Source organism: Phoenix dactylifera, chromosome 6 (genome assembly GCF_051530095.1).
Source record: "Phoenix dactylifera cultivar Ajwa chromosome 6, Ajwa_hap1_PhDact_Kaust_v1.1, whole genome shotgun sequence".
NCBI lineage: Eukaryota > Viridiplantae > Streptophyta > Magnoliopsida > Arecales > Arecaceae > Phoenix > Phoenix dactylifera.
In genome coordinates this window covers 31,716,286-31,857,492 of record NC_143195.1, presented here as the reverse complement: position 1 = coordinate 31,857,492, position 141,207 = coordinate 31,716,286, and the positions used below count along the sequence as shown (strand labels likewise).

Sequence of the window (141,207 nt, the reverse complement as noted above, 5' to 3'; positions counted from 1 at the left end):
AGAACTGAACCATTTTATTATTATGAGTGATGGTATTATCATTCGAACATATGTTGGAAGTTGTTATGCATAGATCATTGCATGGAATTTGAAGTCATTTTTTTTCGAGTTTGCCCGGTGCCTTGGCCAGTGGATAAATCAGTTTCCACTCTGACAGGGACATGAACTGGCAGGAATTCCTTGATCTTCCCTCAAATTTGAAAGCAAAATCAATTGCTACAAGAATTTCTCCAAGCCATAAATCAGGTTCTGCATAGGAGGTTTCCAGTTAGAGGTTCGAAATGCCTACTCTCATGCAAATTGAGCAAAACTTTGAAATGCTGGTTACCTTCAGGCGCACCACCTTCCGAATGGCCACGATTAGGCCTGGCATAAGGCACTGAACATTTGTTATATCATGTCGCAGGGAGTAAACCTGGCAGTATTATTTTCCTGAGAGCGCTTTTACGTATCAAGCGGTAAATATTCCATCGGTAATACAAGTATACCTCTCCTGGACCTGAGAAGTTAACTGTTGTACTGGAAGGAAGACCTGGAAGGACCAAACTGTGTACACGGACTCCATCTTCACCTACAACCTGACCCCTTGCCTTGGCAAACACAATGGTAATTTCATTCGTCAAGCCACCAGCACCATCAAAAATTGTAAAAACAAGTCCAGGCATGACATGGAACCTCTTTATTTCAGTTGATATGAATGTGTGATGTAACATATCACTAGCAAGGTCTTTGTAATGAAGAAAGATAATCTATTGTACTAATGCTATATATTTTAATGATTTATTATTATTCTTGGCTCGGTTCCAACTAATTGTTTTTGTCTGCATGATTGGGAGCATGAAGGCTTGCTTTCTTTGTTGTAATATGTCCTCTGAATGCAAGGCATTTTATGTGATGCAAGACTCCTGGAGGACTTCAACCAGGAAAAAAGGAGGAATAAGAAAGGTTTAAAGGGATATGAAGAAAAATGTGCAGAGCCTGTTTTAAAGAAGGGTTTTGATCGCCCAACAAAGAGACTTAGGATGCAACTTATTTCTGGAGTTTTGAAGTTCACTTCCTCAGGTTGTATTTAGATGTTACTTTCCAGAAAAACAAGTTTGGATGGCTGCCTGCAGGATTTCTGTCAGACTCTGGTCCAAAGGTTAAGGGAATTGCAGTACACTGCAAGCTACCAACTTGCTTGTAACAACTGCCTACTCTTTCCGGCGAAGAATTAGAATTTTCTAAGATTAGTGAGGAACGTATATCTGAGGTTGGATTTTTTTTTTTTTCATGTTTTCTGTTATAACTAAAGGGGCATACTGGAGAAAGAAAAATGCCAGTCCTTTATACTTTTGATCACATATCATATTCTTTGGTATGAAGATAAAGTTGCAAGAGTTCTCTACACTTACTGGGATGTCTGTAGAAATATCCTCTCTGTTGTACCTCTGACCGAGGTCTGATAGATTGTTGGCAATTTGGGTTGCATCAGTTGATGGGAGTTCCTGCAAAGTAGGAGCAAATAACAAATGGAGATCTTGTCAGGGTCCCAATCTGGAAAGAATTTGAAGGGCCAGTGCTGCATGAATGACTAGAAAATCATTATCAAGAGGGTGGAAGATGAACACAATTTGACACCAAGATTCCTGTTAACTTTTTAATATAATGGTCGAGCATAAGAGAGCTGCAGATTTTGTTATGTTGTTAGGTAATGCAAAATTGGCTGGCGCTTGCATGCTTGTCGAGAAAAGATATGCAAATCATTATTTTTCTATCAGAAAAAGGAAAAAAGCAAATCATTTGGGTTGCTTATATTCTACTGTGAGAATTGAAGTTGGATGCATCATGTAGTTAAATATTCAACTTCTTCAGTTTGATGAAATTTGGCTTACCGATGGATCCGGCCTTGATTCCACTATTTCGACATTGTTGTAGTGGAATGCCGCTTGAATTGCAGCTTGTTGGAGGAGCACAGAGCCAATGGAAAGTGTGGGGGCAACAAGACAACCCTAATGAAGATATGAAAGTACAGATAGGGCTTATAACAATCTATTTTAATTTGATCTGAAGAACCAGACAATTGATTTTGGGAGGGCAAATTTTTGGGGAAGAAAAATGCAAGTAAATCAGCATATCAGACAGCCTCACCATGCTGGCCTTCTCACAGAAGGCAGACAGTGCAGACACTGTATCTAACTGAAGCTTGGGCACATAGACAACACTCCTCAAGCCAAAAGCTGCTGCCTGCGAGTTTAACAGGGTGGTTACTGGAAGAAGTAGATGTGACCTGTGATTTTTTACAGTGACTATGACGACTGCCTTGTCAAAATCATTCACTTGGGAAAACTGCAAAACTGAACCCCTTTTTTTCTTATTAAACATAAATGAGGAAAAGATTCCTATCATAGTAGTATGCAATGCAACTTATTTACTATGTGATATGGAGCATTCATGGTGTAGGAAGCGAGTTTTCAGATAAAATGAGTGAGCTACATTTTGAGGATCATAACTTGACGCATATACCTTTTGTTCAAAGCATGCAAGTGCTTGTTTCGTAGCTGACTTCAGGCTTCTTCAGAATTTTTGTTTTTAGGTTTGGACTCGTTTGATTGCTAACCTCGGTTAATAAACTTGAGAATAGGAACAAGAATCTTGGTTATGTGAAAAAAATGTTTTAGTTGTTTTCCTGTGCAATAAAGAGTTTATACACTTTAAATCTTTGCTGGGAGAGTAGACTTGAGGTTTGTCTCATATCAAGAAAGATTCTGATATTTTTGTTGTTTCATCGTAAAGTAAGAATTCCAGAGTTTGTATTGACTGATATTTGACAGTTGGGGTTTAGGAGTTCTTTGGGTGATGCATATAAAACCATTTTATCACCGACGAGCGAGTTTTGTTTCTTGTTAAGTTGAACTTGTGAACTTTTTAGTAATTCAGGAGAATCGCCAAACTCGATATGGATTAATGTCTCCACTACGAGTATCTAATAGAATCACCAAACTCGATATGGAATATTTTGACCACTACAGATATTCAAAAGGAACACTAGACTCGATGTAGAATACTTTGGCCATTACGAGTAGGGTTGGACAGGGTTCAGAAGTGATATCTACCATATCGAAAAGCTAAGTCTCATGCCAAACTTCTGGAGGCCATAACTTATTCATACAATGTCTGATTGAGATAATCTTTTTTTTTAAAGTGGGTATCTTTTCGAAATATACAACTTTGGGCCAACTTTTTAGGAGACTGAATCGGACCAAAATTTCATCCTTTAGGCCTGAAATAGACTGATCAAATCAAAATTTTTCTTTTTGGATAAAACTTTAACCGAACGTAGCTCTTTATCTAAAAAGAATCAGACAGAGCGACAAAAGGCAGAGTTAATATAAAAGTTGAGATCTACCTCTTAAAAAAATAAAATATTTTTATTAATTATATTTATTTTAGGATATGTAGTTTTATTCGAAGTAGGAGAGGAATCTAACCCAAATTGTGAAAGAGGGACCTCACTATTATTATAAATAAGTTCTATGTACCTCAGTTTAAGATGTGTGAAGGATTAATGAAAGAAAAGAGGACTTAAAATCCTACTTTCGAGATTTCTTTATCTTCTTCTAATTTTTTTTGAGAGATTCAAGTTGAGCAGATTGAAAAAAATCTTCATTCTCCCTGATTGGATTATTTAGATTGCCTTATTGCCCTTGTTTAATTTTGTTTTTGTAACTTTTTTTTTTGACTTAAGGGTTTATTTGATATGCATATATTTGCAAGAACATAGATCAAGAGAAAAAACCAAGACATAAGTAGAATATGTGGATTGTACTGGCAAATGTAACACCTAGTCTAAATTCAAAATAAAGACTTGTGATAACTCAAAGCAATTTTATCTGCATTACTCTTCATTGAGACCTTTGAATCAATGATCCTAATGGTTTATTGATATATGCTAGTCAAATTTAAGTAAACTAACAATTTTCTTTTTAATTTTCAAACTTGTTCATGCCATCCTACTGCAGAGACCATGTTAATCTACTCTGTATCGTTCCCATTTTCTCGGATGCCCCGAAAAGACTGGAACATTTCAAACTTAATAGCTCACCTGTTTAACATTATCATAGACAGTTGAAGGGTCGGTCAATTCAACAACCACACCGGTTGCTTTGGACTGGTAAAGAGAACAAACTATCAGAAGATGCAAACAAAATCATGAGCCAAGAAAAGTAATAAATTGAGATAATGTGACGCCAATACCTGTGCTATGGAACCCAAAACCATGGTGAGATCATTAAGTATAGGAATCTCCAAAGCTTCTTCCATGCCACATATCTGAACACACTCGGAAAAGTATCATCAGAAAGTGAGTAAACATTCAAATGAAAAACAAGTTGGTGAAAGAAAAGAGGAACTAGAGAACCTTTCCAGCATCTTGTCCTACTAAATTAGTATCTATGGCACCAGCCACCTCCATTCCCCTGGCTCTGGTCACTGCAACGATGGCGGCCTTTCCTATGTCTTTGGTTGCACCGTTGATCACCACCTCTTCCCATTTAACATCGAAATCCCCATAAACAACAGAAGAGAATACCAAACAACACCTTAGTCCTCAATATGACAGGGTCTTTGCTCCAGTTTCCATCATTCGGAACCAGTCTTTAAACCAGAATAGAGGGAGGTGGGTACCTTGATGTTGTTTTGGGAAGGTTGCATTGAACACGAGATGGTGGAGGCGGCGTTGGCTCTCGGCGACTTGGTGCAGCTTGCGGGGTGAAATCGGCAGTTCAAAGTGGCCATCTTAGAGTGAATTGAAGGAGGTTTCTGGTGATGAGAGCCTGGAGTTCATGTTCTCTCTCTTCTCATGGGAAAATAAGTGGTGGGATCGCCTTATCTTCTCATGGTACCACTGGCTGGCTTTATGTATGATTAAGCCAACAAGATGTTGTGCTGTGTCCCTACATATTAACCTGTTAGTGGACTAGATTCTAATGTGGATGCAATCCAAATATACTTCCGATCGATAGGTTTGTCGGCAATTTTGACCCAAGAACTTGATTATGACATTGTCTAGTCAACTTGATAATTCGAAAGTATTTGGATCCATGCACACCAATACCAACTCAACCCAAAATAACGCATAATCAATATTAAGTATATATGCTACAAATCTTGCTAACTAATAACATCTTGCACTAGATTATCCATTCATCCTCCTTCCGAGCTATTTCGAACAGCGAATGGAAATCATTTTAATTAATGATAGGGACTGCCTATTGTGTGCATACAAATAGTTCATCTTGTGACAGGGCATAAGGGGATTGAGGTAATTCACAAAAGTTGGTGTGATATATGAGGACCCATTTTGAAATGGTGATGACCTACCGACGTTCTATGGAAGAAAGTTCAGATCTCTTTTGCATTTGTGGGACCAAAGACCGCAACTTGAAGGATCCCCTTCTCTTCCGTCCTCAATCTCCACCCCTACTTTTAGAATAAACCCCGTCATGTGAGAGGGTCACCCCCTAAGGGCCCTGCTCCTTAGTGTTTTCGAACTTAAAAAACCAGGACTTACTCAGTAATTTGTCATTGTAACATTAAATTTTAATTCTATGTAGAGTTCTATTGATTTTTCTTTTATTGTGGACGAATACAAGTTGTACTTACTGCAAACTTTCTTCTTGCCTTCATTTTTGCAGCAGCCATTTTTTTTAAGATTGCATCCTTCTCCTTGCTTTCGTCTTCTTTCTAATTTGGCATTGTTAGTTTCGTTCTAACATTGTATCCTCGCCAAATAGAAATATCTATGCCAGTACGGTATCATAAGAATGGAGCAATACATTATACATTGTTAATATGCAGACTTAATAGGATAATAGACATGTTGGCGATATTTAATTTATTTATATTTAGTATTTTATTTTTTTTAGTTTTAATTAGAAATAAAATAAAAATGGACATAAAATCCGAAACCCTAGTAAAAGAGTCGGGTTCGGGTCTAGAAAGTAGCTTAAAGGCTGAGCCAGGTTTAGACCAAGTGTGTTGATCTTTAGGCAAAGCTCGATCCAATCCCAGTCCATGAACAGGTCTAATACCATCCTTCCACTGGGCCATGTGTCATTGAAAGGGTGTGGAGCTGATGCTTTTGAAAAGCCTGCGTATAAAGTTATTGCTCCATTCTTACGACACTGCACGAGCATAGATATTTCTACTTTGGGAGGATGCAATGATAGAATGAAACTAACGATGCCAAAGTTTAAAAATGAAAGCAAGGAGGAGGACACAATGTTAAAAAAATGGCTGTCACAAAAATGAAAGCAAGAAGAAAGTTTGCAGTACGTACAACTCGTATTCGTCCGCAATAAAAGAAAAATAAATAAAACTCTACATGGATTTAAACTCCAAGGAGCAGGGCCCATACGGGGTGTCCCTCTCATATGACGGGCTTTATTCTAAAAGTAGCGGTAGAGATTGACGAAGGAAGAGAAGAAAATCTCGAGGCAGGTATTGCAGGCAGGCTCGATTGTTTTAGAGGGCGACTCGGCCACAGTTATTAGTTGGATCCAGGAGGGGCTGAGGGGTGAGGGCACAGACCATCCCTTGGTTCAGGATATAGGGATGATGTGTGGGGTTGGGGTGGCCGTCCAGGCCAAACATGTATTCAAAGAAGCTAATGGGGCAGTCGATTGGGTGGTTGCCTTGCGGCTCATCATTCAGGGTACACCCTTTAGGTGGAGGAGGAGGAGCTGCCACTGGCTCTCCGTGAGTTGGTGTTTTTTTGATTTTATTGGATGTATTCGTGCACGTATTGTATGAAAACCCGTTTTCAGCCCAAAAAAAAAAAAGAAAAGAAAAAGAGAAGGAAATCTGGCAAGTTGTGATCTTTAGTCCCATAATTGCCAAAAAAAAAATATCTAGAAAAATATTAAATATAAATAATTAGATATTGCCAACAACTTTTATTATCATAGTAAGCCTATATATCAACAATAATTATTAATTAAGTCTACAAACATATCAAATGTGAATAAATAATATAAAAAAATAAAAAAATTGGGCCGAGTCGGGCACTGGAAGGGCAAAGGACAAGCCGATCTCCAAGCCCAAGCCTAGCTTGTTTATTAAATAGGCTTATTTTCTCGACCTGACCTGCCCGATAAGTCTAATACTTGTTATCCAAGCCTGCCCAAAAAGTTTCGGGCCCGGCTCGCGAAGAAATCTTAGAAAGTTCGGAGCTTTTGAAAAGTGCATGCGTTAACCACCGAACGGGATGGAATTTTTTTTGCTCCTTGAGCAGGAATCGAGACTTCAATTCCAAGTAACATACCGGTCTTGGAGTTCCACCTTGATCTAAAAAAAAAATCAAGAATATTTTAGGAAAATATCAACTAATTTTGCTAATTTTTATTTAGGATGACCATTACATGGAATAGCAGAGTCTTTTTTCTTTTTTGTTTTGATCACGTAAGGATTAAATAACCAAGAAGATGATACTGTTACGGGTTGGTGGGCAAATAGCGCTCGGTATTGTAATTTACTAGAGCTTTTGTTGGGTTGGTGTTTTCCCTTTCAACTACTGCAAGTTTGCAACTTGACGCCATGGAGGTTTGTTTAGATTTTGTAAACAGTGTTTTATAGCTGATGCACCCATTTGAAAAAAAAAAAGAAGAAGAAGAAAGGAACAAAAAGGGATGACAGTACGGCTGTCTAACGTGAATTTTACTCATATAATATATTTAATAACCGAGCAAACTAAGGAGAGAAGCAACTCACCAAAAGAAATGGAGCAAGCGTTACATACATCACAAAAGGACTGCGTCTGAAAGAGAGAAAAAAAAAGATTATACAATTTTACCATAACTATTCAAAACGAATAAGAGCAAGAATAAGACCTTTTTCCTTATTTTTCTAAAAAATATATAAGAAAAGGAACATCCTTTTATCTGGTTCCTGAGGAACTTGGGCCACCTTGTCATTAAGTCTGCACCTCATGTTGCGACGACAATCTGCAACAGTGTCTAATTAAATGCCAATACCAGCGAAATACGTTCACCTTAAGTAGCCACATTTTGTGTCCATGTCCATTTTGCACGTTTAAGCCACTTCTTGCCTTCAAAGTTAAAATATCTTGAAAGGGTCCACGTAAATGGGGGAACTCCTATAATTTATTGGAACTCCTAGTCGACACAGAACGCAACTAACGAAATACTCATACATTCACGCATGTCATGACTCCATTGCCAACTGGCGTATAAATTATTATAACATCAAACCATCATAAATTATATATGTATATATACACAGAGAGAGAGAGAGAGAGGTGACTTTTGTTCTGAAAGGCGTTGACATTAGGTAGTGAAGTCACCTCTCCAGCCATGTTATTGAGGGGACGATCTTGCATCGGAGGTTGGAAACGGTTGGAGTGCGAAGAGGGCTCCATTAATCTATATATGAAGCACTGAACAATTCATCTTCGAATACCATTTAAAAAATACGTGGAGAGGTTTTTTTGGGGGTAAAAAAATACACGGAGAGTTTAATAATAAGTTTTCTTGTCTTTGATTAGAAGGCTATATATATAATGACTTCGTAGACTTGTTTAAAGGAGGAGTAGACCTATCTGCATGTTTAGGTGCTTATGAAGCAAATTGTGGTGTGAGGCCTAATAGTTCCTCATCGAAAAGACTCGTTTCAAAGCCTGAACATATGAAGCAGATGTCTCCAAATCCTGCAGATGCGTTCTGAATAGAAAACAAAATTGGGAAGGAGTCTGAGCGGTGCGTATGCGCGCGTACGGGCTCCGAAACCGGACAATATCTGGCAGGGGAGTCTCGTGTTTCCTCCTCATATAGCCCCCACGTGAGCACTGGGTGCCTCACGTGCCCCGCGCAGGCAGAGGTGTGACATTTAGCGTCAAAGTCGAAGACGACTCTTTTCCGTGGGAAGGATGCAAAGCCCAATAATTTCACATCGGAAAAACTCGTTCTAGAGCCTAAGCATATGAGGCGGGTGTCTCCAAATCCTGCAGATGCATTTTGGGTGGAAAACAAAATTGGGGAGGGTCTGAGTGGCGCGTGCAGGCCCCAAAACTAGACAATATCTAGCAGGAAAGTCCCATGTTTCCCCCTCATGTGGGCACTGGGTGCCTCACGTACCCCCACGGTTGTTGGAACTCTTCCTCTCTTCAGCATCTAGTTCGGCTTTAACTTTTTCTGATACGGATGCTTCTCAAGCAAGTGCTCATTGGTGGAAAGACCGGCAACAACGATGGATCTCTCTTATTGGCAACAGCAACCGACCCCGAATCGATATAGAGCCAAGGACGGCTCTAGTCCGAAGATGGGTAAATGAAAGATCTCACATTGGCTAGACTTACTTCAGAGCCTGGGCATATGAGGCGGGTATCTCCAAATCTTGCAAACGCATTTTGGGTGGAAAACAAAACCGATAAGGGGTCTGAGCGGTGCGTGGGCGCGCCAGCCCAGCCAATCCATAATTTGCTATCCAACCAAGAATCTTAGTATCATACAATGCTGAGCCTATCGAGGGGAAGGTATCTACAATTGTGACCATGAAGGGTGAAAATGTTCATTTTTTTTTTTTGATGAAATGTTTAGGAAAGGGAGTCTAATAAAGTATTTATGCTTCTTGACATGAAAAATCAAATGCCTATCTGAGGCCACCCATGCAAGGAGCTTCATATGCCAACCTGCTCGGCTGCTCGTGTTGATATATAGGCCATGCTTGGGTTGAATGGTTTGCATGAAACAGTGTCCCATTTCAATGCTATCACATTGGAGTATAAGAGTATGCATATATACACAGATGCAACTCTTTGCTTTTTTTATTTTTTTTAAATCTCTTGCCCATTTATCGAGCATGCATAAAATTAAAAATAGCATTTTCTTTAGAAGTAGAAGTGTATTTTTTTAAATTATATAATTAATTCACAAATCCAAGCTATTGTAATTGGTCTAAATATTTTATTAAATTATATTCATAATAAAATTTCCATTATTGGAATAATTTCAAACTATAAATCAAATCAAAACACAATATCATATAACGAGAATTGTTTATTTTATATCCATTTGACGTATAAATACAAAAAACTTAAAATATCGAATTTTTGGCTTTTAGCCAATTTAGACATTATAAATTAGCATCACTGGTATAAACTTTTATTTTATTATTTTGGCTGATATTCAATCTTGACCTCTATATTAATTGAAATCTTAGAGTATATATCTACGTTATTCTCTATAGTTTCTGCCCTCCATCTTAGGAAATCCAAACCATTTGAAATCTTGTTTTATCTATGTACAAGCCACACATCAAGAAGATTGAAATCTCAAGCCTTTAAACATCTTATTAATTGGTCCCAGACATCAAGCAAATGATATGAATTTCTATAAAAAAATAATCACCTAGGACAATATGTATCGGTTTATCTTATTGCTCATTGAATTCTCATCCAATAGATGTACAAGAATGGAAATGTCGACATTGGTTACGGGCACATTACATAAGGGAAGTGGATTATTATCTAAGGGGATAAGAGATGAGTTGAATAAAGCTTTCGATTCCAAATATGCCACTCATCATTAAAAAAAAAAAAAATACCGTTCCCAAATAGTTTGAAAAAAGATTGGATCATTATTGTTAGGGTTAGGGTTATGACCATCATAAGAAACACATTTAGCAGTTTAAAAACATATTAGCTAAGAGAAATCATGTGCCTTGCAATATCCTGCAAGTGTTCAATATGGCCCTTCATTCAAGAAGGTGAGAGTTCATATTAGATGCTGATTCCTCTGATTCATAAACTTTCTAGCTAGTAACCTAATTTAACCCATTCCAATCCAACAATCCGTAGTATTAAATTTGTGGCCCCTTCATTAGTGGCTTTGCCTTGTTGTCCTATGCGTTGGATGATACCCGCCTCAAGCTTGTTTATTTTATTTTGCCCAAAGAATAAGAATTCTATAGAAAGTATATGATTGTGTTATGGACCATCGCACTTTCTTTCTTTCTTTTATTTTTGTTACTCGTATCCACCATTTGGCATTTGTTTCTTATGAAGCTCCATCTATCATCAAATGCCGCCCAATTAATGCATCTTCCGAAATAGAGAGCTCTTGAAGTCATCCTGCTATGGCCGAAACCTTGTCCCTTTGGTTGGCACGTCCAAATCAATGAGCTGTTAGCGGCATCCGAAGTCTGAAGCAACGACAATAGCCTAAGCAACTTGGGCACACCACAATTTTAAATGCAGCTCCAATGATGCCGACCGTTTTAATCATTTAATGTGACCTCCTAACTGCACCAAATGCTCCAGCTTCACCCTCATCTGCCACTACCCATCAATGGTGATACATGAGTTCCAACTTCATGTATCATCCAGTTCATATCATTTCAACTTCAATTGCCCTCGACTTAGGTGCAACTTGAACTGATTGAGCCTTGTTCTTGTATATGTCCTAGTTTGTGCTTATTCCTGTAAGTAGGGAAGGTGTAACGTATCATCTGCTACATTGTTATTATTATTATTATTTATGATTTCAATTATGGTGCTAACCTGGCTTGGGTCGGTCTCATGTTGGACCGGATGATGTCCTACCCTATTTTGTTTCTTAAAATTAGAAAAAGGCTTCATTATAATTGTTGTAAATAATATTATGGTAATGCATAGTTGAATCTTTAACAAATTGTACTAGAAGCAAGATAGACTACAGGGAGCTCTGTTTAGTTTTGTCCACGTCACACCAGAAAAGCTTATTTTGCCTCGATAATACAATTTAGGACTAGCATAAGAAAAATACCATGGGTGTTCAAGTTCCAAAATTTTCTCATAAGAAGGCGACAATAGAACCTTTTCACAAGGATTTGAGCCTTGGATTTTTTTTTTCTTTCTAAGATTAGATTCTTTGAAGGTGAGGTTACCAGCCAAGCTAATAATTATCGGCCATTATTGAAGTGTTATGTCATCTAAAGGTTAAAATATTTTGAGCAGCAATTTGAGAGGCAAGCGAGAGGAGGATTGAAGAACCCTAGAGAAATATTCTGGCTGCGAAAAATTCTTGGGGCCATCAAAAAGCCGGCGAATAAATGTTTTGCAGGTGGAGCGCACGACAAAGGCTTAGCAGCCCCACTGCCCCAGGAAGGCTGACGCCTCCGTGACACCTTGTCCCGTCCGTCTCCAACCCATTTCCAGCTGGAATTTTTGGCAAAAAGTAAAGAAATAAAGGGGTTTTGCTATCTAAATTCAGAAGCTCTGTCTCGTTGGAGGTCGGCATGATTTTTATGAAGCGCCTCTCACATCCAGAGTATATTAAGAGATTAAATATGACTTTAATTATAGATAAACCTGCTAAATCTTCTTGGACTTGGAAGATAGTCGACAAGAAAGTGTACTCTTGGTGTAAGTTGAATAATTTATGAAAGAGAGGCAGAAAAGATCAGATATGAAAACTTTTAAGATATGTTTAGTTGGAAGGAGTTAGGCTCTGTAATAGAAATAAGAATAAATGATTCTTATTCTAGTTGTTTGATTGGAAAAAAACTCTATTTCTATTCCGTATAAAGATAAATGGAACATACCCTGATCCTCCAAATTTCAACTCAGACTCTCTCACAGGATTCAAATCTCACTCTGATTCTAATTCCGAATCAAACACGCCGTGAATATGGCTATTCTGATTTCTATTCTAATTCATTCCAACGCTGATTCTAATTTTATTTTTAGTCGCAAACCAAATGCACCTTTAGAATAATTCCAAAGAGGTGCAGAGTATTACTTGGAGCTTCCATCAAAAAAAGATTGCATTGCGCACGGTAGCTGTCTAGGCTCCAATAGAAATGCATGTTGGCTCATCAGCAGAAGATGCTTACTATATTTTGATTGTAGTTTCGCGGATGCATCAGCAACAATGATAATGGCCGAGCTCTTTTATTGGCTCACAGTGAAGGTCTCGAACTAGAGAGAGATTACATACAAATTAACTTCGAGATGGAAACTTTGGGAAAGGCTCCAGCTAAAGATCATATTGGACTTTTAGCGAGTCCTCTTTGTGATCACCAGCACGAAAGTAGAAGAAAACGGCAAGAAGCTTAGCGACTACTGGTTACATGAAATTTTGGTGGAATGTACTAAATATTCGTGAGTTCGTCTTCGAAAAAATAATTTTGTAGCACATATTGCCTCCTTGCCATACTCCATTACAATGGATGCCAAGTTTCTTCATGCACTTGGTGGTCTACTAGACCGGTCCCCCATAAGGTTCGGTTCATCACAAATCCTAGCCTATTTCTCGACCAGCAGGAAGAATATAATAAAAAAGATAAAGAAACTGAAAGAATGAAGGAAAACCATGCATGAAACCGACCAAGCCTTCCTCTTTTAGAAAACCCAACACGGTACGACTCATCCACACCAAATCATTATTATCAGCCACAATTATAACATCTAGACCAGGCCAGGTAATAAAGAAGACAAATTGAAAGGTACAAACTACTACGAACCTAATAATCAACTCCTTTCTCTTGCAAGGTACATGATAATCACGATCTTGTGATCCTGTCTTCACTTAATTCCCAGCACTATAAGCCAACTCCAACCTTCTCTAAATTGGGTAATGATATGGAGTCACCACCTTCCCATGCACATCATCAAACTATCATTTATTCAATCTCTTTATTTTTCTTTGTCACGAGATTAATTTAAAAAAAATATTTACGGCAGGCAAAATTAATGATTAATTTAGAATCTTAGATTAATTCAGATTGCTCGGTGCAAGGGAAGGCGCCTTGTCTCCAATCGGGCCCCGGTCTACCCACACCAGTTTCCGTATATAATATATTATATCTATATAGACGCGTGGGTTACACCGTCCCTTGCGTGGCCAAAATGGACGGCCCAACGATGCCCACGTGGTCAAAGCAGGCGGCCCGTCGGTCGCGTGCTGGGGGGCGTCGGTGGAGATCCGGGCGACTGACGGCGTTTTGGAAGACGACAAGACGGCTGGTATGCCCAAAAGTGGCGGGTCCCACGTGCACGTCAAAGGGAGGATGACACGTGCCTAATCCGGAAGACTGTAGGTTTCCCTCTAGTCTCCAAGTTCGCTCCGCCTTCGGAGCTCGCGGACGAGAAACGGAAAGAAAAAAAAAACCGAAAAGGCTGCCTGTTTGCTAAGGCTGGAACCGGATCTCATGCAGATCAGACACAGTAAATCTACATTTATGATAAAAACAAATATAGATATAAATATTTAATTATTATATAAATTTATTTTATATTTATTTTAAAGAGATATAAATATAAATTATATAAAATATTTATATAAATTTATTTTATATTTATTTAATTAATTATATAAATTTATTTATATAAATATAAATCCCATACTACAAGTATAAATATAATTTGGATAATTATTTTTTTTGCTGCAGCAATCATACACATCTAATATAAATATATCCAAAAACATCAAAATATAATAAATTTTGAAGTGCTCTAGGCAACTACTTCTTCCCAACCCACAACCCTCTAGAATGGTCCGCCACAAACAAAACTATTCAATCTGCAGCTTCTTTGACCTTTCTATAAATATGCTTAGTCTGTAAGGCAATATCTCTTTTTTAACATGGTCCGAATATTCCGAAGCAAAGGGTTAAATTTCCACACATAGCATTTCCACGCACTAGAGTCTCCCAGGCCTCCGAACAAAATCTCAGAATTGGGTTAAATTTTATTATTATAAAATTTAATAATATTACTAAGTAGAAAATAAATCAATATAAATCAAGTTAATAACTTATTAATATGATAACTATTTTTTAATTAAATATTATATAAAATTAAAAAATAAATGAAATCAGTTATTCGGATATATACAGAATAGTTATTTATTTATATTTATTTTTTAAAATATTTTTAATATAAATACAGATATTAATATTAATTAAATGCTTAAATTTTCATCAATATCCCCATGTTTTATCTAGGCGTCCCTGCCCAGTTCATCACTGCTTTTAGGATTCATATCCTATGGGAGAGATTGGAGATGGTACTAATCTTAATGTCCAGAGTTTGGGTGACGTGTCGTCCAACTCCCAACAGCTGTATTCCGCCATGACGGACGTGTCCTGCGACAGGTGAAAGAAGTCAAAGTCAGATTGCTTGAGTTAATTACGAGAAAGCCGCTGCGTACAGGCACCGCGAGTCGTCTTGGATGGTATTTCCGTAGATTGATACAACTAGAAGGTAGGTCATAAAGGTGATCAAGAAGGGGACAAGGAGAGGGAAGGGAGGTTCTATATACACCCCCCCTATTGCTAAGGACACCCCCCAAAATCCAAAAAAAAAAATACCCAAACTAACCTTTAGTGTAATTACCATATTGCCCTTGAAATTTTCTTTGTACACCCCCCTTTTTTCCTCCTCCGTTTCGTTTTGAAAAGAAAAAAAAAAAAAACACCCCTCAAACCCCCCTTAAACCCCTCGATCCATTTACATCGTTTAGGCGATCTTTGAAGGAGATTTAAGCCCCATTCGAAGCATGGACAAGCAACTAGTGATTTGGGACGAAGAATCGGCCGCAAAGGTACGTGTTCCACCTTGTTTCGAATTTTTTTTTTTCACGGTTCGTGCTCCGTTCGGCACTGGATCGCCGAACAAAAGGCTTCTGTTCGGCTGAACAGTGCCGAACAGAAGCCTTCTGTTCGGCAACCCTCAACCGAACAGAAGCCTTCTGTTCGGCTGCACAGTGCCGAACAGAAGGCTTCTGTCCAGCGCTGTGCAGCCGAACAGAAGGGTTCTGTCCGGCTCTGTGCAGCCGAACAGAAGCCTTCTGTTCGGCACTGTGCAGCCGAACAGAAGGCTTCTGGTGCCAAATCGCGTGCCGTGCTGAATTTTGTGCCGAACAGATCCTCTGATTCATTAATTCTTGGTGATAAATTATTTTATATGTAGGGCTATGCTACAACCGAATCGAGTATAATTGGATCAGAATTTGTACTGGATTACACAAGCAAATTTACAACTTACGAGGTATTATAATGTATTGTGCAATTTTGTATTAGTTTAGCGAGCTATTTTTACAACTGTGTACTTACATAAATTGTTTAATGTATAGATCTTCAAGAGTAGAGAGGACTTGTGTAATTGGTGTCGTGAAGCTGGGAGGCGAAATGGTTTTGTTGTTGTAATCAAATCATCCGATGCAGGTACCATTTCTAAGAAACCCAGAATTACGTTAGGTTGTGAGAGGGGTGGGACGTACCGAACCAAAAAAGAAAAGCGAATAAAGACTGCCTGTGGGACAAAGAAGTGTGGATGCCCTTTTGCATTAAGAGGAAAGAAATTGGATACTGCGGATGATTGGATATTACTGGTCGTATGTGGAGTGCACAATCATCCCGCTGCAGAGAATCTGGAGGGGCACTCATATGCAGGGAGATTATCTGAGCAGGAGACAGAATTGTTAGTGGATATGTCGAAGAGTTTGGTTCGTCCAAAGGACATATTATCCACATTGAAGGAAAGAGATGCCCTCAATGTTACGACTATCAAGACTATCTACAATGTACGTCAACGGTTTAAGGTTGTAGAGAAAGCCGGGAGGTCTGAAATGCAACATCTATTAGGTAAATTATCAGAGGCTAAATATATTGAGTGGCATAGGAATTGTACTAATACGGATGTTGTGCATGACTTATTTTGGGCACACCCTGGCAGCATTGATTTGTTCCGTGCATTTCCCCATGTGTTGATAATGGATTGCACGTACAAGACGAATAGGTATCGTCTTCCGCTCTTAGAGATTGTGGGGGTGACATCTACTGACATGACATTTTCAATTGCTTTTGTATACTTAAATTCTGAGCGGGAAGAAAGCTATACTTGGGCATTAGAGAGATTGCGCAGTGTCATAGCTGATGATGTTTTGCCTGAGTTGATTGTTACAGATAGAGACTTGGCTTTGATGAATGCAATTCATAGAGTATTTCCTACTGCTAGACATTTATTATGTAGATGGCATATTAGTAGGAATGTTTTGGCCAAGTGCAAAAATTTTTTTGAATTGAAGGAGAAATGGGATAAATTTATTATGAGTTGGAATGTACTAGTGCTGTCCTCCACGGAAGACGAGTATAATGATCGCTGGAGTGCACTGCAGAGAGAGTTCGGTACCTATCCAGATGCATTACAGTATGTGTCAGATACTTGGCTGAGCAAATACAAGGAAAGATTTGTTGCGGCGTGGACGGATACATGCAGGCACTACGGAAATGTGACGACAAATAGGTATCACAAATAAAGACTCATTTAATTTTAATTTGCCTCAATTGTTATATCTAACTTTCATTTGTTTACTAGGGTCGAGAGTGCACATGCAAAGCTCAAAAAGCAGCTTGGATCAAGCCAAGGAAGTTTCGAGTCATCTTGGACTAGAATACATGGATTGATTGAGTTGCAGCACAGCTCCGTTAAAGCCTCATTGGAGAAGAGTTTATTGGTAGTGCAGCACAACTTCAAGCCAGCTGAATTCAAAGAGTTGCGAGGTTTCATATCTATAAGTGCGTTAAATCATGTCCTCGCCCAATCGAAACGAGCCAATTCAGTTGGGTTTGATGATTCAAATTGTGGGTGCGCTATTCGACGCACACATGGTATACCATGTGCTCACTAGATTGCGCGGTACAGGGTGGAAGGTCGGCCCATTCCTCTCGACTGCATAGATCCTCATTGGAGGAAACTTGATATTGTGCCTACCCCCCCCCCCCCCCCCCCGTGCAGCCAATTCAGTTGAGTTGTGATGCAGAGTTAGATTTGATTGCGCTACGATTCAAGAAGTTAGATGGGGCTTCTCAATTGCAGATGATCAAGAAGTTACGAGAGATTGCAAGTCCAGATAGTACACCTCTTTTAGAGCCTGCAAAACGGAAGACCGGTTCACGTGGGCGCGCTTCAATGAAGGTTGATACGTCTACTCGACGTGACCCGTCTGCGTTTGAGTTGGTTCTATCTGGACAGGATAGTTATTCACCTGGTGTTGAGAAAGTTACCATCCGCAATCCATCTACTCAGATTCAAAAGAGGCGGCCCAAGCAAAAGGTAAGTACCAAATATTTATTTCCTTACAATAGGTATCACAACGTCTACGGGACGGTCCGTGCCGTGCCGGTATGTGATGTGCCGATACGGGACATGTCGGGACGTGCCGTGCCGAGATGTGCCGATACGGGACATGTCGGGACGTGCCGTGCCGAGATGTGCCGATACGGGATGTGCCGTGCCGAGATGTGCCGATACGGGATGTGCCGTGCCGAGATGTGCCGATACGGGATGTGCCGTGCCGAGATGTGCCGATACGGGACATGTTGGTACGTGCCGTGCCGAGATGTGCCGATACGGGACATGTCGGGACGTGCCGTGCCGTGCCGGTACGGGATGTGCTGAGACGGATAACTATTTGGATATTTCTGCCATTGTTACATATTTTCTATCATTTGATATTATTTGCAGATTTTTCGTACTAGAGCCCAGTCACATACGCCCATTATCTATATTGATGCTATTCCTTCTGCCTTGAGACCATACATCCAGCATATCAAGGATGTAAAAGCTGATGGGAATTGCGGATTTAGGGCAATAGCTGACTTACTGAAATTTGGAGAAGATGACTGGGTGCGTGTTAGGAAGGATTTATTGCAAGAGTTGCAATGTCATTCGGACCACTATCGCACATTATATGGTGTGGAAGGGACGATTGCTGAGATCACTCATGCATTATCATATTATGATGATTGTCCACCATATGACAGATGGATGACTATGCCGGACATGGGTCATCTTATAGCATCCTGCTATAATGTTGTTCTATACCATCTCTCGTTGCAACAATGTCTGACCTTCCTACCTCTCCGTTCTGTGCCAGTACCTCTTCTATCCCGCAAAGATATCGCTATCGGATTCGTAAATGGAAATCATTTTGTTGAGGTACTACGTTCACAACACTTGCGAATATTTAATTTTGCTTATTTATAATTTTGTAGCTATTAATATTTTCTTATTTCTAATTTTGAAGGTGTTCTTGTTGCCGGGACATCCCGTTCCGCCAGTAGCGACCAACTGGCGAAAATATCATCTTCCTTGTGCTACCGGATGGAAAAATTCATATGAAGCCCGAATTCAACAGTTCAAAGAGAGCATCTCACCTAATGTTATAATTAGCGAGACAGTAGAGTTAGATTGATTGTTTATATATGTACAATTTTTGAAAGTTGTAAATTTTTTTGGGCTCTTAGAGTCATGTACTGTGAAACTCCATCATCAATATAAATCAAAAAATATCTGTCTTCGCATTGTTAGATTGATTGTTATGTGCACTGTTATATTTGTGTAAAATAGAACGGGCCAGGCTTTACAAAGATTACACGTAAATGTACCAAAAATATATATTTTTCATTAATATCAACAGTTTCAAATTACACAAAAAAAAAGTCGAAGCTACATAATCAAAATAAAGGCTCCATCATCAATCCCTATGACGCCGTCGTCGACGCGTGTACTGTTGTACGTCCGAATGAGAGGGTGCTGGATCCGAATGAGAGGGTGCTGTACTCGGGCCAGGCTCATCACCCAGAAGTAACTGATGCATCTGACAAATAGCATGAAATAGGTGCCCGGCACCTAGTGACGTAGCCTCTGAGGGACCCATCCGTACAATGTCGGTACTGATACCGAGTGCATCTGCAATACGCCGCCGGTGCATGTCAGCATCATCATGACCTCCCCTAGCTCCAGAATGAGTACTCGAGCGCAGATGAGGAGGCTGAACTGCAACGTGCGTGATACGGAGATACCACTCCATGTATCCCGGTACGCTGTCTGATGGCCGGGTAACTGGGTGGCTCCTGCTCGCCTGGCTCAGCAGGTGGTCCTCCCACCGCTCCCAAAGCTGATCCATATAGGAGTAATGTATCCGGTACGAGCCTGCTGTGAAACCTCTGTTGGCTCGCGTAGGGGCTAGTGGCGCTCGAGGGATGGTCTGAATACGACCAAACTGTCTAAGAACCCTTTCTGGATGATAGGGTTCTACGATATCAAGGCACTTGATGGAGCCACTAAAAAATGCGATATCAACATATGGGCGATCTCCCCGAAGCCGATGATGGGGATCCCAAATAACCTGCAAAACAAAAGGTCCATTTTAGTTTTATACTATATCGCATATTAAAAGTACTGACAAACACAAGCAAATGGTAATATGATACGTACCTCATCGATGCTCAAAAGGTCCAATGACTCACGTAGAACCACTAAATGGTCCATCGTGGTACGGGATGGAGTACCGGGCATCCAGCGGTGCACGCGGGGACTGGCATCAGTATACTCAAGCGACGGGTGAGGACTGAGTGCTGGAAAATGCTCATAAATTCATGCCTGCAGAAGCGTCATATAACCACTGATCTGTCTCACTGATGACCTCGACGCAATCCCCAACTGCCGATACAAATATGCTAAGGCAGCTGTACCCCAGGCATATGTGCTCACCCTATCCAGATCCCGCAGTAAACACAGATACGCTATAGGCACCCTGGTCCCACTCTTATCAGCAAAGAGTGTGCAGCCTAACAAAAATAACAAATAGGCTCGTGCTGCACACTCTATCCTCTGCTGGCTGTCTCTATCAGATACAGAGTGAAACTGAGTCCTCAGCCACTCCATCCTCACAGACTGACCGCGCGATGACAGTACCTCCTGACGCGCGTCTCCAGCTGACACCCCCAACAACTCCACAAGTAGCTCCTCAGCATCCCGATCACTCATCCTCTCAGGAGAAACTGCTACTGAGGCACCTGCGACAGGAATCCCTAAAATGGCGGATACATCATCCAACGTGATAGTGATCTCGCCAAATGGTATATGGAAGGTGTTCGTCTCGGGCTGCCATCTCTCTACGAAGCCCGAAATCAGAATCTTATCGGTGAATCGATAAGAGCACTGTACTAACTCTATGAGGCCCGACTGCCTCAATAGTGCTTTGAACCTGGTATTTGGTTGGTTTGAAGACCACCACTTCCATTCACCAACCTTGGCAGTATGGTTCATGCACTTTAGTGGAGCCCGTTCCTGTAATATAAATGTATAATTACTACTACTTTATAAAACATCAATAAACAAAATATAATGCTATAACAAATAAACAATACCTGTTGCCTCCAGATGGAAGCTGCTATATGCGTCCTGAAACTGATCAGGACGGACTCATCCTCTGGACCTCCTGGACATGGTCCAACGGACTCATCGTCTTCGCCCCTAGCGGGCATATCATCATGCTCTGACTCAGGAGAGGGCGATGGCATATGAGCAGGCTCGGGAGAAGCAATCCTAGCACGACGTCTCCTAGCTGACGCCGTAGGTCTAACTCTGGAGGGACCGGGATCCATGTCTGAAAATATAGAAATTCAATGTTAGGCTATATCAAAGAAAATAATTCAATTGCATACATAAATGATAAATGATAAAACAAGCCAAAAAAGAAACAAGTTACTTCTTGGAATCTACATGATTGGGTTTTGTGATAAATAATTCAATGTTACTTCAATTGCATACATAAATGATAATTCAAAAGTATACGACTCGTAAACTCAAGACATAACTCAATAATAGACTTTACCTAAAACTATGCCGCAGTTCTTAGTTTTTGTTTTTAGTTTTTGTTCGTTAACTAATGTTGTGGTTTTATTATTTGATAGAGCATTTGATATGAGATAATCATTCCAAGATCAAGAATGACATCGATGAAGGTAACAAGATCATCATATTTGGATGCACCATGTTAATGCTATATGATAATGATTCTAAATTATCCCTACTTTTCAAATTACTATCTAATCTAGTAATGAAAAACTTGTCCTTGATGTTGGGTATCCAATTCACCCTAAGGACGTGATCTAGGCTAAAATTTGGGAATAAAAATAATCCTTAGTCTAGCAACAGAAAAAAAAAAAAAAATTTGGATTCGGCCCCATGGGGACCAAGATACATTGGGTCGGCCCCATGGGGCCGACCCAATTGCAGCGGGTCGGCCCCATGGGGCCGAACCGAAGGCACTGGTTCAAAGAACCAGTGCCGAACGATTTGGGGAGGCGGGGGGGGGGAGCTACCTCGAGGTGGTCGTGGAGGCGCCGACGAGGTGCTCGTTGCTCGGGAGATGGCCGGGGAGGTGGTTCCGGGAGAAGCCGGCGAGGTGGTCGGAGATCGGGAGAATGCCGGCGACGAGAGGGAGAAGGGGGAACGGGGGGGTTTTGGGCGTTGGCGAGGTGCTTTGGGCGGAACAGTTCGAAGGGAGACGGAGGGGGTTTGGCCGCCGGCGAGGTGCTTGAGGCGAGGTTTTTTGGGCGGAAGGGAGAAGCCGGCGGGTGTTTTGGAGGGGAAGAGCAGGGTGGGGGGGGGGGGGGTTTGGGGGGTGTAGAGAGCAATTTAGGTGAGGGGGTGGGGAGGGTGGGGGGTAATTTAGGAATTTTTAATTTGTTAGGGGTGTCCTTAGCAAATGGGGGGGTGTAGAGAGTATTTAATTTTTTTTTAATTTTTGGGGGGTGTCCTGAGCAATAGGGGGGGTGTATATAGAACCACCCGAGAGGGAAAGGGGCAACAGAGATTTGTCATTAGATTTACACTTTTGGCCTGACAGTAGTATACGTGGACTTTGAAAGCCGTGATACACATCCCATCGTCCTCCCCCTGATCAGTGTCGGTGATGCCTGAGCTTTCTTTTTCTTTTTCTCGTCAAAATGCCTGAGCTTTCTTTGGAAGCTCCACGTTGTTGAGTGAGTCGGTAGAAGAAGCAATCCTTTCTTTTTCCTTTTTCCTTTTTTTTCCCCTAAATTTCTTTTGCTTTTTTAGCCAATTCATAGTGGAGGATGGAATTCTGCTTTTTTTTTATATATCTTAGCTTTTTAAGCTTAACGTAAGGTTCGTTTACTTTGACTGAACTTTCTTGACATTTAAATTCCATTTCTTTCTTTTTGTGTTTCTTCAATATCTTATTTTTAATTATTATTTATATATTAGTCGGCCGGTGTGGTTCGTCTTCTCCCTCTTCCACCATTCCGAGCGTTTGTTTCCTCGAGAAGAAATAAAAATAGAGACAAGGCAGCTGCCAAAACCCAATTGTTCGCCACCATCGATCCATTGTTTCATTGTTCCAATTTTTTCTCTCTTTAGAGGTAAAGAGATCCGAGGTTTTTCGGGCCATCGCCGGTGGATTCTGAAGTGGCGTCGGCGGAATGATCTGATCTCCCTCCAAGATAACTATACTAATCCAATTCGAAAGGAGTAGCGGAGGGGATCGGTCTCCATCGAGAGAAGATGATGTCCACGAGGAGAAAGGGCATGGCGCCGGCAAAGGCCAAGCCGGCATTCATCCCGGTCATAGAATCTCCGACCACCGCCGCCGCCGCGACGGTGGGCGAGTGGGAGGTCCGGCCCGGCGGTATGCTGGTCCAGAAGCGGGACCCCGACTTCGCCGCCGCCGCCGCCGCCCCCGTTCCCACGATCCGCGTCCGCGTCAAGTTTGGCGCCGTCTACCATGAGATCTACCTCAGCTCCCAAGCCACCTTCGGTAACCCACAAAACAGCTGGCTTTTTTCGTTTTTCTGTTTCTCAGAAATCTTTTATTTCCCCCCTATTCCTGGTAATTGTTAATTTCATCAACGAATTGGAGCAGGGGAGTTGAAGAAGCTACTGTCGGCGAGGACGGGGCTACATCCGCAGGACCAGAAGCTGATATATAAGAACAAGGAGAGGGACTCCAACGCCTATCTCGACGTCTCCGGCGTAAAGGACGGGTCCAAGATGGTGGTGGTGGAGGACGCAGCCGCCCAGGCCAAGCGGTTTCTGGAGATGCGCCGCCAGGCCAGGATCGAGAAGGCCTCCAAATCCATCTCCCGGATCAGCCTCGAAGTCGACAAGCTCGCCCCTCAGGTCCCTCACATTCCCATCAACACCAACATTCTCTTGATCAATCCAATCCACAATTCTTACGAATCTTTGCTGTTTGGTCTCCCTCAGGTGTCGGCATTGGAGACGGTCATATCCAAAGGAGGCAAGGTGCCGGAGAAAGATGTGCTGAGCCTTATCGAGCTGCTGATGACTCAGCTGGTTAAGCTGGATGGCGTCGTCGCCGATGGCGATCTGAAGCTCCAGAGGAGAATGCAGGTAAGTTTTTTTATCAAAGCATTGCAGACCAATCTTTCCATGCTCGAATTTATCATTCTACGGGCGTTGGTCGGGTTGATTCATTTGCAGGAGAGGAGGGTGCAGAAGTATGTGGAAACTCTGGACGTGCTCAAGATGGAGAATGCGATGCCGAGGGCGGCCAATGAGCAAATGCCGGCACGGCAACCGCAGAAGCAGCAGCCAAAGAAGCAAGCGCCGCCGTCAGTGGTGGTGACGACGAAATGGGAGACGTTCGATTCGCTGTTCTCGCCAACCGCCGTCGCCTCGACGGCGACCTCGACCTCGGGCAGCTCCACCGCATCATCCGCTCCCACCCCAAAGTTCGATTGGGAATTGTTTTGAGTACAGAAAAGATAGATAGGAATAATCCGCTTAGGGGAAGCTTTGCCTGGCCTCAGGTGGATGGACGGTGCCGTATGCGATTGGGTTTGGTTGATCTTTTTTTTTTTCGTTTACTTTTCTTCTTTCCAATAAAACAAGCTTCCTCTACCGTTCTTTTTGCTTGTGTACATATGGAATGTGGAGGAGGTTCCGGTCTATAAAACTCTCCTATCAGGGAACGACGTTACAATAAAAAGGGTTTATGATGATGGAAACCTCTATGCTCCGGTCAAGCAGAAAAAGTTAGTATAAAAATTTAAAGTATTATTTTTGTTCGGCTTACAATTAAATTATGGAGGAAAGGGTTGGTGAAAGGGAGTTTGGTGTTTCCCACTCTTTCACTATAACGCTCCAGCGCTCAATCCAAATGGAGTTGAGTGTGATAATTTTTTTTTTTTTGGTAGAAAGTGTGATAACTTTTATTAAGAAGCTTGTACTTGTGCTAATCAGTCTTTTTAAAGGAAGATGATAATCATAATTAAATTAGCTGTTCAGATGAGAGATAGGTGGATCTTGGGAGCCGTAGGACAGTCTTGTGATGGGCTGCTTTTTGAAAAACAACAAAAATCAAAAAGATAAACTTAGGCAACTCAAAATCCATGCCCCTCAAATGACAGATGATCTTGTTATGGATTTTGAGATTCATGTATTGGGATGGTTAACTGCTAAAGTTTATTTTGCTAATCATGCCTAACAAGGTAAAGTTAGACAACCCGACAATGCACCATCTTATATGGATGGAGAATGCAGTTTGGGTTAAGTAAGATTCAGTTGTAGTCGAGGCAGCATTAGCATGCTATTATTCTCTCTGGATCAAAAATTCGATTTAGACTGCGCATGCTTTAGATGACATCCAACCTCTAACATATGTCGTTGCTAATTACTCATTTTTCAAAAATTTTATCAAACACGTCGGCAATCAATGCCAACATATGTTTAGTTGATGGTAATTAAAAAATTATAGAGGCCGCTAGGCTGCTGTCTGATTAGCTGGTTATAGTTATAGTTCAACTTACTTTATATATAGAACAAAATTTATCCATTTGTACTTAACATATGGATAGGTGAAAGATCTTCAATTAGTTCTGTTTTTTAAAAAAATAGATAATTTAAACCTTATATAACAAAAATATATTTTATTTGAGAAGTAAGATAGGTGGAAATTCATTTGAATCAGGGCATTGTTCGGATCGAATTCAAGTCTCTTCTTTCGTTTATCAGAGACTCTATCAATTTTACAAGTTGACATCCTTACTTGTATATTTGATTAACTACATATATTTTAATATATGATTGACAATGAAGAATAGCCTATTGACTCGAGTTAAATAAATGGGTTTATCTTAGTAGTTGTGCTTATTAAAAGAGACTCTGTGTTTGAATCTTGGGAGGTATTATCCGGTGTTTTGCACTTCTTTTTCATTCAATTATCCCCCCACTAATCAAAATGAGAAAGAAAACAAAATGGCTGGTTACCCCATCTTTACATGCAGGCATTTCAGATATGATAATTTTATATGACAAGTTATTAGTGCAATATCTTTTATTTCTCGTTTATCTGAGTAGCACTGCGAGTTTTCTGTACCGGAACATAGACATCCACACAACTATAATGCCAGTGCCCCAAAACAGCCAGCCCAAACGTCCCATGTTTATACTTAACCTGGGTTGTTACTACTAAATGGACTTTTACTTTATCTTTTTTGGTACATTTAGGACATCTATTTCACTGCCAAGGATCTTGCTTGATATGGGTCCTTGCTGATAAACTGTACTATTTCTTTAGCATATTTATTCTTCTTCTTAATTTTTTAGGATCTAATGTGTAATCTAACATAGAATAATTCTATAATTCCATTAAAATCTATTACTCCCATTACCTAAAGTATGTTCCAACCTAGATTATATTTATAGTTCAACAACCTTTTAAGTCATTTGACCGTATTCATCTATATTCCAGAACTGAAGACTAGGTATGCTATTAACTTTTACAGTTATCCGTAGACACGTGAGACGATAGGTGAAAGTAGTAAAGAAAGTACAATCTCCATCACAAGAGTAATGATTTCAAAAGTAGTATTTCCTTGTCTCTTGGTCAGGAAAAAACCACCATCCATGATATATTTCCCAATGATTCTCTATCATCAAATAACCATGATTAAGTTTTAATTGTACTATCATTATTACACCGTCCTCTTGCTCTGTAGCTGAGATGGACGGAGACTGTTTTACCTTCCGTCATTTTTTTTTTTTGTAACTACTTACGTTTCGGGTGGCGGACAGGGAAAAGGTTACGGATACCACAAGCTTTATGATTTGCGTCAGTGGAGATTACGCCTCTTAAAGTCTAATTTCCGTCGCGGTTGGACGACAGGTGACGTGTCCCCCCACCTCATCCTTTCTGGCAACCATCCCGAGTCATTTTTGTAGTTTTCTTAATTTTGACGGTCAAAAGGAAAAGCCATGCAAGAAAGGGAAACGGACGGAACCAACCCAAGCCTACATGCCTGGTAATAAAATAAAGAAAGGAAACGTGGAGAAAGATAGTAATGAGACAATAGTTAGGTACAGAAAAAAAAAAAAATTGCACTTCTCAGTATAGGATGATGAAACGTATATTTCGGGAGACGTCATATTTATCGTCGTTTACTGAACGGCCAGAAATTTATCGAGAGAACGAGCCATGATGCAATGAATTGGAAATACAGAAATAGCTTCTTTATCTTTGTGGATAAAAATGGGACAGCGATGCATCTTTCGCACGAAAAAAAGGATGGACTGAGATCTGTGTGGCTGCGGATCCAACGGTGTTCGGTGCCAAAGATACATCCAGGATAAAACTATCCTTCTCCTACAATGGTGGGAAGCATCGTGCCCAGAGTCATTATTTTTTCAGCTACACCTTTAACACTGTCTCCAAATTGATGGGTACTTACTTTTTGCATAGGCCTCGCATTCTAGTGAAAGTTGGTAGAAAAGGCTCCGTGTCTCACTTTCTTTGATATTAATTATATATATGTTAATTAAATTTTTATGTGGTTAAAATCTGTTAATGGTAGAAAGGAGAATTCCTAGCTCAAAGAGGGGCATAATTAGCTGATGGGTTATTTAATTTGACAGCTAATCCTTGTTTTTATGCTTATAAGTATTATATATTCTTCCCCTCCCAGCCGCAGTTGTTATGTTGTCCCTCTCCTCTCTACCTTCCGGTTTCTTTCCTTCCTTCCACCCTCCGCTATTTCGAGGCCTTCGTCCAAATACAAACAGGGAACTCCCACAACCCAATTTTTTCTCCAAAGTTCGAGGCCCATTACATTGATAGAGAGATTTTTCCGTTCCTGCGTTGGCCGCGGAAGATTCCGACCATAAAGAGAGATCCGTGGAGGAGGCGGAGATTGGCGAAGAGATCCCATTTTCGCCGGCTGTCTCCTCCTCTTGCCTCTTGCCGCTCAGAATGCCTTCTCTAGACTCCGACTTGGCCTTTACCGGCGCAATTTAAGGTCCATTTCAATTCTTCTATCGGAAAAAAGAAGAGATCCAGAGAAGACGATGCTAGGGAGGACGAAGAGCCCGGTTCCGGCGGCGGCGGCGGCGGCGAACGCATTCATCCCCATGAGAAGCTTCCCGGCGGCCGCTGTGGTGGTGGACGAGGCGTACCCCTGGGAGTTCCGGCCCGGCGGGATGCTGGTCCAGAAGAGGGACCCCGACTCCGCTTCCGCCGCCGCCGCCGCCGCCCCCGCTTCCACCATCCGCGTCCGCGTCAAGTACGGCGCCGCCTACCACGAGATCTATCTCAGCTCCCAATCCACCTTCGGTGATCCCTGAACCAGCTCTTCTAGAAATCTCTTGTTCTACCGTTAGTCATAGTCATCAACTAATTTCATCAACGGACTGGAGCAGGGGAGCTAAAGAAGCTGCTGTCGGAGAGGACTGGATTGCATCCACAGGACCAAAAGGTGATGTACAAAGACAAGGAGAGGGATTCCAGCGCCTACCTCGACATCTCCGGCGTGAAAGACGGGTCCAAGTTGGTGGTCGTGGACGACCCCGCCCGCCAGGCCAAGCGCTTGCTGGAGATGCGCCACCAGGCCAAGATAGACAAGGCCTCCAAGTCCATGTCCCAGATCACCCTCGAAGTCGACAAGCTCACCTCTCAGGTCATCCGCATTGCCATCAAGAACACCCTTCCTCACATTGATCTAATCCATCGTCTTGCTGATGTCTCTACTGTTCGACAGGTATCCGAGCTGGAGGTGATCATAACCAAAGGTGGAAAGGTTGCTGAGAAAGATATGCTCGATCTTATCGAGCTGCTGATGATACAGCTGGTTAAGCTTGATGGCATCATCGTCGATGGGGAATTGAAGCACCAGAAGAGAATGCAGGTTGGATCCAATCGCTATTTGATCGAACCATCAGCATATTATTTGCATATGCAATCCCAAGTTCGCTAATCCATAGGTTGTTGGTTGTTTGGGCTGGTATGCAGGAGAGGAGGGTGCAGAAATATGTGGAGAAACTGGATGTGCTCAAGGCGAAGAATGCCATGCTCAAGACGACCAAGTCGGTGGTGACCACCAAGTGGGAGACTTTCGATTCTGGGTTCCTGCCAACCACCCCGGCGGCAGCCACTTCAAACGCACCACCCGTCCCCACCCCAAGGTTCGATTGGGAGTTGTTTTAGAGTACAGACAGGGAAATGGTTAGCGTAAAGTTTTCTAGTGGGATGGTCGTGGCCGCCCTGCCTTCCATCAGGTGGATGGATGGGCGTCCGCTATATATGATTGAGTTTGATTGGTCCACTTCTCTCGTATTTCTTTTGGTTCTCTTTTTTTTTTTTTTTAGCCAAGCTGCTGCTCTTCGTCTTTTTATGTGTGTATATCTGGATTTTGGAGGGAGAGGTCTGGTCTACAAGACTCCTCTCATTAAAGTTGGTCCACATGAGAAATAATAAATGGATTTATGGTGGTGGAGGTTTATTCCCGGTCTTCATTTGTGTTGCTCGACAGGAAGACATGGTTGCATATCATTGTTCATCATTAATCATTATTAGCTGTACAGATGTGACTCCAAGGTCCCTTGCTTCATGTGGGGGATTGGTGTAATCTAGGGTTAGGGAAAAACTATATATCTCTCCATCTATGTTCATTAAATTTACAATTTCATACAGAAAAAAAAGGAGTGGTGGAGAGATAGCGTGAGCAACAGACCAATGATGAGATGACGAGGGACCTCCAGAGTTGTTTTGTTCACCCCGTTTCCCCAGTTCCCATCATATCATGTTGGTAGTAGGCCATTTTGCCAGAAATTATTTGGTGGATCGACTCCACTGTAGGGCTCGTTTGGTTCGCAGGAAAGGGAGGGGGGAAAGTGTGGTCAACGGAAAAGTAATGAAATGCCTCTTGTTTGGTTGGAGTTTTCAAAGGAGAGAGATGGAAAAGTTGTATTCCCATGGGAATATGATTCCCACATTTCATGGGAAAGTCTTTCCCATGAGAAACATGGGAAAGTTACTTTCCCATGAGGTGGGAATCACTCCTTTTTTATTTTTTTCCCAAAAAGACCCTTCAGCATTAAAGAAGCATTAAAGAGGCATTAAAGACCTAATTTTTATTAAGGGCATAATAGGAATTATACATAACTTTCCTAGGAAAGTGGATGGTCAACCAAACATAAGCACTTTGGAAATTTATCACTTTCCCATGGTTAACCAAACATGCCAAAAGTGCTTTCCTAGGTATCCTCTTCCTAGGAATCTGATTCCCAGGAATCATATTCCTAGAAGGGAAAATACTTCCCACGAACCAAACGAGCCCATGTAGGATAACAACATCCGAGGTTGTATTGCTATTATATATATAAAAAATGAAGCGATTTCATTCTAAATTTATAGTGGACCGGGTCTGCCGAAAAATTTCTTCAATGGCCGGCTCATTATTTATCGCAACAAAAGTCTGCCATAAAAGAGCCACCTCCCATCCTACGCAACCTTTTTCTTTATACATTATCTTAGCACGGAAGCTATATTAATATGTGACCTAAAATATTGATTTTAGAATAATTTTGGATGGCCGATGACGAGGGTCCATCATATATTTGTGTCCGGAGAGTATGATAAGCATAACAAAGGTGCTAAGATTTATCTCGACTGATTAGCATTGTTCTTTCTGTTGGAGAGATCTCAAATTTGATCGAGATGATTGCGCCCAATGTTAACCATTGATTCAAGTTAGGTTGAATTTAAGGGCTTCATGTTATGGCAAATCTAGACAAGTTTGGACTGGTTTAAGTTATATGAATTTTTCTTTGATGTAAACCCAATTTGAAAAAAAAAAGTTTTAATGTTTGGTGTTCAGAGTTGATCCGAGTTCATAAAATTAATGCATGTCTAATTAGTTTAACCCAAAACTTTAGGTTAAGTTTGCTTAAACAGCGTAGTGCAAGGATTTCAAATTCAGCAAGAGATATTGACTTGTCATACAGTAATCTTGTCCAAAATAGAAGACTTCAGCAGACTAATATGGTTTTATAAATAGCTCTGTAACCTTCTCCTATCAGAAATGAAGCATGTAGGAGGTGTCATTCTTTTCTTAAATATATTATTTTTTATAAAATTATTCCTTCAATTTCACTTACTTCATTGATAACTGTTCAATAATCCTCTCAAATCACAGTAGTATCTTGAATATGAGGAGTGGTACAAGCTTTGATTCTCCCTGTTGCCCCTTGTTAATGTTTTAATTTGTGAAAATAACCATTTGGAAAACACTGTCTAAATCTTTTACAAACTTTGGGATATAATGTCACAAATGAGAAATTATGACTTTATTTATGAGACTTTCTAAGCTGATTTTATGTTGTTTTAGACTGTATTTTGCAGAGCTGAAATGAATAATGAATCGAATATTGTGGAAAATTCAACAGTCTCTTCTATGAGCTCAGAACCAAAATTCAATCCTTTAGGACTAAAAAGAGGCTACTTGTCTAAATCTTTATGTATTTAATGTACTAAATGTATAGAATTAGGTTATGATAATGCACTAATAGTTGCTAAATGTTGAATTTGGTAGTTAAATTTACTAGTTATAACAACTCTACTAGATTCAATAGACTAATAAATGGACCCTAACTTTATGTTTCTATATAATTGTCTCAAGAATTAGTATTTCTGCCTAATGATTCTAATCATTTCACCAGTAGCAGAGGGAAACAAAAACTAAAGCACATCTAAAACGAAATCAGCTAGTCTTTCAGTATGCATGTATCAAAAATCAAAATGAGCACCTCTGTCGAAAAAAAAAACAAAACTATCAAATGATAATCTAGTTGTAGCCCCTACTCCCACTTTTGGATGAAGGATAGATGTTGCCAACATATGTGCCATTCTTTACCAAAGTAAAGGAAGGAGAAGGAAAGAAAAATAATTTGGCATCCGTTCCTTTTGGATTGACAGTACGAGTTGAAGATTTTTCAACAAACAAATTGCTGCAAGGTCCTTGAATGATTCAATGCAAGTTAAATATGGTGACCTTACAATGATTTTAGTTCCTAATAGAGGCTTCTTTACTCCTGTTCTTAGGTTTTCAAATGTTGGCATTTGTTTTTGGCTGCTTGTAAAATGTCCTCTGCATCTAATGGAATTTTCTGAGCTTGGTGTTTTGTTTATAGCTACATGATTTTTGTAATGCAAGAATTTTCTCTCTCTCTCCACATTTTAATGGCAAAAGAAATCAACCTATTCAAAAATTCAAAATTTCTAAAATCAACAGGAAAAGAAAGTCCAACCTCTTTATTTAATCTCTCTAGGTTTCGTAGCAAAAGGTAGACCGACAATCCTTATGAAGACAGCTACTCGTTAATGATCTCCCTAGGATCTCCATTCTCAAATAATAAGTCAGTCCAACGTTCTCTAGAGAAGATCATATAGGATCAATCAAGATGTCTTAACTTTAAAAGATCGACATCATTGTACTAAAATAGAATCCAATTGCGGCAAAACTAAATAATTTGTTTGAATAACCTATACTCTATACAGATATTGGTTCATTTGGTTTGCGATACTGAAGATGAGCGCGATCATCCTTGTACTTTGCTATAAATAGACAGATAAAGTAAAACCTGCAAGATGCATCAGCCAACTTGATGTCATAAGGATACCATATTGTTTATGCTTTGTAAAAGTCTTTGCAACATGTAGTTATTTTTATCACTCTTCCCCCTTTTTTTAGTTTATACTTTCTTTTTAGTATATACTAGAGAATACAGACTCACTATCTTTTCTCTCCTATGTCCATCGCACCCTTGTGAGGCTGACTTCAGTTGGAATCGAGTTCTCGTCCCTTTGTCGAAGTGTAGAGAAATCATACCTCCCAAGCAAATGCTTCGTGTGTACCATTGTTGATAGGAGAAGCTTGGGAACCATGCTTGAAGACGCGCGGTTCGGATCTCATGCGGTGCATGTATCGCACGGCAAATGCCTAGGCACCCTCAAAAGCTGTCTCGTTATCCTTTTAAGGAGACGGGCTGTCAAACAAGATGTGCCATGTTGGATGCTATATATGACACGTCACAAAGGGATGCCAAGTAACCATCCGTGTTGAGATGACATCGTGGTTTTTTCACAGAGGATTAGGTTGTCGCCAGACCAGCTGGGTTATCATTAATAATTAAGTTACGAGGATCCATGCAGACAAGTGTTCCGTTTAACATCGACCATTCAATAAATAGAACTGGAAATCTATACAAAACTAAATAATTTATATAATATCTTTTGGTTAGTTTTTTTTTAGTGAGGTTCTGAGTTATTCTAAATGATATTAAAATTAATACAGCCTATGGTCCATATAAACTAGAGAATACTATAACATGAGTTGATATTGAATTTATGGTATTTGTGATTGGATTTAAATAATGAGGATGCTAAGACTTAAATAAAAGATGTATATAAGAATTGGTTTGTCTCAGCCCTCGCTCTCCCATAATCAACATCTGTCGACAACAAAGCCACTTCGTCGATTCTGTGCCTAGGGCGTGACCGATACTAGGCAGAGGTGGGGCAGCCTAGGATGTGTGAGCCACTGAAGCCCGGGGCCGAAGTGCATGGGGCCATGGGCAGTAGGGGAAGATGGTTGACTGCTTTATGGGGAAATAGTTATGGTACTGGAGACCAAGTGGAAGGAAGTGTAAGATGGGGATGAAGTCAGAGCAGAAGTGGATGGGCGTGAAGCAAAGTTGTGATAGGATCCATTGCGGAGAGCTATACAACCCTTAATCAATCGCCACAACATCCCATCATAGAGACAAATGACTATCAAACACCCGATGATCTTTCTCATAATGATGTATTGCGTTTGACACGTAACTCAATATATCATCTTTGACCATCATCTATCCTTGTGATAGGATGAAATAGAGGCTATCGAGAGTTGTACAGCTCCCTTCATGCAAAGTATGCACCACAAAATATCCGAACTTGTTAGTATATTTCTGCAAGAATATCCCATATAAAATCTTACCCAACCTATAGTCGACTAAGAATTTGTCCAAGGTCTGGCTTAAGGACGTCCAACCTGAAGATTTATTGGTTAAAGAAAAAAAAATCTATATATATATATATATATTCCTACAAGATTCTACTGCCGAACTTTGCTAGGTTGATATGGCTATGCCTAAATGGGAGTTGTTTTGAGTACACAAAACAAATCTAGTCCACTCGTTCCGGATTAGCCAAAGCCTTTATAGTATTTCTAGCTTCCAGCGTGGCTTCGCCCAATCAGAGCGCATGGGCAAGCACGCGTGGGAGGCCGAGCACAGGTGCAGCAATGAACCCTTATATCTGGCGTCAAAACCTAAAACCATTCTACTCTCTTCGCTTTTGAAGTACCATGTCACCAATTGGCACTCTGATCAAAGCCCACCAAAGGACCAAATTGAAATGCCGTGTTCACGCGGAAGATTTAAATAAATGTTTCGATCTCCATGGAGCCCACTCTAGATTATAGAGTAACAAAGGAATCTCACTGATGAAAGTTACGTAGCTTCTAACGTACGATCCTACTTCGTTACACGGCTAGCAGCATTTAAAAGAGAGAACATCTAACGTGCAAGGCTAGCCCCTTTTTTTTTGTTTGTTTTTTTTTAACAGAGCCAACATGCTTGCTACAATGCTACCCCCTAGATTTTTCTTATTTCAAAAGCCCGTGACTCGCCGGGTGTTTCCAGGTGCGATACATGTCAACGTCTTGGGAATGCAAAACTTCCCACAGAAACAAAGAAAAGTCCGATTTCAGTAAAAATTGGAGACCTCCCACCTCAGCCGTCCGATCCCCGAACTCCCTCGGCGGCTTACACGGGTTACACCTCCAAGTACCAATTCAAATAGCTTATAAATAAATTTAGAGAAATACACGCGCAAAAATCCAGCGCCCTTCTCTCACCTCCGGCTCGCGATTAGAGGATCCTGTCGGACTCCACGGAGAAATATAGATCGACATTTCAAACGCTCGCTAGGTATATTCTCAGTTCTCTCTCTCTTTATATATACATATTGGCTCAAACCTCCTCCGCTCTCCTTCCTTATTTTCGTTTTCGATTCTTTTGAAAGCAAAGTCATTGTTTGACGCAACCGACCATTCTATCATCTTCTTTTTCTCCAGTTGAAGAAGAAAGTGTTTGGTCTTCTCTTTTCCCCACTCTCACTACTACTGTTCTCAGCTCTCCTTTTCTTTGGTGTTGTTTGGTTCTTAAAGCAGAAGGAAGAGGTGGAGGAGCCCATCGCACCAGCTGCTGCTCCCGTTAAAGCTACATCCTTTGGCCGCCACGCTTGTCGCCCAAGCAAAGAGATCCCTCGAGGTATTTCTGGAAACTTTGAACTAATTTTCCTCTCTCTTTTGTTCCGGCTGGGGATATTTTGGGAAGAATATACGGAGATTACACTCCTCTCTGTCTCCTCTACTTCTCCCTTGGGAGCCAAGTCTCTCTCTTTTTGGTTTCTGCGAGGATCTTTGTTCTAGTTTGGCATGACTTGATTTGATTTTTTGGGCCGAACCGGGACAGGTTCGACCCGGTCCACGGAGTCTGAACCGGATTCTTCCGTCCCGTTGGTTTCCCCGCGCGGAATCGTCCGCCGGGAGGGGCTCTGGGATGGTAAATGACTGAATAGACCTCGAACCTGTGGAGCTATTTTGAAAACTTGGAAACGGTACGAGGGTATTACCGTAAACTGGTCCCGGACGGAGTAAGGTATCGGCCGTGGAAAAGGTTAAGGCTGAGGCCTGGGAATGGGTTTAAAGGGCGTTCTCGAGACATCGGATGGTCCCAGGAGTGCGCTTTAGAAGGCAGGCCCTTGTCCTTCTCCAGGTCTCCTTTTCCCAAACACGAGCCCTGCTCAGGTCCACTTGACTCATCTTTTTGTAGGTCCGAGTTGAACTATTTTATCTCTTGTTTTTAGAATTTACACTCGGTGAGTTGACGGGTTAAGCTTATCGTGAGGTTATCTCCTCTGAAACTCTCGCACTCATGGTTATCTCCAATGCAATACTGTAGCATTTCGTTTCTAGAGTATCAGAGATATTTTAACTTCAAGAAGAAAAAAAGATCATTCAAAGTATCGGACACAAGTTGTGTATGCAAGTCAGATAACATCAAGGTTTTATGATTGGAGCAAGGAGCAAATTGGGCTATATCCCAGTGGATGTCCCCCTCCTTCACTTGGGTGGAGGTTTTCAGTTTGAATCTTGCTGGCGTTGTTTTATAAATATTCAGTCCAACTACCGGAACCAGTTGATTCGCATCAAATCAAGACGGTTTTGAATCAGGTTGGGCGTTATTACTGCCTTCTAAAGGTATTAGCTGGCATTGGAAAGGCTCGAGAAGGCCTTTCCAACATTATGTATATTGGACTTTAAAAGTATATAATTGATTATATTATTTTTTTATTTTTACGTCACTATTTGATTTGAGGATATTTTATGTTGTTTATTTTATGAATTGTATCATTTTAAAGCAATAAGATGCATTATCTAGATTAAATCGAGATTATAAAAACATCAAAAAATATTAAAAAAATAAAAAATAAAAAAATCAAATTAGATTTAAATCCATAGAAAAAATTTGAAAAGAGTAATTACCAATTATATTTTTTTAAGAACTCAAAAAAAAAAAAAAAAAGGCATGTCAGTCTGTGAACCGACACATCCTACTGGTTCATTACCGAACCGAACCAGGTGCCAATCGGTGTGGATCTTGGTACCGGTCCGACTGATCTTGGGCAATATACATGACAAATTAGTCATATGTACCGTAGTTGTTAAATGGTCCGCTGAAATTGAGATTTGTCATTTAATGTGCTTTCACTTCAACCCCTATTAGTGTATAGTTTTTAAGTTATGCTGTAAAACCTTGGAGGAATTGAATATTATAAAGGGAAATTGTGAGTTGTTACTTGAATCTTGTATAGAAGAATGCCAGGGAGTACCGCCTGTGGAATGTATAGCACGCTTATTCTTCAACAGTTCAGTTCTTACACTTACTGGTTGTAATTAACGGCAGAACTACATATATGCTAACCAGGTATTGTTGGTGTTGCTGGAAACTGGACCCGGAGGCGGCCGTCGGCTGAGAAGGAGGAGCTCCGATGAGGATCGATGGGCTGCGGGTGGCGGCGGTCCGTCGGCGGGCGGCATCCTCCGGGAGACCTGCAAGAGGAAGCCGGTGGCCGGGAGTTTCCGGCGCCGGCCCTCCGATGCTTAAGGGAGAATATAAGCAGGAACAATTTCTCCAGAGTTTCAGTCTCCCCCCACTTCATGGTTCCTCTTTTATAGTGGGGTGCTGGGTTACCTGTGATGTGACGGGACCAGGTTGCCGTATGGTTGAGTACGTCGCAAGGATTAGTACATGATCATGTGAATTAATGCTTTGCCGCAGAGGGTGAGGTCGGGGTCAGGGAGTTGTCGCGGCTGACTAAACGCGGCCGAGCTGACTTACCGTGGAGGATTGGAGATCCGCAGACAGCGGGAGCAATGCGCATTAATTGTTGAGTAAGCCGGAGGTTTGTAGAGACCATGCGCATTAATTGTTGAGTAAGCCGGAGGTCTGCAGAGACCATACGCATTAATTGTTGCGTAAACCGCCTAAGGCGTGGTTTCGAACTGGGCCGTAGGAGGATGTGACAGTAGCGGGCAGCTGGTGAGGTCTGACTTCTAGGGATCGGATGCCTTCCGGATCGGGCGTTCCGAGGTTGAGAGTCCAGAGTTGGGCGCCTGGTCTAGCGCCAGGTCGTCCGAGGTCAGGCGCCAGGTCGGTTGTCCGAGGTCGGGCGTTTGGGGTCGGGTACTTTCGATCAGGTATTTTGGGGTGACCTGTATTTCCCTCAACAGTTGGTAACTAGGTGCTTTTCTTTAAATGAGCCACAGTTAGATGCTTTTCACAAATAATATAGCTGCCCTCTTTCCCCTAGAGTTATAAGCACGAGAGGTTCGATGCAAGGTTCATTTCGACCATGCAGGTTTGCATCGATTCTTATGTGAAGATGTTTTATGGATGTTTTGTAGGAGTTTTCCTTCATAATCTGTAGTCCATCCTTTTTCTTAGAAAGACGATCTGGTTATATCCTTGGCTAGATCTCCATTTGTTACATAATTTTCCTATGATGTATGTTGTCTCGCTGTATTTTATAGGTGTTGAGATACAGAGCCAAATCTAGTCTCTACCATTTTAGCGCAAGTATTTCAACCAACTACCTAGAGGTGGTTTGTGGATCCATCGTCATCGTTCATAATAGACGTGCTGGAAATAGCTGTGGTTGTCATTCAACTCCATACATGGAGTATTTCAAGTCCAACCGGATTGTAATTTCAAAATTGCTGGATCTATTAGAGTGACAAAAGCTCGCTTCAAGGTCCGTTGTCTCGGTACCAAATCGTATATCGGTGCCATTTTGTTACTATGTCAGTACGTCCAATACGGAGAGGTTGGTTCAACGTACCGAGTATTAATAGGCATGATGCGTTTTGTCACTCTGACTGGTACAGTATGATGCGCTTTGTACTGTCTGGTTTGGTATAGTATGGCATACTTTGTTCTGCCTAATTTATAACTTAGTTTCGTATTCTTTTTAAGCATGCATATAGAAGCTGCATTATTTCTTGAAGCATAAGGATTGCAACTTCAAATAGCACTAGAAGCATGATTTTGGAACATTATTAGTACCATTGCACCCCTTAGGAAGACTAATTAACGGTCACCTTTACAAGTCAATATGATATTCAAGTTGCCACCAAACAAAAATCATATTGGGTTGACACCGGAGGAAAAAAAAAAAGGACGAGCTTTCTATTTTGCCACGTTTTCTTTAGTGCACATTTTATAGAAGAAACCCAAAAGTCATATATTTCTTCTACTAATAGAATCGTCAGTTTTGTGATTAAAAAAAGAAGTAAAAAAAAAAGCAGTACAAACTACATAGTGAAATAATACACACCAAGTAAATTAGTTATTTGGCAAGTTAGTACACACATTTAGATAAATCGATACATAATTTATAGGACATGGTGTTCAACAGTACACAGTACACGATGGATAATACACAACTTAGCAAATTAGTTATCTAGCAACCCAATACGTATTTCCAAGCAAATTAATACACAACTTCTAAAATATCATATTCACCGATACAAACTACATGCCGGATGATACATACTCGTCGACTTTCTGGTACATACTACAAGCTTATCCGATACATACCTAGCAGTGATCCAATACACACTTCTAGATAAATCGATACATAGTTTTCAAAATATGTTTTTTTTATCAATACATAATATATGGCTAGATGATACACACTAAGTAATTAATCATCTCGCATTTATTTTTTTAAAGTTATGAGATTGACGAACTTCGTTAGTATCAAGAATGTTATTCTTATTTGACTTTTGGGTTTCTTATGTAAGATTTGTGTTAGAAAGACTATAGCAAAATAAAAGTTCCATCTCATAAGATATTCTATAGTGTCCGTCCGACATAGATTTTTGTTCTCCGGAGTACTGGGTACCTATAGTATTATGATGTTCACTGCTAAACAAAAAGATGGTGAATTGATGGTAGAGAGAGATCACATATTAACTAATCTCAGACGGCGACTTTAAAACCTGTGCAGTGTCAAATTTTGGAAAATAGTAAGCCCAACGTGACTCGATAAGTTGAGACTTGAGATATTGAGTTGAAACAGAGTTGATTCAGTAGTACTCAGTAGCTAGCCTCTGCTCCCACCAGCTAAAAAAAAAAAGGAGCGGGTTAGAGCCCGAAACTTCCTCTTTTACTAGATCAGATCAGTGAACAGGCGTTTGCTTCATGGCCGTTACAGTAACCGATCCTTCCTTTCAGTACCTACCTTATTCTTCTCATAGTCCATATTTTATCCAAGATCTCATATCTTTTTAGCCTTCAAATCCACTCATTGCATGCAATCTCGGCCCACTGGCTTCACGGTACTTGTCGATTTGGTTGGTCTAACCTTGTTGTCGCCAAAATCGAAAGAAAATATTCCCCGAAACATGGTTGAACCCTGTGATTCTTCCCCACGTTTGTTATTATATTAGCCTTTGTACCCTGCTGCTTAATCCACCATGCTCACCAACTACCTTTCTCCCGGAAAAACGATTCCTAGCTCCCCCTCCTCCCGCCCCTCTTCCTGAAGGCTCTCTCTCTCGCTCTCTCTCTCTCTCTCTCTCTCTCTCTCTCTCTCTCTCATTGCCCAATTGTGTTTCAGATCACAGCCACTGCTCGCAACCAATGGCTGAAGACTCCGAGCCCATCGTCGACACTGACTCTGCCAACCACTGGCTGTCCCGAGCCCGGCAGCTCGTCCCTACCGCCCTTGACAAGTCCCGGGCCGCCACAGGCTTCCCCGGGCGCTGGAAGGCCATTGTTTCCAAGCTGGAGCGCGTCCCTCCGTGCCTTTCCGACCTCTCCAGCCACCACTGCTTCGCCAAGAACGCGCTCTGTACAGAACTCCTCCAGTCAGTGACAAATGCCCTCGCAGATGCCCTCGAACTCGCCAACCGCTCGTCGGAGCAGCCCTGCATTGGCAAGCTCCAAATGCAGAGCGACCTCGATGCGCTCTCTGGCAAGCTTGACCTCGCCTTACGTGACTGTTCCCTTATGATCAAGACGGGCGTTCTTGGTGACGCCGCCCTGCCTCCGGTGGCTGCCCGCAGCCACGAACCATTGGCCCCAGCACAGTCCAATGTGTGTGAATTGCTCGCCCGCCTGCAGATCAGCCATGTCGAGGCCAAGCACCGCGCGGTCGATGGCCTGCTCGAGTTGATGAGGGAGGATGAGCAGATCGTGCTTTCTGTGCTTGACCGGAGCAACATAGCTGCCCTTATACAATTGCTCACTGCAACGGCTCCTAAAGTCAGAGAGAAGACAGCAACGGTGATTTGTTTGCTCGTAGAGTCTGGGAGGTGTGAGAAGTTGCTAGTATCTGAAGGTGTGCTCCCGCCGCTGATAAGGATGGCAGAGTCCGGGAGCCCGGTGGGCCGAGAGAAGGCCGTGGTGTCGCTCCAGAGGCTGTCCATGTCCGCTGACACCGCCCGCTCGATCGTCGGTCACGGCGGCGTTCGCCCACTGATCGAGATCTGCCAGACAGGAGACTCCATTTGCCAGTCGGCAGCTGCGGGCGCTTTGAAGAATCTCACCGCCGTGCCCGAAGTGAGGCAGACATTGGCTGAGGGGGGGATTATCAGAGTCATGATCGATCTCCTGGACCGTGGAATTGTCTTGGGCACCAAAGAGTACGCCGCCCAGTGCTTACAGAATCTGACAGCCAGCAATGAGAGTTTGAGGAGGTCGGTCATTTTGGAGGGAGGGCCGCGGAGCCTCTTGGCCTACCTCGACGGGCCATTGCCGCAGGAGTCTGCCGCCGGCGCACTGAGGAATCTCGTAAGCTTGATCTCGGCTGATGCTCTCCTGTCGCTTGGCCTCCTTCCTCGACTGGTACACGTGCTGAAGGATGGATCTTTAGGCGCGAAACAGGCGGCAGCATCAACCATTTGCAGGATATCCAGTTCGTCTGAGATGAAGAAATTGATTGGAGAATTTGGTTGTGCGCCTTTGCTTGTCAGGATGCTCGAGACAAAGTCGAACAGCGCAAGGGAGGTGGCAGCCCAGGCCATTGCGAGCTTGATAAGCTGCCCTCAGAACAGCAGGGAGGTCAAGAAGGATGAGAAGAGCGTGCCGAGCCTGGTTCAGTTGCTTGATCCCAGCCCTCAAAACACGGCGAGGAAGTACGCTATATCTTGCCTGTTATCTCTATCATCGAGTAAGAGATGCAAGAAGTTGATGATTTCTTATGGTGCTGTTGGGTACCTTAAGAAGCTCAACGGAATGGATGTGGCTGGTGCAAAAAAGCTGCTTGAGCGATTACAGAGAGGGAAATTGAGGAGCTTGTTCAGTAGGAAATAGATTGTACTGCTTTTCCCCTTGGTGCAATGTTCTGCTTCTATCCTCCTGTTTCACTGTCTCTATGAAACAGAGTGCTGAAGCTGGGAACTAAAAATTGTAATGCTTGCTCTTTAACTCGAGATGTAATATATACATTATTACCTTAAGCTTAGCTTTTCTAACTCAGATCCAGTTGTTTCTATGCTAAGACCTAGTATGATCTGTTTCTTTGATCTTAGATGTGTTTTGAGCTTATAGTGCTTTTCTTGTCTTGAATTGTTCTAATATAACCTGTGGCCAGGTCTTCAATTTTACTTGGACCTTTGGAGAGTATTTTGTGGTATTTTTAGAGTTAATTTCTCATATCATTCATTAGAAACCCTATAAATGGAAGTCAGCACTGTTGGCGTCAAGAAATTCTTGTTATGTGATGCTCCTTTCTTCCAAAATTTGCATAGTACTGATATCTTAGAGCCTTCCATGGATTCTTCTCATTGACACACAAAAAACATAGTAAGTTAGTGACAGAATGCTACCACCAAACCTTCATTCATATGTTTTGTTGTTTCAGAATAATGCCTTCACTGTTATGTTAATGTCCAATATCTTATTGTTTCGAGTTGCCTCATGTTGCGCATTGCACCAAGGTAATATTCTTCATAAGATTTGATGTCAATTTATCTGACGTAAATCAGGCGAACCCGCAAGTCGCTCAATAGCGATAGATAAAGTAATGTTCTTCCATTCGTTCTTTCATCCTCACGATCTTCCTGTTGAGTTTCATCAATCATTGTACAAATTAATGGAGTCATGATAAGATACAACTATTGTTATCAGGTAAAACATCTCTTTCAGGCTCTTCTATTGGCAAATCAGTCGCCATCATCCTTTATCGAATACATAAAGGATCCGTATGCTTAAAACCAGAATTCTCTGTACCCTTTCTTGTTGAATGTTTCCACCTTGCTTCAAGTAAATTACAGTTGTTTGTTTTCATCTAATTCCACAAGTAACCAATGGTAGGCTTCGGGTCCACATAATATGAGTGCTTGCTTGCATTCTTGGTGTTGGGAATTCACCGTCTTTTTTTTTTTTTTTTGCCTTCCAAAAAACAATAGCATGTTCATTTCTTTCTTTATGTTTGGCAGTCTTTTTCACTGTATTTGCAGCTTGTGAAATGCTACGACATCTTAAGTATAGGATAGATTTCAAGGTAAGCATTGGCTGGCTATTTAATTTGTTGGTTACCTGTCAATTTGTAGCTGCTACCAAATCAGCATATCTTCTGTGGATTAGTGCATGTCAATCTCATGATATCTACTTTAACCTTGTTTATGGTATGTTTCGTTCTGAAATTGATCAGAGGTGGGAAAGTGACTTCGTTTCAGAATCTGCTTTCCTTTAGTTTTAACTTTAGTATCACATATTTTTACTAAATATGTATTCCATGTAATCTATTCTGGATTAACATCCATTCATACTCTGTTATTATGGAGGCCTGAAATAAATTTTTTTGCTTACTTGGTACCTTCTCTCTCTCTCTCTCTCTCTCTCTCTCTCTCTCTCTCTCTCTCTCTGTGCAGATTTTAGAGACAGAAAGCCATGAGGAAAGTTCATCAAACTGTAATAGGGAGTATGTTTGTCAGTTCCCTTATAATAAACAATCACTTCATCGTCTTATATGCATGGACCAAGAGACCCAAAAAAAAAAAAGAAAAAGAGAAAGCTATGTAATGCATTGCAACGGGGGAAAAGGAAAGGAGATGCTTGCTATATAGTATGCATCAGGTTCTTTTGGGAAGAAGGCCTTATGTGATCACCGCTGCTTTCAGGTTTTCCTTTACCCACGTTTGATTTGCATCTTTTCAGAGATCAACAAAAGTGGCGCCCGCAAAGTTGGTGTCATTATTGGTTAAGGTTGGGTACTATCCGTCTTGTTCTTTCTCGTGGGCTTCCTCATCTATGGGCCAGCTCTCTGCAGGGATGGATACCCTTATGTTTTAATTGTTTAACTGAAATTAAAGAGAGGTGATTTCCATGATGGCTTCAAAAATCAAAAATTGTTTGGTTTCGATTTTGGTGAATTTCTCGTTCCAAATTGAACTTGATATCGAATCTGAAAGGCTCAAACCAAACATATCCACTATCTCTTAGTAGCTTTTATATTTAGCATTAATCCTAACCCTCTATCCTATTCAATCAGGATCATCTCTAGACCATAGATAAATGACTAAATGGATAAAACCCTAGATGCTACAGAGGCGGTTTTTTTTCTTCCTTCGGTTCTTCTTTGCGATTATTGTGTTTGTTGGGTTTTTTTTTTTTGATGTGTTAGGCTTGTTTTTAACTTGATTTTTTGAGTTTGTTGAATGATTGTATTATTATTTGAGAATTATTGGGTTCCTTGGAATAAAATATATTTTTGAAGTAGACTGAGCCGAGGAACATGGGAGTTGAAAAAAGAGATAAAGCTCACCAAATTTCTCCTACATGTAAACAACTTGAAGGCTCTCTCTTTGGGAAAAGTCTCATGACCAGAGGCCCCAGTTGATGTGTAAAAATAAATATACCCTCCAGAATTTATTGGGCCTAGGTCCACCAATTAGGTGGGGAAGAATTATCGTGCAATGGACAAGTAAGTCGAAATCTGGGGTGTGTGCTTTGCACGCAAGGAGTGGTATAGGCCAGGATAGTTGCCACTTGACCACGAAGAGGGACAACTATAAAAGAAGGTGGTTGTTGCATGCCACAATATATTTTGTGTGTTGTTCACCGCATCCTGTTTGATAGCCGTCTGTCTCCATGATCGGATAACATGATAGCCAATTAGGGCTGCACCACTCTACAGTGCAAAATACATATCGCAGAGGATCCCGGGTCCCAACTTGTCTTCCCTTTTTTTTTTTTTGTTAAAAACAGCATTTCATATCACTCTAACGTAGGTACATCCTGCCAAACCAGGCAAAAGTAAATGGTATAGGGGTCGCCCCCTTTATATGAGTGAGAAATTTGCTAAACTATGCTCTCTTGTTTGGCTCTCAGGGATGCTGCCATGGGTTGGTTGGGGAACTGTATACAATACATGATGGTTGTAGAGAACCCATCTATGCAAGAGTGGATTGAGGAAAAAAATTTGAAAAACAACAGGCTTTTGGTGACTCAATCTCAATGTGAAAATTAAGCATGTATATCATTGTATTTATAATAACGGTACATGAATCTATGTATCATCAATATTAAAAAAATATCACATTCAAAACTTAAATAAAAAATAATAGAAAAATCTTTTCGATACAAGACGAAAGAATTTCTTAAGTTGTCATGATAGTCACGTAATCATAAAAGATTTACATAGTTTCTTGCCAAGTTGATGAAGCTCTGGAGAATCATTTTGGTCTCTTGTAATCAGAGAATTTGCCCAATTTCTTGCCAAGTTGAGGAACATCTGGAGAATTTCCCAGTTTATGAAGATCTTGAGAATGATTTTGATGATCTCTGTAATGATAGAGGATTTGGTCGACTTCTTACCAAGATGATAAATATTTGGAGTATCAAACTGATTCTTCTTGTTGTTATCAGATTGGTGGATTATCCAAATGCCTACCAGGTCCCTTCCTATTCTAACCTAATAGAGAACTCTCATGCAGGGAAGAGCAGCTGCTTTTGAACAAATACACCTCTTTAGGACTAATGAATGGTTTCCCGGTCATTCCTACCGTACTCGCCGCACTAGGTGAGAATCTGATGGACCGTTCATCCAACGTTCACCATGCATCCATTAAAGATTATAAATTTGCAATCATTCTTGATAACTAAACCCCAGAACGCAGGCTAACGCAGATGAACGTCTCCATGGTCCCTGAGAGAACGGGCATTGGAGGAGTAAGTTCTCGGTTAGTCTTAATGCAGTCCTGGGCCATGGTATCAGGGACAATCAGGAGGGCCTCGGCCCACTTAGCCACAAAACCTTGTGGCCGTGGTAGGGTAGCTCCGCGGGCCAGTCAATTTCCAAAGTGAGGTACCTTGGCTTTCCAAATCTAAGCCCAGTTAGCTTTGGTCTCCATGTTTGGGCTTCGTCTGTCCTCGTCCGCGGGCCAAAGCAATCGGCCTTTATAAGCCTAGGCCAGCCCTCGAGGGAAGCAAGCCTCCAGTCGAGAGATAAATCCACGCTTGCACTTGCAAATATTGTTGGTCGGAGAAGGAAACAAAATATGCAGTTTGGTGGTGATGCAATTAATTTGTCCTCTTGCCTTCTATTCTCGAGTTATGATTTGATGGATAAACACTAGAAGACGACCAGAGCCCGCATTGTAAACAACTATGTACTCCTACTTAGACTCTCCCATGGCCAAAATATGTAAACAATATTTGCACATATTAGCCATCCTATTCCATTCAGCAAATAGGCAGTTTACAAGTGAAGTTTAGGTGTAAATACAAAGAGAAAATGCTACCATGTTGGTGCGGTGATCCTTTTGCTAGTCGAAAGGCATCAAATAGCCATGAAAATCCTTTTGCACACTCTAAATGAAGATCTATTATTGGCATGCAGTAGTATATGAATGCGGCCAGTCTTGTGCTAGGATAGGAGCTTCTATGCTAGATTGTTGTACTTGATATCTGAGTTTGTTTTCTGATTTGAATAAGTTTGCAAATGGTATATTGGTATCTTGCTCGATATTTGTCTTGTGAATGGTTTCGATCATAATTTTCTTAGCAAGCAAGCTTATTGGAAGTGCAGCCAGGATATCTAGAATGAGTTCGAGCCATACTACCAAACTAGCCAAATGACAGGGAGGAACCACTGATCCCAGACATTAGCGTCAAACAGGGGATAAGGTTTCCAAGGATCCCCTAGAATTTCATTTATCCCTGTTTTTAAACCCTGCCAATTAGGCAAAGGACCAATATAATCCATTAGTAGGAAAAATATTTCTAAAATCAAGGACACTGGTGTTCTTTATATAAAAAAAATAATCACACATTTGATCTGTACCTTTGCACTAGATAATGTTCAACGGGAATTTCAAAAAAAAAAAAAAGTACATTTCATGCTATCCCTGCTTATCCATTGTTATCCTGGTATTAGTTATCCTCATCAGGGATAGCAACGAGTTATCCTCAACCACCGTCTACAAAACTAGGCGAGGGGAGCAGCCGCCAGCCGCTCAGCTGTTGCCTGTTACACAGCAATCAGCACCCATCTAATGACGTGTCAGACACACGGAAGGTTAACTATGACTGTTACCAGTAGCTGCTGTGCGAGACCCCACAGCTAAGCCGCCCCCCTCAAGAAACGGAACGGAGGCACGAATCTTAAGAATAAAAAATGAACCGCCATCCACCCTCTGATCAGTACGCCCTCAATCCACCATCTAAGTATCTAACCCCGTCGTCTCTCTCTTTTCCGAAAACCGAAGAGGCCCCACCCCATCCCCACAACAAAAATATCACCCCACCTCGCGGATCACACCCAAGGAAGAGGTGGCGTAGATAACTCTCTCTTCTCTTCTTATTTTTCATCTGCCCCTTCTAAGGTCTACGTCTCTTCTCATTTCTCATCTCTTTCGCTGTATTCCGTTCTACCAGGTATTGAACCCTATAGAGCTCTTTTCTTCTTCTTCCTTCTAAGAGGTAACGTTTTCTTCATCTCTATTGCCATTAATTTTTTCTTGGAGATTTCTTTTTTCTGGATCCAGAGCGTATAGGTTTTGACTTTCGTGGTACACATTCCGTGGGTGGTTGAAGCGTTCTTAACAAACTGACCATGATTTCTCTTCCTTTTTAATGGAAACTAGTTTTGATTTTATTGTTTGGGGTTTTTTCTTTTCCTTTCCTAATGAATTGGACCATAGTTGTCGTTTTCATCACGGTGCGTATGCTCCGTCAAAAACTAGAAGAATCAAATGTGTAGCTTGAGAAAGATATCATTTTAGTCATTAGAAGCAGCTGTTGATGTGAATTTTGGGTGTATTTCCATATGTGTCCTTGAGATTACTCAGGAGTGCTTCATCTGGTTTGATCTGTCCTTACAGCATTTGCTCCCTGTTTTTAACGCTAGTATGTGTCTATTTGAGATATGCGGTTGACTCTGCGCGTTAACCAATGAAAATAAGAAAGAAATTGGGCACAGGTTCTCGACCATCTTGATTAGAAAGTTTGTTTGACAAGAAATAAACATTAATTACTGGAAATTTGTACGCTTTCTGGGGGCTGGGTGAGTGGTGTAATGCTCCAATATGCTTGACCGATCATTTAACTGCCAAAGGAAAAGTGGCAGCTGACAAGGTATGGGGAGATCCAAGAGGAAAGGGGGAGACAGGATATAGGAAATAAGAACAAGTGTGTAAAAGTTATGCATCTGCATTTTTGTTTCTGTGTGTGGATGTGAATTTGTGCTTGTATCCCCTATAACAAAGTTGGATATTTCAGCTCCCAAAGGTGAATGTATTACCCCCAGTTATCTCTGTGCAAATTTGATTCCCTGACTTGCAATTTCTGTATGGCATGTCGGACATCTAATGAGTACCATAATGTGAAAAACTCAAATGTGCAAATCTCTGTCGATTGCATTATCTCATGCTATCTAGGGTTTTAAGGATATTTTATCAATAATTGTGGTGTTGATGTTTCAACCAAATGTTATGGAGATGTAATCATGAGAATGTGGAACATTTGCCACTGCCTATTTGATGCCAGAATGTCTTTAATTTATTCTTCTTGCCTCATCTATATCTGGTCAACTATGGTGCTTCACTATAAATCATTTGATGACATAATATTGAATTACTAACTGCCGCTGCACCAGCACATGGTGTGATTCTCTTTGTGTGGATAATCTTCAGAGAGTGGTTAAAGATTCATTACAACATAATTCTGGTTAAAGTTTCACCTGGTCGTAGTGTTGATTATGCTTCATGGTCTGTGTCATGGTCTGTGCCATCTAACTATTTCTTCTTTAAAACAATCTATTGTAGTTTTTGTGTAGACTTTGACATAAGGCTGATGGGCTCAAGTTGAGAATGAGATGTGTATTATTTTTTTCCTGTCAGATGATGGACATATTTAAATTATTGAAAACTAAACATAGATGTCCAAGGGTCTAAAAGCAGCAGCACGTCACATTCTTATGGACAAAAGCAACACCTAATAGTGATTCTGGTTTGCAACAAGTGGATTTACATGGTTTTTTCTTTTCTAATTAGCGCATGTTTCATAACCTTAGTATTGGGATACAACCTTTGTTCATACAACTTAACAAGTCATGCTTGCCCCATGGTTGGAAGAGTTAACATGACTTTCAGAAGTCCTCATTTGACCAAAATTTGTCTGGGATATTTCTTCCGATAGTTGCACATAATAATTTCTCCTTTTGCTGGCACACCTTAATATCATCACTGCTGCAGTTCTTTATCCTATTTATAAATAGGTGATAGCACATTCTACCCAGCTTTATTATCATATTACCACTCTTTAGTTTTCTACTTTCCTCTTTGTCATCTCTTTTCAACAGAACACGAGTATCACAAATTTCTTTTTTGCCCTATATATGCTCTTGGCTCTTTGTGATGTGTTGAACGTCCAATTCTATTGTGATAATAGCTGTGGAAATTCACCTAATGAGGAGTTCCATTGTGATAATAGCTGTGGAAATTCACCTAATCAGGAGTAAAGAACTTGTTTTAGCAGAACTATGTAAATCTTGGTTGTTTAGCTTCAATATTGCCCCTGATGCCCTTTTCAACTTACATTATTGATGCATATGCCTTGTCTGGAACAAAGCTATCAGTGTCATTGTTCACCACAAGACTGTATTAATGGACAAAAGGAAAATTTAATTATGAGGTAATCCAATTAAATTAAAAAAGAAATATTTTTGATTCTACAGAAGGTGTGACAAGGCTTTTTTACCATTTTTTTAAAAAAAACATTCTACACTGGTTCCTACCAATCAATTTGTGTCAGATTGGTGCATGGTATTTTCTTGTTTTTGGAACCTGAAAAATAGGATATCCATCTTGTTTTTCTTAGAGTTAATTCAAATCTGTTACAGCGATGATGATAGTTATATCCATGCTTTAATTATAGATTTTCATGGTTATTATTGATTTCTCCCAAAGCTAACTTATGGGTTGTGATGGAACATGTTGTCATGATCCCTAACTTAAATAGTGTTATTTTAGATATGTGGTTGCCATGCTTTTTTTGTCATTAAATCATTACCAAGAAATGCTCATAATCATACTAATAAGCTGATGAAAAAAACTTCTCTCAATTTTTTTGAGTTCGTATAGCCTTTAGTTGTAAGGACTACTTTATGATGGCTGCTTCTTGTTATGTCTTTGACAATAAAGTTAATGAAAATAAATAATTGGTCATCTGAATCAAAAATCCAAACTGCAGTACCAAAAATGCCCAACAACAAAAGTCATGTTTTTTGAGCTTAGTAGTTATGCATCAAGAATGTACTAAAAGTGGCTGGTGCAAATAGTGCTCATGTGCTAAAATTTATGATAGGGCGCATAAATTGATAATCCACATTGATGATCATGATTTGTGTCAGATCAACTGTCAGTCTCTTAAGATACTTCTAAACAATAGATTGGAGTAAAAAACCCTAAGCTGTGATGCTAATCAAATCACCAACCCTTCCCATCCCACCTCCTCTACCAGTAGATTTCTTCTGTTCCTATTGCCTGTACCCATTTTCTTTTGTTCCATCTTTTCTTCTCTGACCGCATCCTACTTCCTTATCACATTTCGTCCATCCTACCCATCAGCCTAAATCTTATAATCATTCCTCCTCCCCTCTACTTCTTCCCACCCGTGATGGGCCAGTGGTCCTCCTCCATCCTTTCCCGCAAGTCAATAACTTAGCCATGAGGCCCACCCCTACGAGGGATCAAGGTCTGGATTGCTGTAACACTTCGCTTATGAGGGTTTGTTTCTCCATTAGAGGTTTGGCTCCAATATCTCTCTGGGCTTTCATTGCCAACAATGCCAACACATCAGCTGCACCCCCCCTCCCCCACGTCATATTAAATATTGTAATTTTCTCCAATAACATCCTTTTTTTTAACAAAAACCTTAATACCGTCATAAAACTATAATCTCGTTCAAGTTTCTTCCATGAATCAAGAACATCTAACATTATAAGCAGGTTGATGGACAAGATCCAAGTCAACTTGATTGACCTGTTGGTGAGGTTTGGGCTCAAGCATGCTGACCCTATACTGTTCACTTGTTGGTATTGTGCCAGACGCAATACTCCCGTGTACCTATATCAAGCGGTGAAAGTAATTATGGAGACATTCTAAGAATGGGCTGTGAAAGTTTTCACATTGGAGAAATACATAGGGCTTGGTATGAATTCATCATGCTTATGAGGTCTGCACTTTTAGCTGATCCAGGGACTGGCATAAATGCTTCAGCACTATAACTGAGATGCATTAAGAAGTTGTCATTGCACTTTTTAAACTTGGCAAGAAAAATATATAATATAATGCTGCCATAGACAAAAATACTACTGATACAGTTTAACACAACCTGAATTGTACACTATTTGAAAAAAAAATGGAGTTTGGTCAGGTTAGGTTATGCAAATTGGGGTTGTTTACACAAGACGGAGTGCCATCTAATTCCATGATAACACGGAAACAATGAGTTGAAGTTAAAATCTTGAAAGGATTATTGCTAAATTTAATTGAAGCAATAATGATGGTATATCGTAGTTTTTCCTAGGGCTCTTTCGTAGAATTATTATTTCTTAAGAGCTGTACAATGCATTCACGTTCTTGATATATTCACCTGTATGCCATTTTTTTTCTAATATTGTGAGGAAGGGGAGTGCATTTCTTGATAAGTGAATAGAATTGTCCTGGTTTCCAATGTGAGGTATTTCATATCAACGACCCTTAGTGGCCTTATCAGAGTAGTGTTTTTTTTTCTTAAAGATTTCACTTTCGACATTCCGTTCCCATGCTAATGTCGTACCTTTATCACTTTCTGCTGCTTCTGGTATATACATTAAAGCATTTTGTGTTCCAAACAATATCTGATGATTTAGCAAATGCCCTAACCTATTTGATTATTCAGAATTTGGATATCATATGCAGCATTATCTATAGTTCTTGTTGTCACTTATTTTGATCAAACTTATTGTGCTTGAAATGCCAGCAGAATTTTCCAATTAAAAATAAAAGGTCTGCCATCCTCAAAGCATATCTAATTGCAGCAGGGATTGTCAGGAAGCAGAGAGCAGAATCAATGTCACCTTTTTGTGGCATCAACAATGCTTTACACCTGCTATTAGTTCAATTTCTCAGACATTCTTATTGTGATATATTAGCTATTATTTTTGCTTTTTAATTGTTTGCTAATCGTTATGCTGATTGGTAATAGTGTTGTTAGTCTTGCTTTATAGCTTTTTTATGTTCTTTTAACATGTAAGGAGTGTCACATTTTGATAAGCAGGGCAAAATAGAGAAAATGAGTACATTAGATGCAACAAGAGCGGAGCTTGCTCTCTTGGTTTTGTATTTGAACAAAGCTGAAGCCAGAGATAAGATTTGTAGGGCTATTCAGTATGGATCAAAATTTGTCAGCAAGGGAGAGCCTGGCACTGCACAAAATGTTGACAAATCAACTAGCTTGGCACGAAAAGTTTTTAGACTTTTTAAGGTCTGTTTTTAAGTTTTGAACAATTAGAAATTTGAATATTTTTGCTCCTTATATGTGACCATCTCCTTGAACTTGCAGTTTGTTAATGATCTGCATACTCTTATAAGCCCCCCTCCCAAGGGGTCCCCTCTTCCACTTATTTTACTTGGAAAGGTACGTGCTCCTCCTAAACTTTATCAGGTCCTTATCTGACACTAGTGCCATTGTTTTGCCCATTTTGATGTTTGGTTTATGCAGTCCAAAAATGCATTGCTATCGACTTTCTTATTTCTAGATCAAGTTGTATGGGCTGGTAGAACAGGGATTTACAAGGTTGGTTTATGAGTTCTTTCTGAATTTTCTTATAACCTTACTAATCTTTCCTCTTTTGAGGATGTGATTTGCTTATAATTGTTGGAATTGCTTCTGTAGAACAAGGAACGCACTGAGCTAATTAGCAAGATATCCCTTTTCTGTTGGATGGGTTCCTCAGCTTGCACTACTTTAATTGAGGTTTGTGTTTTTGTTGTTGCTACCTTCTCCTTATAAGCTGCATGCTCTTGCTTGTTGACTGGGGCTGAAGATGGACCTAGCTGAACTGAGCTTTAGCCTGCTCAGGCCCCATTATTGAAGAAAAAGGGGGTATTCAATCTGAAGCAGTGCTTGGTTGAAACTCTTTTTCTACTAAAAGCCTATTTGGATATTCCTACAGGATTGGGCCGAAAATTCTGTAGGATTCGTGGATTCGGCCGTCCATTTAGGCATGGCCATGTATCAACCAAATACCATGCAGCCTAAATTCTGTGGCAAGAAAAAACTAACCGCCCAATCATAGGTCTATTTTCTCTTCCTGCAGCCCAAAGGTTAGTATCTAGGCTAGGTTTGGACAAACTCTTAGAAAATGCAAAATGGATGGGCCAACAGGGCCGATTCCTACAGGATTTCCAGTCCAATCCTATAGGAATATTCAAACAGGCCCTAAATGAGTTTGGACAAGCCTATTCTTTAGCTAAGATTGAAGTTCTGCATATTTTTGATAGCCCAGAAAGATATGCTTGTTAATGAAATGAGCCCTAGAGTGGGGCTTGAGCTTAGCTTGTTTCCTAAAACCAAATGAGGTGGAATGAGCCTGTCACAAGCCAAACCAATCTGTTCATAAATAACCTGCTTGATTTGTGGCCATGTTAGATGCATATTATTGCCAGGTGCACCATGAGGTGTAATGATCATCTTTCGCCATCTGTTGCTTAATTATAATGTAAATCCATATTGCTTCCAGCTAGCGGAGCTTGCAAGGATATCAGCATCGCTGAAGAAGTTAGAGAAGGAGCTGAAGCGAGCTGATAAATATGAAGTAGGCTACCATCTCACTCATTTTGTTGCATGTTTGTGCTGCATATTTTCGTTCTACTTGATGGATGTCTTCATTGTGGCTGCAGGATGAGCAGTATCGCAACAAGCTCAAACAGTCAAATGACAGGTTGCTGTCTCTGGTGAAGTCATCCATGGATATAGTGGTTGCTATCGGACTGCTTCAACTGGCGCCAAAGAAGGTCACTCCTCGAGTAACAGGGGCTTGTGGATTTATAACCTCTCTCATTTCCTGTTATCAGGTAACTCTTCAAACTTAAGATGGTAAGATTTAAGGCTTCGGTCTGTTTGATTCTGATTCACCGTTTGCCAAATGTGGTGGTGCAGTTGCTTCCTGCCACTTCAAAGTCAAAGACACCATGAAAATGGTTCTCCCTCTTTAGACCATCAGTGATGTCAATAATCCTTCCATATCATAAGGTTTGTGGATGATGAGGCAAACTCAGTTCTTCACCTGTCTCTGGAACAATATATGATGTGCTAAATTGTTGATGTTTGGATGGTTAAAATTGCACTCTACTTTATCTAGCATTGCTAAAGGAATATGTGAGCGATGCATATAGACATGGCCAGCATCAATCTTAAGATCGCATACATTCAATTATAGCGTAAGTTTCCATTTTTCTTTTTGGGACTATGTTCACGTCACTCTCTCTGCAGATAGACGGATGAGATTTTCGTGGAAGCTGAACTCTGCTATGACCTATAAGTATTTGAGATGTCTATGACCCAAGGAAAAGGCCCAAGCAGCCCCATTGTGGTTTTCTAGCTTACCTTTGCCGGGCCTGGGCTAATTAAAATGTATGATTGTATTCATCTATAATTTTATCAAGCAAATGTCCAAGCCAGCGTGACCCGTTCATGGCGGGGTGTGCTCAGCTGAGTTTGGTCCATGCCTTGGGAAATTTAGTCTACCAGTAAGGCCACGGTCACTTCAAGTTCATATTTGATGCAACCTCGTCTCGGTTATCTTTCTAATGTTGTATAGGTATGTTCTGATCCCTAACGTGTATCGTTTTGATGAAGGTGAGCCCATAATAAGGGCCAATGCTTCTCAACTAAGATGGTAGTCTGCGACTCAAGTGCACATCTCATCAACTAGTTCGCCTTGGTTGCCATTTGATCTGCCAGATAAGATGCCTGCCTCTCTAATACATTATGGGAAAATACAAAGTTAACAAATTCTATTATAAAATGTTTAATGATCTTCCATGTACTGTTTCAAGTACTATGGACTGTGCCATTCTCCCTTAACCTTGATGATGCTGGTCAGTCTGATTCCAGCACAGCTTCCAAACTAGCCTGTCACTCTAGGGTTCCAAGATAATGAAAGCCCATCAACTGCAAATATTACAATATCATCATCATGCAAATACCGGTGCACAGTTCTAATGATAATTTTTTTTATTGTTTTTGGGCAATATAGGATAGCATCAGATCACTAAGATTTTGAACTCTAGATCTCTTGTACAAAGTACGAAAAGTTTCTTAATTGAGAGGTGCTAACTGGCTGAGCTAACAACTAATGGCTGTATGGTCTTATACTTTTATCATCAAAATACAGCTTTAAGGTCTTCAATAAGTTAGCCCGTTATTCCACATTCCACATAGGCTGGGCTAGAAGCACGTTAAAAGCGGGGGACTGGTTCGATCATGGCTTCTAAGGGGGCATTCTCTCTTTGTACTTAAGGATTAAGAAATTCTAAATCAACTGGAACATAGAGATATACTTAGAGTTAGAAAACACTTTACATGAATGAACTCATTGTAAAATATGTTTATGATTTTAAATCAGTGATAGAATATCCAAACTGAAGATTCAAACGTAGAATATGATCTACAGTCCAAAAAATTGTCGAGGTCAAAATTCATACATTTCAATGATTTTTAATCTATGCATCAAATTGGTACAAAAAAAAACAGTGGTATAGAAAACTATATCGCAGGGCACATAAATTAAAAACCTCCTTTATACTTATGACCTATACATTCCAAAATATGGATAGTTTTTATTTACTAGATTTTAATGATTAGATTATAGCAATTATAGCCTCTTTTTTTATGAAAATATTATAATAAACATAGTCATGCTATTAAAATTGCTCAATTTGGCATTTGATAATTAAGTTTGAACCATAAAATATATAAATTTTTATTTTTATTTTTTCCAGTGTATTATGTTTATGATTTGCGTCTTAAATTTAAATATTCCTTCATTATTAATTTTCAATTATTAACTTCTTTTTCTTTTTTTAACAATTTTTTCAAGGAATTAACATCTCATTTATATAGTTATATGTCATTTGATAGGAATAAATTAGAGCCGTCCATTGCATCAAATCGACTACTAAGATTCTCTGTTTTGAATCAGTGGGAAACGGTACAAGTGCCCCGATGGTAATAAAATCTACAGATGTGCGTACAGGGGATAGTATAGTTTGTGAGGAGATATCGATATCGGCAAAAGCAGGAAAGAGAGCGACATTGGCAATTACATACCCGTCCGCCGCCAATGATGCACGGCCATGGCGACCGATCGGCAGGAACCCTCGCCGTTTACGCAAACGCAAGACCGTCATGGTAGTTGGAGCCTTCCACTGACCACCGTACGTCTATTATAACGGAGTCCCACCACGAGAGGCAGGCAAAGGACAGGGCAGGGCATTAAGACTTCCGTGTCCCGCAGGCTCGGGCGCTCACTCGACTGCCAAACACTCTGCCCCACGTCTCTCATTCCATCCCCACTCCTCCCTTTTCTTGACGTCGAAGAAGGGTCGGCTTACCATGGAGGTGGTAGCACGGTTAAAATGGAGCTAAAATTTTATTAGAGTCATCCAGATTTGAAATATACGGGCATTGATTAAATGAGAAGGTCAGATGTCTCCTGCTTGATTTGCTTGGTGAAATTGTTAACTGGTCTGTTGGTATTTAAATGGTGCTCGTGTGATATACTCACACGTAAAAGGGGCTGCCACGTTGGTGGAGCTCCCCCGTGGATGAAAAGAATATGAGTAAAATTTGTCTGTCTGTATCGAATATTCTCCAGCAGAAAGGAGGTCCAGTAAAAGTTGCTACGCGGACAAAAAAAAAAGAAAAAAAAAAAAAGGGTCGGCTTCCTTGTACGACTCAAAGTGCGTGACAATCCCCCATTGGCTTTGGGGCACGTCCATGGTTTGTCGGGTTTGAGCCCAGCTTGGGCTGTCTCTGTCGCGCCAGATCCGAACAATGGCCCTTCCCATGTCTTCACCTGCCCGCGAAGCAACGTCCACCTCCCTCCCCCTCTGTCTCTCTCCATCTATCCTTCTAGCGGTCAAGGTGGATTGGCTAGCATCGCATCACTACCTTCCTCTCTGGTGCAAGTCAATATTTGTATCTTATTATTTTCTTAAAAGTTTTTCTCTCACAGATTTTTATAATAAAAAAGTTATATAAATGATGTGTAACTTCTTTCTATTACCCATTTCCAACCAGACTTGATATAATGTGCATAGGAAGAAATAGATATTTACAAATTAGTTCTACAGCTTCTGTATGAGCCTGGCGTACATTACTGATTTATTTTCTGATTGCTTAAATTTTTGGGATTAAATGACTGCTTAATATAGTATAAGAGCTAAGGTAATTTGAGGTGGTGAATTTATGTCATCTCCAAACTAATTATCTGCATAATTACTTCAATTGTCATTTCCTACTTGTCTTGTGCCTTGACTTGTTTATCCTTCGCATGCATATATAAATCAGGAGTGAAAGGTGCCACCCTCGGTACGCAATGGCGAGAGAGATAGAGAGAGAGAGAGCATTGAAGAGACTGATATTTCTTAAAAAAGAAAACCAGCATTCAAGAGCTAAATCATACAGCTTACCTATTCCTAACCCTATCAAACTACTCCTAAGTTTGATACTTCTAAAAAGAAAACCAGCAATCAAGAGCTAACTCGTACGAGTTACCTATTCATATCAGTAATTTGGTTGACCGACTTCCCTTTTTTTATTTTTTGGTACAAAGCCGACTTCCTTTGCCGACTCGGCGTAACTTCAAAACGCGTGACGAGATTATGACATCCGATCCCAATTACCTCGAAGGCGTCCGGAGATGCAAACTTCACATAAATGGGGTTGGACTACTTCTATAAACATGGTCGATGACAAGCTTGTGTGAACATGTGAAACACGTGCTATGACTCTTTTTGCTCTGCTGCTTGTCTGGCAACCCAATCTCTTTTGAAACCATGTCGGCCTTTCACTGTTGGGTGCCACAGCCTCAAATATTCGCACGACCGTTAAGCACTTTTGGATCACCCAAGTATTGAAAGCGACGAGTAAAAAAGAAAGAATCAAGATCGGAGGAAGGTTCCAATTTGAATAGAGCAGTATCAGCCCACCGTAACGTGCTGATTTTGCCCTCCATAGACCATCACTTTAATCCATCAGTCCAATCGCAAAGCAACATACACGTGCTTGCACGCACTATTTGTATCGCTCTGTCTCCTCGAAAAATTATTTCCTACACTACCTACATCGGTCGTGTATGCAATCAATCATGGCCACTGGTTGCTATGATTTTTATTCATCAAGCATGCTTCTCGAAATGCTATCATAGGAACTAGATTAGTTGCATGATTTCTCTGTCTTCTCCCCCTCTTTTTTTTTTTCCTCTCAATTTCGGCTCGTGCTACTTACGGTTGGACTGGTCAATCGTTGAGCTGGCGGACCCGGTCCAACTGATAATTTCTTCCTATCCCGACCTCCACGCAAAACCATGGGCCCCAACTTTTTCCTTAATGCGAAGATTGTGCACTGAAAGAGCAGTGACTAGCTAAATGGGAATGTTCGAACAAATCCAAGTCGAGAGCATTTCCGGGCACGATCCTTGTCTCATATGATTGAAGGGTGTTTCTGGTTCTTATATTTCTTATCATTTAACGCGGAGAAGAAAAATACTGTGCCACGCTTTACAGAACTTCAAGTGCAAGGACAGGGACACTTGGGTGGGTCGTTGCTGGTCTTATAGATGACTCGAAGTAATCCAAGGAAGGTCGCAGGGCAACGAGTGGATGGCCACGGGTTGTAAACAAAATTGCAGCCAGAGAGAAGAGACCACAACTTGGCAAGTGGAATGTGGTGGTCTGTCTCAGGGAATTTGGTCCAGAGAACAGCTCCAAGTGACAGGGAAAAGCCCGAGTGCTGTGGAAGACCGGAAAAAATCTAACGACTGGGTTGCCAGGGCGAATGGGTTGTGTTCTTCTGTCGCACCGATGTATTGACTCAGGTCGTCGAGTAGAGAAAAGGTGCTTCATTTTGAATCAATCTATGTTCTCTCCTTGGAAAAAAACAAATGTTGCGTATCTACTAAATATTTCGAACAGGGGTAAGCAAGAGAGAAAAGAAGACGTTGGGAGATAAATCCAGCATTTATCACATATTAGGATGCTGCTAATTAATTTTGTGAAGTGTGGATATAATCTTATCAACTAATGTTTTGCTGAGGTTCAATTTTTAGTTAAGATCTCGATATATATTGACGTGGAAACAAATATTGTTGCTAGATTTTGGTATCGTAGATATTTCTGGTGATGTTTTTATATTAAAATTTATTAAATAATAATTATAGCATATTGTGTTTTACTATGGATTTTATTGTTGTTTCAAAAGTTTAATAAGAAGTTGCTGAAAATATTTCTTCTTTTCTCCTTGATGCCTCTGGGAGCAAACTTGTGTCTATTTTTTTTTCAGGAGCCTGATATGTACAGAAGGGTGCGCAATTATCAGAGTTGTATTAAGTGAATAGACCTAGCATGCTGCAATGACTAACTTGTTATTTCGTATAAACATAGAAAGGTGGTGCTCCCACAGCTATTCTCAAAATAAAAATCTTTATTTAAAATAACAAAAGAAAATGTTCTTTTCATGAGCATCTGAATGCATTCAACTAGTATCAGACATAGTTACGGTACTCCTGGTTTATTTAGAACAAACAACGGTTAATATAGAGCATTTTTTCAAGGGATAATTTAGAGCACTTAAAAAGCATCCATGCATGTACAATTCAAAGCATCATATAAGAGCTACAATTTCTTGAGCATTCTCTCTCTCTCTCTCTCACACACACACACACGTACACATGTATAAATATATATGTTTGTATGTATGTATGTATGTTTATTCACTTCCAATTTCAACTTTCATGTCCATTTTTTTTCTACCATAGGGAGGTCTGATGTTCATACCTTCTTTAAAGAGCTTGGGACATCCCCCGCGACCCTCTGACCAGTTTGGAGGAACACAAAGGAGGTTTGAGAAACGCTTCCCCCCTCCCCTTGTCCCCATGTACTGACTAGATGTTTGCCTTGTACTTTTGACATTCCTTTTGTTTTCTAGTAACATAAATCAAATTTATTTTGCATAACATAGGCCCAGATTTTCCTTGTTATTCAAACAAATCCACATATTCTTGAATATATATAGACTTCAATTACCTACGTCATGATACCAAGAAGATCTAGTGATGCTGATAGTCTTTGTTATCTGCAATGTACATGATAAAAATATCAAGCAGTATTGAAGAAAATAACTGTGGATATATATACTCCATTCCCACGTGCCTTTATTTTTCCTCGAAGAGAGTGAGACTTTAGATCTCATTAAAGAGGTGTATGGTTCGGTAAACTTTGTACGTTTTTAAAATTCAACTAGTTAATTCACATGAAAGACCTCAAAGTCCACAACATGCTAGAGTGAAGCGCTATCACATTAGACATATAGTAGATGTTTAACCTTCTACATAAAAACTACATGCGTGCTATCTCCCTCCCTCCCTCCTGTATGGAAAAACATGAGCAAGGCCATATACACGTGTTGCGCGCGTGCGCACATATACACACACATGCATGTTTATATAACTCGGAAATGATCATGGCTGACGTGGCAAGCCGATCAATGAGGATTCACCACTTTGTCACAAGCTAACTATTCAAAGCCTGCCATGTGGCTGACACAAAAAACATGCAGAGAATATTTTCCATTTCAACTCTTGCTCCACATAGCAACAACTCGACCATGATCGCAAACTATCTCTAAACAAATACAATACGCAAGCAATCTACATGACCAAAAAGCATAGGCATGATTCATGGGCAAGATACGCAAGCAGTTGCTATAATGGCTAGCGCACAAGTCCGAATTCCTCGTGCGACGGGCTCTATCCCTTGCCTATATATTACAATCCCAGGGGCCCTCCAGGTAAGTTCTCTTTGGAATCTTCTACGTTGTCATTCTGCTTCTCTCGATCCTTCTTCTGTTCCTTGAGAGTTATGTCTAACTTAGGCATCGGAGGGTTTTCTACTAGACACACTCTAATGGATAGACTTTTCTGTCTTTGTTGCTCCAAGTCGGATCCAACATCAAAGTAGCAATCCAAGTGAGACCTCCACTATCCACACACTAACTCGTGCGGTGACATGCAGCATTGGAGTTATCGCGCGTCTGAGTATAGTAGCTATCGGACCATCGCCACGAAAGTTCACAACAACCTCTAGCCGATCTTTCTAACCTAGACAGTAGACGAACCGAGTACTCCAATGACCTAGTCAACTCGATGTTTAATGAGAAGGGAGGGGGGGGGGGGGGGTGTTGGTCGGTCGGCCGACACGGATATATTGATAAGACCTAAGGGCCCATCATCCATCTTTCAATCTTTCATCTCCATTGCTCCTATGGTCCTAACTAAGATTTGACTTAATTTTCTACCATTTTAGATATAGCTCCATTATCATTAATTTTTCCCTTTTATTAATTTTTTTTGCTTTTGCCCAGTATAGCAGGTTTTGACCAAAACAGCATCATAATAAAACTACTTGCTACAATCAAGAAGATTCTTTTAAAGCCCTCCCGCTTCCATATTAGCACATGGTTCATTTTATGAAACGGAAGGCTGTTTAGGGAAGCATCACCACTGATTCCCATATATACAATTGTGATTCAATAATCAATCGCCTTAATTATTTTCCTTCAGTAGCAAACTCGTCCCTTTCCTTGCAACTTTGTTCCCACACCTTTCCCATATCGCCTTTAACTGATTTCAATTTAAATTGAATTGAACTCTAGATTAATGATGCAAGGAGCATAAAGAAATTCACCAAACTAGCAAATAGATATTATCTATGTTTTTATTGTTTTTTATTTTGTTTCCTATTTTTTGCTCTTGTGGGTTCTATTTAAAAGAAAGATCTTAAAACATGTTTTTATATGTCTACGAAACAAAAATGTTTCGGAGATATGTACTTGAAGTAAAAACATTTATTGCTAATCTAAAAGACATGTTGCAAAAATATATGTATATTTTTGCATTTTTTTTAATTATAAATGAGTGAAATTTTATTTTTTTAACACATTTTATTAATCTAAAATACATCTTGAAAAATATTTTTATATATATTTAACGTCATATGAATATACTACTTCATTTTTTCACAATTCATTTTTTTCCTCTAGAGTAAATTCCCACTCTATCCCTGCAGAGTACACGGTGATAATTCACCATCAATCAGATATGGACATGATTATTAAGTAATTTTCAGTCTCGCGACTTGCCCCGGTCGACCAAGGACCGCTATCATGGCATGGCCTCTTAGGTAGCCCATTTCCAACGTGACGTTCTCATGCTTCATCCAGTCCTTTTAGTTAAATAATACAATACAACTGGCTCAAGTGGGCCCTAAGAAGTAAAGGAAGCGTCAAATTCTATCCAGCTAATTAACCACTGTCAAGTAGCAGGACCCAATCTAAAGGTGGTTGTTTTTATTATTTATTTATTTATTTATTTTTGTACAACGGCTATCCATACCACTCTAGTATTGGTGCAACCAGCAGAATCAAGGAAGAGAAGATGACAAAGCAGTGGAGGAGCAACCCTGACAAGATTAGAAGATCTCTCCAGAATGCTGGACAGCAACAGAGACGACTCAGTCAGCGGCTCTGTTTGCCTTTCGATATACATACACGGCCTGCAAGGTGCTGCAATTCTCTACTATCCAAAGAATGTCACAGAGCAGAGGGGGCTCATCCCCCTCCGCCCTCCATCTCGTATCTACTCGATTACCATGGCTGAGTCCTCTTCGAGGAGGATACGCTCAGCCTCCATCATTCACCTCATATAGGTGATACCCTCCCATGCTGCCCTGAGCTCCGTCCCTATGGATGTCAGTCCAACGATGCTTTGCCCCCCAACAACAATCAATCTAGCATTATGACTCCTCATCACAAAGTCCACACATACTCTATCTCCATCTCTAAAAGCATTACCGTCGAAATTCAACTTAAGATGGCCGGGGAGTAGAAGCTTCCGAGAAACAAGAATGATCCTGGAGGCTGTAACAGCAGAGTAGGAGTTCCAGATGTTCTTGGCCATTCCAGATGAGGTCTCCAAGATAGCCCTAGTGAGCTCAGCAATCTGGATAAAGGCTCTCTCTACTACAATTCTCAAGGGAGCCCACTTGTCTTCAAAGACTTGGGTGTTCCTGTCTAACCATATATGATACGTCAAATAGGCACAAATGATGCCCCACTCTACCATCCTCAGGCTCTGCATAGCTTTTCTCATCTGGCGTAGTAGATCATTAGCAAAGCTGATGGAATAAGGTAGGGGAACGAGGCCCTCCTCCATATCTGCACTGCCCGCGGGCACCCAAGCAAAACATAGCTAGTGGACTCCTCTATGTCAGGACACCATCTACAGACGATGTAATTCTAACACCTCTCCGAGCCAACACATTTCTGGTCGGCAAACAACCCCAAGCCACTTTTCATATGAACAAGGCCACTTAGAGGTGAACATACATCTTCCAAATCTATCCACCATCCATCTGCTGGGCAGCTCTTCCTCCCATCGCCACCTGTAGGTCAGTGGCCCATACCTTGGCCCTACCGATAGCTGCCCAAATTAGTCTATCCGATATTTACATTGAGGTAGGGGCCTACGCTTTCAAGGATGCTACTCTCATTATTATTTTCCAAAAATAAGAAAAGATGGAAGAAATGGAAGCAAAAATTCCGGGCTCTTCCCCCTTGCACTGGTGACCTTGTTTTTTTAGTGAGTAAATTGCCCAACAGCCAGAGCTCCTATAATCCGCGACACGACGAGCACGTTCCTGCTTAACCTTATCCGGTGCCCGACGCGTCCATGCCGTTCTGGTGGCAAGCTTCACCTTTTCCCACTTCTCTGAGTTTACCGCATGTTTCATGCGTAACTACAGGGGACCGAAATCCATGCCGAGAGAGAGAGAGAGAATCTGGCCGACTAGCTGTGGCCCCCGATGCCAAAAAGGGTTCAAAACAAGCCTCAGGATTTTGCCAAGGCATGGGGCGGGACAGAAAGCTGCATGGAGAGAGACTAAACCTAGTCCAATAGGACTCAAAATGATCTATAAACACAAAGTACCTCAGGTTTTAGAATCCTTGATATACCATCCAGATAGAAACAAAACAAAAGGTGTACATGCCCCACTCCAATAGAAAGATTTTTTTTTTTTTTGGTTCTTTGTGAAGGAAGACTCCAATAGAAAGTTTCCAAAACCAAGTGCTCCAAAAAAAAAAAAGATGAGACGAGGCCCGCCCATTGTACACGGTTGGGCATTCAACCAGGGCCGTCGCACACGCACAATCACAAAGGGACAACAGGGCTCAAGCGAGGACGGGAATATAAGACATCATCTCGTGCGGAGCACGGATTAAGTCGGCACGTCAAGCGTAAGCCCCCACCTCAGACACCAATTGCCATCGACCGCCCGACGGTGGCGAGCAGCTCCGGCAGTTCAGGCCATCTTATCGTTGAGCTCTTGAACGGATCTGAGAACAGAACACTAGGGCTACTATTATATGTCAAGTGAAGACATCAGAGGCCGCCCGAGCTCTATTGTTATCCAGCTACTCTGGACTCTTATATCATATCATAGTACCAAATGTGTTGTCCTTTCTCCTTTAGTAAATCTTTTGAGTGGAGTCAAACCCCAACCGGATTCATATCGCACAGAGTGAGTCCATATACAAAGCTCCAAGGTTTATACGACTCAGTGTTCATCTACCAGTCACTGTTTACTACTTCCATCTAATATTCGATTCAGAAGACAACTATGCAGAGAATTGTAGTCACCTGATTTAGAGGCTCGTTTCTTCTAGTCAGGCATTTCAAGTGCACCTAATTGACTATGGTGATGTAGGTAGGTAGATCTTTTTCTTTCTTTCTGTTTTTTTTCGGAGGTCCATGTTACTGTTGCATCTGGCCATGCTGCAATCGTTATATTTAGAATGTCTTTTAGTGAGCAGAATGACTATGAACTGAATTACCCATGTCTTTCTGCATTACTAAATTATTAACAAATGACATGCTTAGCAAGTTTGGCATGCAAGTAGATGGACAAAAAGCACATGCTTTCCAACCAATAGATGGATGCTCAAATAATGCAAACAGTCAATTTTTTTTAAAAAAAGATAAAGAACATGGTATGCACAAGAATCTCCAAGTGACTGTTTTCCAAGCAATAGATGCAGGGATTCAGCTATTTACGGGTATTCGATGGACTCATCACGTGAATGTGTCCATTGATGGCTCAAGATTGAGATCCCACATGCTGCGCCTGCATAAGAAAAGTCATACTGACCCCATTAATGCCAAGCTTGCCAGCAACCAATACTTTTATTTCTTTAACACCGGATAAAAAGTCGAATGTTTCATTATTGAGAAACCCTCTGCCTGGAAATGTAGAGCTCTAAAGCAAAGCACCTTTGAAGCCTATGAGAAATTTAGTTTGTGCTAATTTTTGACCTCATCCATACAATGCGAAGCTGGAAGTACTAATCGCACAAATATATACGTACGCAACCATGCGCACATCAAAATTTATATAAGAGAGGAAAAAAAGAAAAGAAAAGAAAAAAAAACAGAACAGCTTCGCTTTCATCCTTCTGTAGCTTAATTAGTTAGTTGCTTGGGATTGACCGTGACACCTACGACAGCCTCTTCCAAGAAAGTTCTGCAGGAACAACTCATGCGGCTTCATCCCGATATATACCCCCCGGAACTTCGCCCAATTCGTCACGGCTCCCACGCAAACTCCTACTTTTCCCTCTTTTCTTGTAGATTTGATTCACCTGTTGGTGCCGCTTTGCCGGCCGAGCCGATTTCCTCCTCTCCCTCAGGAGGCGGCTCTCAGACGGCAAAGGATACCCTCCAAGGAAGGCCGTGGGAGTGTCAGGGGCCTATCAGAAGCGGCTCACCAGCCCACCTCCTCCTCCCTTGGGGCACCTCTCTGTGGCTCTCTATAAATACCTGTAAACCCAGCTACAGCCTATTACTGAATTCCACAAAACCCCTTTCTAAATCAGCGGCCAACTGACTCCACGAGGCTAAGAAAGAGGCCACCTAAAAACACCCAAGCCATGTGCAATGCTCTGACCCCAGACTCCCCTTTCCCATGCCAATGCGACCACCATGAAGACCCCCACGGCCTCCTCGCTGCCCCCCTCGTCCAGAAGCAGCAGACGTCGACGAGCCCATCAGATGCTCCGGTGCTCACGCCGAAGCCGCCGACCCAGCTCGCCCTTGCCTTCGTGGAGGCCAATTCTATATTAAGCCTGGCTCTCCCAATGGCGCTGAGCGGCCTCCTCATCTACTCCCGCTCTATGATTTCCATGCTTTTCCTCGGCCGCCTTGGGGACCTTCCCCTCGCGGGCGGCGCCCTCGCCATCGGCTTCGCCAACATAACTGGCTACTCTGTCCTCTCCGGGCTTGCGATGGGCATGGAGCCAATCTGCGGCCAGGCGTTCGGTGCCAAGAAGCTCCCCCTCCTCGGCCTCGCCCTGCAGCGGACCATTCTGCTCCTCCTCTCGGCTTCCATCCCCATTGCCTTAATCTGGGCCAACATGCGACCGCTCCTCCTCCTCTGCGGCCAGGACGCCGGCATCGCCGCCGCCGCCCAGTCTTACATTCTCTTCTCCCTCCCCGACCTCTTCCTCCAGTCCTTCCTCCACCCCCTCCGCATCTACCTCCGCTCCCAGTCCATCACCCTCCCCCTCGCCTATGCCGCCACCCTCGCCGCCCTGCTCCACCTCCCCATCAATTACCTCCTCGTCTCCATCCTCCACCTCGGTATCCCAGGCGTCGCCCTCGCCTCTGTTTGGACCAACCTCAACCTCCTCCTCCTCCTCCTTGCCTACCTCTATCTCTCCGGCGTCTCCAAAAGCACTGGCGGAATAATTCCCTCTGCCGAGAGCTTCGGCGGCTGGTCCTCTCTGCTAAACCTCGCCCTCCCCAGCTGCGTCTCCGTCTGCCTCGAATGGTGGTGGTACGAGATTATGATCCTCCTGTGTGGCCTCCTGCTTAATCCCAAATGCACCGTCGCCTCAATGGGCATTTTGATACAAACCACTTCCCTCATCTACATTTTCCCCTCCTCCCTTAGTTTCGGCGTCTCCACCCGCGTCAGCAACGAGCTCGGCGCCAACCGCCCCGACCGTGCCCGCCGCGCTGCCTTCGTCGGCCTCTCCTCCAGCTTCCTCCTTGGTCTCATTGCCCTCAGCTTCGCTGTCTCCGTCCGGCACGTCTGGTCCAGGATGTTCACCGCTGACCCCGCCATCGCGGTGCTCACCACCTCGGTTCTGCCGATACTGGGGCTGTGCGAGCTGGGCAACTGCCCGCAGACGACAGGGTGCGGTGTCTTGCGAGGCAGCGCGCGGCCGCGGGCCGGTGCCAACGTAAACCTCAGCTCCTTCTATTTGGTCGGAACGCCGGTTGCAGTCGGGCTTGCCTTCTGGGGAGGACTCGACTTCAAAGGGCTCTGGCTCGGCCTCCTCGCGGCACAGGCCACCTGCGTCGTGCTCATGCTGGCCGTCATCCACCGCACCGACTGGGACCTGCAGGCCGAGCGCGCGCGGCGGCTCACCGGTGCGGCCTGCGGTGCCGGAATCCTCAACGGCGATTTAATTGAACCTGTTGAGAAACAAACACAGAAGCTAAAATCTAGCACAGTGGACGATGATGTTGAAGTTGAGAAGGCCAATTCCGTGATTTCCATAACAATTGATCGATCTTCCACACTAACTTGATCTCTGCGTGTTTGTCTTATTTACTCCCCCTTTTTTTGTATTGTAACAAAGATGTTAGCCATTTGTTATTACAAAGACAGAGAGAACAATCGATTTAAGAGCTTAAACTATATTTTTTATTTGATAGAGGGTTCGAGAAAAGAAAAGAAAAGAAAAGAGCTATCTATTCGGTATTGTGTTATGACCTCTCTTTTGGATGGCTTCTGTCGACGTCCGTGACATCTGGAGAGCCGGCAGCGTTGAAGACTCGATCGCCGCCCATTCCAGAATGACTAATGCTCTCGTGCCGGAGCGAGTGGAATTTAGAAGTCTTTGGTGCTTCACATGTTTTGACCCTCCGTTGGCCCGCCGTAAACCACTACAGGTTGGGATCGTTCTAGCCGTTGTTTCGTGCGTTTGAAATCTTTGACTCGGTAATGGGATTACCCGCGCTTTGGACTGGCGGGTCCCGTGATTTGAACTACTGTGACCCACGCTTGGCTTGGGTATGCCTGTATCCAGTGGGACGCGATTTGGTCCCACACGCATGGCTCGTCCCCGTCAGTGGTTCGGCTCTGACCGGGTCTAATTGGCGCTTTATATAATGGTGTGGAAGGTTACGGTCTGATCCAATCTGGTTAAAGCCACTGAACTATGTCTCAGAACTTGGTTTAGGTTCTGGATTTGACAGGTACAACTATAGGTTAATCAAGCACAGGTTGACGAGCCTAGGAGAAAGGAGTTGCCATATTATGTATCATGAAGTATGCAACATGGTGATCGCGTTCTAGTTATATTCCCTAAATATGTGAGCAATACTAGGGGGAATAACTAGTTAAGAGAAGAAGGACAAGGTCCCAGTGGGCTAGTCCCCAACTACTAATTGATGTTGAGCTGTAGACATGGTGGTGGAGCCCAGGAAAGATTCTTCCACCTCGAGACTTCTCTTCCTAGGGGTTGGCCTGCTCGTCCTTTGATGCATAACTTTTGTTGCGGGCAGTGGGGCTCAATAGGATATTAGGAGAAGTACATGCAGGAGAGCCCTGCAGCAACCATGGCATTTTGTTGGAGAATCTCCTTGCTGAGAGTCAGGTGGAAATTTGCCTCGACGAATCCTCCGTATCCCAAGGATCAACTAATGATTTGATCACGGGCATGATACTGTCGACATTTGATTGAAATAATCTCTCTTTAGAACCTCTCAAAACCCCTCGGACTTGGAGGAGGTAGTATTCCAAACCGCCAAGGGCCAAGAATATACAATCCAGCGTGTTAGAACGTCTGTTAGAAGGCCTTCACTCGATTATAAAAGCTTCCAACTGTCTTATCGAGGTCTCCAATTATTAGCAAAGTCAATCAGTGGTTCGATTGGGCGCTGCTCTTAGAAGATTGCCGGATTAGCTGGTTCAGTCCTATATTTTATTCTCTTGACACACACACACACACACACACACAGATATAATTTCTTCAACATCCATTTGCGTCATGAACGAATCGCTGCATCTGCTCTTCATTATACTTTTCGTTTCTAATGATAATTTACGATGTGGAAACCTGATTCTGAATCAGAAGCAATATAAAACATATCATTCCAACTCCTAACGTCTAAAGCCATTAGCAAGTCACAGCATCTGTTCTTAAATCTCCAAAAATGGACTTTTCTTCTCAATTTCATATATTCTAATTTCACATATGTGACCAATATGTTGCGCTAGATCATTGTAATGCAAGGGGTGACATCTACTATCAATTACCTATATGCAAAGACGATTGGTGATAGAGATTACTTCAACTCAACTAAACTGATTATCCTTTTCTATGTCCAAAAGTCAGATCATAACTTGTGATGCGATAACTCTCCTATGAATTACCTATGCAAACACTATTGGTGATAGAGATTACTTCAACTCGACTTAACCAATTATCCTTTTCTTCTAAGTCCAAAAATCAGTTCATAACTTGTGATACGATAACTCTCCTATGAATTACCTATGCAAACACTATTGGTGATAGATATTACTTCAACTCGACTTGACCAATTATCCTTTTCTAAGTCCAAAAGTCAGTTCATAACGTGATCCGATAACCTCCTCTTCCTTTCATTTCTTTTATTTAGTTTAGCTTCAACCTCAATAGTCATATTGTAGTCTTAGAATCAAGCAACTAAAAGCCCTCACGCATCCCTTGATTAGTGTTAATTATATGACTAGCTCCTATGAAAACTTCAACTAAGACGTGCCAAGACCATTTCTCTAACTGCACCTTATTGGTTGTATTGCCACGAAAATTTAACATGTTGTTCATATACGCAAGAAAGGCTTTATTATAAAAAAAATATAAGGTTTGTTTTCCAGGACCACCTCATTCAAATATTTGGAAAAAAATATCACTAAATTTGAACTCGAATTTTGTTTTTAAGATACAATGGACGGATCATACATATCTAGTATAAATACATCCCGTAAAACTAGAAAATAAAAAATCCCGAAGCAGAAACGGGATGAATGACGCATCAGTCCATAAAATCTTGCCCAAGTATTGAATTACGTACATAAGAAACAACCTAGTTTGCCTGAGGGTTCCACAAATCGACTATAGAATAATTTGCCCTCGATGGAGAAGCAACATCCACCATGGCGTAGATCTCACGGCTAGTGTATATTGTCGAAAAAATGGCAAGTGTATCTTGTATCAACTCTAAGATCAAGGGTGGGTGAAAACATGCAGTCTCCAAATGGGAAATGGATCCTCACATCCCTATAGATAGTTAATCATACCCCAATGTTTCATAGCCAGAATTTGGGTCAAAATTAGCACAGTGTGGTCATTTGATCTTTTCAGTATCTTCGGATGGTCATCGCGCGGATTTTAACAAGCAAAAGGGACAAAGAGAGGATGCTATTCTAGTCAATTCGATGGGCTTGGAATTGGATGAAGGATTCAAGGAGTACAGTTCAAGTGAAAGAGATTGGAAGCCAAGGAGAGTGGCATGTTGGATTGGGAATTAAAGAGGGGCGACTTTCGGGCGTTTCTCGGTGGGAGCTGGCAGAGAGCGCGAGAAGGGCCGGGCTTTGACCCGGCCGCGTGTCCGCCGCCCCCCAAGCACGCCCCATTTGACTTCTCTCCCCCGCCTCCACTCGGTTCTCTTAAAAGCAATTGCACTAAATTCCTTGAATGTTTTGAGTTCTACATCACTACCCAATCATCGACTCGCAGGAGCTGTTTCCTAGAATTGGAACTTTGAAAGAATGGCTCCTCATCAGTGCTCGGTTCGCCGATCCACATCCATCGGAGTATATTCTCTATCATGGAGAGTGTTCCCCGTTAAACTAACTTAGATGACGTATTGAGCTTCCTTGACATTGATGGGTGCTGACTTCTATTTTGGAGTAATTTAATGGCTGTCTTTTTGTCAAACAACTCAATGCTTATCCTGCATGATTTTTATTCAAGGCTGAAATTGCTTCATTACGTCTTTGCTGCACGTCTACAGATGTCTACTGAAGAAAAACAATTTAAAACTGAATTTTCTAAGGACACAAAAGCATGCTCTGTGCTTGATAGGTCTAGATACCAAGTCGTTGCATGCAGAATGGATTTTCTACTACATGAGGCACATATTTATAATAAGGTTGTACAATTACCTCGCCTTTAAAGGCTTCCCCTTCAAGAGATCCAAGATTCAAATCATGGGGAAGGCTTAAAAAAGGAATAAGTTTGTACAATTAGATAGTCTGCTCTTTGGCATGCGAAACTTCAGCTAAATTAGTGCTTGCATGTGATTCTCCAATTGCTGAACCATGATCTTCGGTAAATAATAATAATAATAATAAGCAAGTGATGCGTAGCGTAATAATCTAGGCCTGTCCATTCCATTGATGATCATCAATAGGCACTGGCATTAAATGTCAGAATGAAGGAATCATGACTCATCTCAGCAGAAGTTCTAAATGGACTTATGAATAATAAATTCATTCGTTCTCCTGTGATATTTGGTTTTATGCACCTGTGATGTATACTTTGAAAGAAATAACAATTTGTATCTGTTTAGTTTAATATAAGAGTTCAAAAATGCATGCTTGGTTTGGTTTATCATATGCACATGGCATATAATTGAGTTAGTGTCTAGGGATCTAGAGATTTGGTTCAATTAGGGTTTGCCCTCAATCCAACCCAATCTGCTCGAGTCGCAGCCAAAGTGTCACAACCTCAACCAAAAAAAAAAAAAAAGAAAAAAAAAATGTAGGGGCAGCTTTGGGTGAAACTAAGCCAAAAATCTATGGTGCTATCTAACAAGGAAGTTATGGTTTCTAAATGGTCTAGCTCATGCATAAACAGAGCCAACCCGAGGCAAGACATTGGTTATATGACATATGAGATCCATACTGAATTGTGTCCATCACTTCGGCCATCATTCAAACACTTGATTTTCTAATTTATCATGGAATTTGCTAAAGGAGAAGAACACAAAACTTCTATTAGAGACAAAAAATCACAGAATGGACAAAATTACTATTCATACATTTGATAAAAGCAACGTTACGAAGATCACAAAGAAGCACCGCGTAGACGTATCTTTGCTTACCATACCTTAATTTTAGAAAAGGAGGCATTTCAAGAAAATCGAAATTTCCAACACTAACAAGTCATCCTAAAAAGTCTATCCCTAGCGGTAATAACTAAGCTTTTCGATTTTTTTACCAAACACTCCTATTCCATCTAAAATGGAGCTTCTTCGGACAAGTACTTTTAGCATGCGTTGGAAAGCTATTTTAGATTTATAAAATTATTTTTTTAGACCAAAATACCCATTATAAAATTATATAATTACAGGAAATGTCCATTTATATCTTAATACGCGAAGAAAAAAATTTGCATGAGCTCCAACAAACAAGGAACTCTAATCGGCCTTGGCTTTCTCCCTTGCCACGTGATCACGGTATTATTTCTTTTCTCTATTTATTTTTCTATCGTTTTGAACTAGGAAAGCATTAGAAAGAAAAAAAATTGTAAAATCTCACTTTTGCAAGCTCTACAGCCAATAGCTCTGCCAGACGAGGCCTAAATCTATGCTCAAATACAACAATTAAATGCTGGCAAACAAGGGATGTAACTAATAAAAAAAAAGGAAAAAACAAGGGAGGGTAAAAAAAGAAGACATGCTCCATGTTCTTACTACCTACTAATCTTGAATAGGTACCAATGTACTTAGAGATGACACAACTTTATATCTATCTAAGAATTCATTTCAAGACTGATTTTTCTGGTCATAAACCAGCTTCCAGGTCTAAATTGAAATTAAGCTGCATAAACAATAAATATACCTTTCCATCCAGCAAATGATCTAGAGATGAGCACCAATTCATGCACAACTGATACGAGGTTAGCTCGACTCATAAACCAACCCGTCCTACGACTCGCCGAGACAGAACAAGTTGAATACCACTGCACCATTGACCGGCCTTACCGGGACTTCCTGCACACAAAGTTTAACAGCCCGAAAAACAAAAGTGACACAAATCAATAAACTTTTTTGCGAAAATTTTATCAACTGATGCAAGGCAAGCAAGATATCGCCACAGGAGAAAAGCAAGCAAGATGTTGACTGGAAACCTTGTTTTCTTTTCTTTTTTTGCTGATGTAATGGAGTTAGACTGCCAACAGATCACAATAAATAAGAAGAGACAAACATCTGAAGTATTAGAGAAGTGTGGGTCTTTACTGCTGCAAAGGATGGAGCAATCGTTTGGGAGGCTGTCTCAAGGAGACAGTAGTCGAAGGTGAAGAAGATTTGTTTAGGAGCACGCACGCATTCCTTTCCTTCCAACAAGCCCCATAGCCAGCCACTATAAGCATGTCGACAGCTAGACGGAGATCTCTGTATATTAAATTCAATCTCCATCTTGACCGAGATTCATAGAAACACTCCAGTGTGGAAAGAAGGCCGAATAAAAAGCAGAAGACAGCGCATATTGACTAGATAAAAGAGCAACTAATAAGATATGACCCACTCTTTCCACCTGATCATTGCAGAACACACATCCACCTAAATTGCATCCCAGCTTCCTGTTTAAGTTCTCGTGACTGTTAAACTTATTCTTAAGACTCAATCATAGAAAACGTTTTTAGAGGTGCCATGACCTTCCGCAATGATGAAGCAAACTGACATCCGATCCCTCTTTTTCGAAGGAAGCCATAAAGAAAAGCTATTGGGAAAATGCCCGCTTCCTCTTCCTTTTCTCTTTAGACATGCATGCTGATCGGCAACATTAGACAACATATGACTTGTTAACATATGGCCCTGCATGAGTATTGATATAGGCCTATACCCATGGTTGGACTAAACACACGCCCACATATGACCCTTATATAGTTTTCTTGTTTAAAATTTAACGTCCTTGTCAAGCTAGGAATTCAAATTCTATCACAAACATCATGATTGACTCGTAGGCAATCTAGACAATGTCCCTTAGTTCGACATAGGTCATGAGCCTTGGATTCTTTGTTTCTATAAGAGTATATCCAAAATCTATCCAGCCGATGTGAGACTAAACCCATACTTGTACGAGTCCTCACACTACAGGTTGGAATGTCAAGTAACTTAAAGGTCCCATCTCCAAGTTGTCTCGCTGTAGAAATCAACCACCATCGCATTATTTTTCACGCAAATTTCAGAAAGGTCAGGAAACGGTGTTCCAAGGTCTCTGGAACCTTTGGTCGTAATATCTGAACCAAAATAATTGGCACGTGAGAGACACCAGATGGCTAAGATCACCTAAACCGGGCAAACAACTGGGGCATATTGTAATCATAGTAAGGAGCGTATGAGAGTAGAGAGATGAAAATGGACAGGACTTAATCTGTTCAGGATATATTGGACCATAAGGCCTGACCATGGATAATAATATCGAAGTAAATCATCTCTCTTAGAAGTTCATTTGCTCACCAGCAGCCGTGCGGAAGGACCCGAGTTGTGTCATCATTGCTCTGATCGAATGAAAACAATAAGTAATAGTTAAAGTTTGCCAAAACCAAAGGAAAGAAAGCAGAGTTAGGGGACATGGAATATATTTTTTGCTGTTCACCACTTCATGTCCCAAGCCAGTGGCCTTTTAAAGTCGGTGTGCAAATGGGCCTTTTGCATAAAAAGATGACCTCACGGATCTGCGGATCCATTATAAGGCCCGTCTAGTGGCCAAATTTTGTAATCAAGAAGAAGGGTAGATTATTCCGAGACATTTCGCCTATAAATACTGCAATTCGATATAAGTAATGCCTTACTTCATGGCTTTGAATGGGAAAGTTCATTCACATGGCTCCACCACCGGCTGTGTGGATGCATATCGTTTCAAAGCCCTATATGGGCTCAAACAGGCCTCGAAGGCCCGGTTTCATAGGCTTAGAGCACGTTTATTGGAGATGGGCTTTCATGGCACCAAATCCGATTTCCTCTCTTTTTCTTGTGATGGACGGCTCGTGAGGTTGCTATTCTTCTGGTTTAATGTTGATAATATAATCATCACGGGCAGCAACTCAAGTACGGTTGAGATCTTTTATCTCAAAAATCTTGGATCGGTCTTTCTCTCTCAAAAATCTTGGATCGCTCCCTTACTTTCTTGGCATTGAAGCTCATAAAAATCTAATAATATAATTTTATCTCAGCAAGAATATTTGACGTCTACTTGTTAAAATGGTAAAATGGATGGGACAAAAACTACACGCCACTCCAACTGGAACCGGACTTGAATCATCAAAGCACTCCGGTGATCCATTCCAAGATGTCACCTTGTAACGCCGCACGGCAGGCACTCTGCAGTTTCTCACCATCGCTAGTTCTAAGATTGCCTTGCCAATTGATAAGATATATCAACTTGTGCAAAGAGGACATCCACCGGACAGCCGTTTATGTGCATCCTTTTCTTTGCACGAGACTGAGCTAGATCAAAAAATGTTATATCGATTTGAATCGAACGGTACAAGGCGTACCATACTACATTAGTTTGGTACCGGTACTCTGTACAGATGGCACCAGTACGGAGTCTAGTACCGAACGGCAAATCTTGATCTAGATGATTGCCCTTCAACTAACTGTGCGAGCATGTGTCTAATCCCACGTCATTTATTCGTTGAATAGATTTTGCATACTTATACAGAATTAAGAAACCCAAAAATACTTTCCTGCTAGTTTTTTTGGATGAGATATTAGGAGGCTAGAGAGGCCCTTTTTTTCTCTCTTTAGCTTTTCTTTGCAAATATTATATTTGTTGGAGTTCTCTTTTTAAATGTGGTTAGGCTTATTTTTAACTTGGATACTATATTTATTGGATGATTATATTATTATTTTAGAATTATTAGGTTTACTTGATGGTTGTCTTATTATTGTAAAATTATTAAGTTTATTGGATGATTGTGTTATTATTTTTGAATATTTTTATTAGTGGAGTTTGCATAAATTATATAAAAATTATAGATAATATTTTAATTTAAATATTTATGTATAAAAAATTGAATAAATAAAAAATAAATAGCTTTTGGTTCGCTGGCTTCGCGTTCAGTTTTGCAATTTTTTCGGCGGTGGCCGTGATGTTTACTTCCAAAATCATTCGGTTCGAATTAGCAGGGGTGGATTTTAAATTTGATTTTTATTTTTTTATTAAGCATATTAAACCTGCCCGTTGACATTCCGATAGAGAACCACTCTCTAAAGCACACAGATTGTAACGTCAATCACGTTTAATTACATCCACTATCTTGTCTTGATCTGCTTTAAGACCGCTGTTGGTGGATCGAGGGGCCCTCCGCCATTTCATTGGAACGTCAATCACACGCGTTTATTTACCAAGTTTTTATTTATTTATTTATTTATTTTATTTTTACTATAGCAGGCCGGTCATATTATACGGATAAAACAAAATATTATGAAGTGCTCTAGACAACTATTTCTCTAGGATCTATATGGTGTCACCAGAATGACAGGCCACATAAGCAGCCACCCAGTCTGTAGCTACATTGGCCTCTCTAAAAATATGCTTAGTCTGAAAAGCCACTCCATCACTGCCCATCGTCCAGATATTTGTTAAGCTTTTTTCAATAATACAGTCTTTGGTTTGCATTCTCCTTTTTTAAGTGCTAACCTAGATCTGAAATTGGCTCATGTACAGATTAAATACCAATATCGATATTCATATTTATTTTATTTACAAATACATAATATAAATGCTAGTTGGATAAAAAATTATATTTATATTTATTTTAAAAAGATATAAATTAAATAGTAAAAATATGTATATAAATATAAATATTAGTAGAATAATTAAACCTTATAACTACATAATTAAAAATATTATTAAATGGAAGGTAAATCAAGTTAATAGCATCAAACGAGGTCATTTATTTTTTTTAGAAGTTCATGATTGCTACATGGGTAAAGCACAAAAACTCCTCTTGAGATTCAAGGTAAATTATACTTACATCTAACATTTTAACACATGACTTATTAGAAGATTAGTCAAATTATTAACTTTAAATGGAACCCAAATGCCACATCAAAAAATAATAAAAATGACCAAAATAATTTTAGGTGACATAACAACCATCTAAGTATATTAAAAAATATATATATCATCCTCTCACTCAGGAGCAATTTTGAATTTTTATATGTGGTAAACAGTTTCACTAACACTATTATTTTAACTGAGTATAAATGTAGATCTCACAAATTATTCCGTGTTAGTGTTATAAATATAAACATCAAAAATTTTTTATAATTTACTCTAAAATTAACTAGGATTAGAAATAAAATCGGATATTCGGATATAGACCGGATAGTTATCTATCCATATTCATATTAATTTTTTTATGAATATAGATATAAATATAAATACTAATATGTGGCACTAGTTCCACCGGGAAGCAAAAGTTAGATTAACCTTGGGGACCAGATAGAGATTAGAAAAAAAGGCTTGAGAGGGATGCCACCTTCCAGAGTCTTATTTTTGCTTTGTTTAGATTTTAATGGGCACCGACAGTCTGATTAAATACCTAGAGTCTTAATCACGACAAGGTTGATGGCGGCGAGGACTTTGTCGAATGTTGATGCTTTTTTGGCGTCAACCTTTATGTGATGCAAACCGTAGGGCATGTTTCACGACTGCATTTTGGGCACTAATTTGTATCTTTTTCTGCCACGCTAGGATTTTTTTTTCCCTTCTTTTTTAACGATTGAAAGATTACCATCAAATTTATATGATCAGAAAGATCTGATAATATGAACTAGAGCTTGTTCCAATAATCGTATCTTTTTGATTCTATATTCAAATCTTGGATGATGTATTTTTCAAAAATCAATTATAATATGGTGGGCCTTGTTCTTTCTTTCGAAAAGACAAATAAAAGAAGAGAAAGATCTAATGATGGCCTCTCGTTATGACTCTCTCGTATTAAATTTCTATTTTGATTTGGCAAGTTCTTCCCAATTTATACAGATCAAGTTGAAATCGAGCAATCAATAGCTGGAGTTTGGTCTCGCATCAAACTCTCTCTCGCTCATGTGCTTGACGCGTGATTGATGCAACAACACCAGGATGGAATACCACAAATTTGAAAGCAACCAAACTAGAGGTTTAGATTTGATCCAATATGGGTAATGGCACCTCTAACTTTGTGCCCTTGCTCGTGGGCCATGTACTTTATTGGATTCTAAAAATTAACTGGTAGCTGAACTGCTCCTTTCATGTGGGCAGCTGCTGAATGGCCAGTAGTGTGGTTGTTAGAGAGAGCGTTTTGTTGCCAATACCTAATGATTCTGTACTTGAAATCTATTCATAGAGAATCTCTCCTATTATAACAGGGCTGTGTACATACCCCCGGAGTTCCACAGTCTCCACATTCATGCACACCCCTCTTGCAAGTCATTTGTATAAGAAGAAAGGGTTAAAAAGGAATTTGAAAGTAATTATGATACATGGTCAAGGATTAACTATAGTAATTATGATACATGAAATGTGATGAGATCTCCCATTTTCCATCTGTTCAAATTTAATTTAACCAACATTACATTATAATTTTAGTCCTGAATATGAAACATGGGAACAAAAAGTGGTGGCATTAAGTTGCATCGCAAGAAAAGAATCTTGTAAGAAACATTAATTGCACGTGAAGAATATTTTGATTGATTCCAGATTCCTGACCTTCTTATGCATAGCTTCCAGTCAGCAGCCATCTGCCATTTACCTAACGCACTAACTATGTGTTTTCATTTCTCTCTAACTACTATAAATTGTTGCAGTTCAGCGAACTACTTAAAATAGTTTAAGAGAGGACCTGGGAGCTGAATGGATTACCATGCCCATCTCTGCTTGAGCGACAGGAGGCAAGGTTTTAAGATCCTAATATCCTATCGCAGCACACTCGAGAAAAATCAATGCAGAGAGAAATAAAAGGACTGAGGAAGAACAAGAGAGATATTTGATCGCTTCTAACTTTTTGATGGCCCCTCGTTAGAAGTCAATGACGAGAAACATGAAAACTCTCCAAGCTATATATAACAGGAAAGTATGAATCCTAGCCCTATGCTAATTAAGTAGTTATAGGAGCTCCCTACAAGTATTATTCTAAAAATATCAGCTTGGTAAGCAAATCAGTGGATTTCATGAACCACATCGATCTCTAATCTTGCACACGAGCAAAGGAAACTTTGATTAACTGATGCACAGCATAGTGTGATGTAATATATGATCAAAAGAAGAGGGTGCAGAATCCTATTGAAGATCATAAACATTAGTATCGGCCGTGTAGCAGCCAAGAATACGAACAAAAACCGAGAAAGAAGAGATCTCGTCGATGGCCTCCTTTACCTTGGACTCCTCCGTGGAGCCTTCGAAATCTACATACAAAACATGGGGGAAGGCCCTCAGCGACCCCCTCCCCCTCACGTCCAGTATCATCACAGGCGCCTCCCCTTCGTTCGACGAGTTGATCACCTCCAGCTTCGTGAGATTGATGTTTCGTTTGGAGAACGCAGAGAGGACTTTTAGAAGCACCATCATGGAGCCGCCTCGGTGGGCGATGACCAGGCTCGTCTTCAGCCCGGCCCCGGCGGGTTCCTGGGGCGGTCCGGTGGGGGTCTTCGACAGGAGGAGGAAGCGGGTGACGTTCCAGGACTCGTCCTGGAGGCCATGCGCGAGGACGTCGAGGCCGTACAGGACGGCAGCGCGGGGGCTGGCGATGGCGGCGGTGTCGAGCAGGTGGTTGGAGCGGAGCATCTCGACCGCGCCGGCAGTGTCCTCGACGGGCTCGCGGCGGAGGCCGAGATGGGAGAGGGCGCGGCCGCAGTGGGCGAGGGCCATGGGGTGGCTGATGACGCGGCGGAGCTCGCCAGGGCGGACGCCGGGCATGGCGAGGAGGCAGTAGTGGACGAAGAGGTTGATCTCCTGGACGATGCGGAGGTCGTGGCGGAGGAGGAGGTCGTAGTTCCGGAGGGCAGTGCCCTCCATGGTGCTCTCCACGGGGAGGATGGCGCGGTCGGCGCGGCCGCGCTCCACAGCGGCGATCGCGTCGGCGAACGCGCGGCACGGGATGGTGGTGCAGGCCGGGCTCGCCGTCTTGGCCGCGAACTCGCTGTAGGCGCCCGGGGCGCCCTGGAAGGCCACGCGGAGGGCGCCGGAGCCGTTGATCTGGGCGTGGCCGTTGATGCCGGCGACGACCACCGTGGAGGGCCTCCAATTCTTGCCGGTCGGAGCAATAGAGGGTAAATCTGAAAACTTCCTTCTCTTTTTTGTAGAAGAGGATACAGAGTTCGGAAATTTTAGAGGGGGAGCAGAAGAAGCCATAGGCAAGGGCGAGAAGAGGGGATTTGCGGAGCAATTGCAAGGAAGGAGGGAGGGCTTTGGGGTGGGGGATGGGGGTGCCGAGGTTTTGACTCTTTAAAGACGGGAGTCGGCAGCTTGGTGTTGGGTGTTTGGTCCGGTTCCCATTGTTGGGTTAGGGCTAGAGGTACGCGCGGTTCGCGTCACATGACCACTTGAGTCGGTTTTCTTTGAACCAAAATCAAAATCGAACCAGATATATGCAAAAATCGATTTCAAAAATTTGATTCAATTTACCAAGTTGAATATAGCTTAGCTAAATGAGTTTTTTTTTTTTTTAATTTAGATACAACAGCAGGTCACACAAAATATGCATGTGTGCAGCTAACAAAATCAGAAAAAAGTTGGCTGAGAGAAAATGAAACAGTCGCTTGATTCTCCAATAGAAACCCTCTAGAATAATGAGCTGTAAAAGAGGTCACCCAGTCAGCCACACTTTCCGCCTTCCGATAAACATGGGCGGCTCGAAAAAAGTTACATCCTCTCTTTAGTCTCCGAGTGTCGTGGAGCAGCAACTGCTTGCCTGCATCGCTATGCCGGCCTCGAACCCACTCGATCACCGTAGCCAAATCCCCTTCGAGGTGAATACTGACCGCACCTAGACATGCCTCGCATAAGAGATGCCCTTCTACACAGCTCTAAGCTTAGCTCCAATGACAGAAGTGTCGAAAATTTGCTAACTTCCGACGGCCATAAGTCTAACGTTGTGGTCTCTGGTAATAAAGTCCACACCTCCGCTGCCTCGTCCCTCAGCAACACCGCCGTTGAAATTTATCTTAAAGAAACTAAAGGATGAAGGCTCCCAAGAGACAAAAGCAAAGTTGGTCCCCGCAAATCTAGTTAAACGAGTTTTTGATGGATAGGCTAAAGAGGTAAACTAAATTGACAGCTTACACATACTAAAAACATATCTTTTGATATCCATATGCTTCCATTGCCACATGCATGGCTTAACCCCCTCTATCCCCGCTCCATAGCAAAGATAGCCCCACAAGTCAAGAGCCCTCGGACATTGAGATCAACGGGCCATACCACAATCTTGCACATTCTCAGCAGTAGGATCTTAGGCTCCTTGAACCTTATTACCAGCGGACCTAGTACGAAGAACTCTACTTGGATCCTTCCCTTATCATCCGACAACAGCTCAATGGAGCTAACCTTGCTCATGTCCACCACTATCTCCCCACCGCCTACCTCTTCCACCCACACCCCCATCGAATGGAGCACTGTGGCTTTCGTCCATGTGTCGTCTAGGTTCTGCATGTTGCAGACCACCATGAGCCCAGCGGTGCAGCAGAAAGACCTAGCAAGGACAACTAGGGTCAGGTTCTTGGAACCATTGAGATACCGATATGGTATTCAAGATAAAAATTAAGAAAATAGATAAAAAGTTATTATGGCATAGAGATATATGGTACTGTACTGAACCGATAAGTTATCGATATGGTATCCGATACCAAGATTGCAAACATTGGTCGAGATACTATTGTGCTAGAGTTAGTAAATGCCTAAATGGAGGTACTGAACTAGTTCTGAAGTAGTGAAACTTATATGTGCATATATATTATTGATCCAAATCAAAATTGAACCAATTTTCTTGGTTCTAAATTTTTCAAATAGAAACCAAACCAAAGATAGAAAGTCTTGACCCAAACCAAATTGAAATAACCGGTTTAGCTGCACACGCCTGCTCAAGTTGTTCCCCCGTCCCATGCTTCCATCATCCTTGCAGATCAAACACTAATGCTGGAATTTAGTGTAAAAAAAACCGCAATTATCGTGGTTCAGCTATCAGCTGTTAGTTGGGCCCACATTGATTTTGACGAAATGATGTTTGAGGAATGGAAGTCATCACATCGACTTGGTAAATGGGAGAAACGGAAGCTTCCACACGATAACGTTCATCCGAGCAAGAGCTTCTCTAATCCCAGCTATTCAGCCTGCATCCGATGGTACTCTTCGTCATGAATCCTCCTTGTGGACCTCGTTTTTACTTGGGTCTTTTGAGTGTTTTCTTCCATTGATGGCATTTTTTTGTTTAATGTTGAATGGAAGATTTTGGACCTAACTCTATCGTAAATTTCTAATTACTTGGCAAACTAGGCAGAGGTTAATTCGAAACAACTTTAAATTATAGGGAAAAAGGAAGAGGCATCCGTACTCGTGGAAAGTTCCGATTCCTTTTGTTTTAAAAGGGCTGCCACCAGATCATATTGTGCCTACCGTATCATAATGCGTATCGTCGCTAGGGGGGCCTCCGGACCTATTAGCCTTTCAAAATGTCCTACCTGCTGAATAACATAGAAAGCCATCTACTAGATGGGTGCATTTATATGAATGATAAACCGATTGTCCTTATTGTTCTTGTTACGCTATTTAATTCACCATTGTATAATTAGACCAAAAAAAATGCAATACCTCATTTAATTATTGGCCGAACAGATCCATCAACTCAACGGTAGACCAATTATTAGTTGAATTAAATACATCAGCTCAATGATAAACCAATTTGACCATAACTTAACATACATAAAAATAAAAAAATAATATTATATATATATTGTTGGGGGGAATAAAGTTCCCCCCAAATGACATAAATGCCCCTAAGAAGCCGTACAACCTCCGACCCCGGACAGCCGAAGTCAGCGTCCGACCTCGGAACGCTCGGCCACAAGACGACCGACCCCGAAACCTCCGACCTAAGAGAAACCCCGATGTCCGAGGACCGTACTCTAACACCCCTCCGGCATTTATTGCGCATGGCCACTGTAATCTTCCGGCACACTCAACAATAAATGCGGATCTCCGGCTTACTCCATAATAAATGCGGATCTCCGACTTACTCCACAATAAATGCGCATGGCTCCTGACATCTACGGATCCCCAGCTCTCCACGGCAAATCGACCCAGCAGGGTCTAGTCGACTATGATAAGTCTCTGATCTCGGCCATACCGCCGACATCAGCGCGATGATTCGCCTGACCGAGCGCCGACCTGAACAACATGCCAAGCCGTACTACGGCCTCGCCCTGTTACATCGCAGGTAAACCGACCCCCGCATATAAAAGGGAGCCTTGGCCTCTCAAGAGGGGATTGGAACATTCATACACCCAAAAATCACTGTTTATCTCCTTCTCCCCACTATTTGCCCCCTCCCTGACTTGAGCGTCGGAGGGCCGGCGCCGGAGAACCCGGCCACCGATTTGTGTGCAGGCACCCGGACGGAGGACGCCGCCAGCCAACGGATCGCCGCCCCGCTGCGAGGACCTGCTGTTCCTTCTCTCCGATCGCCCCGGACGCAGGACGCCGCCCGCCGACAGACCGCCGCCCCGCCGTGAGGACTAACAGTCGCTCCCTCTCCTCGACCGAAGATTGCCCCCGGGTCCAATTTCCAGCAACAGTTGGCGCTAGAGGAAGGGCCCGAGTAGCAGTCATGAAGTTGAGAAGTAAGGGAGCCTCTAACGTCTCCCGGCGTCCCCCGCAAAGTCCTGGACACTCCGTCCAGAATTCTCCAACTCCGGCTGACCCAGCTCCTCAGGTCCAGCCGGAACAGTTCAATGCCCTGGCACAGCAAGTCCAGGCCCTGGCCGCCGCCGTTCAGGGCCTGCGGCGCGTGGAGGCTTTACCGGCACTTCCCTCGCAGGCCCAGGCCCCGCCGGAGTGTCTCCCCAACGGCCCGGTTCTCCCCAGCCAAAATTTGCGTGGCTCCTCCAGAGCCAACAATGGAGAACGAGCTTCTCCCCGGAGAGAGTTACCGGGAGAAGGTTTCGACCGGAGACCCCAACTTTCTGAGGCGGAGTCAGCCCCGGATCACCGTGAGCTGGCGCATACCACAGCGACAATCCCACGGGTGGGGGAGCTCGACCGAAAAGTCGAGCATCTGGAGCGCCAGATTGCGGCACTCCACAGCAAGAAGGCAAGACAGGAAGGGGACTTTGAGTTCACTACCAAGTCCCCCTTCTCCCGCCAGATCGAGGACGAGCCAGTCCCGCAAGGTTCAAAATGCCCCAGGTGGAGCCCTACAGCGGAATCACCGACCCCCTCGACCACTTGGAGAGTTATCGGGCCCTCATGGCCCTACAAGGGTCCTCGGAGGCCATACTCTGCAAGGCCTTCCTAGCAACCCTCCGAGGGACCGCTCGGCTTTGGTTCTCTGGTCTGAAGCCGAACACGGTGTCCTCTTTTGAGCAGCTCGGCAGGCAGTTCGCCACCAACTTTGCTGCCAGCCGGCGCTAGCGACGGACATCAGACTCCCTCCTGGACATCAAGCAGAAAGAGGGGGAGTCCCTCAAAGAGTACCTGGACCGCTTTACCGCCGCCACATGGGAGGTTCGCGAGCTAGACCAGTCGATAGCCATGTCGGCTCTGAAGACTGGGGTCCGCTCCTACCGATTCCTCTTCTCCATCAAGAAGAGCTTTCCGGCCGACTTCACCGAAATGCTGGCCCGAGCCCGGAAGTACGCCAAGGCCGAGGAGGCAGTCGCCTCCAGGCGGGGGGCAATCGAGCCCACCTCGAAGAAGCGGAAGAAGCGCCGCGAGGAGCGCGGTCGACAAAGGAGCCGGTCTCCCCGCCGAGAGAAGAATCTCCCCAGACTGAGGAGCCCGCCCCGTCAGCAGGGGCGACCTCAGCAGAGGACACCTCCTCGTCCGAGGTCTCCACCACGGCCCCGGACGTACCAGGCGAGGTACGAGAACTATACACCCGTCAATGCTCCTCGGGCCGAGATCCTGATGGAAATTGAGGGTCGGGACTTCTTCCGACCCCCGCCTCCTATGCGAGACACGGGATTTCTCCGAAACTCCAGGAAGTACTGCCGCTTCCACCGAGATCGCGGGCACGACACGGAGGACTGCTTCCAACTCCGGGACGAGATAGAAGCGCTCATCAGACGGGGAGTACTGAACCGGTTCGTGAGGAACCGACATGAGGAAAGGAGGCCGGCGGAGAATGTCGCACCAACCGAAAATCCTGGCGGCAACAGGCCTATCGCCGGCACCATCAACATGATTGGGCGGACCTCGGCAGGAACAGCCGCCCAGGGAGCACCCCCGAAGCGCCCACGCACTGATGAAGTCATCTCGTTCTCGGACGAGGACTTAGAAGGGGTCGAGACCCCTCACGATGACGCTGTGGTCATCTCAATGATTGTAAATAGGTTTGATGTAAAGCGTGTCCTAGTTGACAATGGAAGCTCAGCCAACATTTTGTACTACCATGCCTACCAAAAAATGGGGTTGACAGAAGGACACCTCCGGAGAATCAATGCCCCGCTGGTCGGGTTTACCGGAGATGCGGTTCCGGTTGAAGGTGAGGCTAGCTTCCTTGTCACAGTTGGCCTCGCCCCCCGGGAGAGCACTGTGAGGATGGACTTCCTGGTGGTCCGTCTGCCCTCGGTCTACAACGCCATCCTTGGGCGCCCAGGGTTAAACGCCCTTCGAGCCGTGGTTTCAACTCGCCATTTGCTCATGCGGTTCCCCACCGGCCAAGGAGTGGGCGAGGTCCGCGGAGACCAACTGGTCGCCAAGCAATGCTACATGGCGGCCCACACAGTAAAGCAACCAGCCGAGGCACCAGACCGCCCGATGGGCCCTTCACTGCCCATAGAAACCCTCGATGCGAGGGACACCCTCTGGAAGAAGCAAGTAGAGCCCGGTGAGCTCCTTATTCAAATCCCACTACAAGAAAATTTTCCCGAGCTAACCGTGCAGGTTGGCTCCGGCCTCGGCGCCCATGAGAGGAATCGCCTCGTCAGCTTCCTGCGGGACAACGCTGACGTCTTCGCCTGGTCGCCTGCGGACGTGCCAGGAATTGACCCCGAGGTCATGGTCCACCGACTCCAGGTGAGGCCAACCAGCAGGCCCGTAAAGCAGAAGAAAAGAGGCTCCGCCCCTGAGCGACAACGAGCTGCGGCCGAGGAGGTGGACAAACTCCTCGGAGCCGGCTTCATCCGGGAGGTCTCCTACCCGGATTGGCTCGCCAACGTAGTCCTCGTAAAGAAGGCCAACGAAAAATGGCGTATGTGCGTGGACTACACCGACCTGAACAAGGCCTGCCCAAAAGACAGCTTCCCTCTCCCGAGCATCGACCAGCTCGTCGACTCCACTTCAGGACACCAACTGCTAACTTTTATGGACGCCTTTTCAGGATACAACCAAATCCGAATGGCGCCAGAAGACGAGGAGAAGACGGCCTTCATCACCGACAAGGGCACCTACTGCTACAAGGTGATGCCCTTTGGCCTGAAAAACGCTGGGGCCACCTATCAGAGACTGGTCAGCCAAATCTTTAAAGACCAGATCGGCCGGAACATGGAAGTCTATGTGGACGACATGCTGGTAAAGAGCCAAGCGGCGGAACACCACATAGCCGATCTCAACGAGACATTCGCCAAGCTCAGAAAATACCAAATGAAACTCAATCCGGCGAAGTGCGCGTTCGGAGTCACCTCGGGCAAGTTCCTGGGTTTCATAGTGACCCAACGCGGAATTGAAGCCAACCCGGAGAAAATCCGGGCACTGCAAGAGATGTCGCCTCCAAAGACAGTTAAGGAGGTGCAGCGGCTCGCGGGGCGGGTAGCCGCCCTGGGAAGGATTGTTTCTCGATCAGCCGAGCGTTGCCTCCCCTTCTTCAAGAGCCTCAAACGGCCGAAAGACTTCCGGTGGACAGAAGAATGCCAGCAAGCCTTTGAAGAGCTTCGGAGCCTTCTGGCCTCTCCCCCACTGCTCACCAAGCCCCAGAAGGGCGAAATTCTTTACTTATATCTGGCCGTCTCCCCAGCTGCAGTAAGCTCGGTCCTCGTCCGGGAAGAAGACAAGCTCCAAAAGCCGGTCTATTACACCAGCCGGGTCCTCAGGGATGCTGAGACCCGATATTCTAAACTTGAGAAGACCATCTTCGCTCTCATCATCTCGGCTCGGAGACTCAGGCCTTACTTCCAAGCCCACACGATAGCTATATTAACCGACCAGCCTATGAAGCAGATATTGCAGAGGTCGGATCGTGCGGGGAGGATCGCCAAATGGGCGGTCGAGCTCGGGGAATTCGACCTAGAATATCGGCCCAGGCCGGCTGTCAAAGCTCAGATACTCGCCGACTTCATCGTGGAGTGCACCCTTCCAGACGACCCCGAGCCGCCATCTGAGTCCGTGGAGGAGACCCCGAAGCAGCCATGGGTCCTGCACTCGGATGGGTCTTCGACCCCGGGGGGCAGCGGGGCCGGACTTATCCTCACCAGTCCAGATGGAGTGGTGGCCGAGCAAGCTCTGCGCCTCGAGTTCCCGGCCTCGAACAATGAGGCCGAGTATGAGGCTCTCATCGCCGGGCTCAAGCTGGCGAAAGAACTAAAAGTGGGAGACCTGACGGCCTTCAGCGACTCCCAGCTGGTGGTGAACCAGGTCCAAGGAGATTTTGAAGCTAAAGAGCCATCCATGCAAAAGTATCTCCAAAAGGTGCGGGAACTCACATCTGCCCTGAATTCTTTCAATATTCAGTATATTCCCAGAGCGGAAAACCTCAGGGCAGACCAGCTATCCAAACTGGCCACCTCCCGCATGAGCGAGCTTCCCAAGGAAACAGCGCTCGAGTATCTTCGGGTCCCCAGCACGGAGGAACCCGAGCCCACTATGTGCATCGACTCCGAGCCAAGCTGGATCGACGGGCTCGTCTGCTATCTTCAGGACGGAACTCTACCTCATGACGAGACGGAGGCTCGCCGAATCAAGCGCCAGGCTCCCCGGTATGTCTTGTACGAGAATAAACTCTATCGACAATCATTTACTTCTCCCCTTCTCAGATGCCTCCGCCCCTCCGAGGCGGACTACGCCCTCCGAGAGGTCCATGAAGGAATCTGCGGAAATCACCTGGGGGGTCGAGCCTTGGCCCATAAGATCCTGCGGCAGGGATACTACTGGCCCACACTTCAGAAGGACGCAACAGATTTCGTCCGCAAGTGCGATCGGTGCCAACGAAACGCCAATATCCAGCGCCGACCTTCAGCTCTGCTGACCTCCATCATCGCCCCCTGTCCGTTTGTCCAATGGGGGATCGACATCCTGGGGCCCTTTTCCCTGGCCACCGGACAGAGAAAGTTCCTGGTCGTCTCCATCGACTACTTCACCAAATGGGGTCGAGGCCGAACCTGTTGCCCGGATCACCGAGCAAAAGATGCGGGACTTCGTGTGGAAGTCTATAATCTGCCGATTCGGACTACCCCGTATCCTTATATCTGACAATGGTCGATAATTTGACAATGTTCATTTCAGGGAGTTTTGCTCTGAGCTCGGCATTGATCATCGCTTCACCTCGGTTGCCCATCCCCAGATAAACGGGGAAACTGAGGTAACTAACCGAACTATTTTGCAGGGACTCAAAGCTAGGCTTGATCGATCCAAAGGACAGTGGGTCGAGGACTTGTACAATGTCCTTTGGGCGTACCGGACCACGTTCCGACTGCCCACGGGAGAGACCCCCTTCAACCTAGGATACGGCACTGAGGCCGTCATCCCATTGGAGATCGGCTTGCCTTCTCCGAGGGTGGAGCATTACGACCCCGATACCAATTCCTCCCAGCTCAGGAGCAATTTGGACCTCGTCGAAGAGACAAGAGAGGTCGCCCGGGTGCGCATGGCGAGATATCAACAGCGAACGGCCCAATACTACAACTCCAGAGTTAAGCCCAAGCTCTTCAAAGTAGGGGACCTCGTCCTCAGGAAAGCCGAGGCTTCTCAACCAACCGAGCAAGAAAAGCTCGCCCCAAACTGGGAAGGACCGTATCAAATCGCCCGGGTACAACGGCCAGGGGCGTACAAATTGAAGTCCCTGGAAGGGACTCTGATCCTACGAAGCTGGAACTCCGAGAATTTACGGATGTACTACCAGTGAAACCCCAAGGGGTTCAAGATAATCAGGATAATGGACTCAGCTCCTTTTTCTACAAATATTTCTCTCATTTTGATGACTGTAATCCTCTTCTAATATTGGGTCGTCTGTGATCCTCAGATTCCCCGGCCAAAATCGGGATGCCTCGAGGCTCGACCGTAGAGTCCCAAACTCCCTCGACCTCGGAAAGAATCGCAGGACGGTGAAACGTCGACTGGTGCAAGATTCCTCGACTAAGGTCGAGATGCCCCGAGTGTCGACAGTGCGTGCCCAGACCCCTCGACACTTCGGGAAGACGGGGTAGTACCTTCGCAGTCCCCCGTGGCGCTCAACACCAACAACGGGGTAGTACCTTCGCGGCCCCCCGTAGCGCCTCCTCGACTAAGGTCGGGATGCCCCGAGGGTCGACCGTAGAGAACCAGACTCCCTCGACCTCGGAAAGGCGCCGTGAGGGGTGGAAAGGGTGGCTCCACCCGGGGCGCCACAAAGTGGACCCCCGGGAGCGGTCGACGATCCCCGATCCCCGAAGCGAGCGATCCCTCGACTAAGGTCGGGATGCCCCGAGGGTCGACCGTAGAGAACCAGACTCCCTCGACCTCGGGAAGCGTCGCCGGTCGGTAGAGCGTGCCCAGACCAGCCGACCTGACGAACGATCCCTCGACTAAGGTCGGGATGCCCCGAGGGTCGACCGTAGAGAACCAGACTCCCTCGACCTCGGGAAGGCGCCGTGAGGGGTGGAAAGGGTGGCTCCACCCGGGGCGCCACAAAGTGGACCCCCGGGAGCGGTCGACGATCCCCGATCCCCGAAGCGAGCGATCCCTCGACTAAGGTCGGGATGCCCCGAGGGTCGACCGTAGAGAACCAGACTCCCTCGACCTCGGGAAGCGTCGCCGGTCGGTAGAGCGTGCCCAGACCAGCCGACCTGACGAACGATTCCTCGACTAAGGTCGGGATGCCCCGAGGGTCGACCGTAGAGAACCAGACTCCCTCGACCTCGGGAAGGCGTCGTGAGGGGTGGAAAGGGTGGCTCCACCCGGGGCGCCACAAAGTGGACCCCCGGGAGCGGTCGACGATCCCCGATCCCCGAAGCGAGCGATCCCTCGACTAAGGTCGGGATACCCCGAGGGTCGACCGTAGAGAACCAGACTCCCTCGACCTCGAGAAGCGTCGCCGGTCGGTAGAGCGTGCCCAGACCAGCCGACCTGACGAACGATCCCTCGACTAAGGTCGGGATGCCCCGAGGGTCGACCGTAGAGAACCAGACTCCCTCGACCTCGGGAAGGCGCCGTGAGGGGTGGAAAGGGTGGCTCCACCCGGGGCGCCACAAAGTGGACCCCCGGGAGCGGTCGACGATCCCCGATCCCCGAAGCGAGCGATCCCTCGACTAAGGTCGGGATGCCCCGAGGGTCGACCGTAGAGAACCAGACTCCCTCGACCTCGGGAAGCGTCGCCGGTCGGTAGAGCGTGCCCAGACCAGCCGACCTGACGAACGATCCCTCGACTAAGGTCGGGATGCCCCGAGGGTCGACCGTAGAGAACCAGACTCCCTCGACCTCGGGAAGGCGCCGTGAGGGGTGGAAAGGGTGGCTCCTCCCGGGGCGCCACAAAGTGGACCCCCGGGAGCGGTCGACGATCTCCGATCCCCGAAGCGAGCGATCCCTCGACTAAGGTCGGGATGCCCCGAGGGTCGACCGTAGAGAACCAGACTCCCTCGACCTCGGGAAGCGTCGCCGGTCGGTAGAGCGTGCCCAGACCAACTGACCTGACGAACGATCCCTCGACTAAGGTCGGGATGCTCCGAGGGTCGACCGTAGAGAACCAGACTCCCTCGACCTCGGGAAGCGTCGCCGGTCGGTAGAGCGTGCCCAGACCAGCTGACCTGACGAACGATCCCTCGACTAAGGTCGGGATGCCCCGAGGGTCGACCGTAGAGAACCAGACTCCCTCAACCTCGGGAGGTATCACAGGTCAGCAAAGCGTCCACGAACCCGCCGACCTGACGTGAGATCCCTCGACCAAGGTTGAAGCGCTCCGAGGTCCGACCATAGGGTCTTAAGCCCCCTCGATCTCAAAAAGGGCTACAAATCAACAGAGCCTCCCCAGATCCTCCCAACTCCGGCAGGAGTCGCCGGGTCCATGGGAAGCCCGAGCCCCTTTTACAAGTCAAAAATGACTCCGGAGGTCGACGAGGAAGGGAAGCGACCTACTCCACCATGCGAAGCATGACCCCGAGAATGCAAGAGGTACACCCAACTAGACGCCCTCCTTGTCAAATTTTATCTACATATTGCCGAGCGGGATCTCGTCCAATGTTGGAGTCTTATTTTGCCCCAAAGCCGGGCTTCTTCGCTGGGTCGGCTTAAGACCGACCTCCCAACTTCATCATGCCTGCTCTGTTCGTCAAGTCTCCGCAATCCGTACTAAGGCTTCATAAAGTAGGGCCCAACTCGGCTCTTCTAAGTAAACTCCGACGTCCAGCTGAGAAAGTGGTCCCGGCCACGAATGTACCAGCCAAGCACAGGTACCAAGGCAATCTTTGGGAATCCCAGCCTTGTTCACCGAAATCTCGGCAGGGTCCGAGAACGATAACTATGAAAACCTTCGGCAATAACTTGTTTATTAGCCCGCGCTCCCTATGAGAGATTCGGAGTTGAGTTCGGAAACCCGATTAAACTCCCCGAATAGCGGCACGAATAGACCTATTCCGGTCCCACTTGAAGGGCTAAGGCCCGACCTCGGTGCCTTAAGATTTTCCTAAAGGCCAAACGTGGCAACTCCCACGACTCTAAGATCCGAGTTATAGGACTTAGAGAAATTTTCTAGAAACCTAAGCTCGGAGCTCCCTTTGGTCGAGACGACTGGAATCCGAGAAGGCTAAGATATAGCCAGGGAAAAGGGCAGCTTCGTTAAGCAGCCCAAAGATTAAAATACGAAGTTAGAGGTCGTCGAGGCGGTTAGCTAAGGTTCTAGCCTCATCCACGACAACAGAGGGAAAGATGAACACAGAATGACAAAAACATTTCTTCATTAACAAAGGGCCGGAAGGCCAATTACAAAATTGGAAGTCGGCCACTCAAGGGCCGACCCCGGATACAATGAAAAAGAAAAGAAAAATATGCTTAAGTCCTAAGCGGCGGGAGCCACATCCGGGGGGTCATCCGGCACATTGATGACCTCATGATCTTCCTCCGGAACAGGCTCGGGGCCGGGAGCAGGAGCTTCGGGCGCCGCCTCCGGGACAGCGTCGATCTCGGCTGCCGGAGCCGCCTCCATGACACCGTCCGCCTCGGCTACCCCCGTCGAAGGCTCGGCGGGGTCCTGCTCGTATATTCCCGCCTCGGACGTCAGGATGGCAGGAAGGGCTTGCACGTCGGACCCCCAGCCTCGGTCCTCCCTCGGACGGACCGTCGAGAAGTCGTACTGAGGGCAGTACCGGCGCACCTGCTCCCGGAAGTTCTCGAAGCCTCGAAGGAAACCGTCGACCGTCTCCTCCTCCAACATGTCGCGGAACTCTTGCGACTCTTTGAAGAGTTCCACAGCATGCTCGGCTCGTTCGAGGGCCCTCCTCTCCCGGGCCTCAAGTTGCCCGAGTCGGAGGCGCAAGACCCCCTCCTCATACTCGAGGGCCGCGACCCTGGCCTGGACCTCCCCTAAGCGCGCCTCCGTGCCGCGCATGGTTGCCCTGGTCAGGGCATGAGCCGCCTTCTCCTCCTCGAGCGCCCCCACCATGGCAAGGCGCTCAGCCTCGGTGGCTGTCCACCGAGCCTCGGCCGCGGCCAACGCCGCCTCCAGCTCGGCGACTCTTTTCTTGGCCGGCTCCAGTCGCTGGCTGAGCTGTTGAACTTCTTCCCGATACCCATGGGCGATGAACGCCATGGTGTCGAGCTCGAGAATATGCTGAAAAGAAAGAAACGAGGGTATTGTGAGTTGAAAAGCACATATGTACGCCAAAAACTCGGGGAAATTAAGAAGGAAGCTTACCCGGGCGGTGTTGCAGTAAGCACTGCCGACGACCTCCTCCAGCGAAATACCCCGGAACACGGCCCGGTCCGCTGGAAGCACCGCACGCCGCAACATGGAGCGTGCGACCTCGGCATCTTGAAAGGCCGAGCGCCCCTCGGGAATAGAAGAATCCGGCTCGACCGACTCTTCTCGGAAAGCCCGGGAAGAGCTCGGCACGATCGAACCCGAGGTCCCGGAGCCGCTCGCCTCGGTGCCTCGGGTAAGCCCGGGTCCTGGCTGCTGCGGCCGGACCACGGACGGCTCCCCCCGCTGGGAAAGGGGGGTAGGGCAAGGAGGGGCCGACGGGCCCGCATCACCAACAACCCGCTCCCGCCTCGGGTCGGCTGCAGGGGCCCCCGCCTCGGGGCCACTCGTCCCGGCCGACGAAGAAGCGCCGTCCGTCCTCGCCCTCTTCCGAGGCTGGGGCGCAGCACCCCCGGCCTCGGCCTCTCGCCTCCTCAGGCGAGAGAAAAGTGATGTGTTGCTGGTCGGCATGCGTGGAATATCTGAAATCAAGAATTTTGTTAAGAGTCAGACCCGTGACCGTAAAGACGGAGAACAAGAAATAAATAAATAGAATAATGCAACCGCCCTTACCCTCGGGGCGCGCCGAGCTCAGACCCACGCTCGCCAGGGCGTCCTCCCGCAGGAGCTCGGTCAGGTCGTTGCCCCTCCCGAGGGCTCGCAAAGAGTCCAGGGTCCTCAGCTCCCTCCCCGTGGGCTCGGAGAGTTTGTTGAGGGCCTTCAGCCGAGGGTGTCCCCACCTTGGCTCGAACCCCCAAGGCGCCGCAGACGCCAGAAAGAAAAACTTCCTCTTCCACTCGTGAATCGAGGAAGGAGCGCCCCGGAAGAGTGACATACCGCCCCGAAAGGCGAAATACAACCACCCTACGTCCGCCGGGTTTTTCTTTAACAGAAAACACCGACGAAAAAGGCCTACCGAAATCGGGATCCCGTGCCCGAGGCACAGGGATAAAAACCCGATTATGGTCCTCCATGAGTTCGGAGCCAACTGCGCCGGGACGAGCTGGTACTCGGCCAGCAAGTTGCTCACGAACTCATGGGCGGGAAAACGCAGGCCCGCCCAAAGTGTCTCGCGGTAAACCGCGATCCGACCTGGGGGCGGCCGCGTCACCCTGTCTTCCGGCCCTGCGGTTTCAAGGCGAAACCCGGGCTGGAAGAAGAAACGGGAGCGGATTAACTCCAGCTCCTCTTCCGACAGACTCGACCCAACCTCTTCGGGACCGGAACCCATTCTCACGGAAGAGTGGAGCAAAAGTTAAGAGTAGAAAATGGAAGTTGACGAGGAGGAGAAAAGGGGAAACCCTAGTGAAAACAGGAAGAAAACCTACTGGACATTGCCGGAAATCGCTCCGGGCACCACCAGCAAGATTCAGCTGAGGGAGGAAGCAGGGGGGAAAGACGACGAAAATAAGAGGCAGCCAAACAAGACCTTCAGGGCAGACTCGTGGGGTTTATATAGACCCCCCCGACGGCCCAGATCGACGGGGTCGGTTCCCATCCCCCCGACCGAGTTGCGCCACGTGTCGACCTCGGAAGCCGAGGCACCGTATTCACTCCGGTTTGATAAATCGGATACGAAATCGAAGCGTTGTCCCATCGGATCTCGGGGCCTCATCATGGGTCCACAGAATCAAATCGTCTTGAGGAACGAGCGGACGTAACCCCCGCTCCCCTCGTTTAATAAGATCTGGGACACGTGGAGCCCCGATGAGGCCTCCACTTCTTCGGAATTATGATCCAGTAACATGAAATCGAAAGCGTCCGACCTCGGGTCGCGCCGCGTGTCCGTTTCAAACCCCGTAACGGCACATTCATTAATGAGCCAGAAACGTCGATTACGGAATCGAGACACCGCCTCGACGAGCTCGAGGTCCCCCATCATTAATCCGCCGTAAAATGATCCTGGCGATTCGAGAAGCATGATGATACGAGCTCCATCATTAGCTCACCGAATAAAGCAGCCTCGAGACGCCAAAGGGCGCATATCTCACCATGAAAGCTCCGGAAAGCACAAGGGGGCGGGCGAGACCTTCCCCCCAACCTTAGTGACAGACTTTACTTCCCACGTCCGAGCCCCACAAGCCGCTCGAACTCGGAAGTCGGGGGGTAGTGTTGGGGGGAATAAAGTTTCCCCCCAAATGACATAAATGCCCCTAAGAAGCCGTACAACCTCCGACCCCGGACAGCCGAAGTCAGCGTCCGACCTCGGAACGCTCGGCCACAAGACGACCGACCCCGAAACCTCCGACCTAAGAGAAACCCCGATGTCCGAGGACCGTACTCTAACACCCCTCCGGCATTTATTGCGCATGGCCGCTGTAATCTTCCGGCACACTCAACAATAAATGCGGATCTCCGGCTTACTCCATAATAAATGCGGATCTCCGACTTACTCCACAATAAATGCGCATGGCTCCTGACATCTACGAATCCCCAGCTCTCCACGGCAAATCGACCCAGCAGGGTCTAGTCGACTATGATAAGTCTCTGATCTCGGCCATACCGCCGACATCAGCGCGATGATTCGCCTGACCGAGCGCCGACCTGAACAACATGCCAAGCCGTACTACGGCCTCGCCCTGTTACATCGCAGGTAAACCGACCTCCGCATATAAAAGGGAGCCTTGGCCTCTCAAGAGGGGATTGGAACATTCATACACCCAAAAATCACTGTTTATCTCCTTCTCCCCACTATTTGCCCCCTCCCTGACTTGAGCGTCGGAGGGCCGGCGCCGGAGAACCCGGCCACCGGTTCGTGTGCAGGCACCCGGACGGAGGACGCCGCCAGCCAACGGATCGCCGCCCCGCTGCGAGGACCTGCTGTTCCTTCTCTCCGATCGCCCCGGACGCAGGACGCCGCCCGCCGACAGACCGCCGCCCCGCCGTGAGGACTAACAGTCGCTCCCTCTCCTCGACCGAAGATTGCCCCCGGGTCCAATTTCCAGCAACATATATTATTTTATAATTGAATTGGTCTATCAGCTCAGGGGTAAGTCCGGTCGAACCAAAAGTTTTATTGCTTTTCTTTGCGGGGCTTCTACGGAATGATCGAATCCACCCACCGCGTGAGCCGGGTCTCGCGCGTGAAGCGTAAGCTAATGGATTCCAAGTCCTTTGGAAGCTGGGATAACTCCAAAGTGATAAGTCGATCTACGGATCCGGCTCGTTTTGCCGTCCACGGGAATAATTTAAATGCACGTTGGTTTGGTATTCTGGAAGGGAGCTTCGTTTGGATAATTTTATATCGAATGATTGCCTCTCTTGAATTCAATACCAACTACAACGTACACCCCAACGTCCCAAACGGGCCCACCTTGGGCCACGATCCATGTGCGTGGGCCAGTCTTGTCGTTGAAATGGGATAAACAAAGCTATTCACGATTCCATCAATCAAATCGAAGTTCTTAGCACGTGAAACTCGCTTACTAATAAAGGGGAATTGCTAAAAAAGAACCGCAAGCGACACCAAGCCAGAAGCGGCTTATGGTTGGATTGAATACGGCGGCCGCTGCAGAAGTAGTCTGACCCCACGAATTTCACAATTTTGGAATCCAAATTTTCCTAGATCATTTCAAGTTTTATCAGAGGAACTCTAGAGACTGAATTATGATGGCACTATGAAACTATGTTTTATTTTCCTTCAGATGTAACCGAGAATTATGACCGAATTATCTTTCTTTTTCTTAAAATTCTAATTATCGAAAAGAGGACGAACCCTAGATAACAAATATTAGGTTGGAGATAATTATTATGAGAAAAAGATGGGAAGTCCCTGCTAACTTATACATTTTTGAGAAAAATGTATGCATAATCTTTATTATGCTTGCAATTTCTAGTTTTTCATTGATCTAATAAGCATGGTGTATCTTTAGTTTGAAGATATTTTTTATGAGAGAAAAGTGTATTTCTTATGAATTCTTTCAAGTATTTTTCTTTCTCAATAAAAACCTGAAAGCAAGATTTACCATAATGCCCATAACATATGTAATAATTACCATAGTATTTTATTCCACACGTAGAAGACAAGTATCAATTATGCTAGAAAATCACTGAATTCTTGATGAATACATTGAAGGCCTTAATTCATTTAGGGCTCCTTTGGTTCGTGGGAAAAGAGGGAAAAAAGTATGGTCAACGGAAAAGTAACGAGATGTCACTTGTTTGGTTGGAGTTTTCAAAGAAGAAAGATGGAGTTGTATTTCCATAGGAATATGATTCCCACATTTCATGGAAAAATCTTTCCCATAAGAAACATGGAAAAATTACTTTTTCATGAGGCGGAAATCACTCCATCTTTATTTGTTTTCCAAAAAGACCCTTCAGCATTAAAGAGGCATTAAAGACCTAATTTTTATTAAGAGTATAATAGGAATTACACATAACTTTCTCAGAAAAGTGGATGATCAACCAAACATAAGCACTCTGGAAATCTGTCACTTTTCCATGTTTAACCAAACATGCCAAAAGTACATTTCCAAACATTTTCTTCCTAGGAATCTTCTTTCCAAGAATCATATTCCTATGAGGAAAAATACTTTTCGCGAACCAAACGAGCCTTTAGCTATGCCTACCCTACTACATCCAAGGGCCTAAGAATGAAACTCAGGTTAGTTGATCCAGGTAAAGGGTAAATCAAACTCAACTTCACCAGCAAAATATCTAATCTTAACTTAGCCGTTTTCAATAGATTCAAACCGAATATCATGCAGCTTGGGACAAACTGGTTCTTAATAGATAATAATTGAAATTTCAACTCTGACTGGCTTTGGCTCAGAGAGGTTTGCAAGAGTTATACGATAAACTAAAAACTTCTTAAACAGAAACTTGGACCAAGCCGAAATGTGTTACTTTCCAAGTTATCAATCCAAATCTAACCGGCTCTAGGTCACTTAACATTTTTCACACAAATTCGACCAAATCAGCCATGCCGCAAGTCGGGTGAAGTAAATGAGTTTGGGTAACCCCAAACCAAGCTGCACTCAGAGACAAAATAGGTACCACTAAAAAGTTAGAAGGGCACCAAGTATCACTTACAGAAGAAGAATGTCATCCATCTCTACATTTATCACCATCAACAGCACGTCAGATGATGCAAAAAGAGGCTCCTCAAAATGGATATAATTTGACACTTCTCCCGTTTTAACTTTCGGCCCAAATTTAATCAGGCTTGAAGATTTGAGGTCTACGCTGACATGCCAACAATCCTAGCCCAAGCCCGAAAAAGCTAGCTGGGCTAAGACGGGTCAGGCAGGCTATGCTAACTTTGCCCAGGTCTACCAGGGTCATGCAACTATTAGTTGTGTTCTTAGAATGTCACGAGATCTTAACCAATAAAGTTCAACTTAATTGCTTGGTCATCAGTGCTTAGAGCCTTAGGTTTGTTTTATTTTGTATAGCCAAAGAGTCATTGCTTGGAAACCAAACAGCTGAAAAAACTAAAATCTTTGCAGTGCTAGATTGCGACTCATACATTGACTTTGCCTTCTATAACATCGTCTAATTGCTCATGAATTAGAAAATATCCCCCCCCCCCCCCCCCCACAAAAAAAAAAACTTTGACTGGCCATTTCAAGATCCAAACTCATCGAAACCCTACATTAACAAGGGTACGACATACGCCAAAAAATTACTCAATTAAAAAAAAGATTTTGCATGTATACTCTCCAAAATATACAAAATTGTATGAATACCCTCGTAAGATTACTATTTGCATGTATATCCTCATAAAATACTTATTTTGTGTGTATGCTCTTCTTTTTCTTTCTTTTTTATGTATGTACCCATACCATCTAACGCCATTAAAAAATAAATAATTTAAATTTAAAATAAATGAAATACCCTTCAAATAGATGTACAAAAAGAAAACTTTACAAGGATATACATACAAATAGCAATTTTGCAAGAATATTCATGTCATTACGCATATTTAAGAGGGTATAACTTAAAAAAACTCTAATAAAAATGATTAAAATTTAGTAAAATAATTCAGTTATTCTTAATAAAAAAAGGTGGCAAAAAAGGATTAGTATTATCATGTCACATGATCTCATGTTAATATTAACTCTTATAGAATGATTCATATTACTTTTACGAAATTCTTGCCTAAAAAACAAACAACTCAACATTTAAAAATTACTAAAAAATATTTTACTAATCTAAACATCTATAATTAATTTAAATTTGATATGCTTAAATATTTTAAACTAATAAAGAATATATAGATGTTATAGATTCAATAATGATAATTATATCAAAATCAAATGGAGAATAGCATTACCAAAATGATTACCTAATATTCCAACTTGACCGAGTCATGATTTTTAAAAAAAAAATTGACAATGTAGCTCAAGCTTCTTTTAACTCATCGATCCAACTGAATCATAAAAGACTTAGCAAGTTCCAGTCGAGTTTTGATTTTTGTTAATATATTTTTTAAATGTATATTCTTTTAAATATGAAAAATTGCATGAATACTTTCGTAAAGTTACTATTTGCGTGTATTCTCTTATAATTTTTTTTACATATCTACCCATAAGGGTATTTCAGTTATTTTAGTTTTAAGCTGTTTATTTTTTAACGACATTAGATGGTACAGGTACATATGCAAAAAAAAGAGAGGAAGGATTTACATGTAAATAGTAATTTTATGAGGATATTTATATAATTTTATATATTTAGAAGGGTATATATACAACCTCCCTATAAAAAAAAGGTACCTTGTATGGAAAAGTTATAGCCTCAAAAAATTTGATGAGCAATTTAGCTTGAATGTGATGGATCATGTTCTCGTATCCTCTTCAGATCTATGCGAGGCGGCCAAAATAGTCCATAACGTGACTAGCGATCCTCATGAAGCATCTGAAATGATATGTAGATACCCTGCAAGAGAAGATGTCTTCCCATGTATTAGCAATAAAGCTTGTTCATCAAATAGAACCAACTTCCTCAAGAGAATAAAATGTAGATTGACATACTAAGAATTCTCCAAATGTTATAGAAGTCTATAAAGTGGAGCGTGTTTTAGCTGTGCCCAGCTAGAGTAAAAATGTCTACTTATGATGAGAGAGTTGGCTTTGTATGAAGTGTAGATGAGAGCTCCTGGGTGGCTGTAATTTTAGAATAAGTTATGTAAATGCACGTGTACTCAGCAAGCATTATTAGTGGCATGAGTCCCAACTGAACGCAAAGAAGACAAACAACATTAACTGCACATAGAGTAGACAGCAAGAAGAAATGGAAGGAGCCAACATTACCTTCCTGCATTGTGAGAAGCTGTCTCTCATTTCAAGATATGCATACAATCCCCTTATGGTCTTCCAATAAATCAAAAAGTGAACTTCAGCCAGCAAGAGATACTACCATGGCATGCCCAAATGCAGAAAACAAGAGTATCTGAACAAAAAAAAAGAGTCAGCGGCCAGAAGAAACAAAGGAGAAAAGGATGCAATCCCTCAATGGAGAAGGCAGCCTCCTTAATATAGGATATGCATATAACACTATAATCTTCCACGACATCAACAAATAAGTTGAAGAAGAGTTCCATCCCAGGACCAAATGCAGAAGCTACAGTAAATGCCCTATGGATCATGATCCTTCACTCAGTCTAAAATGGGGCATACAAGACTATCAATTGAAGAATATTCTTAATAAAAAATTGTAAAAACAACTGGACAGAGAAATCTAGCTTAATAAGCATCAGAATCTTTCTATAGAAAATGGCGACTTTGTAGCTGTTTATTCCCCAATTCCTGAGCTTAGGTTCATATCAATTAGGAAGCATCCAAATTTTTGCATCTTGCACTATTAATTTGAATCAGGAACTTGCATTTGGCACTGATTTATTCATTTAAGATTCAGTTCATTCTACAAATTTTTACCACCAGCACATTCTTTAACAAATGGGGATAAACTGGGATATATAAACGAATAAGATTGTGATATTTTACCTGTATGACTTGGAAGCCAAAGCAGTTTCCCATTTGCATGATGGCCTGAAAACTACCAGAAGTCCTTGCATGAACAAATGCCTTCTCTGAAATGGTGAAATCGGTTTCGATCCCTTGCAACTATCTCTCTACCAAAAACTTCAGAAACAGCCTTGAGGAAAGAATGACAATCGGTACAGACACGAAGGTTCTTAGTGATTCGAATTGGTGAGCCTTGAGTGGTGCTTATCAAGCCAAAGGCAACAGCCAGCTTCTCGCTGTGTAGGAACAGAGAATGCTCTTTCTCTTCCTCCTCTATGTCAAACAAGACTTCCATGGTACCCGAAACATGACCAGCAGACCTTACCCGTTGGCACATTTCTTCCACCATCATATAAATCTCGTTTGTTTGGAGATGTGATCTGTCACCTGCAACAAACTGGTGAACTGTTCCATTCAACTCAATCCAACTTGCTCCTGGAGCTTTCTCAATTCCTTTGGCTCTCATCAGGTTTCTGACCTCCAAGGCATCATCCCACCTTCTAATGCCGGCATACAAATTTGACAGCATCACGTATCGGCCACAGGAGTCAGGTTCCAATTCGATGACATGTTTACTGGCCTTCTCTGCAAGTTCAATCTCTCCAAGAGCCCTACATGCTCCAATAAGACTAGCCCACAGTACCGCATTTGGCCTAATGGGCATGCTTTCTATAAAAGCCAGAGCATCTTGCACCAACCTTGCTCTACAAAACAAGTCAACCATGCATCCATAATGCTCCATCCTTGGCTGAATTTGGTACACATCTTGCATCATCCTAAAAAGTTTGATACCCTCATTGACCAAACCTGCATGACTGCATGCAGATAAGAGCCCTATAAAAGTCACGTCATCAGGCACGATTCTCTCATTCAACATCCTTTCAAAAAGCTCCAATGCACGTTCCCCATGCCCATGCATTGCCAGTCCACCAATCATCGCATTCCATGTGAAAACATTCCTTTCCTTCATCTTCTCGAAGACCTGCAGAGCAAAATCTAAGGCCCCACACTTTGCATACATGTCCGCAAGAGCAGTCTCAAGCACAACGTCTCGCTTCACCTTGTATCGGTTTATAAGGAGGTGGACATATTTACCTTGATCGAGAGCCCCCAACTGAGCACAAACCAATAACACTATCACGAGGACCACCTCATCCGGCCAGACCCTCTCACGCTGCATAAGTCCAAACAACTCCAAAGCATCTTGAAAACTCCCAGAGTTAGCCAAACCTGAGATCATGGTAGTCCAGGTCACCGAGTCCCCGTCATCCATATCATTGAAAAACTTCCATGCTGATACCAAATCTCCACACTTACAATACATATCAAGGATTGCATTGCTCAACTTGAGGTTGTTTGTCAAGAAACCAAGTTCACTCGAGTACGAATGGAGCGACCGTCCTCTCTCCAAATCACCCAGTCGAGAACAAGCAGAGACCAAACTTATCACAGTCACAGCATCCGGCCCGACGTTCTTTGCTTTCATCTCCTCGAACCAATCAAATGCCTGCTGGAAAAAGCCCCCATGAACATAACCTCTTATCATGACATTCCACGACACGACATCCCGAGAGGGATTTCCGTCGAACAACTTGTGGGCAGCGTCAAAACACCGACAGTTTGCGTACGTCTGAATCAAAGAATTAAGCACGAACACATCAGACTCCAGCCCAGCTTTAACCGTCTCGCCATGAAACCGCATGCCGAGCCGGGGAGCTTGCAAGCGAGCGCAGGCTGTGAGCACAAATGGGTATGTGTGGTGATCGGTCCCGACGCCGGAATGGACCATGAGGTCGAAGAAGGACAGGGCATCGGAAGGGTTGGGGCCTCTGGCGTGGCCTCGGATCATTGTGTTCCATATGAAGACATCCGGGCTGTCTAACTGGGAGAAGATTTTCCGGGCGTAGTTGAGGTCGCCGGAGGGGGAGACAGCGAGGAAAGAGAGGAGCTTGCTGGCGAAGTGGTTGTGGTGGAAGAAGGCGGCGCGGAGGAGGACGGCGTGGGCTTGCTTGCATTTGGGGATGGAAGTGCAATGCTTCGCCAGCCAGTCCTTGGGGAGGTATTTGATCCATAGCGACGATGGGATCATTACACCATGAGCGGCGATCTGGTTAAGGATCGAGATTTAAAAGATCGGAAGAAGCTTGAGTGCGAGTTTTGGTTCCATGGATCGAAAGAAATTACAAAATTCTAAAAAAATTTCAAATGAGCAGGTGTGAGCGGGAGGGTAGAGGATCACCGAGAAGCGAGCAGCAAGGTTGAGACATGAGACGGCATGAAGGGGACCGGCGTCTAGAGTCAAGAGTCAATGGGCACGACAGCTCACGGGCTTCAACGCCTTGTCGTGATCTAGATGGGTCTTGGCCTGAATCCGGATTTGGGCCCAGTGGTTAGCGGAGAAATGAGGGGCAAGGGGCCAGAATTTAGCGTTGTGCCTCAAACAGGGCTATAGCCCAGGTTTATCGAGCCTGAAACAACATTGTGAACCCAAAAGTCCGAGCCCACACTCGACGGCGTCGCCATGGAAGTCAATATTAAGGGGATCGCGAGTCTAAGGACCAAATCCTTTTGGGTGTTGTGCCTGCGGAGGAATGGGGCACGTGGGAGTCGTCTCGTCCTCCGCTTCCTCTCTTCCGTGCTCTCGCCGCTTCTCTCTCGCCAAACGCAGGCCCAGGCGTGCTGTTTCCTTCTCAAACAGTGAGTTCCTCTCTCTCTCTCTCTTACTCTAGCTGTGGATAAAATTGCGCAAATGATCCCTCTCTCTCTCTCTCTCTCACAATCATTCGATAAGCAAAGACAATTAAACTTTAAAATTGGCCTGAATAAAATTTAATTCCCCATTCCCTCGATGGCTTCTATGAGTTCTATCATCCCTTATCTTCTCTCCCGTATACCTGTTACTGAACGCTTCTTACCAATTTGGTCCAACGATCTATTTCATTCCATAAGGCTGTTCAAATTTTACATTAAATCAAGCGGTGGAACATCCCAGATTTACCGAGGATCTTGTATTCTGAAGCGATATCTTTAAACGTATACGGATAAAGGCCAGAATCTATAGTCCCATCACATAAACTTACGCTCATGTCACTGCATCTCATGTATCTCCCACCTTTAGGGATGGTTGTATAGATCCCTCTTTGTGAGTGTTTCAGTTCTTTTCTTTGAGCAATCTCTTTGTGAGTTTCTTGTAATCTTCACAATTTCCATCTATCTTCTTTTAGGTATCCCCTTGTCTTTTGAAACTTCACAAAGTTGCGCCCTCTCCAATGGCTCTATGAAAGATCAATTTGATACCATTTTTTTCTTTTTAGTGAATCGCCGACAGTTATTTTCTTGATGCAACTTCTAAGCTTTCTCAAATGTCCTCGTTTTGTAAATGCCTTTTTTATTATTATTATTATGTGTTCAAGCTTAACGTTCTTATATCTTTTAAGTTCATCATAAGCGCGTCGCCCTCATTTTTGTCCTCCACTTCAAACCATACAGCATATCTAGCCATTGCTGCTGTCTTATAATGCTTAATAAAATCCATCAAGATGCATCCATCTCCCAACGTTCCACAAACACGTATTCTCTTTATCTACCCTTTTTTGATTCTATAGGATGCTTTGGTGATGGATGTGAAAAAATAATCATCATCCATTATATCTTTTGGTGCCATAAGTATGGCATTGGCATCATTCTTTGCTTATCTTGATTGAACATATTGTTATCTTTATACTACAGCATTTTTTCCATGGTTCCTATACAGAAAGTACCTTCATCCACATCATATTGATTGACTTTGCTCTAATTGTAAAAAGCCTTAAGGCATTCTATCAATACTTGTGGTGTTTTTGGCTAACTAGTGCGAAGGGGTTTGAGGCCAATGCTTTTTGTTGTTTTCCTTGACTCATTACTTATCAATTTCTAGACTATAGACATTTTGCACCCCTCCTTCTTATGTGCAGTGATGAAAATGTGACTCTCCTTCCTATTAATGCTACTGAACTAATTGTTAACTGGGATGCTTTGTGGAAGTTTTGACATGTAATCTTCAATGATGGCATGCCAAGCATCAAATTTATTTAAATTGTGCCTGTATTACCTATTCAACATGCTGCTTTTTATCTAATGTAGTCCTGTGTAATGCATAAATCTATCTTACAGGACTTCAGATTGTAATTCAATAACCTTCATCACTCTTTTATCAACTGACAGTGGCAACTATGAGTGATGACCCAATTCGTGAATGGATTCTCACAGAAGGAAAGGCCACTCAAATTACAAGAATTAGTCCCATTGGAGGTGGCTGTATCAATCATGCAAGCCGATATGATACGGATTCTGGTTCTTTCTTTGTTAAGACAAACAGGCATGCCAAGTTTTAGAAATTCACTTACAAAAATTAATTTACATTTTCCTTTTTTTTACTGTTACCTAGGAGAAACTATAATGTTGCTCCAATAAAGGGAAAGAAATTTTCCAAGTCATCAATATTTGACCATGCTGTTACCACACATTCATAAGACTAATTATAGATTCGCCATCCATAAAAGATCAATTATATTGAGTACTACTTGGAGAAATAAGGCTTTATTACATTGTCATGTTTATAGCAACAATTCTAAAATTAGTGCATTATTTGTAAACCATGATGACCAATTTTTAATGTTGAATAGTTAGAACTTGTGATCATATTTGAAACTAGATGCTCTGGGTTAATTCTCTTAGAGCTAAACTTTCTAATTCAGCAAAATGCTGGAAATGTTGAGAAGATATTGTAAGCTAACATATTAAGAAGAGAAGCAAAAGGAATTTTCCGTATACTGGAGCATCTTGATAAATTGGCAGAATTGAGCAAATTCAGGAGTTCGTGATATCCTGTAAGATAGTGGGAATTTATTGTATACCCCTTCATTAAGTCACCATTTTGATGGAAAATGTGATGGTAATGATATGATGAATTAAGACTAGTGTTGAGATCAAGGGGCAAGACTGGCTTTTATCATTATTTTCATTTTATTTTTCTTGGTTTCAAAGAAATCAAAAGATTTTAATGTGGAACAAGTGGAATGGGGATTATCTAAAACTTATGAGGCAGCAAGTCATTCTGTTGTTAGTGTACATGCAGCTACAAACTCATAATCTATTCACAGTTGTTCAAATGTTATCATTCATAATTTTCCTTTGTAATATCATTTTTTTTAGATTTCCTGAAACACAAATAAATGCTGTTTTCAAAGAATTCTCCTGATGTTGAATATGATGGTTGTAGGTTGTTCCAACACTCTAATATGTATCTGTTATCTTTTCCTAACCAGCCTGTCAATTCATTTCTTTGTGCTTTGCTAAATGATCATGCATCCTAATTATTCAAAATTGAGTTTAAACTTAAATACCATGGATCCATTATGAATTGTGGGATGTTTTGTATGCCACTATGTAAGCAACCTTATCCGTGTGAATACCTCACAGATATTCTTCTAGTGTTTATGCTGCTAGCTAGTGTTTATTACAGCATAATGTGTTCACTTCATGGTCCTATTGCCAATGTTTCATTATATCGATCAATCAAACCAAGCCTATTCGACTGAAATGAGGTTAGTCATGCACCAAAATTTAAATGTGAGAACTCTCCATGAATGGATTGAGCACATTATCTTACATAAACCTGAAAACTTTAAGATATATAAAATATTTCAAGGTTTTGCTTTGCTACTAAAACTTGCAGACTAGATTTATTGATTTATTACTCTCATAGTTTCTAGTTTATTTGAAAATGATAACATTTAAATATGAACAGGTAAAAGCAAAGGCTGACTAAGTGTCATAAGCCTATTTTTTCAACATCTATAAAATCATAATGTAGTGGTACATCTGCATGCAAAATTAAGGCTCACTGTTCTTAGATGATATTAGTTAATGGTCACTGAAGTTTGCATGCTCTGGATTTTGAAATTTATGGTTTCTCTGTTAATACTCTTGTGCTGGGATATACATTAATAAAACAAGCTTAATTTGACTTTAATCATATATTACTTTGTGCATCCATATATAGTTATTTATGAATAAAGCTGTTCTTATTTGCCTTTTGAGAAAAACCTCAGTTATGTTGCGATTTGACACAGCGCAATTGGACCATCAATGTTTGAAGGAGAGGCTCTTGGTTTGAGTACAATGTATGCCACCAATTCAATTCGTGTTCCAAAGCCATATAAGGTAATTAAACAACATCCAGTTCTTATTCCCCCCACCCCACCACACACAGACACACAATTTTCACCCTGAAAGGCCTCTAGTTGGTAAATGAAGTAACTTCTTATGATTTGAGAGTCTTGTAGGTTGGACCTTTGCCAACTGGTGGCTCCTATATCATCATGGAATTTATCGAGTTTGGAGCTTCCAGGATAAATCAGGTGACACTGATTTACAATACATCACCTAGAAGCTAAAATTGAAGATTATCTTTGTTTAACCATATCTATGTCCTCAGTCAGTTCTAGGAAGAAGGCTTGCTGAGATGCATAAAGCTGGGAAATCAGATAAGGGCTTTGGGTTTGATGTTGATAATACAATTGGCAGGTGAAATTTTTCACAAAGGTTGATTTCAACTAACATACTTCAAACACTTTGAAAGTCTTGCCATTTATTATACTTCAAATGTTTTAAAAATCTTGCCATCTGCATAACAATGTCCCTGCATTACCCTGCTTCTTTGTCAAAAAAGCCATGAAGTGATCATAGACCACCATTCTCCTTCATGTCCAAAATTATATGGGGGTTTTACATTCCCTTTTATCTTTGGATTATCTTTGGATTCTCTTCCTCTCATGCTTATCCTCTTAGCCTGTAGTGCACAAGCCTGTTTGTCTAATTGTTGTTCAACGTGTTGTAGTCTTACTTGCATTTGATCATAAGGACCAATCATATTAGTTGCTTTTGGTTACCATGCTCTGATACCTTTGATTGTCTTGCTGTAGTACTCCCCAGATAAACACTTGGTCTAAAGATTGGACTGAGTTTTTTGCTGAGCATAGATTGGGCTACCAATTAAAGTTGGCGCTGGATCAGTATGGGGATTCCAGTATATATGAAAAAGGTACTTCAGTTCTTGAGACTACTTGCTTTTTCTTTCTTTCCTTTTTTGGGGTATCAGTGAATGTGTTACGGTGTTATTCTAAAGATCCTGTTGGCATCCAAATATGTAAAAAACTTCTCTGTGTCTGTCTCTACCATGAACCCCCTCCCCATCCAAATCTATGTATATATACATGCTTTGGATGCTTGAGAAGTTAAATTCACAATACAGGAGACATGCTTTGGATGTTTGAGGAGAAGTTAAATCCACAATGGAAGCACATAAATGAAATAGCATTACTGATCATCATTCTTGTTAGGTAAAGCAATTGTTCAAAGATGGTAAATGCCACTATATTCAACTAGAGAAGTTTATGTAGTAATTTTTTTGGCCCTGCTAGAGAGGGCAACCTGAGGTAAAGCAAGACTTTTGTCATAGAGCAGAAAGAACTGAAGTGGTGTAACTCATAACAATGAGAAAAGCAGGGGGGGAAATAATCAAAAGGAAAAGGAAAGTATGAGAGTAAAGAGGTGCACAATTGCTATCAAGTTTGAAGGGTGATTTTTTTCTTTTATTTTTCCTTTTCACTTTGACAGGTCAGCGGATGGTAAAGAGCATGCAACCACTTTTTGAAGGTGTCGTGATCGAACCTTGCTTACTTCATGGAGACCTATGGAGCGGGAACATCAGTTGTGATAAGAATGGTGATCCTGTTATTTTAGATCCAGCATGTTACTGTAAGTTTGAATCAAACTGTTGCTTTGCAGCACATGACGGTTCATCATTCTCATTTTAATCTCTGATGATGAACCAAGTACTGAAATAAGAACTGCTATCTTAGAATCATTTATCATAATTTTTGAAAAGAAGTTGAAATAATGAACTCAAAATGTCAAAACAATTTTATGTGTTGAGAGGAATATATTCAATTGTAAAATACATAATATATGCACGTATACATGCATACATCCATGATCTTAAGGTCTGTATAGTTAGCTACATCTCATCTTATAATTGAGATGCGGGAGCTGGGGTCCAAGCATGTTCCTTAGTGAGCTGCAGCAATTCAAGTTGCGAATCAGGCTCAGATGCAGTATCTCAACCTGCAGTCATAATGACTCTGGCACAACAAGCAGCATCTCAAGATTGGCATGGACTCAGGACTCTTCTCTCTTATCTCATTCAAGCTCCCATCCTTCCAACTCCTCTCCCTTCCCTCTTGTAAGCCGAGCTGTTTCCCCTGCTCTCTGGTACTCCTATCAGCCGCTACAACACTCCCATGGGCCACCCTGGCATTCGGATCAACCATTCCTGGTTGGTCACCCTAGCACTTGGATTGGCCACCCGGGGCTCATATAAACAACTTTGGCGCTTCATTCCTCCACCCAGCACTCCAATCAGGAATTCCAATGGCTCCATTCAATTACTCTGGCACTCTGTTCCTTTATCTGAACGCTTAGATTAGCCATTGATGGAGAGGAAGGAGAACACTGTTCATGATGTGGTCTCCAAGACCAGTGGAGTCCATGTGTTGGGGCTTGCTGGCCAATCAAGAAAATCCAGCAAGTGTTCAAGAAAATGGTTTATAAGGTCTTCCTCAGTGATGACCTAGAATTTATTTGGTCATGTATAAAGACTGCTGCAGTAATGCCTCCTTGGTTTTTGATGAAATGACAGTCTTCCAAACAACAGAATAATAATTATAGCACATATTATTGCATTCTCCCAAACAGAGCTATTGCAATCACATGCATCTCTACTTGCTGCAAATTCAGCTCCATGCAGCTTCCTTTGCGGCAAAACTTCATTTGCAATGAACCAAATAGCTCCATCAATATTTTGAAACTCAACAAATTGTACCATTGAACTATCTTGCACTGAAATAAGGAGCCATCGAACTAACAAGGTTACAGGTTACAAGTGATAAAATATGGCTTGGAAGCATTTTGTTTCTTATAATAATTTCAATTTTGTTTGTGCACAGATGGGCACAATGAGGCGGAATTTGGAATGTCATGGTGTGCTGGATTTGGTGGATCATTTTATAATTCCTATTTTGAGGTATCATCTTTTCTTCCCTGTTTATATAAAATTAACAAAAGAGCAACTTGATGATTGCTGGGAAATGGAACTAGTTCAGAGGAGTTTTATATAGGACTCGAGGTGTAAAATTGACTGCGAATAATCAGGATTTGGCTTGTTGGTTATATATATGTAACTAGCATGAATTTTCAAGATCATAGATGAAGATGTTTCTTTGTGCTCTTAAAGGCAAAATTCCCTCGAGTCAGTCATTTTATGCAAGTCAGTAGGCTTTTTAGATTTTTATAATCGTAGGAAGTCTTAATTTGCCATAGGGATAAACACAAGAATGGAGTCCTTTTATTATAATAACAATAGGAGCCTGTATATATTATCATCTTGGTTATTTTTGCAAGTTAGACTGTATGCTCTCACTCGGAGATACTCAGTCTTATTCTAGGTGCATTAAATAAAACTTGCAGGTTTTACATTTTTTTTCTTTCATGTACCATACTTGTGAGCCTCTCCTATGTGCGATCATTTACTCTGGAATTCAACTATCTTTTCTGGAGTGATTTCTTTTTTCCTTTCATTCAGGTAATGCCGAAACAGCCTGGTTTTGAGAAGCGGAGGGACTTGTACATGCTGTATCATTACTTGAATCACTATAATTTATTTGGGTCAGGATACCGTTCTTCGGCTATGTCCATCATGGATGACTACTTACGGATGCTAAAAGCTTAGGCATTCTGTCTGATAGAAAAAGTTCCCATCCATCTTCATCAACTTGTTCCAATGATATGCACGCATTGCCGCATGTAAATTCTTTTGTGAATTGCTGCATCTCCGTTGGGGAAAACTTTCACCTGTTTACCTGTATATCCGTGTATTGCACTACATCACCTTGGATAATGTAAAAGTTAAGAGAGTCCGAAGGTTTTCATTGTGTCAGGATACTGTCTTTTGAGTTCGGGTAAGTGGGAGAAGGCAAGTAAAGCAAGGCTTGTGAAGAATGCAGGATATCTTTTGATCTGAATTCAGAATGTAGAATTATAACTTGAATAATTAATGCAGGTGCTGGGATTTGCTTCCCTTTTGGGATTTTGAAGTCGATATCATAAACTGAATTGGATACGAGATCACTAATCATCTATAAAAACTTACTGTATGTCGAGTTATTTTATCATTTCTTAGTTGAATTGCGAGGGAGTGCATGGGCGATCAGGAGCATTGGAAGGCAAGTTGGGAGTTCTAGCTCTTGTAGGCTGTTGCTATAAGGCAGCAAGTTTGATAGGTAGGTGGCGTTCCTTCAATAGAAGTGGTTCGGATCACTACTGGTGGCGATCACCTCTCGTGTGGACGCGTGCTTCGCGCTTTGAGGGATCGAACAGCCACTGTGAACCCTAAGAAGAGGTTTGGCTGGTAGCTGTACCGTTAGATTGCCTAAGTTTGGCGTCCTGAAGGAGCCCGTTACAACGGGCGGCGAGCCAAACCTTAATCTTTATTTGGGTATTCAAGTTTGCGAGGGCTGAACTTTTCCTTCTTCATTAGGTTGTAGGTGAATTTGTATCTTTAGTGCTTCTTAAACGGTAAATAATGATTGGCTTCCTTCGCTGCCAGCAGGGGGAACAATGGAGGAGGATAACCTGCCGCCCAATCCAAAGCCAACTGGAAACAGTATTTGAGTATGAAAAATAAACCCAATAAGTTGGTGGGTTTGGTTTTGGATTCCAAGGTTAGACCCCAATCATTGAGTCAGGTTTGGGTTTCAACGAATCCATACTCCAGAAGTTCAAAATCCGACCTGACTATTTTATATTTATATATATATATATATATATGGTTAGATTGTAGATGGAATTTCTACATCAATAATTCAAGTTGTTGGATGTGATTTATTATCTTTAGACTGCTCACCAAAATTATGTAATTCGGAAGTCTTTGATCTATATATCAAGTGGTCCAAAAATTGGATAGTATAAATATATAAATTATTTGATGTATATACTAGAGGTCTTCAAATCATTTGATTTTTGCTATGTAAGTAGTTTAGAAATAGTAAATTATATCCAACAGCCTAGATCGTCGATATGTGATCTTCATTGTCAGATTTAAACCTGACCGAATATAAGCGGATGCCCACTCAAATGTAATTAAATCCATCGCTCTCTCTCTCTCTCTACACACACATATACATATATACGTATACGTAAATACATGCATACAAACATACATACGGATACTTACATTCAGTAAATAAATATAATATATAAATATATCTTTATCAATTTTTGATTATAAAAGGAAAACAAATCAAGTAGAGAAGTAAAACTGTAACTCATATTTTTCCACTAAATTTCTGTCCATGCCATTTGTAATAGCCTATTTGTAATATATGTTTTTCGAATACTTCATCTCTACCCAAAATTTAATCCAATATTGAATATGGGTGTAAAGGTTTAATTAGATTTGGATTTGGATCTAATGAATATATTTTGAATTTAGGTATGGATAGAGCCAAATCCGGACTCAACCTGTTCACACCCTTAGTTACCGGTCTCCTTCCCTCTATTTACCGTGTATATCCCCAATTTAATGCGATTCAATTCAATTTATTGTGATTATTAATTCTATCCAATTTAATGTCATTCAATTTAATGTGATTATTAATCCTATTCAATTTGGTTTACCAGGATGATTTGATCATAATAGACAAGTTTTCTTACGTTTATTTATATTATGAATGAAATTTGAATTTCAAATTTTACTCGAATGCATCTCCTTTTAATAATTTCTGAAATATTTTATCAGTCAACTTTTTATAAATATGTATTTTGCAAGTTCTGCGCATTCAATACCTCTTTTGAACCTCCCATTAATAGATATATGTGGAAATAAAAAAGTGGAGCATATGATGGGCTGATTTCTAGCTTAGTCGTCTCCAACCGTTATGAAATGCTCTATTTATTTATTTACCTCAATTGGAAAAGAAGACAGACAAGACAATGGTGTAGTCCCTCTGAAACTCCTTCTTCCTCTGTTATTCTCCCATACATGTTATCTACAATTTTCACATTTCCTACACGATAGTCTAAGCTGATTCAGGTTATATTTTTTGCATAAAAACATAATTGATCTTTTTTGCAATGTTAACCGTAGGATCACACATCACACAAATCTTCGAGCACTTTAAGCTTATTCATTTATCTATCTGTATAGATTCATATAAAGAAAGATTTTTTATTTTTTTTTTCCGAGGAAAGATACACCCCTAACCCGGTCTGAGCAGTCCGAACGCATTGAAAAGTCGGTGCTCGGTATTCTTGCACACGTGTACTAAAGCAGAGACGAAGGGGACGTTATATTGTATCTTGGAAAAGGCGTCGCACGAACGTAGCGTATGAAAGGGGGCACGAGTCTTTCCTAAAGACGGCGCCTATGGGCATGCCTTGTTTCTTCGTGCTTAGACACCAAGTATACGAAACCTTCTTCTCGATTTACGTCTTTGTCTTATCCTATTTTGATCTATTTTTCAATCGTAAGATGGGAACGCGTAATTAACATGCAGATGTAGTCGCCCTTTGACTAACTGCACATTTTTTATCCTATGTTGATGCGAGAGGAGGGAAAGTGTGGTCAACGGGAAAGTAATGAAATGCCTCTTATTTGGTTGGAGTTTTCAAAGGAGAGAGATGGAAAAGTTGTATTTCAATGGGAATATGATTCCCACATTTCATGGAAAAGTCTTTCCCATGAGAAACATGGAAAAGTTACTTTCCCATGAGGTGGGAATCACTCCTTTTTTATTTTTTCCCAAAAAGACCCTTCAGCATTAAAGAAGCATTAAAGAGGCATTAAAGACCTAATTTTTATTAAGGGCATAATAGGAATTATACTTAACTTTCCTAGGAAAGTGGATGGTCAACCAAACATAAGCACTTTGGAAATTTGTCACTTTCCCATGGTTAACCAAACATGCCAAAAGTACTTTCCTAGGTATCCTCTTCCTAGGAATCTGATTCCCAGGAATCATATTCTTAGGAGGGAAAATACTTTCCGCGAACCAAACGAGCCCTAGAAGATAAGAGCAGGAGACTAGCTATAGGTGCCATGTTTTCTATTTCACTTATGTGATTACTTGTTATTAGGCAACCCAAGTTTTGGATGGTGGCTGATTCAACTCACTGACAAGGTTGTAAACAAGGAGAGCTCGAGCAAACAAAGCCTTGCCAGCTCATGCTGGACATGTTTTATAACTAAGTCGAGTTCAAGTTTGCTCGTTTGATTTCGAGCTAAACTTGAGTCGTTGACATTGGGCTTATTTAAAAGATTTTAAGAGCCTTAGATCTCTTAAAACTTTTATGCAATTTGAACTAATTATATTTTAATTTTACAATCAAAGAAGTTCTTAAGTAAATTATATTATCTTTTACATGATAAATATAAAAAGTATTTGTAAATGCTAATTAAAATATTATAATAATTTATTAATGTCATGTTTAATCAAGCTGAGCCTGCAAATCTATCTCTATCTCAGCTGATTTACTAATCAAGCAACTTAAATATAAGTAGAAATTTAAACTGGATATAAACTAGTTGTGAATAATTTGGTTCTTTGATTTTCAAAGAACCAATATCGTCCTGTCTTCAACTAAATTTGGATCAGCTGGGTTGGCTATGTGGAATTTGATTAATTAGATGATGATGAGTTATACAGGTAATTTAAGCTACTTCCATTGGGTTGCCATTGCGTATGTTCGAATCAAGTCTAGATGCAATTACACAATTCAATAAATTTATTAGCGTTATAATTGAATGAAATCTGTATATATGTACCAAAGAAATACAAATGAGATCTTTTATCAAACTGGGTTCGGGTTGGGTCAAGTTAGGTTGGGTTTGTCCTCTAACTCGATTTGGTATTTCAACTCAAGTTCAACCTAACTTGTTGAACAGGTTCGGTTGGTTTCATCTCGATGAACCCTAACCCATATCGGTAAGTTATACCCACAGAGGCGGCATTGGACTGACAGCAACTCTACTCATCCCCATCCCTCGAACAAAAATCATATGAGGCGGGAATCCTATTTTGCCATGTTTCCTCTAATATCCATCTTAAAAAGAAAACCTAAAAGTTAAATACGAGCATAACTTCTCTTACTAACGGAGCTTGTCAATTCGGTAACTCTATAAAAAAATAGAAAAAAAATGCACAGATTAATAGAGATCACTCCACTAAGAGAGACCATCCGCATCCTTTTTTCTTTCTTATCATGCCTCTCCTTCTATCCTCTTTTGTATCAAGTCGTCTATCCCATCCGTAAAATTGTTTTTCGTCCAAAGTCTCTTTCTCCTCCTCCACATTCTTTTCTTTTTCAAGATATTTGCACCTAAGAGTTTATGGAATCTAAGAAATGATATATAATTTTTTATATCAGACAAAGCTAGAAAATTATATACCAGTATTGATGAACACTATATTTCGAAAACTATGTATCAACTTACCTAGAAGAGTGTATTGGCTTGTTAGATGACTAATTTGCTCGGTGTACATTATCTGGCTGCATAGTATATACCAGTAAAAAGTATATTTAGAAAATTATGTATCGATTTATCTGGAGGTATGTATTTGATTACTGTTGGGTATCTATCAAGTAAGCTTGTCGTATGTAGCAAGAAATCGATAAGTTAGTATCACCGGTTATATAGTGTATACTAGTGAATATAATAGTTTGAAAGTTGTGTATCAATTTGCTTAGAGATGTGTATGAGGTTGCTAGATGACAAATTTGCTAAATATGTATTATATAGTTATGTACTATATACCGGTAAATATCATGTTTTAGACCTCAGGGCTGAGTTAAGGGCGGCATAAGCCGGTCTGGGTCATGCTCGGCGCGTGTTGCAAGTTAGAACAGTTATACTTGAGGGTGATTCGGCTATGATAATTGACTGGATCCAGGAAGGCACCAACAGCGTGGGTGGGTACCGCCCCTTTCTTCGAGATATCCAGGCCGTGGTTAGTAGCAGCATGGCATTTCAAGCCGTATATAGAGAGGCTAACGGAGCCGCAGACTAGGTAGCCTCACATGTGGCCAATCACTCTCGGCGTGCTTTATTGGTTGGGAAGAGGGAGCCTAGAGCGCTCCCTAATATGTTATTTTTTTAACTTTTTTGGATGTGTCCGTTCTAGAGCTGTACGAATCATACACCATATTTTAGAAATTATATATCGATTTACCTAAATGTGTATATTAATTTGCTAAATAACTAATTTACTTGTTATGTATTATTTAGCATGTACCGACAAAAAATATATTTTTAAAATGAGGAAGAAAGTAGATGCTCCATATTTTTTTCTTAAAAAATTTAATTATAGAATTGATGAGTCTGTCCGTACAAAAATTTATAATTCTTAAATTTTATATTTATGAGGGGTATTGGTGAAAAATGATAAGATAAAAAGTTTGTTTTTTTGAGACATCTGTCCCATATGATTTTTGTTCCCAACTTCCCATCCCTCCGTCATACTTGAATGCACTGCCGTAAGCAAGCCAGCTTTTTCATGACCGGCCATTTGATTCGTGGAAGATGTCCTCGCAAAGCCGATTGCGAACCAAACAACGCGTAGTGGCGCCGGCTCCTGCTGTAATCTGTGTTCGAGCTCTGGCCCGCTGTGCTTGCTGGGCCTCATCGCATGTCATCTCTCGGCGTGACTCCGGGATCCGGGTTGTGGCCAGCACAAGAAGTCGAGCAGCGTGATGTGAAACGGGAAGGAGGATGTAAAGCTACATGTCGTGAAATGGACATAAACTTGTGGCCCGCTCGGCGATGTGGCCCTCCCTTGTTTAGTCACCAGTCTTCTCAATTACATAATAAATACCAACTTTTGGAAAAATTTCTCCCCATAAGATAAAACTACTGCAATTTTTTGTGATCCTAGCATCTGCACGACTCTTTCCTACAGATTCATTTAATTGAGATATATCAGATTATAAAATAACATCTTATTTAAAAAAAATAAATTTTACTATACTTGCTTGGTAAAAAATATTCTTAAAAACATCAAAAAAAATTATATATAGAAAAAAATAATTTTATATAAAAATATTACCAAATTTTCAACAATATTCTTAAATAAAGAGTTCAAGTAATAATATATTTTTCTCAGTCCATTCGTTGGTCGTTTATGGTCCACTTATATAAATGGTGTCAATATTAGCTATTTTGAATATTGAAATATATTTACATAAGTTAATAATATATTTAAATTAATTATATATGTATATATATATATTAGAAAATATATTTCTTATCATAAATAAATTTTAGTATGTTATAATATATAAATATATTTATAATATATGAAAATAATATTAATATAATATATTAGTATAGTTATTATTAATTATATAATATAAATATGATAAAAGTGAGGGTGTTTGCATTAAGATTTTTTTTTTTTTTTTGCTAGAGCGGGCGCATCATACTACACGAGTACGGATATAAAAATAATATTTTCAGGTTACCTCTACTCGGTAATCCGGCATGGAAAAACAAATACTGCCATTCTCATGGTATTTATTTTATCTTTTCTTTACCATCTCCATCATTCATTTTTAGTACCAAACATGCTAATATAATATAGGGTTTATTTTTTCATGCTACATTACCCCAAACCAAATGGGCTCTGAGAATTTTCCTTCTTTTGCATTATAGGATGGTACTCGTTAGAGTTATTCTCAATTTTCATGGGATCATATCTTATCCCAAGAGCTTTTTGTTTTTCAAATAAAAGAAAAACAGTAAGAGTCCGATAATGTGAGAAAGTTGTATATGTGCAAACAGGGGCGGCCCAAAACATTTGGAGGCCTAAGACGAACTCACAAAAAGAGGCCTTTTTTTTAAATAATGAAAATTTTTTAATAAGTATAAAATACTTTAAAATTGGACCTTTTTCCACTATTAAGTCTCTCAACTTTGTATCAATATTTTTCCATTGAGCAGGATCATATAAATTTGTAAGAATAGAACTAGTTTCACAATATTTTTTCTTATTTATCCTATCTCCATCCGATTCTTCATTGTGCTCTTCACTAGATATTGTTTCAGTAGATGTTTGAATACTACTATGAATTTGGTTGTCAATTTTATTTTGTTTCGTTCTTTGTATGTCATTTTCTAACTCTATTTCGGGTGCATGCTCAGTTGTTAATTCTTGAGTTGAATTTGATGTGGTTTTTTCTTTGTTTGTGACAACAAATCTATCTAGAGCTCCTTTTTGAGATTGAATGAGTTTATCAATTTTTCTTTTTTTTTTGAGTTTTTCATACCCACATTCATATTTTTTATTAGACATTTTCATCTAAAAAGAATATTATCAAATAAAACAATTAAAAAAACACCACAAACAAATTAAGATATAAAAAAGTTGAAAACGATAAAATTTGATTGTGTCAAAAAAAACAAACTCAGGCCCCGACAAGTAGTGCCGAACTTGACGGGGAGAAGAGGCCGAATAGTGCCGAACTTGACGGAGAGAACTCAGAAGAGGCCGAACCGCCGAAATCACAACCAACCTACAATTAGACAAAAAAAAATAATTGTAGTGTCTCTAACTTGAATAAATCAAAATTAATTGGATCCAAAAATTAATCAGTTAGCCATATATTCTCTTGACTTTTTTTATTATTGTATAACATTAAATGTAATAAGCCAATAACAACAATATGGCATATGAAAGAAACTCTATTTATATATAATTGTTTGGTAATCACAGATTCACAGAACTATTAGAAAATAAAACAACAATCAACAAATACTTTCATGAAATAATTAGTGAATAGTGATTAGTCAATATAAAATATTAAAACTCACCCTTAGCCTAAGCCTGGGATTTGATTTTGGCTGCCTTTGCCCTTTGGGATTTGGGATTTGGGAATAGTCGAGCTGCCGAATGATGCTCCACTCCGAGTGGAGGACGGGAGTCGGGAGGAGCCGACGAGGCGACGAGGCTGGAGCCGCGGAGTGACGAAGCCCGGAGGGCCGGAGGTCGGAGGAGCCGGAGGCCGGAGCCCGGAGGCCGAAGCCGGAGGCCGGAGGCCCGGAGCCGGAGGCCGGAGGCCCGGAGCCGAGGAGCCGGAGCCCGGAGGAGCCGAGGACGGCGAGCAGAGCTGGAGAGGAGATCCGGACTCCGGATTCCGAAGCAGGGGCGGTCGAGGCGTCGAGCCTCAAGCCGTCGACGGTCGAGCCTCCCGACTGCCGGTAGAGAAGGAAACTAGGGATTAGGGAAGGGCCGAACTGCCGAAGAACTGAAGTGAAGAAGCACTGAGGCCTGAGGGGAGATCGGGAGAGCCGGAGAGGAGAACGGAAGTTGGAAGGTACGCTCTGTTTTTTTTTTTTGTGCTTTGAAGGGTTCTGCGGCTTCTGGCTTCTGCCGACTGCTTTGAGAGGAGAACGGAAGGCACGCCGTACGCCCCGGCACCCCGTCCCGCTCTGCCTGTCTCAGGTCCCTAACGGATCATAGGCTCGTAGCCTGTCTCAGGCTCTCAGGAGGCAGCAGCATAGGCATAGCCGTCGGCCCGCGCCCGTCGCCTCGTCGGGAAGATGGGGACTGTAGCAGGCCGCCGTCGCCCGTCAACCCTGCAGCCAGCTTTCGGATGTGACTCAAAAAAAAAAAAGACTCTTCACGAGTCGGGCGGGGGGCCTTCCATGAGCCGGGGGCCTTAGGCGACCGCCTCGGTTGCCTAAGGCTCGAGCCGGCACTGGCCGCGGTGCGGGGCAAGTCTATATAGGTAGAATGCAGTACAGGTCTAATGCAGGATGTGTGGCTGTCATAATCACGAACTGTCAGGACTGTCAGTTGTTGATATTATCAACCCTTATCGACCTGTGCCAATTATTTACCACGGCTGGCGACTCTTCGGTTGGAGTCGAAGTCGTTCACCTCAGTTTATATCCAAGGACAAGAAGGTTGATCAAACTTGAGATCAAGGTGTTCGGTATTTTCTCCATTAGTTTTGAAGAAGACATCACTTTCTTATTAAAAAAATTAGAAATATCATGAAATATAATGAAACAAGAGGAGAAAAAAAAGAAGAATAAGAGCACACAATATTTAGATGGTTCAGTTTCTTGACCTACAACTATAAGTGAAGACAATACAAAAGTTTTACCATAAAAAAAATAAAAATTACAAAATATAAGATCGCCTCACAAACAATGGAAGCTAGAACCTGGGTGCAAATTTTAGATTTGAAGTTATTTCAGGGCAGACTTAGATCAGGTTATACCTAAACCCAACTCTTTATCTACTTGCAACCCTACCACCTATGCCATGTGAATATAGTCCGACATGCAAATAAATCGAAGATGATGCACATCTATATTTATCCACGTACAATTTTCACTGTACATCATTGTCAGGAATTATGCTGCAATGCGGCGTCCAATGCCAGGTGAATCTGAACTTCTGAATAAACAATATGCTTGGTTTAGCCAAGACTGGTGCCCACGTTGCTCCAATACGAAGGCTCAAAGTTGGTCCTCATCCAAAACATATCAATATAAGTATTGTTTGTCGACCCCGCCGTTCAACTCAATCATCGTACAACCGAGATTAAATAGTTGCCGTTAGAAGATGAACGGTGAACAAACAGTACACATTATGTATAAAATTTTGTATATAGTTATAAATTATCTTGTTTGATGGACATTTTTTTTTTTTTTTTTTTGATGACAACCATCGAGCGCTGCATGATGCTTTAGAGTACGACACATTATGTACAGTAGACCATCTGCGGACTGCGCATCTGGAGGCGTTTTTTATTTTGTAGCATGTAAGTTATATGACTAAAGGGGCTTAGAGATTTTAAGTACAAGGCTCATTAATACGTCACAAATGTGGCCCGGAACGGGTGACATTATTAATTGCTTCGAGTGTTGACATTTTGAAATTATGTGATTTGATAGGTGATAGTGGTAATAACATCGGAACACAAAATTGTGGCACGAGGTGGTTTGCCCTCCAGGTAACAGCTAATTGCTAGAGAGTACCCAAAGCGCGTGCCGCGCGGAGGGCACCCCTTCCTCGGCCACTCGCTGTCGGCGAACGCACACTCCCCGCGAAAAAACCACGCTTCTTACCGTCCTTTAAATTCCCATTCCTTCCTACTCTTCCTCCCTCCCTCCCTCACTCACCAACTTCCACTCCATCCCATTATCCATTCTCCACTCCCCACTCTCCTTTGAACTTTGACATATCTAAACTTCCTTCCATTCCTTCACCTCGGCCATATCTTATCTTGTAGCATGATAATTATATTTTAGATACAGGATATATAGAACTCTATATGGCCGACCACCGTCATTCACACGGGCAACATCCGGACCACGTGCGTGGCGGCGCCCGACCATCTCCACTCCAAACACATGAAGATGTCTACGGCGCCGGTGCACCGCAGATCGAACAACCCCCGCCTACCCCGACCGGCGGCCGCATGGGGACCGACAGCCCGGCCGCCTGGAAGCACCCGAGCTACCGCGGCGTCCGGTCCCGGAGCGGCAAGTGGGTGTCGGAGATCCGCGAGCCCCGCAAGGCCAACCGCATCTGGCTCGGCACGTACCCGACCGCCGAGATGGCGGCCGTCGCCTACGACGTTGCGGCGCACGCACTCCGCGGCGCCGACGCGGTCCTCAACTTCCCGGATCGTGTCTCGTCCCACCCGGCTCCCGCGTCGACCTCGCCGTCGGACATACGCGCTGCGGCCGCCGCGGCTGCCGCGGCGCTGCTGGAAAAGCCTGAGACGGAGAAGGATGCGGCGGCGGCGGCGGCGGCGGCGCAGGTTCCGTCGAGACAAAGCGAGGCCAGTGGGTCTGGGCAGGGAAAGGAGGGTGAGTTTATGGACGAGGAGGCGATCTTTGGCATGCCCAACTTGTTGGCCAGCATGGCGGAGGGGATGCTAATGAGTCCTCCGAGGCTGAGCCCGACTGGTTCCGATGACTCGCCGGAGGTTTCAGAGGGGGAAAGCTTATGGAGCTATCCATAAACTTAGCAGCTGGCCCGATTGTTAACGCTTTCTATAGGATTATGAGAGGGGAGAGGAGGAATCATGCACGAGTGGGTAGAGGGACAGCTGCCTTTCCATTAGTAGAACTTTGTGGAATGCCTACTATTGTTTTGAGTGTGTGAGAACTACTAGAAGTCTAATATGAGTACATGAGGTCTTGTTTTCTGGTACTTGTAAATAGTTTATATGAAACCAAGCTTTAATTTTTCGTGTCGAAGGGTTTTGGTGCGTGGTTGTCAACATTTGGCCGGTGTGATGATTAGCGGATTTTTCCTATCATGCAGGATACTTTTGATCTCAGTTTCCCAGGGCTCCAAGTTCTAGGGCTACTGAATTTTGAAAACGCCAGAAGCAGAGAAAATTGAACAAGATCGACGCCCGTAGCGTATGACAAGTCATTCGCAGTTTATCTATAAGAATTGCTCAATCCTAGCTCTATTACTCTTCTCAATACTAGGAACGAAAGGCACCACAATGACCTTCCTATTCGCAGTTCGACAAAGCAAGATCCTGGGTCAAGATCATGGAGTCACGGCTGCACTAATCGCTCTAACTGCCTGCAGATTATGCTCTATTTAGGTGTGGATGATTGCAAATTTAAATCCTTGTAAACCCTTCCATATTTTTCAGAATTCAGATGCTTATATCTATGGAGGGTTAGGGTTAGCCGTTCTCTCTCACACATACAGACTCTCTCTCTCTCTCTCTCTCTCTCTCTCTCTCTCTCTCTCTCTCTCTTTCTCTCTCGCTCGCTCGCTCACACTCACACATATATGCAGGCGCGCGAGCACACAATTCTTCCTGCAATTCTTGCTCGATTAAATTCTCTAACAATCAACATAGACAACAGTTATCAGGAACTCATTGGTGCGTACACGATGCTTATAACACTGATGGTTTCAATGTGGAATAAAACTGAAATAGGACTTCTAGGTTATTGAATTGAAAATATTTGTCTCTCTCTCTGTGTGTGTGTGTTCATCTACTGAATGACAAACTCTCAGAACATCGATTAATGATTGAATTTTACCACGAACATAAGGATAATTTGCTTTTATTTCAACAGGGTCCTACCCATTATCAAAGCACTGCAAAACCATTTAACTATGTGACGAAATTCTGATCAAGTTGTCTGGAAGGCCATTGTTTTGAGCAACCGTACTCGCACTGTTCATGTATAAGGTGTTCCCCGCCTATATGTGAGTTCCAAAAGGCTGAACCCTGTACCCAAAGAATCCATCCATAAGAGACAAATACAGGACATCGTAGTCAGAATTTACCCCAATCCATGGTCGGTTCGATCCCCAGATTTATCTGTCCTATGCCATGAAGCAATGGGAGTGGTTTTGTCCGTCGTTGTAATTACTATGTCGTTTTCTTTCTTCAATCTAGCAAGCAATATTCTGTAAATCAATGAATAATACCAGAAATTATCAATTCATTTCAGAATGAAATCATTAAAAGTTGAAGTGTATTTTCTTTGTTTTTCTTTACAATATGCTGCTTTACAAGAAAAAATAAGATTAACAAATCTTCTTGCATCTCAAATTAGAAAGCTATCAGTTTCTTAGAGATGGGCGGAGATCCCTCGCACCCGAATACCTCTTAGCTCTCTTTCTATGTGCTCCATATCTCTTTGAGGAGACCTGGGTTCTCATGTCCCACACAACAGTCCTCCTTGGGTGATTCAATTTACCATGGAACCCCCATCCCTCAGAGTTATCAAAATTAATATTGATGGTACGGTGCCGCGGGCGGTTCAAGCTTCACCATACCTCATGACCATGGCGGACGCATTGAAGCTGGAGGACGATAGTTGGCATTGACCTCGATTCCCATGGCCGAGCTCAGAGCGGCATGAGAAGGATGGTTACTGCAATGAACCGATATACATGCTACGAAGGCTTGGCTTGAGACTGTTCTCTTACAATCATCTCGTGGACCTCAAGATAACCTTCCCCATATGCTGATGTTCACCATCTATCATTGGATATGTGGAGAATGTTTAAGACTGAATGGTTCCAAGCAATACATGTACACCATACAAGACTAATGCTGCTGCAGATTAGGTTGTGATTTTTGTAGCTTAGTATTCTGTTCGTTATTCTTGGAATATGATTTCTATTTGCCTATGGGATTCAGCGAGAAATTGTATCAGGATGCTCGTGGATGCTGTTTCTAATTAATTAGCGCAGTCCTGGGTCATCATTTCAATGACCGTAAATTGATCCATTAACTTGTGATATCATAAACACATAAAAGAAACAAATACTTAAGAATAGCTGAAATAATATATGAAAAATAAAAATAATTTATAATATAATAATTTCATTAATATATATATATATATATATATATACCCAAAATGATAGAACTTGGCAGCTTAATATTACAGAAAAGGAATGAGCTGATATCTCTTACCAAAGATACCGTGCAAGTACCTTGGGATGGCAGTGACAACCAAGGGGTTGAGAATTTGGGATGGAAAGGTTTTTAACTAGGGCAAGAAATAGTGGGCTGACTGATTGGACTCTCTCTCTATAGGCTTCCAAGTCATGCATTGAACAGATCAACCCCATTATTGTTATTATTTTTATTAATATCTCCCTTTTTTTCAAAAAGGCAAGCAGGTTTGGCATCGTTGCATGAACAGTACTCTTCAGATTAACCTCTTAGTAGAGTTAAAAACAACAGCAGATGCGCATATCTAAATCACTAATAGATGGTGTAGATGCTATCTTTCAATGACCTTATTGCAACATATCTCCTCTTATTCAACGTCCAACCTAAAAAAGTGGCTTGGATAAGAAAACGGAAGTATTACAAAACGCTTCCGAACTCTTTCATGCTGTTAGTCAAGAGGATAGTTACATTTCAACCTCATTTGCTCAGTGTTGTCAAAAGGAAAGAGAATATGGCCATGAATAGCATGGAATTGGCCCTGATTTCTTGATTGGCACTTCAGTTGAGACACACCGACACAGATCCAAAACCAGTGCCATCATTTACTCCTTTTAACATTGTTGGAGGAATCCAAGACCTCTGCTCATTTTCCCTCTAGAACACTTTTGTCACACACAAAAGGACAATTTGTTGCATTCAAGAACGAATGTGTAGCTAATTGCATAAACTGTTTGATTGACAGGAGTGGCTTAGAAAAATGTTTTAACAAGTGAGTTAGGGCCTGTCCCAATAGTAGCACCCCTCTACTTAGCAACCAGTGGGTTTTGGATTCAAATTTTGGATGCGTCCCCCATATATTTAGACTTCAATAATTAAACTGAGGGGATATCTCTCCTTCCCTCCCTCCCATTCTCTCTCTCTCTCTCTCAATAGAGTTTTTGCAGAGAGTAAAGGTGTATCCTTCCTACCTAATTACTTCAAGCATCTAAGGTTATAACAAGTTTTTGAGTTAATGATCTGAATTTGGATGCCTACGGTAAAATAAAAAATAAAAAAAGAGATGATCAGAAAGGTGTTTTTATAATATATTTACTGTGAATGCTTTATTCGTAAAGCTCTAGGTGCTTTTTTTTCTTGGTGATTCTAGTTTTCATGTTTCCCAAAACTTTATTACATACATTGCACTTGCCACGTCTAGTTATTTCTTGAAGGAAACAATTAATCAATGTCCAGTTGATTATAGCATCCAATGGTCAAAATGTTGTTATTACGATATTCATTTCACTAAATAATTTTACTTGTTTCTCCTCTGTCTCTCTTTGCGGGAGAGCATTGATTTATCTTCCTCGTAACACGAGGACTTGTTAGGGAAACACGAACGGGTTAATGCTTAATCAAACGCCAAGAGTTGCAGGAAAAAACGGCGCCCGACAAGCATTACCGTACGTAGCATTATGTTCATCGATTGATCTCCGTCATGATTTGACTTAGATTTCCTGGGCTGATTGCGGCATACATTGCCGACCTGGGAGTTAGCAGCATCGCGGACAGTACCGGAAGCCAGTAGATTGATTGAGACACGAGAGTAACGTTCCAACACTTGATGAATGGAGTTCTGTAGAGATCAGCGGCTGTTGTTGGCTGCGTGCACGGCCACCTGCGTAGGCAATAAAACTACGCAAGCCTTTCCATTGTTCCAAGATCAGAGACGCACGTGTGGCAAGGTTGTCAGAACGTTCAATGAACCTGGTTAATTTAAACTTTGAACAATCTTCTGAAGATTTTCTGTGGCCTACCCAAATCCGGTCCCAGCATGAAAAGCTGATGGCCACGCCACCAAGACCAATACCATGCGTTCCATCTACGGTGGTGGCTTGGAGGCGGAACAAAGGTTAATGAGATCTCAAGGCTAGTTCATGGAAAGAAAACGAGCTAGAAAAGATTTGGTTCGAAGTCGGCGGCCGCAGCAACAACAGCCGAAAGAGCCTGTCACGTCCTTTCCCGAAGAAAGGTGGTCGAGATTCGGATAGCAGGCCGCTGTCTTCCGGCGTTCAAGCGAGGGAGGAGACGACAACGGGGCCCCAGTAGAGTGCCTTCCTGGGTTCGGATGGTGGAGGGTCTCTTTCTGAGTTCCTTACCTTTCGTGTCACCCTATACATCATCTCTTGTTGGTGGTTTGACACGTGCGCAATCTCTCTAAGACTCTTAACAACAAGGAGTGCTTTGGGGTTCATTTAAAAAAAGAAAAAAGAAGAAGTTTATCCGTCATGAAATGCCATGTCGGCATCATGAAAGATCATGAATTGGAATGAGCAGTTTTGTTCCAGTTGCATAACAGCGAAGTGTGGCCATTGGGACAGGCACGAATTAATTCGCGGATTAATTGTTTTAATTTCTAAGAGCTCTGTTGTATCTAAGCATGTCACATGTTGCCTAATAATATCGATAGGGTTGCATGTGACTGGCAGCAAGCAGAGAAGTAGTGCAAGTCGACAATATTCCGGGTCCTTTTCTCTTTTCAAAGAGAAGCCAAATTAGAGAATGATTTTGTGCTCCCCTCTTCTCTTTTGTTTCTCTTATAAACTAGTTGAATACGTGAGATCTCTTAGATTAATTGTTTGTGGATACTATTATTCAAAAGGGGAACTTCACACCCAGTCTTCTTCTTCTTCTTCCTTTTTCCTCTGCTATTTTACCTCTAGTCCTTTACCTGGTTAGATACAAATAGGCCTGTTATGCATGTTTACATTCTCGGAAAAAAGAAAAAATAATTATTCATTGACGTAACTCTACATGTTTTATACACACTTATGCCAAGATTAAGGATAATCATAACATATCTGCTGGTATATATTTTTCAATCAACAAACATTAAACATAAAATAACAATCCACTCAAGGGAAGGATCTCAAGTTCTCCTATAAAAAAAACCAATGAGCTTTGATCATGATTTCGTTATAGATCTATCATAGTCCATCATGGATAATAAGAAGATCCGTATAGGTGTATATTTAGTCCCACTTCGATTATACACTGGATAGATCTTAAGTACTTATACAGGGCCAAAAAATTTTAAAAATATATTTTGTCTAGCTTTTTGAGGGAGGTTGCATTGTTACAAATAGTATTAGAGTGGAACTAGTCCGTGGCCCATGTAAACTAGGGGGCACTACATTATGAGTCAAGATTGGATTTATGGTACTTATGATTGAATTTGCATGAATTTGGACTCTTAGCCTAGCAAGAATGACAAAGCTTAAATGGATAAATATGTGAGGATCTGTGCAGGCATGTGTTTAGCTCAACATTAATCGTGCACTAGGTAGATTTTGAGTACTTGTATAGATCAAAGAAACTCAAATGATAATAAAAAAATGCAGGCCTAAGAAAGGCATGCATATTTAGACATGGCTTCGGAGGTGCCCCTTTTTCTAGTGGAAGATCTGGAGGTACATGCCCACTGCTTTGGCTAACACCAGGTGGCTGATTGGTGATAGGTGCAGTGTGGATGTTGTGAAGGACTCTTGGATAGATACCTTTTCGGTGAAACTCTGGCCGACCATGGTCAATGTTGAGGTCGTGGACGATCTATGAGCTTGTAATCTTCTCCACCCTAATAGGGCAGGGTGGGATACCAGCAAGATCGGCCATCTGTTTGGTGAGCACCTTGCGGAGAGAGTTCTATCATTGGTAGTTTCGAAGAGTGCTGGTCCAAATGTGAGAATTTGGTGTACGTCCTACAATCTTGGAATCAGAGTGAGAGACATCTATGGCCATCTTCAGTGTGAGCAGCACTCGAAGCAGGATTGCGCCTGAATTTAGACGTTTGGTCTTTACTCGAGGTTTGCCCTGTTCCTCTGAAAAATGGCTTGGCATCAGCTACCAACGAGATCTGTGCTGAGTGGGAGAGGTCTGGGCATCCAACCGCAGTGCCCTGGGTGCCAGGTGGAGGAGACCATGGACCATATTCTATTTCAGTGCAATCAAACTAGGAGAGTTTGGAGACTTATCAATATCTCTCTGGATGCTCAGTGACAGTCGTGCCCCTTCACACAAGTGCTCAAACAGTGGGTCATCGCTTCTCAAACCTAGTATGTGACTATTGGGGTGACTTATATTGTTTGACTCGCTAGAAACGCCTGGATATTTGAGGAGAGCAACCTACACCTGGTTTGTCGTGGAGCGGGCCCGTGTATAGGCGATGAAGATTATCCATGCAGGTCCATCGGACAAGCTTTTGATAGCTCAGGGCATTTGAGGTGCTACATCTACTCTTATAGCGCCACAGACAGTGTTTTCACTTATGAGCCTCCAACTTCGAGTTTTCTTAAGGTCAACTTTGATGAATGCATACTAGATGGTGGCAGAAGGGGCGGTGTGGGCTTCATGATCAACGACCCGGACTCTAGGATTGTTGTTGGTGGGTGCCAAATTTTTGACATTTCTATTTATGGGATGGAGCTAAGGGCAGCTTGGATTGGTCTGTGTTAAGCCTAACGTGTTCTATAGGCCCAACTATATGGAGTCTTAAAGGGCGCCAGTCAATTCATAGAGGGAGGCTAGTCTACACAAAAAAAAAAAGCTAGCTTCCTGGCGAGCGAGAACAAGTCCTAAGGTAAGCTTCGGATTGGCTCCAATTAGACCCTTCGATGTCTATATCACGAAGGACTTTGGAATAACAATAGAAAGAAATATATATATATATATATATATATATATATATATATATATATATATATATATATATATAAATAAAGATTAGAACATTATAGAATATTACCTTCTTCTAGTCGGCTTTCTCACCTCGGCCTTTTCAACACGGCCATCTTAGGTCGGCCTTCTCACATAAGTCTTTTTCCTCGGCCTTCTCAGGTCGGGCTTCTCACCTTGACCTTATCAGGTCGAGCTTCTCACCTCGGCCTTCTTAGATCGGCCTTCTGATTCTAGTCGACTTTAGGAGCTCGACCTTTGATAGCTCAGCCTCAGACTCCTTACCTCAATCTCGACATTCTCACCTTGACCTTCTCACCTTAACCACACCTCAATCTTCACACCTCGATCATAGCCTTCTCACCTCGGCCTCGGCCTTCACCTCAACCTCAAACTTCACACTTCAGCCTTGGCTTTCACCTTAGCCACAATTTTTTCACCTCGAGTATGGCCTTCACCTCAGCCTCGGCCTTCTCACCTTAGTCTTGACAGCTCAAAGACCTACCGACCTACAAAAAAGAAGAGCAAAATGATGGATGAGGGCTTGAACTGTGAGAGCTTGTCTCTTTAAGATCTCTTGGCCCTATTTATATAGGTGACAGAGCATAGATCTGTTACTGTTGAAGGCAGAAATTAAGGGATGAGCCATAACTATCTCTCCATTTCTAGATTCTCTTAATTGTAAAGCTATAATCGTTCAGAATTCAGATCCATTTAAAATTACTTGCCATATCTCCATGTATAATAGGCAGATCGATTTTAGTCTACAACAGTTACTAACGAGTCGATCTCAAGGAAGATTGTCTTCCTATTGAAATTGATAGTTGTGTAAGATTTTAAATTTGTTTCACTCTCTCCCCTTATTATGCACCATGAATGTCTTCATACAAAAGGAATTAATATTATTCAATTTCAACTTCTATTCTTTTGAAATATAATTACGTGAGAGACATTTTAAGTACGAGCTCCACCCTGCTAATTATTGGCATAAGGACTCCTATATAACATTTGTAGGATCGGGATAAAATGGATTCACATTGAGAAAAGCATTTGGATAATGATATGGCTTGGATTCGCCATCCCTAAAATATCACCTGACAACTCAGCCTACCAACCAGATAACAACACATGTTCAGTAAAATCAATAGAAAATCAAATCGCGGAACAATCAGCATAATTGGTTACAGCTCGACATGATCTCAACGTACTTGAAAAGAAATATCGTAACCAACCAGCAGATAAGAAAAGCACATGATCACGGTGCATCTGAAAAGAAACATATTAACCATCCCGATCAGTAGGTATAGAAAGTGATCAACTGCTCATCTGCAAATTACGTGATCCTAATTGCATTGATTTGCATCCTATCCTCCATAAATACTAGATGGAACCCCTAGATATAATGAGAAATCCGAATGCCATACTCTCATGCTTCTATATCTCTTTTATCTCTCCTATTTTCTCTCAAAACTCTGCCTCACTTAAGCATCAGAGGGTTTCCAGCTAAACACATTCCAGCGACCCTCTAATTCTCTATAACCATTTTTTGTGGTTGCAGAATAACTCCAGTACCATGTTACGCTCCTCCAACTCACCCAGTTGGCTCATCCACCTATCAGGCCGGATTTTGAGCGACAACATATAAGTTTTTTGAAAAGGAGGAAACTGTAAAAAGTGGCAAAGGCTTCGAAATGTCTCGCAACCCCGGACTCCAAGAGAATTCACATTACAATAAGCGGATATTTCACCGAATTTAATATTTTAATAAAGAAATGTTAAAGCAATATTCCAATATCTTGGAAGATAAATATATCAATTAATGAATACAATGCGGAGGATGCGGGGCAATTAACATTTTTTTTCTTAAGTTGTATATTTTTTTGCAAGGACTCGGCTGAAACGTTTGTATCTAGCTAGTTCACAGAACGGATGCATAAGAAATCATAATTTATCACCTAGGATATTCATGCTTCACAAAAGTGTTTTAACTTCATGCTGCCTTGACCCCTGAGGCTGTATTAGGTTCAGGCCGCCAAAGCAATATATAGGTAGGAAAGATAGTCAAGGAATAGTTATGCTAGCCAATTTACTTATGACAAGCATCACTCTTCCATAAAAAAAAAAAAAAAAAGCTACATAGTGTTCTTTGGTGTGAAGGTATCTTTTATACCTCCTTTTTATTTTTAAAGACAAAAAAAATTTCTTTCAAAAATTATTCTCAAACATGGAGCCAAAGCAAAATTAGTGTAGCATGTCATAACTACTTTAATAGGTATAACTTTCACAATTTTCATTTTTCTTATTTATGAATCAAATACAGTACTTTTATAGTTCATCTTCAGCTAAATCTAATCTCTCTTTTTTTTTTGCTTAAGAAAAATGGAAGAGGGAAGGAAGGGACAAGCCCACCCCCGCGTAGCAGCCCCCACTCTGATAAAAAATGTTCGATGCAGGCAGAAATAACTGTGTTGGGCATCCCGACCGGTTTTACTCATATCCTCCCCACTCGTGGGCCAACTCGGTAATCCCTCTGGGCTTCGGTATGAACCCTCCGTGTGAGTACGTCACGCCTGGCACTACTGAGGCTACCATTGGACCAATAGCCCTTCCAAACTCCGTGTTCGAGTAGGAAGCATCCGGTCTCCTCAATTTAATCGACGTCCGTGCATTTCGAATTTGAAATCACTTAGTTAAAAATAAGATCTTATTTTACTGGGCTACCATCTTGATGGCAAAATTTAATCTCTTCATCCTCACAAAGGAAATACTCACGGACCCATCTAATAAAAAAGATAGCACCTTTTGCCAAAAGAAAAAGGTGGCACCATGAGGAGAGACAAAATTGCCCAAAAGAACGTACACTTTTTCTTGGTATGTGCGTGTGGGGGGAGGGGGGCGGTGGGGTGGGACGGGGAGAGAGAGAGAGAGAGAGAGAGAGAGAGAGAGAGTACCCCAAAGTTGCTGCTCTAACTGGATGTCGGGTGTGGTTGGGCGCCACTAGGTACAGTCCATGCATAATTGGTTAACAGGGATGTTTGTCGCACCCAAAATTCAGCATCAACTTTTCTGACATGAGGAAACGACGGGTTTGGTTGGGCGCCACCAGGTACAGCCCAGAATGATTAATGGGGCGTTGGGTGCCCATGTGAATCCGAATGGTTACAGTGAAGCGTCATTCATGTACTATCCAACGTGGGCTCTCATGTAGGCCTTCGGGAGCATTAACGTCCAACCACACGAATTGCTAGGCCCATTAGATAAAAGACATTACTGATTAGGTCGTACTAATATATTACCTATGTACCTTTTTTTTTTTTAGCGCAAAGAAATAACCAAAGAAAAAAAAAGAAAAAGACGATTGAGGACAAGAAGACCAACTTACGAAAACCAGTGCCAAGCACGAAAAAAGCCACATGAAAAGCAGTAGGACAAGTTCTTGTGTCCTTATTTCTTCAAGATTTTAATTTTTATAAAAACTTCTGGTTGTCACATCACCCAACTCTCTCGCGATCTCTCTCGCATTTTCCTTCTAAAAAATCTCAAAAAAAAAAAGCGGTATTCCTTTTCTTTACATTACCCAAAAATATAACAATAAATATGATCGTATCGGAATAACTCTTAAGACGAATTTTGCATTAAAAAACCACTTAATTACTGAATTTGCAAGAAATTTTTGTATGTGCATGAAATGATAAATATTTTAGGGTCCCTAAACAATTTTATCCCTGGATTTGAGTTCAATATGGATGATACATATGTAATGAACATTTGATATGCACTCAGAAATGCTTATTAAATAACTAATTTAGTGGATGTTTTATGCAGAATCCACATTCTCAAAAGACAAGCAAAATTGGTACCATGAGTGTAACATTAAACTTACAAAATATAGCTAAATTCATTTGCGATTCTTCAAGAGCAAAGACGAAAGTCTCTAGCTCCTTGCTTTATTTTATACGGTTTCAGTGATGATTTTAGATCGGTTGATCTTATTCTATCAATGATCATGCCATTTTGTACCCTATTAAATTGCATATAGATTTTCTACGTGGCATCAGAACTAGCTGGATTAATTTTGACCACGTGAGGGGTCTCCCAGATCTCAACAACCCCTGACCTTTTTTTATTTTTTGCCCATTTGGCTATTTATCCCCGGTAATATAGGGATAATGAGCCCACGTGGAACCCAAATCAAATAAGATCCAACGGACCTTCTATTGCTGATTGTGGTCCGGACCAGGCGATGCACCATATATTTGGCCAGGCTATATGTCCTTGCTTCATTTTTTTGAGATGCACTATATATTTTGTAATAATTCAGAACTTCATTCAAAATATCTCACAAATAAGTATCCAAGACCTACTCGATGAATAACTAATATGGGATTAAACATACGCTCGCACGAGTCCTCGCATACTCCCTCGTTTAAGCCTTGACGTCCTTGTCAGGCTAAGAATTCAAATATATTCAAATCTAATCATAAGTACCACGATCGATCCGTAGTCTGCTCCAATAGATCTGTGCTGCAGTGTCTCGTAGTTCACATATATTATGGATCGGATCCACTTTAATACCATTTGTAACAATACAGGACTTCATCCGAAATAGCTAGCTAAAAAATATTATTTGAGTTCTTTGATTGTATATAAGTATTCAAAATTTACTAAGTGAATAATTGATATATAACTAAATACATACTCACATAAATTTTTACCTTGCAAATTATTTTGTAGATTGGATTTTACCTGCGTCCCACCTGGAATATAGCTCCCCCCGTTTCAGTGAGCGGGTGGCAACCTGGGTCTTCGCTGACTAGATCTATTCTAGAAGTAAAAATCGAGGCAGGAGTGGACACGAGTATCTGGCGACAGTTGGCCGTTAAGGAAGGGGCGCGCGCTCCGCCGTCCGCCGTGCCCGTGCGCGTGCTCCGGTGCGGGCTTTAAAGTTTACCCAAAAAAAGAAAGAAGCGATTCCAAACCGTCGAATCTTGTCCGGAGGACCACATCTCCGTGAGGTATCCTATTTGGGACCAATCTAGAAGGATTTGGTTTGTCTAGTGCTGCAAATCACTTTCTCCAGGTGGTTGGCGCTCCTCGGTTTTTATAAAAATAATTACTCAAAAAATAATTGAATTTAATTATGTATACTATACTTTAATTTTATATTATCTTCTGAAAATTTTAAATTTTTAATAAATTAAGTACCTGTAATATTTTTCAAGCCACCAAACATAACTTAGTGGGTCGGCGGTGAGGGAGGACCTTTTAAGTGAGAATGCTCCGGAACTCCGATACGTTAGTATGAAAATTAGAGAAAATATAGTTTATAGCTATAATGGACAATCTAGCTGTAAAAGCTTCTACATTTTAATACGAAAATGTGAATATAGCATTGCTCTATGTTTGAAGACAGAGCTAATCTTCCAAAGCAATGTATGATCTTACATATTTTTCATCAAAAATTATCCTCACTAACCTTCTCACTTCAGATAAAAATTCTAATTGAATCAAATGGTGGCATCATCATTCTTGTTTTTCTTTCAATGAAAGATGAATATCATGAAATTTTCATTAAAAGATGAATACAAGAATTTAATATTAGAAATATATACTATTCTCAACTTCTTGCGGTCTAGTTTGGTAACTCAGCTGCACCTCGAAAGTCGATATGTGTAATTTGTCAAAGTTTGATGTACATTATCAACATCTATTGATAGTTTAAACTTTTATATCTAGTAGTTAATTAAAATGACATTAGAACTAATGTTGCTAGAAGTCATGGATTCAAATCTCCTCTAAGCCATATGTGAGAGTGAATGTTGTGGCAAGGCATACAGTAGTTGTTAGTCATTTTTTTTGTGGCTGAACTTTTTGGGATCAAGTAGTTAGTTAACAAAGATGCATCAAAAATATACCCATCTAAATAACACTCATTTTAGAAGACCTTAGTGTCCAAATTTTAAGATACATCAAAAATATACCCATCTAAATAACACTCATTTTAGAAGCAAAACATATATCAATAGAATAGCACCAACACTAAAGTTTTCTTTTCTTTTTTTTCCACTTCAATATTCGCAAGAGAGCTTACCCTAATGATCTCTCCTCTACTTATCAATCAGTTATTTTCAATTTGATTCTCAGATGATATATTATAAAATACTTGGATATAGATAATTAAAGTTTGGGTGGGATTCTCTCCCTTCCTCATAAAGAAAAATCACCAGGCAACAGTAAAAGTGCATCAATTTGTATAAAATCAAACTTGCTTCTCATATAGACTAAGACCTATATGTCAAATTTTACTCGCAAACTAAGACTCAAACTCTAGCTAATTTGACACAAACATGTCCTCCGTGTCCTAGTCGATCAAATCCAATGTTTATGCATAATAGGTTGACGCTGGTGATCTATCCTAGGTTGAGGAATTAATCAGGAAAGAAGTCCTTCAACAACAAGCGTAAAAAGCAAAAATCAAACGTCGGATAAAATATAAGTCAAATTAAAAAAATTAATATCTTCACTTGGACTGAAAATTGACAGCAATCTCAGTTGTAGAAGTATTTTTGTAAGCCAGATGGTCTAAATGTGGAACAAAAATCTCTATAAACTCTCTTTTTTGGTTTCTTCTTTTTTTAAGTGTTATCAAAAACTGTCAAAATTATTATTTTTTTTCGCAAATTGTATGAGATTTATTGCCCTTCATGCAGTTATACCTATATCACAAGAACTCGTAAAATTGAGTCCACAACATGGCCAGACAAAGACAGATACTTTGGCCCATTTGGTATCATCTTCTTTCTCATTTCTTTTTTTTTTTAAATAGAAACACAAAATCCAGAAAATATGTTTAGTTACTCTATTTTTGCTTCTTATTTTTTTAAAAGAACGTTCATTATTTCTGAAAATAGTGAAGGTGAAAACTTTTCACTTTTATTTTTCTTTTAAAACTGGGTATTTATCCCTCTTCCATCATCTCTACCCAACCTCCCAATCTCAGCACCACCCTTCTACCTTATATAATATAATATATATTATTTAATATATCAATAATATATTAGAATATATTATATAATATTAGAGATATTATATAATATATAATTTAAAATTTTATTATTTAATATATATTATAGCAGATGATAATATATAATAATATATAGAATATTACAATGGATTATATATTATATATCATGTTATATTTTTTATAAATAGTATGTAGTAATTACTAACCGAATAATATTATATAATATAGATTATATCAACAATTAAAACTATAATTAATTAATTAATAAAATATTGAATACACAATATAATAATATTATTATTATTTTAATTATAGAATAAAATATAAATTATCCCACTGTTGCTGGAAATTGGACCCGGGGGCTACCGCGAAGCCGGGGAAGGAGGAGCTCCGCTGCAGGGACGGTGGTCGGCGGCGCGCCGACTGGTGACGTCCTCCTGGAGGGGTGTAAGTCCTGCAAAAAGCCGGTGGCCGGGCTCCCCGGCGCCGGCCCTCCGATGCTTAAGTCAGAGGGGGCAGATATGTGGAGAGAGCAAGGAAGAGAGTATCTGGAGAAGACAGTAGGAATATTTTGATAAGATGAAGAAGATGAAGAGGGTGATATCCTCTATTGTGTCTGTGCTGTTTGCTTCTTTTCACCCGGTCCAGGAGGGTTCTGTCCGGGGGGCCCCCCTTTTCCCCCCAGGTTTTCTTTTATAGAAGGATTTTTGTTACCTGGGAGGTGACAGGAGGTTTGTCCTCTTTTGTAATAATTGGGCACGATTTGGCCCATTAATGGCGTAGTGGAGAACAGGACCGAATCGGACCGGAATCAGGGAGTTGTCACGGTCGATCGGACCTGTTGGAGTGGTTGAACCGCCGGCTGTGGTGGGCCTGGGGTCCGTGGATGGTAAGTACATTTATTACCGAATGAACCGGCGGTCAGGAAGAGCCATACGCTCTGATGGTTCATTGATCCGGAGATCGTCTTGGGCCGTGCTCATTAAATGACTGGGTGCATCGGAGACTTGAGGGAGTCTCATGCATTAATGGCAGGTCGTGCCGAATACCTGCAGAGATCTTATGCCTTGATGGCTTGGAGATAGTGGCAGGCTGTAGTAGAGTCGCGTGTATAGCCGCCGGACCTCTCGAGAAAGCTTGGCGGGGAGGAGTATTAGTTAAGGCATCGGCTCGGCAAGGGTGCCGAGCCGAGCTGGTCGCCCAGAGGGGCGCCCTGTGGCGGGGTTGCTTCGAGTACTCCTGGTCGGCGCCCTTTGGGCGAACACCTTCTAGCCGAGCGCCTCTATTTGGCGCTGTCTCTAGTCAGCGCTTTCTAGTTGAGCGCTTCTCTGGTCGGCGTTCGCTGGTCGGCTCTTCCTATCCGAGCATCTCTACTTGGTTATTTTGATTGGGCGCCTCTTGGCGCTCTCTCTGGTCGGCACCCTTTAGTCGAGCGTCTTCCTGGTCGGCATTCTTTGGCCGAGCGCCTTTCCGGTCGGCGCTCTCTAGCCGAGCGCCTCCGTGGCGGTATGACTTGGGGTTTTTCCCCCAACACTACCCTCCGACTTCCGAGTTCCAGTTGGCTACCAGCTGGAGCGTGGGAAGTAGCTTTAGTTGGGGCATTACGGATTCCGAAAATTTTAATTTGTTACGCGTTTTGAATTATCGAGCGCTTTGAGGTGCCTTTAATAGGCGGCGTCTTTCTTTTCCCGAAGAGTCTCATTATTGGGACACTTTTTGCGAAGCGTCCTCTCGTCGTGGGCTCATGATGGGGCCGCACGATCCGATGGGGCGCTTCGGCGCCCGAAGCGCTAGCCCTAATTAAATGCGTCGTTCTGTCTTTTGGACCGACACGCGTCGCCATCTAAACAGGATACAGCATTTTTCTCGCTGATCCGGGCCGTTGGGGAGGTCTATTTAAACTCTCCCCTGGCCCTCTGTCCTCTTTCTATTGCCTTCTGCTTCTAGCTTTCTTCCTCTTAGCCTCTCTCAGTCCGAAGTTCCTTCTCTCCGGCGTTTCCCTCAGGTCCCTCTTCTTTTTGATTTCTTTTTCTCGCTTGCAATGGTTCTCTCCCTAGCGAAGTTGAGTCCACCATGAGCGTCCTGGAGGTCGAGATGACCGAAGAGTGGTTCTTCCCTCTTCACGGGTTCCATTTGGAGCCCGCCAGGCGGAGGGACCGGATAACCGATCCTCCAGTAGGCCGGATCGGAGTGCATCTGGAATCGCTCTGGGCCGGCCTCCGATTTCCTCTTCACGGCTTCGTGAATGAGTTGCTAACGGTGTGCCAGTTGGTTCCGGCGCAACTCACTCCGAACGCCTGGAGGACGGTGGTCGGTTTTCTATCCCTGTGTTTACTGCAGGGGATTCCGACTTCTGTCAACGTCTTCCGGCGACTTTTTATTTTTAAGTCGAATCCGGGAGACGGGGAGTGGCTTTACATCGCCCTTCGGGTGGGTCGGCCACTCTTTCATGGTGCCCCCTCATCCATTCATGGCTGGAAGGAGAAATTCTTCTTCCTTGGTTCTGCACAGTCCTGGGGGTTTGACCCACGGTGGGGACCGGCTCAGCTCAAGTCCATCAACAAACCCCCCAAGCTTTCTTCACGTGAGCAGGGGATCCTCGACGCCATCCGCAGCTTCGGGGACGGCATCTTACTGAACGGCCTCATATGTGAGGACGCTTTGGTAAACGTGGGCTTGAGCTCGGCGCGTCCCCATGGTAAGAGTAATTTCAAGGTGTATTTATTTCCTTACTGTTCTAATGTTCTAATCCTTTTTGCCTTTGCAGATATCGCAAAGATGGTGACGAAAAGCGAAGTCCTCTACACCCGCTTCCAAAAGAGGGCAGCCGAGCTCTCGGGCGAGCCCACCGAGCCGAGGAAAAAGCAGAAGGTCTCGGCTACCCCGGCGACCCCGGCGCCTCCGGCAGCAGTAGCCGAGGCGGGTCCTTCTCGCCCCGCTCACTCCGAGACGGGTCCTTCTCGCCCCGCTCACTCCGAGGCGGGTCCTTCTCAGCCCGCGCGCCCCGAAGCTGGTCGGAGAGAGGGCGCGGATTCCGGGGGCTCGGGATCCAGAGCCTCGATGGCGCCCCCATGCCCGGCGCCCTTGACGCAGATTTTTGGTCGGCAGGACGCTTCAGTTGCCGACCAGGGGAGGAGTTCTGCGGGTCCCGTGCTTGCACGCCCCGCCATAGTTATGCGGCGGTCAGATCGGCCGCTTGTGCGACCCCAGCCCCCTAGCTCCGAGCCGGGGAGCAGTCAGGGAGCCTCGGGGTCGGCTCCGCCTAGGCCAGCCGATGCTGGCCTCCCGGGCCCATCGGGCTCGGTGGAACGGGTGCCCCTTGCACCCACCTGGTCGGTGTTCGAGGGTGATTCAGCCCTCAAAAATCTCCGAGTAGCGCTTGAGATATTCCGGGTCGCGCTGCTCCCGGCCGACCGGGCCATGATGCAGTCCATGAGCTATAATGCTTTCATGGACTTTACCCGCTGCAACGCCGTCCGGATAAGTAAAATTCTCCACCTGTGTAATCTGTATAGATTTTCTACTAGTGGCGCCTTATGTTTTTCTTTTCGTCTCTTTTACAGCATTTGCACGAGACGGAGATGCTGATGCACCTAGTACAAGAATACCGGGAGAAGGCCCGGAGGTGCCAGCGCGGGTATGACGAGGCCCAGACGAGGTACACGGCTGCCGAGGTGAAGTACCAGGCCTCCGAAGCGAAGTACCAGGCCTCTGAGGCCGAACGACAGGTGCTCCAAGAAAAGGTCGGAGCATCCGAGGGAAGGATTCGAGCCCTTACTGCCGAGCTCGATGAGGAAAAGGGCGCGCATGCGTTGGCGAGGTCCGAGCTGCGCGCTGCTGAGGCTCGATTGGCCGAAGTCGAGCAGGCGCTGGCCTCCCGCGAGCAGGAGGTGGGGAATGCCCGCCTCCGACATTCGGAACTCGAGCGGGAAATAAAAACCCTCGAGAAGAAGGCCACCTACCACGAGGCTCGGGAGCTCGAGGCTCGGGAGCAAGCTCAGAGCGCGGTGGCGCTCTTTCGCGAGTCG

At 42.5% G+C, this 141,207-nt stretch overlaps 10 protein-coding genes, 1 non-coding gene and 2 pseudogenes across 36 annotated transcripts in view; 8 read left to right on the top strand and 5 right to left on the bottom strand.

Moving 5' to 3' along the window:
- HCF208 (chaperone (DUF2930)) overlaps window positions 1-811 on the top strand; it is a 6,840-nt gene extending 6,029 nt beyond the window's left edge. For 9 of the 12 annotated variants that reach the window (XR_015988094.1, XR_005511956.2, XM_088723671.1 and 6 more), the window contains one exon: window positions 158-811. Coding sequence is in view for 2 of the 12 variants with exons in the window: in XM_088723675.1 (XP_088579801.1) it covers window positions 158-165 (8 nt within the window). In the remaining 10 variants the exon portion in view is untranslated. The remainder of the gene's footprint in view (window positions 1-157) is intronic. The other 3 variants (XR_015988095.1, XR_015988093.1, XR_005511955.2) reach the window with 1 other exon arrangement.
- CRR1 (Dihydrodipicolinate reductase, bacterial/plant) overlaps window positions 1-4,911 on the bottom strand; it is a 5,157-nt gene extending 246 nt beyond the window's left edge. Inside the window, exons 1-10 of one of the 5 annotated variants that reach the window (XM_008797162.6) lie at window positions 4,666-4,908; window positions 4,400-4,522; window positions 4,237-4,311; window positions 4,085-4,150; window positions 2,131-2,226; window positions 1,875-1,991; window positions 1,395-1,487; window positions 489-590; window positions 329-415; window positions 1-249 (exon numbers count right to left, since the gene is read on the bottom strand). The exon at window positions 1-249 is cut by the window's left edge and continues 246 nt beyond it. In XM_008797162.6, coding sequence (XP_008795384.3) covers window positions 217-249; window positions 329-415; window positions 489-590; window positions 1,395-1,487; window positions 1,875-1,991; window positions 2,131-2,226; window positions 4,085-4,150; window positions 4,237-4,311; window positions 4,400-4,522; window positions 4,666-4,776 — 903 coding nt within the window. In that variant the 5' untranslated portion in view covers window positions 4,777-4,908 and the 3' untranslated portion in view covers window positions 1-216. Of the gene's footprint in view, window positions 416-488; window positions 591-1,394; window positions 1,488-1,874; window positions 1,992-2,130; window positions 2,227-4,084; window positions 4,151-4,236; window positions 4,312-4,399; window positions 4,523-4,665 lie in introns of all 5 variants that reach the window. The other 4 variants (XM_088723676.2, XM_088723677.2, XM_088723678.2 and 1 more) reach the window with 4 other exon arrangements.
- On the bottom strand, window positions 3,957-4,063 carry LOC113463000 (U6 spliceosomal RNA). Its single transcript, XR_003386486.3, has one exon. It is a non-coding gene; the product is annotated as a U6 spliceosomal RNA (small nuclear RNA).
- Window positions 4,912-22,631: 17,720 nt separating the features above from the next.
- LOC103711137 (BAG family molecular chaperone regulator 1) lies at window positions 22,632-24,819 on the top strand. Of its 3 annotated transcripts, none has more exons than XM_008797157.5 (5): window positions 22,632-22,957; window positions 23,057-23,606; window positions 23,712-23,968; window positions 24,056-24,202; window positions 24,293-24,819. In XM_008797157.5, the coding sequence occupies exons 2-5, from the start codon at window positions 23,354-23,356 to the stop codon at window positions 24,563-24,565; spliced, it is 930 nt and encodes a 309-aa protein (XP_008795379.1). In that variant the 5' UTR covers window positions 22,632-22,957; window positions 23,057-23,353; the 3' UTR covers window positions 24,566-24,819. The 3 variants fall into 3 exon arrangements, with proteins under 3 accessions (XP_008795379.1, XP_088579795.1, XP_088579794.1); XM_088723669.1 differs by having other exon boundaries at window positions 22,794-22,952; XM_088723668.1 differs by having other exon boundaries at window positions 22,794-22,957; window positions 23,712-24,202; window positions 24,293-24,712.
- Window positions 24,820-27,776: 2,957 nt separating this feature from the next.
- Window positions 27,777-29,583, top strand: LOC103711136 (BAG family molecular chaperone regulator 1-like). The gene is made up of 4 exons (XM_008797156.5): window positions 27,777-28,418; window positions 28,505-28,761; window positions 28,843-28,989; window positions 29,094-29,583. The coding sequence occupies exons 1-4, from the start codon at window positions 28,154-28,156 to the stop codon at window positions 29,286-29,288; spliced, it is 864 nt and encodes a 287-aa protein (XP_008795378.3). The 5' UTR covers window positions 27,777-28,153; the 3' UTR covers window positions 29,289-29,583.
- Window positions 29,584-34,970: 5,387 nt separating this feature from the next.
- Window positions 34,971-42,254, top strand: LOC103711135 (uncharacterized). Of its 2 annotated transcripts, XM_008797155.5 has the most exons (3): window positions 34,971-35,113; window positions 35,356-35,455; window positions 40,371-42,254. In XM_008797155.5, exon 3 carries the CDS (start codon window positions 40,394-40,396, stop codon window positions 42,065-42,067), a length of 1,674 nt encoding a protein of 557 aa, XP_008795377.3. In that variant the 5' UTR covers window positions 34,971-35,113; window positions 35,356-35,455; window positions 40,371-40,393; the 3' UTR covers window positions 42,068-42,254. The 2 variants fall into 2 exon arrangements, with proteins under 2 accessions (XP_008795377.3, XP_038982566.2); XM_039126638.2 differs by lacking the exon at window positions 34,971-35,113 and having other exon boundaries at window positions 35,142-35,455.
- A 5,213-nt stretch (window positions 42,255-47,467) lies between these two features.
- LOC103711133 (peroxisomal membrane protein 11D-like) lies at window positions 47,468-54,682 on the top strand. 3 transcript variants are annotated; one of them, XM_088723667.2, is made up of 9 exons: window positions 47,468-47,530; window positions 47,636-47,680; window positions 52,520-52,726; window positions 52,805-52,879; window positions 52,964-53,038; window positions 53,138-53,218; window positions 53,985-54,059; window positions 54,145-54,318; window positions 54,404-54,682. In XM_088723667.2, the coding sequence occupies exons 3-9, from the start codon at window positions 52,535-52,537 to the stop codon at window positions 54,437-54,439; spliced, it is 708 nt and encodes a 235-aa protein (XP_088579793.1). In that variant the 5' UTR covers window positions 47,468-47,530; window positions 47,636-47,680; window positions 52,520-52,534; the 3' UTR covers window positions 54,440-54,682. The 3 variants fall into 3 exon arrangements, with proteins under 3 accessions (XP_088579793.1, XP_008795374.1, XP_008795375.1); XM_008797152.5 differs by lacking the exon at window positions 47,636-47,680 and having other exon boundaries at window positions 47,497-47,635; XM_008797153.5 differs by lacking the exon at window positions 47,468-47,530 and having other exon boundaries at window positions 47,541-47,680.
- Window positions 54,683-66,169: 11,487 nt separating this feature from the next.
- On the top strand, window positions 66,170-68,354 carry LOC103711132 (protein DETOXIFICATION 49-like). The gene has a single exon (XM_008797151.5). The coding sequence runs from the start codon at window positions 66,509-66,511 to the stop codon at window positions 68,171-68,173; it is 1,665 nt and encodes a 554-aa protein (XP_008795373.1). The 5' UTR covers window positions 66,170-66,508; the 3' UTR covers window positions 68,174-68,354.
- An 11,471-nt stretch (window positions 68,355-79,825) lies between these two features.
- On the bottom strand, window positions 79,826-81,063 carry LOC103711131 (arogenate dehydratase 3, chloroplastic pseudogene; annotated as a pseudogene).
- An 11,822-nt stretch (window positions 81,064-92,885) lies between these two features.
- Window positions 92,886-95,281, bottom strand: LOC148703221 (uncharacterized). Of its 2 annotated transcripts, XM_089924030.1 has the most exons (3): window positions 94,496-95,281; window positions 93,878-94,404; window positions 92,886-93,793 (listed from the first exon to the last, which is right to left on the bottom strand). In XM_089924030.1, the coding sequence occupies exons 1-3, from the start codon at window positions 95,151-95,153 to the stop codon at window positions 93,023-93,025; spliced, it is 1,956 nt and encodes a 651-aa protein (XP_089780156.1). In that variant the 5' UTR covers window positions 95,154-95,281; the 3' UTR covers window positions 92,886-93,022. The 2 variants fall into 2 exon arrangements, with proteins under 2 accessions (XP_089780156.1, XP_088579792.1); XM_088723666.2 differs by having other exon boundaries at window positions 92,886-94,404.
- Window positions 95,282-99,630: 4,349 nt separating this feature from the next.
- LOC103711155 (pentatricopeptide repeat-containing protein At1g08070, chloroplastic pseudogene) lies at window positions 99,631-104,212 on the bottom strand (annotated as a pseudogene). Of its 2 annotated transcripts, XR_015988087.1 has the most exons (4): window positions 104,129-104,212; window positions 101,869-103,996; window positions 101,176-101,314; window positions 99,631-100,801 (listed from the first exon to the last, which is right to left on the bottom strand). The product of XR_015988087.1 is annotated as a pentatricopeptide repeat-containing protein At1g08070, chloroplastic pseudogene, transcript variant X2 (transcript). The 2 variants fall into 2 exon arrangements; XR_015988086.1 differs by lacking the exon at window positions 104,129-104,212 and having other exon boundaries at window positions 101,869-104,122.
- Window positions 104,213-104,395: 183 nt separating this feature from the next.
- On the top strand, window positions 104,396-112,065 carry LOC103711130 (protein-ribulosamine 3-kinase, chloroplastic-like). Of its 3 annotated transcripts, none has more exons than XM_088723663.1 (9): window positions 104,431-104,586; window positions 106,093-106,246; window positions 108,003-108,093; window positions 108,216-108,290; window positions 108,368-108,456; window positions 108,855-108,973; window positions 109,549-109,689; window positions 110,937-111,013; window positions 111,572-112,065. In XM_088723663.1, exons 1-9 carry the CDS (start codon window positions 104,481-104,483, stop codon window positions 111,716-111,718), a joined length of 999 nt encoding a protein of 332 aa, XP_088579789.1. In that variant the 5' UTR covers window positions 104,431-104,480; the 3' UTR covers window positions 111,719-112,065. The 3 variants fall into 3 exon arrangements, with proteins under 3 accessions (XP_088579790.1, XP_088579789.1, XP_088579791.1); XM_088723665.1 differs by having other exon boundaries at window positions 104,449-104,586; window positions 106,042-106,246; XM_088723664.1 differs by lacking the exon at window positions 106,093-106,246 and having other exon boundaries at window positions 104,396-104,586.
- A 10,096-nt stretch (window positions 112,066-122,161) lies between these two features.
- On the top strand, window positions 122,162-123,265 carry LOC103711129 (ethylene-responsive transcription factor ERF027). The gene has a single exon (XM_008797147.5). It carries the CDS (start codon window positions 122,326-122,328, stop codon window positions 123,019-123,021), a length of 696 nt encoding a protein of 231 aa, XP_008795369.3. The 5' UTR covers window positions 122,162-122,325; the 3' UTR covers window positions 123,022-123,265.
- Window positions 123,266-141,207: the final 17,942 nt, after the last annotated feature.

Excerpts from the sequence above, each read along its gene's own strand:
- LOC103711137 (XM_088723668.1), top strand. The coding sequence starts at position 23,354 with ATGATGTCCACGAGGAGAAAGGGCATGGCGCCGGCAAAGGCCAAGCCG. Across the intron at positions 23,607-23,711 it reads CAGCTCCCAAGCCACCTTCG|GGGAGTTGAAGAAGCTACTG; the intron begins GTAACCCACAAA and ends GAATTGGAGCAG. Across the intron at positions 24,203-24,292 it reads AGCTCCAGAGGAGAATGCAG|GAGAGGAGGGTGCAGAAGTA; the intron begins GTAAGTTTTTTT and ends ATTCATTTGCAG.
- LOC103711136 (XM_008797156.5), top strand. The coding sequence starts at position 28,154 with ATGCTAGGGAGGACGAAGAGCCCGGTTCCGGCGGCGGCGGCGGCGGCG. Across the intron at positions 28,762-28,842 it reads TCGACAAGCTCACCTCTCAG|GTATCCGAGCTGGAGGTGAT; the intron begins GTCATCCGCATT and ends ACTGTTCGACAG. Across the intron at positions 28,990-29,093 it reads AGCACCAGAAGAGAATGCAG|GAGAGGAGGGTGCAGAAATA; the intron begins GTTGGATCCAAT and ends GCTGGTATGCAG.
- LOC103711135 (XM_008797155.5), top strand. The coding sequence starts at position 40,394 with ATGGCTGAAGACTCCGAGCCCATCGTCGACACTGACTCTGCCAACCAC.
- LOC103711133 (XM_088723667.2), top strand. The coding sequence starts at position 52,535 with ATGAGTACATTAGATGCAACAAGAGCGGAGCTTGCTCTCTTGGTTTTG. Across the intron at positions 52,880-52,963 it reads CACTTATTTTACTTGGAAAG|TCCAAAAATGCATTGCTATC; the intron begins GTACGTGCTCCT and ends TGGTTTATGCAG. Across the intron at positions 53,219-53,984 it reads CTTGCACTACTTTAATTGAG|CTAGCGGAGCTTGCAAGGAT; the intron begins GTTTGTGTTTTT and ends TATTGCTTCCAG.
- LOC103711132 (XM_008797151.5), top strand. The coding sequence starts at position 66,509 with ATGTGCAATGCTCTGACCCCAGACTCCCCTTTCCCATGCCAATGCGAC.
- LOC148703221 (XM_088723666.2), bottom strand. The coding sequence starts at position 95,153 with ATGGGTTCCGGTCCCGAAGAGGTTGGGTCGAGTCTGTCGGAAGAGGAG. Across the intron at positions 94,405-94,495 it reads GAGCTCGGCGCGCCCCGAGG|ATATTCCACGCATGCCGACC; the intron begins GTAAGGGCGGTT and ends TCTTGATTTCAG.
- LOC103711130 (XM_088723663.1), top strand. The coding sequence starts at position 104,481 with ATGGGGCACGTGGGAGTCGTCTCGTCCTCCGCTTCCTCTCTTCCGTGC. Across the intron at positions 104,587-106,092 it reads TGCTGTTTCCTTCTCAAACA|TGGCAACTATGAGTGATGAC; the intron begins GTGAGTTCCTCT and ends ATCAACTGACAG. Across the intron at positions 108,094-108,215 it reads GTGTTCCAAAGCCATATAAG|GTTGGACCTTTGCCAACTGG; the intron begins GTAATTAAACAA and ends AGAGTCTTGTAG.
- LOC103711129 (XM_008797147.5), top strand. The coding sequence starts at position 122,326 with ATGGCCGACCACCGTCATTCACACGGGCAACATCCGGACCACGTGCGT.